Source organism: Syzygium oleosum, unplaced genomic scaffold (assembly GCF_021117445.2).
Source record: "Syzygium oleosum isolate NSW1041296 unplaced genomic scaffold, Sole_v2.1 Sole_v2.42, whole genome shotgun sequence".
Classification (NCBI taxonomy): domain Eukaryota; kingdom Viridiplantae; phylum Streptophyta; class Magnoliopsida; order Myrtales; family Myrtaceae; genus Syzygium; species Syzygium oleosum.
Genome location: NW_026607526.1, coordinates 1,218,577 through 1,356,248, shown reverse-complemented (window position 1 = coordinate 1,356,248; position 137,672 = coordinate 1,218,577). Strand labels below are relative to the sequence as shown.

At 40.5% G+C, this 137,672-nt stretch overlaps 18 protein-coding genes and 3 long non-coding RNA genes across 41 annotated transcripts in view; 4 read left to right on the top strand and 17 right to left on the bottom strand.

The window, feature by feature from the left end:
- The window catches only part of LOC130136139 (mavicyanin-like), a 15,957-nt gene extending 14,595 nt beyond the window's left edge, over positions 1-1,362 (bottom strand). Inside the window, exons 1-3 of one of the 3 annotated variants that reach the window (XR_008815168.1) lie at positions 1,080-1,362; positions 410-792; positions 302-361 (exon numbers count right to left, since the gene is read on the bottom strand). Coding sequence is in view for 2 of the 3 variants with exons in the window: in XM_056306218.1 (XP_056162193.1) it covers positions 479-792; positions 1,080-1,260 (495 nt within the window). In the remaining variant the exon portion in view is untranslated. Of the gene's footprint in view, positions 1-301; positions 793-1,079 lie in introns of those variants that run through there. The other 2 variants (XM_056306218.1, XM_056306219.1) reach the window with 2 other exon arrangements.
- A 5,242-nt stretch (positions 1,363-6,604) lies between these two features.
- LOC115669557 (mavicyanin-like) lies at positions 6,605-20,077 on the bottom strand. Of its 2 annotated transcripts, none has more exons than XM_056306217.1 (2): positions 19,631-20,077; positions 6,605-7,006 (listed from the first exon to the last, which is right to left on the bottom strand). In XM_056306217.1, exons 1-2 carry the CDS (start codon positions 19,812-19,814, stop codon positions 6,696-6,698), a joined length of 495 nt encoding a protein of 164 aa, XP_056162192.1. In that variant the 5' UTR covers positions 19,815-20,077; the 3' UTR covers positions 6,605-6,695. The 2 variants fall into 2 exon arrangements, with proteins under 2 accessions (XP_056162192.1, XP_030473655.2); XM_030617795.2 differs by lacking the exon at positions 6,605-7,006 and adding an exon at positions 18,910-19,398 and having other exon boundaries at positions 19,631-20,073.
- Positions 13,044-14,063, bottom strand: LOC130136140 (basic blue protein-like). The gene is made up of 2 exons (XM_056306220.1): positions 13,776-14,063; positions 13,044-13,485 (listed from the first exon to the last, which is right to left on the bottom strand). Exons 1-2 carry the CDS (start codon positions 13,954-13,956, stop codon positions 13,175-13,177), a joined length of 492 nt encoding a protein of 163 aa, XP_056162195.1. The 5' UTR covers positions 13,957-14,063; the 3' UTR covers positions 13,044-13,174.
- A 1,736-nt stretch (positions 20,078-21,813) lies between the features above and the next one.
- On the bottom strand, positions 21,814-23,750 carry LOC115691209 (uclacyanin 1-like). The gene is made up of 3 exons (XM_030617793.2): positions 23,428-23,750; positions 22,734-23,138; positions 21,814-22,424 (listed from the first exon to the last, which is right to left on the bottom strand). The coding sequence occupies exons 1-3, from the start codon at positions 23,606-23,608 to the stop codon at positions 21,946-21,948; spliced, it is 1,065 nt and encodes a 354-aa protein (XP_030473653.1). The 5' UTR covers positions 23,609-23,750; the 3' UTR covers positions 21,814-21,945.
- A 14,449-nt stretch (positions 23,751-38,199) lies between these two features.
- Positions 38,200-39,013, top strand: LOC130136141 (uncharacterized). Its single transcript, XR_008815169.1, has 3 exons — positions 38,200-38,663; positions 38,774-38,900; positions 38,987-39,013. It is a non-coding gene; the product is annotated as an uncharacterized LOC130136141 (long non-coding RNA).
- A 378-nt stretch (positions 39,014-39,391) lies between these two features.
- Positions 39,392-39,847, top strand: LOC130136142 (uncharacterized). Its single transcript, XR_008815170.1, has 2 exons — positions 39,392-39,436; positions 39,544-39,847. It is a non-coding gene; the product is annotated as an uncharacterized LOC130136142 (long non-coding RNA).
- A 6,751-nt stretch (positions 39,848-46,598) lies between these two features.
- LOC115691210 (uncharacterized) lies at positions 46,599-49,754 on the bottom strand. The gene is made up of 5 exons (XM_056306216.1): positions 49,448-49,754; positions 48,747-49,148; positions 48,064-48,465; positions 47,382-47,783; positions 46,599-47,066 (listed from the first exon to the last, which is right to left on the bottom strand). The coding sequence occupies exons 1-5, from the start codon at positions 49,626-49,628 to the stop codon at positions 46,738-46,740; spliced, it is 1,716 nt and encodes a 571-aa protein (XP_056162191.1). The 5' UTR covers positions 49,629-49,754; the 3' UTR covers positions 46,599-46,737.
- Positions 49,755-53,306: 3,552 nt separating this feature from the next.
- LOC115691219 (eukaryotic translation initiation factor 1A) lies at positions 53,307-56,555 on the bottom strand. Its single transcript, XM_030617804.2, has 2 exons — positions 56,396-56,555; positions 53,307-53,931 (listed from the first exon to the last, which is right to left on the bottom strand). The coding sequence occupies exon 2, from the start codon at positions 53,918-53,920 to the stop codon at positions 53,483-53,485; it is 438 nt and encodes a 145-aa protein (XP_030473664.1). The 5' UTR covers positions 53,921-53,931; positions 56,396-56,555; the 3' UTR covers positions 53,307-53,482.
- Positions 56,556-58,924: 2,369 nt separating this feature from the next.
- LOC115691218 (blue copper protein-like) lies at positions 58,925-61,002 on the bottom strand. The gene is made up of 3 exons (XM_030617803.2): positions 60,725-61,002; positions 59,947-60,315; positions 58,925-59,547 (listed from the first exon to the last, which is right to left on the bottom strand). The coding sequence occupies exons 1-3, from the start codon at positions 60,903-60,905 to the stop codon at positions 59,168-59,170; spliced, it is 930 nt and encodes a 309-aa protein (XP_030473663.2). The 5' UTR covers positions 60,906-61,002; the 3' UTR covers positions 58,925-59,167.
- A 5,758-nt stretch (positions 61,003-66,760) lies between these two features.
- Positions 66,761-67,955, bottom strand: LOC115691244 (umecyanin-like). The gene is made up of 2 exons (XM_056306197.1): positions 67,775-67,955; positions 66,761-67,119 (listed from the first exon to the last, which is right to left on the bottom strand). The coding sequence occupies exons 1-2, from the start codon at positions 67,953-67,955 to the stop codon at positions 66,761-66,763; spliced, it is 540 nt and encodes a 179-aa protein (XP_056162172.1).
- A 3,658-nt stretch (positions 67,956-71,613) lies between these two features.
- On the bottom strand, positions 71,614-76,409 carry LOC115691217 (pentatricopeptide repeat-containing protein At4g33990). Of its 5 annotated transcripts, none has more exons than XR_008815195.1 (3): positions 75,683-76,409; positions 72,774-75,385; positions 71,614-72,132 (listed from the first exon to the last, which is right to left on the bottom strand). XR_008815195.1 is itself a non-coding variant. In XM_056306302.1 (2 exons), the coding sequence occupies exons 1-2, from the start codon at positions 75,706-75,708 to the stop codon at positions 72,937-72,939; spliced, it is 2,475 nt and encodes an 824-aa protein (XP_056162277.1). In that variant the 5' UTR covers positions 75,709-76,409; the 3' UTR covers positions 72,771-72,936. The 5 variants fall into 5 exon arrangements, 1 of the variants encoding a protein (XP_056162277.1); XR_008815194.1 differs by having other exon boundaries at positions 71,614-72,051; XR_008815196.1 differs by having other exon boundaries at positions 71,614-72,044.
- A 582-nt stretch (positions 76,410-76,991) lies between these two features.
- Positions 76,992-80,760, top strand: LOC115691234 (uncharacterized). 4 transcript variants are annotated; one of them, XM_056306232.1, is made up of 5 exons: positions 76,992-77,431; positions 78,441-78,539; positions 79,077-79,302; positions 79,537-79,668; positions 80,593-80,760. In XM_056306232.1, exons 3-5 carry the CDS (start codon positions 79,153-79,155, stop codon positions 80,677-80,679), a joined length of 369 nt encoding a protein of 122 aa, XP_056162207.1. In that variant the 5' UTR covers positions 76,992-77,431; positions 78,441-78,539; positions 79,077-79,152; the 3' UTR covers positions 80,680-80,760. The 4 variants fall into 4 exon arrangements, with proteins under 4 accessions (XP_056162207.1, XP_056162205.1, XP_056162206.1 ...); XM_056306230.1 differs by having other exon boundaries at positions 76,993-77,431; positions 79,045-79,302; XM_056306231.1 differs by having other exon boundaries at positions 76,993-77,431; positions 79,038-79,302.
- Positions 80,761-81,336: 576 nt separating this feature from the next.
- LOC115691231 (glycosyltransferase family protein 64 C3) lies at positions 81,337-85,739 on the bottom strand. 9 transcript variants are annotated; one of them, XM_056306225.1, is made up of 3 exons: positions 85,517-85,739; positions 84,018-85,345; positions 81,337-81,754 (listed from the first exon to the last, which is right to left on the bottom strand). In XM_056306225.1, exon 2 carries the CDS (start codon positions 85,033-85,035, stop codon positions 84,028-84,030), a length of 1,008 nt encoding a protein of 335 aa, XP_056162200.1. In that variant the 5' UTR covers positions 85,036-85,345; positions 85,517-85,739; the 3' UTR covers positions 81,337-81,754; positions 84,018-84,027. The 9 variants fall into 9 exon arrangements, with proteins under 9 accessions (XP_056162200.1, XP_056162199.1, XP_056162201.1 ...); XM_056306224.1 differs by lacking the exon at positions 81,337-81,754 and adding an exon at positions 82,125-82,615; XM_056306226.1 differs by lacking the exon at positions 81,337-81,754 and having other exon boundaries at positions 83,786-85,296; positions 85,440-85,739.
- Positions 85,740-89,062: 3,323 nt separating this feature from the next.
- LOC130134473 (umecyanin-like) lies at positions 89,063-90,393 on the bottom strand. The gene is made up of 2 exons (XM_030617829.2): positions 90,112-90,393; positions 89,063-89,379 (listed from the first exon to the last, which is right to left on the bottom strand). Exons 1-2 carry the CDS (start codon positions 90,311-90,313, stop codon positions 89,063-89,065), a joined length of 519 nt encoding a protein of 172 aa, XP_030473689.2. The 5' UTR covers positions 90,314-90,393.
- A 3,986-nt stretch (positions 90,394-94,379) lies between these two features.
- LOC115691233 (umecyanin-like) lies at positions 94,380-95,876 on the bottom strand. Its single transcript, XM_056306229.1, has 2 exons — positions 95,557-95,876; positions 94,380-94,864 (listed from the first exon to the last, which is right to left on the bottom strand). The coding sequence occupies exons 1-2, from the start codon at positions 95,756-95,758 to the stop codon at positions 94,503-94,505; spliced, it is 564 nt and encodes a 187-aa protein (XP_056162204.1). The 5' UTR covers positions 95,759-95,876; the 3' UTR covers positions 94,380-94,502.
- A 3,490-nt stretch (positions 95,877-99,366) lies between these two features.
- LOC130134427 (umecyanin-like) lies at positions 99,367-100,939 on the bottom strand. The gene is made up of 2 exons (XM_030617831.2): positions 100,531-100,939; positions 99,367-99,794 (listed from the first exon to the last, which is right to left on the bottom strand). Exons 1-2 carry the CDS (start codon positions 100,730-100,732, stop codon positions 99,463-99,465), a joined length of 534 nt encoding a protein of 177 aa, XP_030473691.1. The 5' UTR covers positions 100,733-100,939; the 3' UTR covers positions 99,367-99,462.
- A 2,259-nt stretch (positions 100,940-103,198) lies between these two features.
- On the bottom strand, positions 103,199-106,914 carry LOC115691221 (glucan endo-1,3-beta-glucosidase 14). Its single transcript, XM_030617806.2, has 3 exons — positions 106,701-106,914; positions 104,711-105,750; positions 103,199-103,515 (listed from the first exon to the last, which is right to left on the bottom strand). Exons 1-3 carry the CDS (start codon positions 106,765-106,767, stop codon positions 103,429-103,431), a joined length of 1,194 nt encoding a protein of 397 aa, XP_030473666.2. The 5' UTR covers positions 106,768-106,914; the 3' UTR covers positions 103,199-103,428.
- A 4,674-nt stretch (positions 106,915-111,588) lies between these two features.
- On the top strand, positions 111,589-113,829 carry LOC115691223 (thylakoid lumenal 16.5 kDa protein, chloroplastic). The gene is made up of 4 exons (XM_030617809.2): positions 111,589-112,091; positions 112,863-113,002; positions 113,255-113,327; positions 113,508-113,829. The coding sequence occupies exons 1-4, from the start codon at positions 111,725-111,727 to the stop codon at positions 113,615-113,617; spliced, it is 690 nt and encodes a 229-aa protein (XP_030473669.1). The 5' UTR covers positions 111,589-111,724; the 3' UTR covers positions 113,618-113,829.
- Positions 113,830-114,161: 332 nt separating this feature from the next.
- LOC115691222 (methyl-CpG-binding domain-containing protein 11) lies at positions 114,162-123,167 on the bottom strand. Its single transcript, XM_056306228.1, has 2 exons — positions 122,984-123,167; positions 114,162-115,245 (listed from the first exon to the last, which is right to left on the bottom strand). The coding sequence occupies exons 1-2, from the start codon at positions 123,053-123,055 to the stop codon at positions 114,400-114,402; spliced, it is 918 nt and encodes a 305-aa protein (XP_056162203.1). The 5' UTR covers positions 123,056-123,167; the 3' UTR covers positions 114,162-114,399.
- LOC130136144 (uncharacterized) lies at positions 117,478-122,973 on the bottom strand. Its single transcript, XR_008815171.1, has 2 exons — positions 119,758-122,973; positions 117,478-119,596 (listed from the first exon to the last, which is right to left on the bottom strand). It is a non-coding gene; the product is annotated as an uncharacterized LOC130136144 (long non-coding RNA).
- A 1,172-nt stretch (positions 123,168-124,339) lies between the features above and the next one.
- Positions 124,340-132,624, bottom strand: LOC115691220 (probable U3 small nucleolar RNA-associated protein 7). Of its 3 annotated transcripts, none has more exons than XM_030617805.2 (8): positions 132,314-132,624; positions 131,017-131,082; positions 130,848-130,937; positions 129,762-129,894; positions 129,162-129,280; positions 127,773-127,840; positions 126,767-126,815; positions 124,340-125,548 (listed from the first exon to the last, which is right to left on the bottom strand). In XM_030617805.2, exons 1-8 carry the CDS (start codon positions 132,365-132,367, stop codon positions 124,520-124,522), a joined length of 1,608 nt encoding a protein of 535 aa, XP_030473665.1. In that variant the 5' UTR covers positions 132,368-132,624; the 3' UTR covers positions 124,340-124,519. The 3 variants fall into 3 exon arrangements, with proteins under 3 accessions (XP_030473665.1, XP_056162236.1, XP_056162237.1); XM_056306261.1 differs by having other exon boundaries at positions 124,340-125,461; positions 132,314-132,623; XM_056306262.1 differs by lacking the exons at positions 129,162-129,280; positions 129,762-129,894 and having other exon boundaries at positions 132,314-132,623.
- Between the last annotated feature and the right edge of the window lie 5,048 nt (positions 132,625-137,672).

Below are 137,672 nucleotides of genomic sequence, written 5' to 3'. Positions count from 1 at the left end.
AAATAATGATTTTTAGGAAAATGCTTTCCATATTATTCATTTTTCGCAAAACAAACGGAACCTAAGTGTTTGAAAGTTATATACGTGATCAGGACCAATCAAGAGAGACACCGGGTTTCGTTTTTAGTAAGCTTTAAGATATTGTGAGTTCCATACGACATGGACCAACCGAATTTTAACGACTCCGATGAATTCGAGTCGGCTCCCAACCAAGTTTCAGCAGGGAAAAGGGGAAAATGGGCGATGTTCGTCAAACAAGGGAGGGACGAACTTATTTGAAAATCGAGAAGGCTAGCATCACTGACATCTAAAACTTACAGGACCCTCTTTTTATTCCATACAATACATAAATATGAATGACCTTACAGGACCCTCTTTTTATTCCATACAATACATAAATATGAATGACCAATGAACAACCAAATTAACACGAGCTAAAAAAGGAAAATTCATCATCCTCCTCCCCTATGACCCAAATCTAGTTCATAAACATTGCGATGATGCTTGATGATACGAGAACCAGCACAGACAAGGCGCCGGCGGTGATTGAGGAAGCTGAGCTATTCGGTGACTCGGTTGGGGTCAGGCTAACGATGTTGCTGATGGCTAGCTTCAGCCCATTCTCGCAATCAGCATCAACGGTGGAGATGAAATAGTATGAGCCACTTGCGTCCGCTGGCAATGTGAACGTAAAGGCTTCGCCACCCTCGAAATATGAGACCACTTTAGTGCAGTTGTCGTATTCTTCTCTTGATACGTTCGCGACGTTGTGCATCCCATTCCATACAAACTCTGCATTATGGAGAGGGTTTAACAATTATGAGTATAATATGACATGAGAAAAGAAGAATTAAAATTGATATGAATTGTCACGTTTTGACTCCTCGAATTTTAGAACGATTATCGATTAATGTTGATTACTGTCCAAGTAAATCTAAACACCAATATAAGCTGACAGAAGTATATCGTCAGCATCAAGCAAGCGAACTAACATGTGGACATGAATTTGTTCCTCTGCATATCTAAGTGAGGATACTAAACATGTTCCTAAGAAGGAAAATAAGTAGACGAATGCTTACTCAAACTGTCGCCGCCCCTGAAAGTTTTGTTGGCGGCCCACTCGTCGTAATACCCAACAGTGATGTTCGACGTGGTCCAACCTCGGCTATCGCCGACTACATACTCTGTCGCCGCCGCACCTCCGAGGCAAGCCAGCATTGCGACGACCAAGAAACCCGCCAATACGACGCCTCTCCCCATCTTTTCTTCCAAATTGCGAGTCTCCCCGTCTTAAATCCAAAACGATTCAATACCCTCGAATCTTCTTTCACAATTGCAACTTCTGATGGGTGCGAAAGTGTGTAGGGTGGTTTGAAGCTAAGGCAGCTCTTTGGGGGTATTTATAGCGATGGGAATCAAGATAAGAATGAATATCAAAACCGACGCGAGTGAAAAGGTGGCAAAAGACTGATTCGATGCGTATATCTTTTGGCAAACATACCTTTACTTGGTCTTCTTTTGGAATTATTCAGAGATTTTGACCATTCGGTTATATAAAAGCAATCTAGGACATCTTTTGGCGAAACATACCTTGGCTTGGTCTTCTTTTGGAATCATTCAGAGATTTTGGCCATTTGGTTACATAAAAGCAATCTAGGACATGCTGACAATTTGACGATGCCAGGTGCCATCTTTGAATCGGGTGTGACGAAGCTAAACGTACGCCAACTTTGTACCTTTGAGAGTAAATTGTCATCGTCAATTGGCCATTGTTGTTGTTGTCCAAAGTGGTAGCTGCTGGTCTCTGTCTCTTTCTTATCTGGATGAAGTTCCAAACATCTTTTTGGGGGCGTGGGCTAGTAATTGTCGAAGAACAAATTTGACCACGGTTCATTTGTGAAATGTCGCCGGGCAATTGGCGGACGCGGAGGGTAATGGACCATCATTGGCCACTAGTTTTATCCTTGGAGCCGGATGACTTTCAAATCCAGTGTATAGGGAATTCCGCGCAACGTATCAAGCAGCTTAGGGTGCGAATGGTAACCATTCTGCTCCAGAAATCAAATTCTTGCCAGAAATTGATTTCTGGAAGAGAAATCTGTTTGGTAAAACATGACTAATTCTGCTCCATAAATTGATTTCTGGAACAGAAATCTGTTTTGATTTGTTGATTTTTTTTGCACCTAAAAAAATTTAAATTTTACTCAAAGTGGGTGGTTACATGTATTATAAGCCATTCTGTAAAGTTTTGAAATTTTTGATTTTTTTTAATTTTTTTTTGGGCACCTAAAAAAATTTAAATTTCACTCAAAGTGGGTGGCCACAGGTATTCTAAGCCATTTTGTGAAGTTTTGAATTATTTTTATTATTTTTATTTTTTTGGGCACCTCAAAAAATTTAAATTTTACTCAAAGTTGGTGGCTACAGATATTCTAAGCCATTCTGTGAAGTTTTGAATTTTTTATTTTATTTTATTTTTTGGGCACCTCAAAAAATTTAAATTTCACTCAAAGTGGGTGGCCACAGGTATTTTAAGCCATTTTGTGAAGTTTTGAAAATTTTTATTTTATTTTTATTTTTATTTTTTTGGGCACCTCAAAAAATTTAAATTTCACTCAAAGTAGGTGACCACAGGTATTTTAAGCCATTTTGTGAAATTTTGAAATTTTTGATTTTTTTTGGGCACCTCAAAAAATTTAAATTTCACTCAAAGTGGGTGGCCACACGTGTTTTAATCTATTCTGTGAAGTTTTGAAATTTTTGATTTTTTTTTTATTTTTAAAAAAAAATTCACCAAATTTCATATTTTCCCGAAATCTGACTTTTTTTTTATTTTCTGGAAATTTTTATGAATTTTTCTAGAATTTTTCAATTTTTATGCATTTTCTGAAAAAAAAAATTATGAGAAAATAGGGAGAATGCATTCCGGAATCAAGAAGCTACAAAAAGTAGCTTCTCTTTTTCTTGCCAAAAACTCATTCCGGAATAAAAAAATGCATTCTAGAATCAAGTATTTTTAACAAACACATTTTTATTCCAGAATGAAAAAATCGCTCCAGAATGCATTCCGGAAATTTTTTAACAAATGCCATTCTGTTCCGGAATGCATTCCGGAACAAAATTTTTATTTCGGAATGCATTCCATGCGCACCCTTATATGCCCAAGAGGAAATTACAAAAAAAATCCTAAGCCTCTTGTAATTGTGCCAATTTAGTCATCAATCTTTTTATTTTTGCCAATTGAGTCCTAAATATTTTGCATTTGTGCCAATACAGGTTGGAGGTGAGGTCCACCTCGCTGTCGCTGGGCAAGGTCAACCTAGCTAGTAGCTGGGCTGGCGAGGGTTGAGCCTCACCGGCCATGGGCGAGGCCCGACCTCATTCGGCGAGATCGTGCCTCGCCCAGCCACTGAGGAGGGCAGCTCTCACCAGAGGCCGCGAGGTCGAAGGCCACGAGGGCCGACCTTGCAGCTTCTGGCGAGGTCATGGCGAGGGTCGCCGGCGACCTCGCCAACCATAATGAAAAGACAAAAAAAGGAAAAAAAAGAGAGAAAAAATAAAATATTAATAAAAAATTCATAATAAAAATTGTTCATGTTAGTGCCGGCGGCGCCAGAGATTACAATAGGTTTAGGACTTTCTTGATAATTTTCTCCCAAAGATTGCCTAGCCAGCTCCGCATCGTCACCAATACTTATTAAACATCAACGAAATAACTGAGGCACGAATTCTCATAATATTGAGCAAGTAACACTCCAAGCCTCTCTAAATGAATCTCGGATCCCAAACACATAGATACCCGAAAAGAGGAGGAATTTCATTGAAGTGCTGAAGCAGTTTCTCCTTCATGGCAATAATGACCTTGCCGAAAAAACCGTTACCTTCCGCTAGTTACTGCGAAAACAGGTAGATGACTGACAAAACTCGATTGGTCGATTGTTATAAAATTAACGCGAAAATGATCTTCCAATTCAATCGATGTAAAATCACTTGAGAAATAAACGAGAAATGATAAATGGCACCAAAGATTTACATAGTTACTGTTCGAGTGTCGTACCTATTTCACGGAAAAAGTCATCGGAGAATCAAAATTTTAGTCGCTCGTATGCTCGAGTATATCCCACACCTAAATTAAGTCCAAACTCAAAATATTTATAAATAAGCAAGTCAATTGGACGTAAAACACAAAAACACAAATCGCCGTCTGTTTGTTAAGGACTCTTCGCGCGGCCAAGAAAGTGACCTCGAGGACGTCCTTTTATGCGGATGAGTTCATTGCTTCGCCGTACAACTGCACAATCTTTAAAGAATTCAAAATTCTCGGTTGGTCAAAACGGTCAAACCGAGACGTGTATCTTCTCCAACAAAGGAAACGAATCCTTTGTGCCCGTAGATAAAAACAAATCAGCAACTTCTCTATTTCAAAGCCATTTCTCACCGTTGATTTGGATTAAAGAAAGGTTAATACCACGAAAATTTCAAAACTGATACACATTTAGCAAATTTATTCAAAACTAATTTTTTTAATCACAAAAAACCCTAAATTGATACATCTGTGATAAATTTACTTTCCGTTAGTTGCCGTTAAATTTTATCATCAAATTGCTAAGTTGAATAGTACGTAACAGTTGATAGATGTACCAGTTTGGGGCTTTATCCCTCAATTTGTCATAAGTTTATCAATTTGTGATTTTTCATGATATTAATCCAATTTTACGGAGGGTAAATTTGTCACAAGTGTACCAGTTTGGGGTTTTTGGTGGTCAAAAAATTAGTTTAGGATAAATTTGTCATAGTTATACCAATTTGAGGCTTTTCGTGATCAAAAAAATAGTTTAGTTTAAATTTGTCACAGCTGTATCAGTTTGGGGTTTTTGGTGGTCATAAAATTAATTTAGGGTGAATCTGTCACAGGTGTACCGGTTTGGAGTTTTTTGTATTAACCCATTAAAGAAAGATTTCCTTGAACTCCTAATCATCCCTGCAATACCGATAGGTCTATGTCCTCCGAACCGGGTTTAAACTCGAAGACATAAATTTAACATTCATAAATGGTCACTCGTGATAGAGCTTTAAGAAGTCTCTGAACAGTTCAACAACACTCCAATCATCTTGCAATCGGTGGCTGAATACCGGCGGCCTCGGTGCAACAGAAGGAAAATGACGTCAACACATCTATCTGATCGGAGGCCTTCTATAACATCAAATAGCTGGAACTTCTCCTGGTTTTCACGTCTAAAGGTACCTTTTGGGGCTCCCTTCCTTGTTCCATGCACAGCATCTCCATCTCACGTACTCTTCGGGTGACACAGTCTCTGTAGTGAATCCATCGGCATGTACAAGTTACAGATTCAAAAAATTCTTTTAATGCCATCTTGCACGCAAAGATTGATAAGAGGGCAAACGCAGGGTACATGAAAGAATTGGCCATTGCAAACCGGCCTCATCTGTGTGACCATGTTCCTAGCAACTGATGTGCTGACAATGGCATCATGCAAAATAATAAAAATACATCGTTCGAAATGCCAAAGACATAGATTTTCGGATAAAAATTTGTCTGATTGTATGGATACAGATGCTTTTTAACGACAGAGTTCAATGATGTAACACCCAGTCTGGTCTATCCAGTGGCCCGTGACACAACAGTAGGCATAATTCATTTGGTTGATCCATATATTGGAAGTCAACGAGACTCGAATTACTTGCTGCTAGCAGCCGCAACAAATTCTGCTCTTTTCTCTTGGTACATACCCTTATAATGCCTGGTGTTTACGGTCCTTGGAACTCTTTTGTAATTTGGCCGAAACGCCCCTCGCACGAGGTCGATGAACCTCAGATCTTGAGCGAGCCTAAAGGGTACCTCGACCACTTTTGTACTGTGCAATGAGACATAGAACCCGGGCCTTGTCGTCCTTGAACGGAGTTCCGGTGTGGCTTTTTGCAGCGGCCTCATCCATCCAAGCGAGATGTTTGTCTCGCTGCCTCTTCAAGTGGCCTGTCCAGTCCCACCACCAGATTTCGTGGATAATTTCTCGCAGCACATACCATGCAGACGGCATTTTCTCGCCATTGGAGAGGTCCATGATGTGGAACATCTTCCAAAAATTGGCCCGGCCACCTACGCCAGAGCCTGACCATTGGCCCGAGTGAGAAGGGGCTGTGCCTCCAAATGGGGCCGGCCCCTCTCTGGGCTCGGGCCCAAATGGGCTGGGCCATGCCATGCTTGGGCAAGGACGGCCTAGTGGCCATTGCTAGCTTAGGCATTTGGCCTGCGCAAATAGCCCTAATTTAGAGTAATTTGCACGTAGTTGATAGGAGTCAAACGTGTAACCTCCAGCGCCTAAGCTAAAAATCCTCTCATGTCCCAACCAGTTACCAAGATGAGATGAACCGGAAAGAAAGAGAATGTTTAGAATCGGAAATTAAGATGTTTTAACGACTCAGATGAACCTGAGTCGGCTCCCAACCAAATCTCAGACAAAAAAGGAACGAACTTTGCTTTGCTCACAAATGGACGTGCTTAAACTAAGGAGCTTCATCGATTAAGAAAGCTAACATCACTGTTTGCCTGTGAGCTAATCAATTACGAAGGCTCACTACAACATACAGGACACTCTTGTTATTCCATACAAAGACACGAATATGAACAATCAGAACAGGAAAATTACAATATGGTCCGCCTCTATGACCCAAATCTAGTTCATAAGCATCGAGACAATGCTTGATGATAAGAGAACTAGCACGGATAAGGCACCGACGGCGGTCGGGGAAGCCGAGCTATTCGGTGACTCAGTTGGTGTTGGGCTTACAACAGTAATGGCAAGCTTCTGCCCGTTCTGGCAGTGGGAATCGACGGTGCAAATGAAGTAATACACGCCATTTGCATCCGCTGGAAGTGGGTAACTGAATGCATCGCCACCCTGAAAAACCGAGCTCACTTTTATGCAGCTGTCGTATTCTTCTCTTGATACATTCGCGACGTTGTGCGTCCCATTCCACACAAACTCTGCATCATAAAGAAGGTTTCAAAATCACAAGCATGATGTGACACGATAAGAAAAGATGTAGAATCAATATGCATTCTCATGTTTTCACTCCTTGAATTTTATAAAGACAGTCGATTAATGTACAAGTTAATTTAAACACCAAAATGACGCAGAGAGAAGCGTAAATTTGGAACAACTCCAAAAAACTCGAAATTTTTATTCAATAATACTGTGCTCTTGATTACAAGACGGACTTCTTATATATAGAGATAGGACTTCTAATACTAATGGAAACCGAATAATTAAAGAAACTGCCTGAATGGTAATATAGGAAACTGCCTAAATGATAATATAAGAAACTGCCTTACTGGTAATATAGGAAACTGCCTAACTGATAATATAGGAAACTGCCTAAATGATAATATAGGAAACTGCTTGAATGGTTGTTTTCCCCAAAATCAGAAAAACTGCCGAGATTTCCGATGATTACGGCGATCACATTGTTCAAGATAATCACAGGCTAACTGTTCTACATCATTCCCTCCCTCTTCGGAAAAACTCGCCCTCGAGTTATGATCAGGATAAAGGGGTGTATCAGAAGCATGATACTCAAATAAGTCTGCCACATTAAATGTAGGGGAAATGTTGAGATCACCCGGAAGTTCAACTATATAGGCATTATCGTTGATCTTCTTCAGGATGCGGCAAGGACCAATCTTCTTATGCTTCAGTTTATTATAGGTACCTACAGGAAAAGTGCGCCATCGTTGAAAATCGGTCAACCACCACGAAAACAGAATCTAAACCCCGTTGAGTGCGAGGAAGTCCCAACACGAAGTCCATCGATATGTCTACCCAAGGACCCGAAAGAATAGGCAATGAGGAATAAAGACCAGTGTTCTGAGAGTGGCCCTTAGCGGTCTGGCAAATGTAGCATTTACTGACAAATCGTCCCACGTCTCGCTTCAGTTGAGGCCAATAGTACCGCTCCTCCACCAAGGCTATAGCTTTATCTCGCCCCAAATGTCCGCCGAGAGTACTACCATGAAGCTCTCGAATGAGTTGTTCACGTAAGGAACCACGTGGAATGCATAATCTATTGCCAAAGAACAAGAAATTTTCTTGAATTATCATATCGCCATGACAACTTGTTTCAGAACACTTCTCCCATATCTCACCAAAATCATCATCCTCAGGATAAAGAGAACATAGGTGATCAAAACCAACAACATCAGTGCGCATGGTCACGAGTGTCACAGCACGTCGACTCAGCGCATCTGCCACTTTATTTAAATGGCCTGCTTTGTGACGAAGCACAAAATTAAATTGTTCCAGAAAAGAAACCCATCGTGCATGCATTCGATTTAAGTGCTTCTGACTCTTGATATATTTAAGAGCCTGATGATCGGTATTAAGAACAAACTCCTGCTGATAAAGATAGGACTGCCAATGCTTTATAGCTCGCACGACAGCATAATATTCCTGCTCATACGTCGACCAACGCCGGCGAACTTCATTAAGTTTTTCACTAAAGAAGGCTATAGGCTTACCTTCTTGGGAAAGGACAGCGCCAATCCCGACGCCGGAAGCATCACAATCCAGCTCGAACACTTTCTCAAAATCAGGGAGCATCAATACCGGCGCCGTGGAGAGCTTTTCTTTTATAAGAGCAAAACTGGCCGAAGCATCATCTCCCCAATGGAATTTGCCTTTCTTTAAACAGTCAGTGATTGGGGCCATAATAGTACTGAAATCTCGAATGAAACGCCTATAGAATGTTGCAAGGCCATGGAAACTTCGAGCCTCACCAACATTCTTGGGAACCGGCCAATTGCGAATCACGCCCACCTTATCTGCATCAACGTGAAGTCCATCCGCACCAACAACAAAACCCAAAAACAAGAGGCGTTCTGTCATGAAGCTACACTTTTTCAGATTAATGAACAATTTATTTTACTGCAAGGTTAGTAGGACATCCCTCAAGTGCTCCATGTGTTGACGCCCATCCGGACTATATATGAGTATATCATCAAAGAAAACTACCACAAACTTGCCAATAAAAGGTTTGAGAACCTGAGTCATCAAACGCATGAAAGTACTAGGTGCGTTAGTGAGTCCAAACGGCATGACAAGCCATTCGTACAATCCCGCACTTGTCTTGAAGGCCGTTTTCCATTCGTCGCCGGGGCGGATGCGAACTTGGTGGTATCCACTTCGAAGGTCGATCTTCGTAAAAATCCGTGATCCAGAAAGTCTGTCTAGCATATCATCAAGTCGTGGAATCGGAAATCGATACTTGACAGTAATCCGGTTAATGGCACGACTGTCTACACACATACGCATGGTGCCGTCTTTCTTTGGCGTGAGAAGCGCAGGAACTGCACATGGATTTTTGCTTTCACGCAAGAAGCCCTTTCGAAGGAGCTCTCCCACCTGCTCCTGTAGAATCTGATTATCCTTCGGATTTATTCGATAATGCGGCAAATTAGGAAGACTAGCACCTGGAAGAAAATTAATCTCATGCTGGATATCCCTCAAAGGAGGTAATCCGTCAGGTAAATCCTCAGGCATAACATCACTGAATACCTTTAATAAGGGCTTAAGAATGTCGGGAACACGAACCACAACTTGCTGATTGCCCTTGTCCACAATCATATACATCCCTTCACGCTTTCAGATGTTCATCATAACCCCTGCATTCTGCTTCTTCACAATCTGAGGGGAATTACTCTTCGGTCTCAAAGTAATTTTAGTCATTTTCCATACAAAAGAATACGTATTTTCCCTAGCTCGGTGTGTAGCATCAACATCATATTGCCATGGTCGACTCAGTAAAACATGACACGCATCCATCTCCACAACATCACAGACAATAGTATCTTGATATGATTTTCCGATTGAAATAGGCAAACGGCATAATTGGTTTACCTTAAGTTCTGCTCCCTTGCGTATCCACCCGATCGTGTAGGGCGCGGGATGCGGCTCCGTCTTTAGTTGCAAGTGATCCACCAAGGCCTTTGACACTATGTTCTCGCAACTTCCGCTGTCAATAATGATATCGCATACTTTGTTGTTGACAGTACAGCGAGCGCGAAAAAGCTGATTCCGCTGGGTATCTTCTGTCCGCGGAGTAAGCAATAGACGACGCACTACACAATTAACTTGCTCACCCACTTCATCTTCCACTCCCACTTCTTTTTCCTTTTCCCAATCTTCCTCATACACATCTTCGTCATGTTCAACGATATTGGCCATTCTACGACGAGGACAATTGCTGGAACGATGGCCTAACTCGTTACACTTGTAGCACCTGATCGGTTGGGGCTTGGCATATGGATTCTGGGTATTATAATTGGGAGTGCGATTGTTTGTTGCGACTGCTTCCTTAGGCGTCCCACTAGTACCCCCTGGAACTCGGCTCGAATCAGGTGTTTGTTGACTAGAACTTGCAATATCAGGCTGTCTTCCTTTCCCGAATGACCCACGACCCGAATAATTGCTACCACGAGTACTAAGGCTAGTCCTCTCCAATTGCACCTCAATTTTTCGCGCCATATCCTGGGCGTCTTCGACAGAGAATAGTCGATGCAAAGAAACCCGATCCTGAATATTAAGTCGCAAATCATTAATGTACCTAGCAGTTTGTTGTGCCTCGGACTCATCCAGGTTATTACGAGCGGAGAGTCGAAGGAACTCTTCCGTATAAGCTTGGACCGATCTATTCGATTGTCGGCAATTTTGGAATTGCTGAAATAACAGTTGCTCATAGTCCGTTGGGAGGAACCTCTTCTTCAACTTCTGTTTCATCTGACCCCAAGATCGAATAGGAGCCTTGCCTTGTCGACGTCGCGTCAATTGAGTTTGTTCCCACCAAGCTGAAGCGCCACCCTTCAACTTGTACGCCACAAGTTTCACTTGGCGATCCTCGTCAATATCCATAGCGTCGAAGAATTTCTCGACCTCCCAAAGCCAATCAAGGAAATCTTCAATATCCAAATTCCCATTGAAAGTAGGGAGATCTACCTTTAGTTGATATTGCTCAGGATCTCGTCGATATCCTCCCTGATGTCGATTCCCACGAACATGCTCCTCCTGGAGTCCCCTGTATCGGCGACCACCACGAATCTGCATCTCCTGGAAATCATCATTTTTCGTCTTCCGTATCCTCGACATAGTCTTGACGCCTATGTCGGGGAATTCCTCCACGCCCCATAGCATCTTCGGGATCACGAACGACAGGAATTCGCTCGGCTGGAAGAACGCCAGGCGCATGGTTTGTGGACAAACGCTGGATGGCATCAAGGATCTCTTGGAACCTCCGATCGGTTTGATCCACGAACTGATTGAACTCAGCCCGCGTAATAGGCTCGTTCTCACGGCCCTCAGCTGCGAGGAGATTGACATTCACGTTATTCACCATCGTCACAGGAGAAACCTGCTCTGATACCAAATGACGCAGAGAGAAGCGTAAATTTGGAACAACTCCAAAAAACTCGAAATTTTTATTCAATAATACTGTGCTCTTGATTACAAGACGGACATCTTATATATAGAGATAGGACTCCTAATACTAATGGAAACCGAATAATTAAAGAAACTGCCTGAAGAAACTGCCTGAATGGTAATATAGGAAACTGCCTTACTGGTAATATAGGAAACTGCCTAACTGATAATATAGGAAACTGCCTAAATGATAATATAGGAAACTGCTTGAATGGTTGTTTTCCCCAAAATCAGAAAAACTGCCGAGATTTCCGATGATTACGGCGATCACATTGTTCAAGATAATCACAGGCTAACTGTTCTACATCACAATATGAGCTGACATGAAACTGTTCATATGCATATCTAACGGATGAGAGTAAACATGTTACTGAGAGGGAACATGTTACTGCGATGGCTTTGAACACCGAGGAGGTGTAGCTCGCTGATGCCTCGGTACTTGGGCTCGAGAGGAGAGAGGGAGCATGGACGAGGGCGGTGAACGCGAAGAGGATGCGGGCGAGGACGGGGCTCGGGTCAGCGGCAGCGAGGAGGCCACTGGCGATGGCTTGAGCGTGGACTTGGTGAAGGTGTTTGATGCTGCTGCATTTCTTGAGGACGGCGAGAAGCGCGGACGAACAGGGTATCAACATCAGCTCCCTTCCCTTGGGTAACTCAAAAGGACAACTTCCATGCATTTCTTGAGAAGGGGATTGAGCGAACGTGTAAAGATTGAGACTTCAAATAGGAAAGTCGGATGCCTCTCAATACATACGAAGAGCTATGCAAGATTGAAGAAGACAAGAATACAAAATTGATTCTTGAAAGGAGATTGAGCGATACGTGCAAGGTTTGTATCTTCTCAACACATAACAAAAGAGCCATGCAAGATTGAACAAAACATACATGAATATGAATTGACATTTCAATGGCCGCGCAGAAACAAGGCAAAAGTGCAGACAACCATCAAGAGGGCGCCGAAAGTCGACGGCGGCGACGATGTCGCGAAGCCGGCAGAGGTGGCAGAGGTGACGTTGACGGCCAGCTTCTGGCCGGCCTCGCGGTGGTTGTCCATCGTGCAAATGAAGTAGTACATTCCGGCCTTTCTCGGGAGTCTGTATCCGTAGCCCAGGCCACTGGACCCTTTAGCAATGGGAGAAACCTTGGCACAACTGTCGTAGTCTTCTTTCGATACAGCAGCGAAACTATGCGTCCCGTTGTAGTCGAAATCTGGATAAATATTTAAAATGAGGGTATTGTCCGATCATAATTAAGCACGATAACGTCCGGCGTCCGGCGGTGGCCGGCGACCGGCGACCGGCGGCGGAACCTAAGTGTTTGAAAGTTATATACGAGATCAGGACCAATCAAGAGAGACACCGGGTTTCGTTTTTCGTAAGCTTTAAGATATTGTGAGTTCCATACGACATGGACCAACCGAATTTTAACGACTCCCATGAATTTGAGTCGGCTCCCAACCAAGTTTCAGAAAGGAAAAGGGGAAAATGGGCGATGTTCGTCGAACAAGGGAGGGACGAACTTATTTGAAAATCGAGAAGGCTAGCATCACTGCCATCTAAAACTTACAGGACCCTCTTTTTATTCCATACAATACATAAATATGAATGACCAATGACCAATGAACAACCAAATTAACACGAGCTAAAAAAGGAAAATTCATGATCCTCCTCCCCTATGACCCAAATCTAGTTCATAAACATTGCGATGATGCTTGATGATACGAGAACCAGCACAGACAAGGCGCCGGCGGTGATTGGGGAAGCCGAGCTATTCGGTGACTCGGTCGGGCTCAGGCTAACGACGTTGATGGCTAGCTTCAACCCGTTCTCACAATCAGCATCAAAGGTGGAGATGAAATAGTATGAGCCACTTGCGTTATCTGGCAATGTGTACATAAAGGCTTCGCCGCCATAGAAATACGAGGTCACTTTAGTACAGTTGTCGTATTCTTCTCTTGATACGATCGCGACATTGTGCATCCCATTCCATACAAACTCTGCATTATGGAGAGGGTTTAACAATTATGAGTATAATATGACACGAGAAAAGAAGAATTAAAATTGATATGAATTGTCACGTTTTGACTCCTCCAATTTTAGAAAGATTATCGATTTATGTTGATTACTGTCCAAGTAAATCTAAACACCAATATAATTTTCTGACAGAAGTATATCGTCAGCATCAAGCAAGCGAACTAAGATGTGGACATGAATTTGTTCATCTGCATATCTAAGTGAGGATACTAAGCATGTTCCTAAGAAGGAAAATAAGTAGACGAATGCTTACTCAAAGAGTCGCCGCCCCTGAAAGTTTTGTTGGCGGCCCACTCGCCGTAATACCCAACAGTGATGTTCGACGTGGTCCAACCTCGGCTATCGCCGACTACATACTCTGTCGCCGCCGCACCTCCGAGGCAAGCCAGCATTGCGACGACCAAGAAACCCGCCAATACGACGCCTCTCCCCATCTTTTCTTCCAAATTGCGAGTCTCCCCCTCTTAAATCCAAAACGATTCAATACCCTCGAATCTTCTTTCACAATTGCAACTTCTGATGGGTGCGAAAGTGTGTAGGGTGGTTTGAAGCTAAGGCAGCTCTTTGGGGGTATTTGTAGCGATGGGAATCAAGATAAGAATGAATATCAAAACCTCCCGAGTGAAAAGGTGGCAAAAAACTGATGATTCGATGCGTATATCTTTTGGCAAACATACCTTTACTTGGTCTTCTTTTGGAATTATTCAGAGATTTTGACCATTCGGTTATATAAAAGCAATCTAGGACATCTTTTGGCGAAACATACCTTGGCTTGGTCTTCTTTTGGAATCATTCAGAGATTTTGGCCATTTGGTTACATAAAAGCAATCTAGGACATGCTGACAATTTGACGATGCCAGGTGCCATCTTTGAATCGGGTGTGACGAAGCTAAACGTACGCCAACTTTGTACCTTTGAGAGTAAATTGTCATCGTCAATCGGCCATTTTTGTTGTTGTCCAAAGTGGTAGCTGCTGGTGTCTGTCTCTTTCTTATCTGGATGAAGTTCCAAACATCTTTTTGGGGGCGTGGGCTAGTAATTGTCAAAGAACAAATTTGACCACGGTTCATTCGTGAAATGTCGTGGGGCAATTGGCGGACGCGGAGGGTAATGGACCATCATTGCCCACTAGTTTTATCTTTGGAGCCGGATGACTTTCAAATCCAGTGTATAGGGAATTCGGCGCAATGTATCGAGCAGTTTATATGCCCAAGAGGAAATTACAAAAAAAAATCCTAAGCCTATTGTAATTATGCCAATTTAGTCATTAATCTTTTTATTTTTGCTAATTGAGTCCTAAATATTTTGCATTTGTGCCAGTATAGGTTGGAGGTGAGGTCCACCTCGCCGGCGACCTCGCCAGCCATAATGAAAAGACAAAAAAAGGCAAAAAAAGAGAGAAAAAATAAAATACTAATAAAAAATTCATAATAAAAATTGTTCATGTTAGTGCCGGCGGCGCCAGAGATTACAATAGGTTTATGATTTTTTTGATAATTTTCCCCCAGAAATTGCCTAGCTAGCTCCGCATCATTGCCAATACTTATTAAACATCATTGAAATAACCAAGGCACGAATTCTCGTAATATTGAGCAAGTGACACTCCAAGCCTCTCTATATGAATCTCGGATCCAAACACATAGATACCAGAAAAAAGGAGGAATTTCATTGAAGTACTTGAGCAGTTTCTCCTTGGTGGCAATAATGACTGTGCCGAAAAAATCGTTACCTTCCGCCAGTTATTGCGAAAACAGGTAGATGAATGACAAAACTCGTTTGGTCGATTGTTATAAAGTTAACGCGAAAATGATCTTCCAATTCAATCAATGTAAAATCACCTAAGAAATAAACAAGAAATGATAAACGACACCAAAAGTTTACATAGTTCTGTCCGAGTGTCGGTACCTATTTCACCGAAAGAGCAATCGGAGAATCAAAATTACAGTCGCTCATATGCTCGAGTGTATTCCACACCTAAATTAAGTCTAAACTCAAAACGTTTATAAATAAGCAACTCAATTGGATGTAAAACACAAAAACACAAATAGCAGTCTGTTTGTTAGAAAGTATTCAGTGGTTGCTAATCACCATGTCATAAGCTGACGTGGCATACATATTTTGACGAAACCCAATCACAAATTAACACGTGGCAATGACGTGGACAAGTAAAAAATAAAAAAATCTGTCCTGATTTGTTTCTCTCTCTTCCTGTCCTCCTCGTTCACGGCGAGGAGGAACCACCGAATACGTCACTCCTGCATTTTTTTTATTTGTCCGCGTCATTGACACGTGTCAATTTGTGATTGGGTTTCGCAAAAAAAAAATGCATGCCATGTCAGCCTATGATCTGGTGGTTAGCAACCACCGAATACTTTCTCGTTTGTTAAGGACTCTTCGCGCGGCCAATAAGGTGACCTCGATGACGTCCTTTTATGCGGATTAGTGCAGTGCTCCACCGTACAACTGCACAATCTTTAAAGAATTCAAAATTCTTTTTTTTGCTAGAAAAAGTAATTCAAAATTCTCGATTGGTCAAAACGGTCAAACCGAGACGTATATCTTCTCCAACAAAAGAAACGAATCCTTTGTGCCCATAGATAAAAACAAATCAGCAACTTCTCTATTTCAAAATCATTTCTCACCGTCGATTTGGATTAAAGAAAGGTTAATACCACGAAAATTTCAAAACTGATATACATATGATAAATTTACTAAAAACTAATTTTTTGATCACAAAAAACTCCAAATCGATACATCTGTGACAAATTTACTTTCCGTTTGTTTCCCCATTAAATTATCGAGTTGGATGGCACGTAACAATTGATAGGTGTACCAATTTGGGGCTTTACCCCTCCATTTTTCATAAGTTTACCAATTTGTGATTTTTCATGGTATTAATCCAATTTTACGGAGGGTAAATTTATCATAAGTGTACCAGCTTTGGGGTTTTTGATGATCAAAAAATTAGTTTAGAATAAATTTGCCATAGTTGTACCAGTTTGGGGTTTTTTGTGATAAAAAAATTAGTTTAGGTTAAATTTATCATAACTGTATCAGTTTGGGATTTTTGGTGGTCAAAAAATTAATTTGTGATAAATTTATTACAGGTATACCAGTTTGGGATTTTTCGTGGTATTAACCCATTAAAGAAAGATTTCCTTGAACTCCTAATCATCTCTGCAATACCGATAGGTCTATGTCCTCCAAAGCGGGTTCAAACTCAAGACATAAATTTAACATCGATGGATGGTCACTCGTGATCGAGCTTTAAGAAGTCTCTAAATAGTTCAACAACACTCCAATCATCTTGCAATCGGTCGCTGAATACCGGCGGCCTCGGTGTAACAGAAGGAAAATGACGTCAACACATCTATCTGATCGGAGGCCTTCTATAACATCAAATAGCTGGAACTTCTCCTGGTTTTCACGTCTAAAGGAACCTTTTGGGGCTCCCTTCCTTGTTCCATGCACAGCATCTCCATCTGTCGTACTCTTGGGGTGACGGAGTCTCTGTAGTGAACCCATCGGCATGTACAAGTTACAGATTCAAAAAATTCTTTTAATGCCATCTTGCACGCAAAGATTGATAAGAGGGCAAACGCAGCGTACATGAAAGAATCGGCCATTGCAAACCGGCCTCATCTGTGTGACCATACTCCTAGCAACCGGTGTGCTGACAATGGCATCATGCAAAATAATAAAAATACATCGTTCGAAATGCCAAAGACATAGATTTTCGCATAAATATTATCTGATTGTATGGATACAGATGCTTTTTAACGACAGAGTACAATGATGTAACACCCAGTCTGGTCTATCCAGTGGCCCGTGACACAACAGTAGGCATAATTCATTTGGTTGATCCATGTATTGGAAGTCAACGAGACTCAAATTACTTGCTGATAGCAGCTGCAACAAATTCTGCTCTTTTCTCTTGGTACATACCCTTATAATGCCTGGTGTTTATGGTCCTTGGAACTCTTTTGTAATTTGGTCGAGACGCCCCTCGCACGAGGTCGACGAACCTCAGATCTTGGGCGAGCCTAAAGAGTACCTCGACCACTTTTGTACTTTGCAATGAGACATAGAACCCGGGCCTTGTCGTCGTTGAACGGAGTTCCGGTGTGGCTTTTTGCAGCGGCCTCATCCATCCAAGCAAGATGTTTGTCTCGCTGCCTCTTCAAGTGGCCTGTCCAGTCCCACCACCAGATTTCGTGGATAATTTCTCGCAGCACATACCATATGCAGACGGGCTTTTTCTCTCCATTGGGGAGGTCCATGATGTGGAACATCTTCCAAAAATTGGCCCGGCCACCTACGCCAGAGCCTGACCATTGGCCGGAGTGAGAAGGGGCTGTGCCTCCAAGTGGGCCCGGCCCGGCTTGGCCCCTTGCTGGGCTCGGGCCCAATTGGGCTGGGCCAAGCCATGCTTGGGCAAGGACGGCCTAGTGGCCATTGCCAGCTCAGGCCTTTGGCCTGCGCAAATAGCCCTAATTTAGAGTAATTTGCACGTAGTTGATAGGAGTCAAACGTGTAACCTCGAACGCCTAAGCTAAAAATCCTCTCATGTCCCAACCAGTTACCCCGAGTTGCATTTAAGTCCCTAAAAAATGCATGCCCAGGCGCTAAGGACTTATTTGTGGGGAAAAGTGTCAAAAAAGTCCTAAACCTTTTACAGTGGTGCCAATTTAGTCCTAAACCTTTTTTCGGTGCCAATTCAGTCCTAAACCTTTTGCATTTGTGCATATTGAGTCCTAAACCTTTTTTTGGTGCCAATTCAGTCCTAAATCTTTTATATTGGTGTCAATTCAGTCCTAAACCTTTTATATTGGTGCCAATTGAGTCCTAAACCTTTTTTTGGTGCCAATTAAGTCCTAAATCTTTTGCATTGGTGCCAATTCAGTCCTAAACCTTTTGTATTAGTACCAATTTATTCCTTCCGGTTAATTTAGCTCAAAAAGGTTTAGGACTGAATTGGCATCAATACAAAATGTTTAGGACTGAATTGACACAAATGCAAAAGGTTTAAGACTGAATTGGCACCAATGTAAAAGGTTTAGGACTAAATTGGCACTAAAAAAAGGTTTAGGACTAAATTGGCACAAATGCAAAAGGTTTAGGATTGAATTGGCACCAAAAAAAGGTTTAGGATTAAATTGGCACAAATGCAAAAGGTTTAGGATTTTTTTGACACTTTTGCCCTTATTTGTGCCGATGAAAGGCTGCAGAGTTCATCTCACTCCATGCAGCAACCATGGCGGGGAAAGAAAGAGAATGTTTAGAATCGGAAATTAAGATGTTTTTAACGACTCAGATGAACCCGAGTCGGCTCCCAACCAAATCTCAGACAAAAAAGGAACGAACTTTGCTTTGTTGACAAATGGACGTGCTTAAACTAAGGAGCTTCATTGATTAAGAAAGCTAACATCACTGTTTGCCTGTGAGCTAATCAATTACGAAGGCTCACTAAAACATACAGGACACTCTTTTTATTCCATACAAAGACAAGAATATGAACAATCAGAACAAGAAAATTACAATATGGTCCGCCTCTATGACCCAAATCTAGTTCATAAACGTCGAGACAATGCTTGATGATAAGAGAACTAGCACGGATAAGGCACCGACGGCGGTCGGGGAAGCCGAGCTATTCTGTGACTCAGTTGGTGTTGGGCTTACAACAGTAATGGCAAGCTTCTGCCCGTTCTGGCAGTGGGAATCGACGGTGCAAATGAAGTAATACAGGCCATTCGCATCTGCTGGAAGTGGGTAACTGAATGCATCGCCACCCTGAAAAACCGAGCTCACTTTTGTGCAGCTGTCGTATTCTTCTCTTGATACATTCGCGACGTTGTGTGTCCCATTCCACACAAACTCTGCACCATAAAGAAGGTTTCAAAATCACAAGCATGATGTGACACGATAAGAAAAGATGTAGAATCGATATGCATTCTCACGTTTTCACTCCTTGAATTTTATAAAGACAGTCGATTAATGTCCAGTTAATTTAAACGCCAATATGAGCTGACATGAAGCTGTTCATATGCATATCTAACGGATGAGAGTAAACATGTTACTGAGAGGGAAAATAAGTAGATGAATGCTTACTTAAAATGTCTCCGCCAGTAAAAGGTATGCCGGCGGCCCACTCGTCATAATACCCGACCGTGATGTTTGGCGGCGCAGTCCAACCTTGGCTACCGCCCACGACGTACTGCGTCGCTGCCGCACCTCCTAGGCAAGCTAGCATTGCAACAATTAGGCAACTGGCGAAAACGACACCTCTCCCCATCTTTTCTCCCAAGTGTGTTCACCAGGTCGTCCCTGACCAAATCACTGAGTCTCTTCTCTTGAATCCAAAACGCTTCGACACACTCAAATCTTCTTTCACAACTGCAACTTCTGATAACTGGGAAGTGGGAACTGCATAGGATGATCTGAAACCGATGCAGCTCCTTTGGCTATTTATAGAAATGCGAATCAAGATAAGAATGAGTGTCATAGGCATGAGTGAAAACGTGGCAAAGACTGATTCAATCCACACCCTTTTGCGAAATTTATCATTACACGGTCCTCTTTACGAACCATTCACACATTTTGACCATCTGATCTTATAAAAACAATCTAGGACGTGCTCAGATTTCATAAGGCCACGTGCCATATTTTTAACCGGATGTGATGAAGCTAAACGTACACGAATTTTCTAGCTTTGAGAGCAATGGTCATCGTCAATCGGCCATCGTTGTAATTGTCCAAAGGGGTCGCTGCCTCTCTCTCTCTCTCTGGTCTGGATAAAATTCCAACCATCTTTTTGGGACGTCGGCCACTTATTGCCAAAGAACAAATTACCCAAGTTTGCTTTGCGTGTCCCTAGCAAATTCATTCGAAATTTGTCGTGTGGGCATTGGCACGTGGCGCCCTTCAAGGCTTTTATTTAAAAACCATAGGAAATTTCAAATCATGTGAGATATCTAAGCATATGTATATAGTCATTGGTTTAGCAAGTATATGGTGACTCTCGGACACTACATCAGTTGGACTCTTCTCTACTGTTTAATAGAAACAGTTTCATTGATATTGTTAGAAATATATTTTGGAGATTCCGTATACTTTGCTTGATTGGTCCTAATTGATTGTAACTGATATTCTGCTATTTTAGATGGTCATCCGGTAAAATGTTTTAACTCATGCGTTAATTGTCATAGGCGCGCTCGGTTTGCGGGAAATGCTCACGATCATTTTTATTTTTAAGAGATGCCGGAGGGAGGATGAAGACGATGGAGGAATAAGAAATGATTTGAAGAAGAAGAAGAAGTCCATAAGAGAGAGAGAGAGAGAGAGAGAGAGTGATTTGAAGAAGAAGAAGAAGTCCATAAGAGAGAGAGAGAGAGAGAGAGAGAGAGAGAGAGAGAGAGAGAGAGAGAGAGAGAGAGAGAGAGAGAGAGAGAGAGAGAGAGAACATTAAGAAAGGAAAATAGATAAAAGTCGGCAAATTTCTAATGGCATTAACGCTACATAGGCTCTTATAAATAGTGAGATTCATGAGAAATAACTTTCATGTGATCTATCCTGCAATAGGTTAGACCCAGAAGGAGTCGAACTTGTGTGATTAAATAAAAATATCACCCTTTAATTGCCTTTGCGATTTAATTAACACTTTAAGGCTCCATTTATTTCGCGAAAAATAAAAGATTTGGAAAACATTTTTCTGAAAACGATCACTTGTATCGCTTCTAAAAATGAATGAATGAAATTTATTTTTATTATCTATGAAAATATTTAGATATAAATTATTATTGATAATGATTATATTTTTCATTAATTAATCATTTTAAGCAATACGGGTGATCAATTTTAGAATAATATATTTAAAATTTTATTTTTCGGATATTTTTTTTTCATTGAGGGTGGTACAAGGCAAAGTACATTTGTTTTGCTCTCTTTGGATGCAAGCAGACGACAGGAAGCACAACCAATGACCCAGTTAAATCACAAGGACTTCTTTTAGCAACCTTTCATGACATCGTTAGCAGATAACCATAATTACTCGCGAGAGTTTCGTGAGGGTTTGTTTTGGTTGAATGTGTGATTGGACCGTCCTTTGCTAATCGCAAGCACATCTGTCGATCTGTGATTGGGTAGTTCAACTGCTCAAATTTTGGCGCCGGGTCAAAGCGAGATGTTGAATCTTTGCTAGATCAGCTGGTCGACAACATTGACTTCAGAAGGTTTGACAAAACTGAGCTGAGTTCACATTTAGGTATCTAGCTAGTCTAGTACGTAGTTCACGGAAAAAAAAAGATTTTATTGTATAAAATCAATCACAATCAATAAGTAAGTGTCTCAATTCCAGAAAAGCAACTCACGAAAACGAGTCATAACAACCGTGTAAAGAAAGGTAGGAAATAGATCACTTAGTTAATCTAGTACAACAACACTACGGCAATCGATAGAATCCCTGAAAACAAGCCAGTGACGCTCAAAGAGGCGGCGGAATTCCCCGGCGGAGGAGGGGTGGTGGAGGTTGTTGGAGGTGTGGTGGTGGTAGTAGGTGGAGGAGGACTAGTAGAGGTGGAGGGCGGTGTGGCGGTGGACGACGGAGGGGTAGCGGGGGATGGCGACGATGGGGTGGGGGTGGAGGCTGGGGACGGTGACGATGGGGTGGTAGTGGGAGACGGTGATGGAGTTGTGGCGGAGCTGCCGGTAACGTTGATGGCGAGCTTCTGGCCGAGGGAGCAGCGGTTTGGGTAGGTGGATGTGTAGAAGTGCTCGCCGAGGGTGGTAAGGGTGATTCTGACTGGCGGGACCGTGGAGACAGAGATAGGGGAGGTGGTGTTGCAGGAGTCGAATGCTGATTTGGTAATCTCGGCGACGTTTTGTGTTCCGTTGACAAAGTTAAACACTGCATACACAAAATGAATGGCATTATAGTTAATAGCCAAATCAATGTCTATTTTAATATGTTCAATGGTATTTGTCTATGCTAAGTTATAGACTTTTAGGAAATCAAATCCAACTATATTTTTAGTTTGGAAACTTGAGAAAATAACTTTATTTCATACGATAGGTATAGATCTTTCTTTGGCACCATATATTTGATTGTATATTTCATGGGATCACTATCACCGATTTAAGAATGAGCGGTTAAATAAAAACTCGTGATTCAAAATGTAATGCTCTCTAATATAGATAAGAATAGGAATAGACTCACCTAAAATGTCACCAACCATGAAGGTCTTGTTGGCAGCCCAGAGCTCATAGGCCTGAGTGGTGTTGGCAAGCACATTCCATCCAACATTTTCACCCACAGTGTAAGTCACCGGTGACCTTGTCGGGGTGGTTGCTGGTGCTGGTGCAGAAGCAGCCGGTGGTGGTGGTGGTGTAGTTGTTGGGGCCGGGGCTGGAGCCGAGGCAGTGCTCACGTTAATCCCAAGCTTTTGGCCACGGCTGCAGTGTTGGCCGATTGTGCAGATGAAGAAGTGCTCGCCGGATTGGTTGAGGGCGATGCTCGCCGGCCCGTCAGTCTGGAGCGAGATGGGGCTCGTGGAGTCGCAGCTGTCGAATGCTGCCTTTGTCACCTTGGCCACATCGTGTTCTTGGGTCGTGAAATTGAAAACTGCATAGAACCGGACACATATGAGTGTTCGCTGCAACCGAGCGAAAATGTGCTCGAAATAACGCATTGCGCAGAACGTTTACGCCTTTAGGTGGAAGGATAAATCATTGTTCATAGTATCAGTCTCGACGATTTCATGATTATCGTCACTTTTCAATAGAGCTTGAAGACGATGAAGCAAAACTTAATGGAGCTGTAACTAGCATATACTAAAGTTATACTTCAAAAGTCCCTTGTAGGGCGGGAAGAAAACAAGAACAGAATGCAGATGTTAGTGAAGAACTCGTACCGAGAGTGTCGCCCACGACGAAGGTCTCGTTGGCGGCCCAAGTGGAGTAGGCTATCGCACCGCCGGGCGGGACGACCCACCCGAGCGAATCGCCGACCACATGCGTCGTCTGAGCGCTGCAACACCGGATCGAGGCTCCTAGGAACACCATCAACACAAGCATGTTCATTTTGCTCACCATTTTTTCCCTTCCTTCCTCCCTTGATCTCTTCTTTGTGTGTTCTAAAATTGGTCAGGTCGCCCCCTGCTCTGTCTCCTCTGTGATGTGCTTTCTGAGCTTCTTTGAACTCCACAAAAATGAGAGAGGGAGAGAAGTGAGAGGGTCATTTGGGCTTTGGGTTTCCATTTATAGGATCTTGGTCTTGCATTGCTTTGGCATGGGTGTGGAAAATTCTGCCGCCCCCCCATGTGCCGCTTCTACACGATTAAGAGCGGAGGGAAGAGGAGTTTGTCAAGGTCAGCACCACACAGCGCAACACTTGAATCATGCAACATGCTAACGTAATATGAATCCATTCGATCAAGCGTCGCTCGTTTCGTCATCTCTTTACGAATTATGACAAATGAGGATGCCGAATTATGGAGAAGCAAGCTTGGGTTGGAAACATCTATTGTAGATAATTTCATCCATTTTTTTGTGACGCCAAATCTAATTCAACGAAGCCGGCTAGAACTTGTTATGTCTTTATCAATCCCAATTATTTAACCCTAGGCAGGCATCCAATTTAACTAGTCAATTGACGGTTAGATATCAAATTGATCTTTCTCCGATCAATTTGAACTGAGTCGAACCGAGTTGAAACGTATGGCGACGGTCGTCGTTTGCCATTTGAACGAGTACGAATAGGTTGTTGAACAACGTTCTCGAACGAATGGAGACGATTGTGGACTGGCAGCATTCCAGAAAATCAGGCTGCCGCGTGACGACTTCACGAAACCCAAAGACTCGTGCTTTTTGCCAAGTCAATGCTTTTCCATATGAAAGTCCACGCAAGGCACTGATATTCATCTAAAAAAATAAATAAATTCCAATACGCAATGGGAAAGATTTGAATGCTTGTGAAAGGATTGACTGGAACCCCTTCGCTTGTTCATTCCGTTTGTATATTTCACATTGTCTCTTCACGGGCTCTTCACGCTCTTTACACATTAAGTGATTTCCTTCTAGAGATGTTAAAGATATTTTGTTGCGAAAACAAGCGATCAAACAATATAAGAGACAGAATAATAAATTAAATCGAACACCAAATTTACGTAATTCATTCATTGTGACTTACGTACACGGGGATAGCAATAATGAATTCCACTATAGATTGAGCGATATAACAGGGATTACAACTATACTCCAGTCAATCAAACACTCTTAGGGCCCATTTGGTAACGTGCCAAATAGTGAAAATTTCTGTTCTTTTGTTCCCAGAAATAGTTTGGGAACAGAAATGCGTTTGGTAAACTTTTTGTTCCCGGGCACATTTTTGCAAAAATTTGTGCCGAGAAACAGTTTTGGAAGAGAAACAAGAAGTAAAAAAAAGTTGCTTCTTATTTCTCGGCACAATTTTGAGAATCAGTTTTTTTTCTTCTTTTTCTTTTTTTTTCTTTTCTTATTTTGTGGTGTTGTTCTTCCCTGGCTGAGCCGACCGCCGGCGACCGGCCACAGCCCAGGGCCGGCGAGGGCGTCACGGCCCTCGCCGGCTGCCGGCGGAGGTGAGGGCGAGGGCGGACCCTCGCCGCCGGGCGAGGCGGCCTCGCCCAGATCGAGCGAGGCCGAGCCTCGCCGTCGGTCGCGACGGCGAGGTCGGCCTAGCCCGCAGACGGTGAGGCTCGGCCTCGCCAGATCCGGCGAGGCCGAGCCTCGTCGTCGCGACCCACGGCGAGGTCGGCCGCCGTGGGTCGCGACGGCGAGGCCGCCTCGCCGTCTTTGGGAGAGGCCGCCTCGCCCGGGCGGCGAGGGTCCAGCCCTCGCCTCGCGGCGAGGGCCGTGACGCCCTCGCCGGCCCTCGGGCAGTGGCCGGTCGCCGCGACCGGCCATGGCCAAAGAAGAAAATGGGTAAAAAAAAAAAAAAAAAATTAAACAATTTAAAATATTATTAAAATATTATTTGGGAACAGAAATTTTGTGTAGTTACCAAACGCATTTCTGTTCTTTTCTACTCTAGGAATAGAAATTTTGGACAGTTTATCAAACGCCTTCAAATACTCAGAAATTGTTTCCGGGCACAGAATAAAAAAAAATCATTTCTGTTCAGAAATAGCTCCCGGGCACAGAATGGTATTCATGCGCACCCTTAACGTTTTTCAGTCCTCCATTACACCCAATAATCTCATACAGTATTTAGTCTCACAATTTTTCACGAAATAATCTCTCAATCGCACGAAGAAATTCACAAATCTTACTCACAATATTTAATGAATTTCAACAGATAAGTTCTTGGTATAAATGCACCAACAAAAACCCATGAAGTTAACCCACCGCTAAATACTCTCCGTTCAACAACTTTGATAAAAGGAAATGGAGAATATATATGTTTATATGTGCCCAAAAGTTGATCCAAGTCAAAATCCCACATTGAACTTTCTTATTTCAATGGCCAAAGACTCCAACGCACAACCGTACTTCAACAGAGAAATATCATATAAAAAAACTTTTAGTTTCCCTTTTTGATTAACTTCGTCAACTCCAACCGTAAAATATCCAATTCGAAATATTCAGACCTCCACATATAACAAATTAATCTCGGATTAGGTTTCGCCTAACGGGCTCAAACTCGAAATATATTTTAACAAACTTCACCTTGACTAGACGTTTGGCTAGAACTGAATCTCGCTACTACTCTCCCAAAGCCCCACGTGAGCTCAATAGCCACAGACATCTTTCAAGTCAAAGCCTTCCTTGAATTTCGCCATAACCGTGGATCTCATCAGAATACCAACTCCATCTGCACCATTAAGTACTCCATAAGGATTCACAGACACAATCTTCTCAACCACGGATAAAGCAAAACAATTATTGCATTCATATCTGACAGAAGGTCGAACATGCACATTGTCAAACTCAGTAGTTACAACAACCGTTGGCTCTATAAGCTCTATCTCACTACAAGCACCATATGTGTTGATTTCATCATTTGTACCTGCTACCTCAGGAGTTTCTGGTTGCAACTCTACCTTGAGCAGAACATTGTCTAGATCCGTATGACCACTGACATTAACACTCCTACCCAGAAGTACCAGAGACTCGTTAAACGCACTTCTCTGTTGATAACAGATGAATTTAATTCCAGACATTACAACCGATAGTCCCTTTTACCTTATGCATAATCTAGGAACATGCACTTTCTTGCCCTCTTATCGAGCCTTACCATCACTCACTTGAATATAACACGGGCAATCAAATATTCATAAGAATAGAATAATCAGCATCATTACCTAACTACACTTATTCGGGAGTTCGACATCTAATCACAATTGATGGGGATCTATTCATCAAGTAGCTCATTGTACTAAGCGCATTTGCTAAGGATCTCCTAGCTTGCCAACATTAGAGAACGTTTTATGGGCCGTCTCTAGTAATGTCCTACTTATTAACTCTTCAACATATTTTGGTACATTGGCACTAGTGTGGTGTTTCACTATGTCTTCCATCATGCAGATTTCATTTAACAGCTTCGAGTAAAACTCCATGCTACTGTCAATCCGCAAATGCTCGATTGTTTTACCAATCTCATTTTCGATTAACACTCTCAATTGTCTGATCCTAACAACAATACCAACTTGTGCCTAAGTACAAATACCTGGGTCGTCATCGAGTAGTCATCTACAATTGTTAGCATAAATATGGTACTCTTTCTCGAAGGAAATCGCCACAACCTACGAACATGCAAGTGAATTAACTCTGTAATCTCCATAGTTTCTTTGACAATCGTACCGAACTGCACTTTTCGCCATTGATCTAAGTCACAACACCTGTATATATTCAGTTTATCAGCAATATAACCACACAATAGATTTTTTTCACTTAGAACCTTTTGGCTTCTTTCACTAATGTGCCCTAAACGAAAATGCCACAATTGAGACTCTTGAACATATGCATCTGACATCTCTGTGGCAAAATTTATCATTGTGTCACCTTGAAGATTATACATGCCACCGTGCTTGATTCCTTTCATTATCACTATGGCACCTCGGACGACCTTCAGAATTTCACTTTCGGAAGTATACCAACATCCAGCTAAATCTAGGGCACTTAAGGAAATCAGGTTCTTATCAACTCTAGAACATGCTTCACTCCAGTTAATGTCTTCACGATACTATCATGCATTTTGATTAACATCACGAACACCCATACTATCGCATTCAACATTGCTCCCCAACTACACTTTACTATTATCCATGTATTGATAATTAGTAAACCAGTTCCAATTTGGTATAGCGTGAAACGGACAACTAGAATCCATAATCCTCATTGACAGACAAGACATAATCAGTACTATCGGAATTACTATAAGCTATTGTACTAATATCACCAGTAGGCTCAACTCTAATTCCCTTACCTTTCTCATTATTAAGCTTAAGTTAATCCCTTCTAAGATGCCCCCTCTTACCATAACTCCAACAGATAGCACCACCAGTCCTAGACTAACTACGTCTATCCATGTTTATACTAATTCTACAAATAAGAGTACTAGTTCTTCCTCTACTTTCACCTATTAAAGCAGTAAATACAGGTTAACCAAATTCTCTCCTATGGATCTCCTTACTAAGAATCAAATCACGAACTGCATCAAATGTTAAACTTGTTAGTCCAGAGGAATTATTAACAGCAGTAACTATAATACTCCAACTATCAGGCAATGAGGATAATAGAATCAAAGCACGTACCTCATCTTTAAAGTCAATTTCAACTGAACTCAATTAACTAATGATTACATTGAGTTCATTGATATGATCAACAACTAACGCACCTTCGCTCATTTTAAAGTTAACAGATGTTATATCAAGCAGACCTTGTTGATCGCATATGGCTTCCCATTCCTGTCTGACAAGGCCTCCATCATCCATGGTGGTTTTCTCTTTTATAATGTTAAACGCGACGTTATGAGCCAACGTTAGCCGAATAACACCCAATGCTTGTCTATCCGTCAATTCCTATTTATCTTGCTTCATCGACTTTGGTTTCTTCCTAGATAAAGGTAAGTCAAGATTCCTTTGGTATCGATAATTATTAATCTGCATCTTCTAGAAATCAAAATTATTCCTATCAAATCTGTCGATTCTCACTTTCCCTTTTTCTATCGCCATCGATTCATTTCGACTCAGTCAAGCCTAACATTGATACCAAATATTGAGGAAACAAGCGATCGAACAGTATAATAGATAGATACGTCCACGAGGTGAGCTATAAAGAATTTCACTATAGATCAAGTGATACATCAGAGATCACAACCACGCTTGAGTCAATTAAATACTCTCAGTATTTTCCAACCTCTAATTACACCCAATAATCTCACACAGTATTTAGCCTCATAATTTTTCATAAAATAATCTCTCAATCTCATCAAAAAATTCACAAATAATACTCACAAGAGTTAATGGAACTCAACACATAAATTCTTGGTATAATTCCACCAACAAAAACCCACAAAGTTAACCCACTGCGAAGCACTCTCTATAAACGAGGCTTCAAACAACTCTGATAATAGGCTCCCACGAAATAGAGTACATAGATGTTTATATGTGCCTAAAAGTTGGTCCAAGTCAAAGTCCACATCGGATTTTCCTATTTCAATGGCCAAAGACTCCAGCGCACAGCCGTACAACAAGGAAATAACATATACTACAGAAAAATAAGGATTTAGCCACGGAAAATTAGCGACGAATAACTTTTCGTCGCTAATTTGCGACGGAATTAGCGACGAATAATTTTTCGTCGCTAATTTCCGACGAAAAAAAAATTCATCGCAAGCGACGGAAAAAAATCCATCGCTAATTTGCGACGGAATTTGCCACGAAAAAAAATTCGTGGCTAATTTGCGACGGAATTAGCGACGAATATTTTTTCCGTTGCTAATTTGCAACGATAAAAAATATCGTCGCTAATTTGCGACGGAATTTGCCACGAAAAAAAATTCGTCGCTAATTTGCGACGAATTTTTTTTCCGTTGCTAATTTACGAAGGAAAAAAATGTCGTCGCTAATTTGCGACGGAATTTGCCACAAAAAAAAATGTCGTCGCTAATTTGCGACGGAATTTGCGACGAAAAAAATCCGTCGCTAATTTGCAACGGAATTTGCGACGAAAAAGTATTCGTTGCTAATTTGCGATGGAGTTAGCGACTTATTTTTTTTTCGTCGCTAATTTTGCGACGTAATTTGCAACGAAAAATAAATTCATGGCTAATTTGCAACGGAAAATAAATTCGTCGCTAATTCGCTAATTGTCCCCCTCGCTACTTGTAATATACCCCTACCCCCAATTTCTCTCTCTCCCTGCTAATTCCTCATATTCCTCTTCGCTGTTCTCCCTCCCTCTCCCTCTTTCATTTCTCTCGATAAGCCTCTCTGCGCGCGCGCAAATCAGTCTCGGTAAAGCTTTTCTGCCGGTAAGTGGCGTGGCTAATTTCGTGGCTAATTGGCGACGAAGACGGTTCGTCGCAAAACTATTCATTGCTAGATTCGAATTTTTTTATTTTATTGACTTTTTTTTTTCTCTTTTTTTTCCTAACTTCTAACTTCGTCGCCAACCATGGGCGAGGCCGCTCGGCCTCACCCTGCCGCTCGACCTCGCCGTAGATCTGTGCGGCAAGGTCAAGCGGCGGCCATGGGCGAGGCCGCCGCTCGACCTCGCCGCGAGGTCCAACGGCGCCCAGATCTGGGTGGCGAGGTCGAGCGGTGGCCTCGCCATGGCCGCCGTTGAACCTCGCGGCGAGGTCCAACGGCGCCCAGATCTGGGCAAGGCCGCTGAACCTCGCCCAGATCTCGGCGAGGCCGAGCGGCCATGGCCGCCGCTCGACCTCGCTGCGAGGTCCAACAGCGGCCATGGCGGGGCCGCCGCTCGACCTCGCCCATGGCCATGGCGAGGCCGCTGGGCCTCGCCCATGGCCGGCGAGGTCCAACTTGCCGGCCTCAGCCAGTCATCGGTCGCCGGATCGGCGACCGGCGAAAAATATCTAGAAAAAAAAATTTCGAAAAAAAAATTATTTAAAAAAAAAAATCTGAAGTCATTTTTTTTTTAGGTACGTGTCCATTTGAAAGTCTCGCAGATGAAGTGAACGTTGCAATTCTCATCAAATTGAGCACTTTCTACTACAAAGATTTCAGTCAAATACTTGGGTAAGTCTTCTTGACATGGTAATTTTTTCATTTTTTTCAATTTCAAAGTAATTGTTTCGTCAAAAACAAAATTTTAATTTTTAGAATTTTATGGTTTTAATTAAGAAAATTTTATGGTTTTAATATTTTACGAGATTTTTTTTATTTTTATATAGACACAATGCAAAGAGACAGGGCTTGGATGTATAATAAGAACTTACCTGGACGTCGAGGATTGACCGATGAGTTTCGTACTGGGTTGGAACTATTTTTGGACTTTGCTAGTAGTAAATATGAGTTAATGGATGGAAATAAGTTACGGTGTCCGTGTAACAAGTGCAGTAATGGTAAATTTCATGTGTGTGATAAAGTTAGAGAACATCTTTATAGATTTGGGTTTACTCCGAACTACTATAATTGGACTTGCCATGGTGAACCATTTATATCTGATGAAGGATATTAAATAAGTGACTAATTTTCAGTTATGGAAGAATGTAGCTATTATGACCAATTGAACCCATACCAGAGGATGGTGATTGATGCAGCTGGTCAGAATGTTGTTTCAGATTCGAACTATGCAAGTACTAGTTTTACTCCTACACTTGAACAATCGAAAGAGATAGGAGTAACAAGTTTTGATGAGAATGTGTGTAATGAAACGTTTCCATCTAATCAATTCTGGGAAGTGTTGAAAGCAGCAGATGAACCTTTATGGGCAGGTTGTGACAACCACACTCAGTTATCAGTGACAGCAAGATTGTTAAATATCAAGGCAGAGCATAATGTGTCTGAGAATTGCTTCAACTCTTTTGTTGAAGTAATGCGGAAAACAATGCCTCGTGATAACATCATGTCAAGTGATTTTTACGATATGAAGAAGTTAGTGGATAACTTAGGTCTTCCAGTTGAAAGGATTGATGTATGTAGTAGGGGTTGTATGTTATATTGGAGAGATGATGAAAATGCAGAATCTTGCAAATTCTGTAGCCAACCTAGGTACAAGATTAACAGGAGGCAGGGTCGTAATCAGAAGCGTAGACCATGCAAGCAAATGTTTTATCTGCCCTTAATCCCCAAATTGCAAAGGCTTTATGCGTCTCAAGCCACTGCTGAACACATGACTTGGCATGCAAATCATGAAACAGAAGAGGGTCTAATGTGTCATCCTTCAGATGTAGAGGCATGGAAACATTTTGATAGAACATACCCTGAGTTTGCGATAGAGCCTCGAAATGTCAGGTTAGGTCTCTGTGCTGATGGATTTGCCCCATTTGGGAAATCAGGAAAAAGTTATTCATGTTCGCCAGTTATCTTAACTCCGTACAATCTTCCACCCGGTATGTGCATGAAGACACCTTATATGTTTTTGACATTGATCGTGACTGGCCCGCAAAATCAGAAAAAGTTGATAGATGTTTATATGCAACCATTGATTGAAGAGTTACAATGGCTATGGGATGCAGGTGTCGTTACTTATGATGTTTCTACTGATCAAATATTTGTAATGAAGGCTGCTCTTCTTTGGACGATAAATGACTTTTCAGCTTATGGAATGTTATCTGGATGGAGTACAGCTGGGATCTTAGAATGTCCGATATGTTTGGAGAGATCGAAGTCATTCAGATTAAGACATAGTAAGAAGCCCAGCTATTTTGACTGTCACAAACAATTTTTGCCGACGAATCATACATTCAGAAGGAATAAAAAAGAGTTCATCAAGAATAGGATTGAAAAAACACCTCCACCATTGAGGTTGACCGATGATCAAATTTAGGAGCGAGTGCAGGACTTTCCAACTGTTGTTGAAAACCCTCATGGCACAACTATTGCGTACGGAAGTACACATAAGTGGACTAAACGCAGTAAATTTTGGGATCTACCATATTGGAAGGCCCATCTTATTTATCATAATCTTGACGTCATGCACATTGAAAAGAATGTTTTCGACAATGTCATAAATACTGTGATGGATGTCACTGGAAAAACAAAAGACAACTTGAATGCAAGAAAAGATATGAGAGATATTTGTGATCGGCCAACACTAGATGTGGATGCAAGCAGCAGGGGACCAAAACCAAAAGCAGTTTATACATTGGATAAGGAGCAGAGACGAGTCGTTTGTCAATGGTTGAAATCTGTGCGGTTTCCTGATGGATATGCTTCGAACATCGGGAGATGTGTTGATTTGAACGAATGCAAGTTGACAGGATTAAGAGTCATGATTGTCACATATTTATGGAAATACTAATTCCAATAGCTTTCAAGGAACTTCTACCAAACTTTGTATGGGGCGCCATTACAGAGTTAAGTAATTTCCTTCATGATATTTGCTCAACAGTGTTAAAAGCATCACACATGGAGAAACTAGAGAGAGACATTCCAATTATTCTTTGCAGCTTAGAAAGGATATTTCCTCCAACGTTTTTTGATTCAATGGAGCATCTCTTAGTTCACTTGCCTTATGAGGCCAAAGTTGCAGGTCCCGTCCAATTTCGATGGATGTATCCATTTGAGAGGAAAAGATTTTTTTAAAATAAATTTCAAAATACTTTATTATATATTATGTTCTGATAAACTTCTTTCTATTGCAACTAGGTTCTTATATCATTTGAAGAAAAAAGTGAAGAATAAGGCATGTATTGAAGCTTCAATTTGTAATGCATATATTGTGGAAGAAGTGACAACATTTGCATCATACTATTTTGAGCCGCACGTGCAGTGCAAGAGGCAGAGAGCAGGAAGAAATGATGAGGGTCCCATTGATCCCAATTGCAAATCATTCTCTATTTTCAATTATTTCGGTCGACCAAGCGGCGCATGTAAGTTTCGTTGCTTAACAGGCGAAGAACGGCAAGCAGCCCATACATATATTTTACTGAACTATCCAGAAGTGGAGCCATACTTCGAGTAAGTGTATATTTGCAAATATATGTATTGCGTGTCAAATATTTACTAATATATAAATGCAAATTGTTAATAGGATTTTTCAAACTTCAATGTATGGACTACCACCAAATGAGTTTGACCGTTTGTGCAATGAACAATTTACAGCATGGTTCAAAATATATGTAAGTTGCCTATGGACCAAAACCAAGTTATTAATATTTTATACATCATTTAAATATATATTATTGACTTTGCGTGTGTGACCTTAGGTTCACAGTAATCATGATCAAGTTGAAGAGCAAGGATTGCTATATCATCTGTCATGGGGTCCAAAGTCAAGAGTACGAACTTGGCCAGCATATTTCATAAACGGGTATAATTTTCACACTCAAGAATATGGAATGGGAAAAGCCACAATGAATAGTGGTGTGTGTGTTCGGTCATCCAATGGTGGCAGTTCAAAAGATGATTTTTATGGCTTGTTGGATGAAATCATGGAGATAGAGTACCCCGGACCATTAATGCGGGTTTTGTTATTTAAGTACATGTGGTTCGACCCCGTCAAAGGAATGAATGTGCATACGAAGTTTAATTTGGCTGAAATAAATCACAAGAAAAGGTATATGAAATATGAATCATTTGTGTTGACACAACAAGCAATTCAAGTATATTATGCATCATATCCTAGTTTGAAACGTGACAAAGCTGATTGGTGGGCTGTATGTAAAATCAAAGCACGAAGAAGAATCGAGGAATACTGGAAGGATACAGCATATCAACAAGAGGAAGTTTGTAACACGGTTCAAACTGAGGAATATAACATTCCAACTCTACGAGATCCATGTGGAGCAATGATAGATGTAGAACTAACTGAAATTCGCGAATCAAATTTAGAAGGTATTGCAGAATCTGATTTTGAGACAGACGACGATGATGATGATGACGATGATGCTCATGAAGAAGATGAAGATCGAAATGAAGACGAAGGTGAAGATGAAGATTTAGATTTTTGAGACTTTTTACTAATTATGTCGTAATTATTATTATTATTATTACGACAAGAGTTTATTGTTGTTGTCATATTTATTATTATTGTTGTTGTCGTAATTATTAGTATTGTTGTTGTTGTTGTTTGTATTATTATTATTATTATAATTATTATTGTTGTTGTTGATTATTATTATTATTGCTATTATTGTTACTGAAACGTTATTGTCGGGAAAAAAATGAATTAGGCGTGTGTGGGCTAGTAGAAATGAAATTCGTAGTTAAATCCGTGGCAAATTAGCCACAGATTTGAAAAAAAATGAATTAGGCGTGTGTGGGCATTTTTTTTCAAATTCGTGGCTAAATCCGTGGCAAATTAGCCAAGAATTTGAAAAAAAATGAATTAGGCGTGTGTGGGCATTTTTTTTTCAAATTCGTGGCTAAATCCGTGGCAAATTTGCCACGGATTTAGCCACGAATTTGAAAAAAATGCCCACACACGCCTAATTCATTTATTTTCAAATTCGTGGCAAAATCCGTGGCAATGCCCACACACGTCTAATTCATTTTTTTCCAAATTCGTTGCTAAATCCGTGGCTAATTTGCCACGGATTTAGCCACGAATTTCATTTCTACTAGCCTATAATGAAATTCGTGGCAAATTAGCCACAAATTTAGCCTCGAATTTGAAAAAAAATGCCCATACACGCCTAATTCATTTTTTTTTTCAAATTCGTGGCTAAATCCGTGGCAAATTTGCCATGAATTTCATTTCTACTAGCCTATTTTTCAAATTCGTGGCTAAATCCGTGGCAAATTTACCACGAATTTGAAAAAAAATGCCCACACACGCCTAATTCATTTTTTTTCAAATTCGTGGCTAAATCCGTGGCAAATTTGCACGGATTTAGCCACGAATTTCATTTCTACTAGCCTATAATGAAATTCGTGGCTAAATCCGTGGCTAATTAGCCACGGATTTAGCCACAAATTTGAAAAAAAAAATGCCCACAACGCCTACTTCATTTTTTTCAAATTCGTGGCTAAATCCGTGGCTAATTTGCCACGGATTTAGCCACGGATTTCATTAAAGGCTAGTAGAAATGAAATTCGTGGCTAAATCCGTGGCAAATTAGCCACGAATTTAAAAAAAAAATGCCCACACACGCCGAATTCATTTTTTTTTGAAATTCGTGGCTAAATCCGTAGCAAATTTGCCATAGATTTAGCCACGAATTTCATTTCTACTAGCCTATTTTTCAAATTCGTGGCTAAATCCGTGGCATAGGCGTGTGTGGGCAATTTTTTTCAAATCCGTGGCTAATTTACCACGGATTTAGCCACGAATTTCATTAAAGGCTAGTAGAAATGAAATTCGTGGCTAAATCCGTGGCTAATTTGCCACGGAAAAAATATTAGGGTTTGCCGCGACCATTTTCTATTTCGATTCGAATTTGCCGTGACAAAATTAAAATTCGTGGCTAATATCGTGGCAAATTAGCCATGGATTAAAATTCGTGCCTATGTGCGACGGAATTAGCCACGAATTTGAATCAGTGGCTAATTTGCCACGATATTAGCCACGAATTTTAATCTGTGGCTAATTTCGGCGGAAATTAGCAAAACGGCATCGTCTTCATTTGCGGGTAGAACTAGTATTAGGCTTTCTTCTCTGTCTGAATCGAACAATTTAGGGTTTTCTTCTCTTCCTCTTCTCCCTCTTCTCTGTCTCTGTCTCTGTCTCTCTCTCTCTCTCGATCAAACGATTCTCGGCGACCTTCGGCGTTCTTTGGCATTCTTCGGCGCAATTCTCGGCGTTCTTCGGTGGCGGACGCTGGGAAGCGCGAGGACACCTAGTGCGAGGATCATCGTCTGAGAGTTTTAGAGGTACGTTCTCTAAATTTTTTTGTGGACGTTTGCTTCTGCTTCTGCTTCTGTTGTTTGTGTTGGGTCTGCTGTTTTTGCTTCTGTTGGACGTTGGGCGAAACAGATTGGGTCTGCTGCTTTTGCTTAAGTATTGTTCTATTTGTGGGCGAATTTGATTCTGTTCGTGGGCGAAACAGAATGGTTCTATTTCGCCCACGAATTTGATTCTGTTCGTGGGCAAAACAGAATGGTTGACTGTTAGCCGTAAATGGAATTTCCAGCGAATTTATTCTGTTCGCCGAGTGGAAACGAGCTGAAATTTGGTCAGATTTAGGTTGAAATTTGGTCGGAATGAGCTGAAATTTGGTTGGATTTGGGTTGAAATTTGGTTGAAATTCGTTTGAAATTTGGTAGAAATGAGATGAAATGTGGTCGGAATGAGCTGAAATTTGGTTGGATTTGGGTTGAAATTTGGTTGAAATTCGTTTGAAATTTGGTAGAAATGAGATGAAATGTGGTCGGAATGAGCTGAAATTTGGTCGGTCAAGTGGAAATGGCCCGTTGATCCAAAATCACGGCCTTTGGCCATGTCGTAAGTCGTTTTTTGGCGTTTCGAAGTCGTTTACATGGGTTTTTGAGCAAAAAACCATTCTGGATGAACAATGATTTCAGTTCGGTTTGAGTTTTTTTTGGCGTTTCGGAGTCGTTTCATTATTATTTTATTTATATCTAGGTTTGAATATTGAAACGAATAAAAAATCGGCTAGAATGTGATGACAAATGTCATGTAGGTTTGTTGTAACAGGTGGGGCGGACCGCGATTTGGGCGGATACCAGAAAGGGAAGTTTCTGCAAGTTGGTGTCAGGGAAGGCCTGCCTTTTGATTTTTGGCGAATGGTGTATGGTATGTCCTCTTGCTGGATCTTGAATTCAAGGTGTTTAGTTCTGGGCGGGGCATTGATATCAAAGCTGGTGGTGAATATATAATTTGTCGATATTTTTTTGGTGCATCTTGAATTCTTCACTAAATTATAAGTGAAAATGTTGGTCTTGTATTGGGTACGCGAAAATTTGTTTGACGAAATGTTTTTGATTCATTTTCTCTCATTATTTCCTTCAATTGTAGCATCATAAATGGTAAAGGATGACTCTTTTGCAGTCATTTTGATCAATTTTTCTCCCTTTATATGCACTTCCCCTTCTTTTGGGACATCACACTCTCTGTGTGTTCTTCTTGACCTTAGAAAGACATTTTCCTCTTGTGTAAATTTGCTAGTAAAACTTTGATGTTATTCCTTTTAAGGAACGGCAAACTAATCGCTAGTATATCTCGCAGAATGAAAGAAGAGTTTTCTTTGATTGTCTGACTGTGTTTCATTGACTTTGTAGAGGGCGTTGTTGCTGGAGGTACGGCTGGTGTTGTTGTTGAAGCGGCACTTTACCCAATTGACACCATTAAAACTAGACTTCAGGCAAGATTAAATCCTTATGTGTTCAACCAATCCTTTTGTTTGCCTGTCCTCCAATTGTCACACTGAACAACCTTCGAGTGTAAACTGGTAGTTGGGAAGCTGTTGCAACAAGTAGTGTTGTTTAGCTCTTATTGCTGCAACTCTAGTGGCTTGAAGTTAATTTTCTTTTGATGAATATTGGGCTGTTTGCTGCCACCGACCAAGCAGCATATGTTTTTCTGGAATACTGCCTATTATTGCTGTTGTTCTCCCTATTTTACCGTTGTACGATCAGAAATTAAGCTCGTAGACATTTTCGGACAGCTTGCTTTTTATCAAGGGCCAAGTTTATCTCTTGCTCTCAAAAACAAAATGGTAAGCTTCACGACGTACATCATTATGTGTCCCTAATACATGTTCATATTTTTTAACATATTTGTCTAACCTTCCAACTTGTTAGTATAAACGTGGAAGTCACATGCGTCGTGGTGTAGCTTCACAAAGAAGACCAGGCTCTTCCCCTTCCTCGTCCTCGTCCCTGTCCCTTTCCTCTTCCCCTGCCCTTTCATCTAACCCTCAACCAGTACATGCTGATGGACACATTGGCCCTTCCTCCGACCCTCAAATGCGAACTGAATCTACTTCAGTTCCATCGCCTTCGGTTCCACCTTCTTCTTCAATGCAACACTCAAATGATGAAGAAGATAGCTGATTCATGATATCCCCATTTGGAGATTCGTAAGTACTTCATTTTTTTAAGTATATGTAAATTATTATGGATGTCAACTGAATTGTTCGTATGCTTCACGGATGCTACGTATATTGACATTGTTATAACCTGTTTGCAGATTCACGGATGCTACGTATGTTGTGAGGAAACTTAATAAAATAATCAATAACTGTTGGATGGGGCAGTATAGTAGTTGGACCACCGCTCCAAAAGAAGTAAAGGAATTGTAGTGGAATGAGTTTAAGGTAAGTTTTGTCATTCTATTTTCTCATAAACTAAGTTCTGTTTAGCATACTGAGTGTACAATTGTTTTTCTATTGATTGTTTGCAGCGGAAGTTCAGGTGGGATGAAGCGGAAGAGCAAGAAGTTAGAAGAATTTTTAAGAAGGAAGCCGGTGATCACATGCGAAATGTGATGAATAGAGCAAAGAGAAGTCAAGAAAAGCCGGATTTTATTACAGCTGACAATTGGGCGAAAATTAAGAGAACTTGGGACACCGAAAAGCATAAGCAAATCAGTGAAATAAATAAGAAGAATCGAGTTTCTAGTTCTAGTGAAGGGTCTGCCACATATGCTGGGGGCTCTATCAACATCGGGGAGCATAGAAAAAGAATGGTAAGTCTGTTAAACATATTGTAAATTAATTCAATGATTACTCATTTATGTTTATATTTTGTAGGCAGATGAATTAGGACGGAACCGACATTTATAGCTACATTTAAACGCACATTTCAGAAAAAAGATAAGACATGGACTGACGCTCGAGCAAAAGCTATTAAGGTATGTAAGGTTATACTTTGTAGTTATATATATGAAGTTTTTTTATTTTCATCTATATTGTTAATGTAGGACAAATATGATGAACTTGTAATGAGCACTGCTGCTAGTGGTGATGGTGATGGTGTTGCTGCGTCCGAGCCACCGGTTGACAGTATGGCATTATGGGTTGAGGCATCGGGTGGAATAAGAAGAGGTCAAATATTTGGGATGGGATCCTTGTCAAGGATATACACAACGCCGGCTGCTGCAACTTCATCCTCCAATGCGGCTTTTTTAAGGAGGACACAACACGAGGAGCAAATGACCCAAGAATTGAACCAACTGAAACATTTACTTGTACAGAAGGACGAAGAAATAAGAGGAGTGAAACAACATTTGCAATTGATCATGCGACACCTCAACCTCGATTAAGATGACGTTCCTCCTGTACCTCCCACTAATCCAGTAGGTGATGGGCACAATGATGAGCGACACAACGATAATGACATTGCTGATGATGATGCTGATGATGATGATGATCCTTGCTAGTTAAAATTTCCAAACTCGAGGGTAAGCTTGCTTCAGCATTATCTATTTATTTATAGGACAAGTTATTAGTTGTTGCATTTGTTCAATGCACATGTATCGATTCTGTTAAAAGTTCAACAACTGTTTTTGCATATGTACACGAGAGACAATGGACTAATCAAGCTGATGCTCGGCTATCTCTCTCCCTTGTTCACGCACGCACGTGCATTCTAGGAACAGAGTTGCTGGGATTTGAATTACTTGGCACTGATTCTTTGAAGAATCTTTCGAATGATCATGATGCCATATTGTGTTGTTATCTGTTATTTGTATTACTCGAAATTGTTAAAAGTGAATTTTGCCATGTATGTAATTAGGAATGATTAATGACGGTCTTCCTTTTGGTTTGGCAGTCTATTCCAATTTTCATCTTTGCAAACTAGGTAGGACTTGACATATTAGAGACCACTTTTGGTGGCTTTACAAGATATCACTTTGGATTAGATATTTGATGAGTCAGTTCGCAAAGAATTGTGCCCTGGGTTCACTAAGTTATGCTACATGACAATAAGCGTTCGGTTTGCATACATGCCCTTTGAAATTGGTCTTTTGTGTGAGCATAGCCTAATATATTCTTTTTTGAACACCCCTCTTTCTGCTGTTGAATAGATGTGAAAAAATTAAGAGGGGTTAGGAGTTTGATATTGTGATGTTTGCGCTGCAGATGGACAGGACTTCGATTCTTGGAGACACTATAGACTACGTGACTACGTGAAAGAACTTCTTGGCAAGATCAACAGTTTGCAACAAGAGAGCGAACTGGATTTGAAGTAGTTGAATTTGTTGGATCCTCTCAAGGATTTTTCATACAAATTTAGTGCTTTGTTCCATTTCTTTCTTTTTTGTGTTTGTTCTTGTCTTGACTGTGATTCTATCAATGTTAAATATAAATTCTATAATTGCTGTTAATTAGATTTCAAATCGAAATCGTCCCTAAACAACATTCGTCGCTAAATTATTCATTAAAATTCGTCGCTAAATTCATTTCGGAACAATGTTTGTGGCAAAAGTCAAAATTTTTCGTGACAAATTAGTGACGAATTTTGCCACGAATAAGTTCATCGCAAAATACTGACAAAAAAAAAATTGATGGCAAATTAGCCACGAATTTTGCCACGAATAAGTTTGTCGCAAAAAACTGACAAAAAAAAAATTTGGTGGGAAATTAGACATGAATTTTGCCATGAAATGTGTTCGTGGCAAATTACCCACGAATTTTGCCACGAATAAGTTTGTCGCAAAAAACTGACCAAAAAAAAATTTGGTGGCAAATTAGCCACGAAATGTGTTCGTGGCAAATTACCCACGAATTTTGCCACGAATAAGTTCGTCGCAAAAAACTGACAAAAAAAAATTTGGTGGCAAATTAGCCACGAATTTTGCCACGAAATGTGTTCGTCACAAATTAGAGATAAATTTTGCCACGAATAATTAGCAACGATTTTTGTCACGAAAAGATTTCGTCGCAATTTCGCGACGAACAAAATTTTTTTTTGAAAAAAATAGCGACGAATTTTACCACGAATACAGTTCGTGGCAAATTAGCGACGAATTTTGCCACGAATATTTAGCGACGAATTTTGCCATGAATATTTAGCGATGAATTTTACCACGAATAATTAGCAACGAATTTTGCCATAGCGACGAATTTTGCCACGAATATAGTTCGTGGCAAATTAGCCACGAATTTTGCCACGAATAATTAGCGACGAATTTTTTTTCGTCGCAAATTAGTGACGAAAATTGAAATTTTCCGTCGCAAAATTTTGCGACGGCCTATTAGCGACGAATTTTTTTTCCGTCGCAAATTCGTTTAGCGACGAATTTTGCCAAATTTTTCGTGGCAAAATTCGTCGCTAAAACCAACTTTTTTTGTAGTGTTTAGTTTCCCGTTTGATTAACTTCACCGACTCCAACTTGCGAAAAGGAAGTTATCGTATTATGTTTTGCTCGATTTTGAACATTCGTAAAATATTCAATTCGAAATATTTAGACCTTCACAAATAATAATTAATTTCATATTGGATTTCGCCTACGAGCTCAAACTTAAGATATATTTTAATATATCTCGCATTGCCTGTCTACAGGATTTTTATATTTTTTATATACTTATGTTCTTTGTCCACTTATAAATTTAAGTCAATATTTCGTTGGTATTGAGCTTGTGTATACCACTTAGGCTATTTTTTTTAAAGCAGATCTTCCCTTTAAAAGTTCAAATTCTTACACGCCATTAACACTCGTCTAGAAAGCTCTGTGCAAACAAAGTTTATGTGTAGCTTCAAGTTCCTTGGGAGGAGCCAAAATGGGAAAGTGGAAGCGGGAATGCGTCAAAGAAGGCAATATTTGCCATGGATTTGGACACCAGCATCCTGAGTCGACTCTTATTATAATTTTGCATTTAAGGTAGTCTTTGAGGACCTGGCTTGCGAGTGTAATGAAACCAAAGAACCTGAAAAGGAAGAACGGAGCAAGAAAAGGTGGGGGTTTAGAATTAGTATTACGTTTTCACTACTTGAATTTTAGAAAGACAGTCGATTAATGTCAATTTGTAATGTCCTAGTTAATTTAAACACCAATATGAGTCGATATGAAGTTGTTCATATGCATATCTAATGAAGGAGACTAAACATGTTAGTAATAATTAGGTGAATGCTTACTCAAAGTGTCTCCACTTTAAACAGAATAAACACAACCGAAAATTGACAAAGCTTGATTTTGAAATGACAAATCCCGTCGGTAGAAAGTAGTGGAACAAAATGATTCACCTTGTTTAGACTCAATAGATTGAGACAAAAACTTTAATCAATTCGAGTGTGGGACCTTCGTTTCTATTTGTGGGTTTTTGAAATCGAAGGTTGGAAGAAGGAAGTTTGTGATTACAAACCATCGAAGTACATATTTATATCCTAGGATCTTGAGTATTCTCCAAGGATCCAACCACACAGTAAAATGATAAGATGGAATGGAGTAACTAATGTTAAAGCCATAATGACCTTGAGTTAAATTGTCAAATGCTAAAATAGATGGACTTCAAGTGTCCCCTATAAAATAGCTAGAGTGCAAATGGCCCGATAGAATTTTGACACAAGAAGATATTTTGATAAAAATGAAGATGGGCTCCTCTTCATCGGTCAAGTGTGTGCATGAATCATCAATGCATTAATGAAATATAGGCATGAGTCACACAAAGCATTAATGAACTATAGGCATGAGTCACCAAAAGCAGTAATGAACCATAGGCATGAGTCACACGTGTTAACGGACTATAGTTAAAATTGATGATGTCATGTATGATTTCAAATCTACCAAGTTTAATGTTTCAAAGCAAAGCATTGACTTAAATTTTTGGATAGAGAAAAAGAAGTGGATGTGCCAATTGAAGTGAAATAGAGATTTAGGAAGCCGATATTCGTTTTGAACATTAATTTTGAACCTTGGTGAGTCTGAAAACATTTTTGTTCTAAACATTGGCTGAGTCTAAAAAATTTTGAATCCACTAAAATCATCAATGAAAGATATAAAAAATTAGGAGAATCTCAATTCAATAGGGAGAAGAACAGTAGAAGTGCCAAAACTTGTGTATGGCGCTCACTTTAGTGCCAAAATTTTTGAAAAACGATTACTTAAGTGCCAACTCCGGTTAGTTTGGCCAGAAATCTGACGTGGCATTTGTTTATTAATTTCTGAAGCTGATGTGGCTCGTCGGAGGTTTAGTCAGCATGTACACATCAAAACGATGTAGTTTAGCATGTACACTTGGATTTTTTAAATATTTTTTTATGATTTTTTTTCCTTCTTTTCTTTTTCTTCTTCTCTTTTTTCTTCTTCTACCTCCAGTCACCGCCAGTGACCGGAGGGCGGCCACTGGCCATGGCCAATCGCCTGGCCTTGCCTGGACGAGGCCACCGCCACCCGCCAAAGGCGAGGCCCGGCCGATTCTTGCCTAGGCGAGGGCTGGTGAGCCCCTATGAGGGTTGGCCTCGCCTCGCCAGGGCAAGGACGAGCCTTGGCGAGGGCTCCCCTCGCTAGATCCGGCGAGGCCAGTCGTCGCCCAGGCCACAACGGCCTTGCCGGGGTTTGCCCTCGCTAGATCCGGCGAGGGTCGGCCTCGCTTCGCTAGGGCTCGCCTTCGCCCAGGTGAGGCAAGGTCGACCCTCGCCAGATCCGACAAGGCCGACTTTCTCCCGGGGGAAGGCGACGCCCTGTGAGGCCGCCGTGGCCACGGCGACGGCCGGTCTTGCCGGATTTGGCAAGGGTCGGCCTTGCCTCGCTTGGGCGAGGGTCAGCCGGCCTCGCCTGTGGCGGGCGACGGTGGCCTCGTCTGGGCGAGGCCAGGCAGCTGGCCGTGGCTGGCCTCCGGTCACCGCCGGTGACTGGAGGTAGAAGAAGAAGGAGAAGAAAAAAAGAAAAGAAGGAAAAAAAATCATAAAAAATATTTTAAAAATCTAAATGTACACATGGAAATGCCACGTAGGCTTATTATTTTTTTAAAAAAATCCAACTCAGATTAAAAATTTAATTATAAAAGCCATGTATTAATTTGCCCGGAATTTCTCGCCGTTGGCACTTAAGTGATCGTTTTTCCTCTGATTTGGCATTTAAGTGAGCCGGCGAAAACTTTTGGCACCAAAGTGAGTGTCGTACATAAGTTTTGGCACTTCTAGTGTTCTTCTCCCCAATTCAATAAATTTAAAACTTGAATATCATCAAATATGAAATTCGAAACATACTAGCCCTATTCAATAAATAATTCGGTGACAAAATTAGTATTATTGTCCTACACTACGAATGTCCACATCGAAATCTATCAACTTAACCTTCTTAGTGATCGATCATGGAAATTAGTCCTAAATATTATTATCAAACACGGGAATTTTTCGGATGTCACATAATCTTTCTCTTGTAATTGAGGGATGTAATAGAGAGATGGGAGGTGCTACATATAGTTGAATCCTCTACTGGACATAGTTTTAATTTAAGGGTGAACCAGGATAAAACCTTGTGTCTCGATTTCTCTTCCTTCTTTTACTCTTTATTTCATTGTGTTTGTGTGACTAATTCTAACATCCTTCTTGAGCTCGAGCGTGTGTGGCCGAAAGATTTCAAAGCTCGAGTAGCCTTGGCAGGGAGCTAAGAGCTCTTATAGCCACAGCCGCGAGCTTGACGGGTTAGAGATGCGACAGCCATGGTGACAAATTCCCAGCACAAGCGGCTATGGCTGTGAGTGATCAGACAAGAGAGGGCCGCCATGTTGAGAGCTTGAAGCTTGAGCAGCCATTGCTGTGAGCACAAAGCTCGAGAGTGGCCATGAATTTGAATCTCGAGTGCGCATGGCACAAACTCCTAGAAATAGCGGCCATAGTAAGAGGAGAGAGACCGGCCATGGGCTTGAGCTCGAATGGCCACGGCCGTGAGCTCAAAGCTCCAGTGGCCGCCAAAGCTTGAACTTGAGTGTGCATGATGGCCGCGAGCTTCACTCTAGCAGCAATGGCCGCTTGAATATGTCATAGCTGTGCTCGTTTTGCGACAAATGCTCACAACCATTTTTTTTCTAGAGATGCGAGAGCAAGGATGAAGACCACAAAGGAATAAGAAATGATTTGCAGAAGAAGAAAAAGTCAATATGAGGGAGAGAGTGATTCAATTTTTGAAAAAAGAAAACAAATCTAGGTTAGCAAATTTTTAATGGCGTCAAGGCCGCGTCGGTAATGACCGCTCGAAGATGTCATAGGTGCGTTCGCTTTGCGACAAATGATCATGATCATGACCATTTTTTTTTCTAAGGATGCCAGAGCGAGGATGAAGAGGGTGAAGGAATAAGAAATGATCTGCAGCAAAAGAAGAAAAAGAAGAGAGGCAACATTTGAAAAAAGGAAGAAAAAAAAATCCAGCTCGGCAATGTCAATGTCAAATTTTTAACGACGTCAATGTCACGTAGGACCCTTATAATAACGCCTAGACGGGGGTTGCCCCTCCCCGTCCTTTCACTCAACAAAGAACATATTAACTGCATCCTTCATATACAGTCGGAGACAACCAAGTCTTGTCTTGACTAGGGAGATTCATGAGAAATAGCTATCATGTGATCTAACCTGCAATAGGCAGACCAACCAAGACTTAGAACTTGTGATTTAATTGTAAATCTCACCCTTCTTGGGTACCAAAATTCACAATCACCTTTGGGATTCTATTAACCCCTCGAGAGTTTCTTTACGTGAGGGTAGTATTGGGCAAAGGATATTTGTGTTGCTAATTTTGTGGAAAATCGGACGACAGGCACACGACCAACAGTCAAACTGAATTACATGAACTTTTCTTGAGCCACTTTTCAGGACATTGATAATGGAAAACATAATTACCTCATAGATGGCGAGAGTTTATTAAAATGTGTGATTGGATCGTTCTTTGCTAATCGAAAGCACAACTTTCGACCTGTGATTGGCTAGTTCAATTCCTCAATTCTGGCGCCGTGTCAAAGCCAAATGCCGAGTTTTCCAAGTAAATGATCGGTTGGTCAAGAACTTTGACTTCGAGAAGGTTTGATAAATCGAGCTGAGTACCCATTTAGTTATCTGGCTAGTCCAGTACGTAGTTCACGAAAAATCAACTTTATTGTATACAATCAATCATAATCAACAAGTATGAGTCTCAATACTAAAAAAAAAAACAACTCACAAAAACGAATCACGATCGCCATGTAGTGAACCAAGGAAAAATATCACTTAACTAATCTAGTACAACAACACTACGGCAATGGACAACATCCCCGAGAACAAGCCGGTGACGCCCAAAGAGGCGGCCGAGTTCCCTGGCGACGGAGGGGTAGCGGGAGATGGTGATGGAGTTGTGGTGGAGCTGCTGATAACGTTGATGGCGAGCTTCTGGCCGAGGGAGCAGCGGTTCGAGTAGGTGGATGTGTAGAAGTGCTCACCGATGGTGGCAAGGGTGATTTTGACTGGCGAGACCGTGTAAACAGAGATGGTGGAGGTGGTGTTGCAGGAGTCGAATACTGATTTGGTAACCTCGGCAACGTTTTGTGTGCCATTCACAAAGTTGAACACTGCATACACAAAAATGAATGGCGTTATAGTTAATATCCAAATCAATGTCTTTTTTAGTTCATCCAATGATAATTGTCTATACTAAGTTTTAGGCTTTTGAGGAAATCAAATCCAACTATATCTTTAGTTTGAAAGCTAGAGTAAAAAAATTCATTTCATAAGATAGGGATTGATGTTTTTCTTTAGCACTGTATCTTTGGTTTATATTTCGTGGGATCACTATTGTCGATTTAAGAATTTGAGCTGTTAAACAAAAAATTCGTGCTTCAATACGTAATGCTCTCAAATTGAGATATGAATAGGAATAGACTCACCTAAGGTGTCACCAACCATGAAGGTCTTATTGGCAGCCCATAGCTCATAGGCCTGAGTGGTGTTGACAAGCACATTCCATCCAACACCATCACCTACGGTGTAAGTCATTGGTGACCTTGTCGGGGTTGTCGTCGGTGCCGGTGCAGAAGCAGCAAGTGGTGTTGGTGTAGTTGTTGGGGCCGGCCCAGGAGCGGAGGCAGCGTTCACGTTGATGGCAAGCTTCTGGCCGAGGGAGCAGCGATTCGTGTAGGTAGATGTGTAGAAGTGCTCACCAGGGGTGGCAAGGGTGATTCTGACTGGCGGGTCTGTGTAGACGGAGATGGTGGAGGTGATGTTGCAGGAGTCGAACACTGATTTGGTAACCTCGGCGACGTTTTGTGTCCCGTTGATAAAGTTAAACACTACATACACAAAATGAATGGCGTTATTGTTAATATCCAAATCAATGTATATTTCAATACGTCTTATGCTAAGTTTTAGCATTTTAGGAAATCAAATCCAACTATATCTTTAGTTTGATAGCTAGAGTGAAAAAATTCATTTCATAAGATAGGACTCTATTTTTGGTTTTACGTTTTGTGGGATCACTATTGTTGATTTAAGAATTTGAGCCGTTAAACAAAAATTCATGGTTCAATATGTAATGCTCTCCAATTGAGATATGAAAAGGAATAGACTCACCTAAGATGTCACCAACCATGAAGGTCTTATTGGCAGCCCAGAGCTCATAGGCCTGAGTGGTGTTGACAAGCACATTCCATCCAACACCATCACCTACGGTGTAAGTCATTGGCGACCTTGTCGGGGTTGACGTCGGTGCCGGTGCAGAAGCAGCCGGTGGTGTTGGTGTAGTTGTTGGGGCCGGCCCAGGAGTCGAGGCAGCGTTCACGTTGATGGCAAGCTTTTGGCCGAGGGAGCAACGGTTCGTGTAGGTAGATGTGTAGAAGTGCTCACCAGGGGTGGCAAGGGTGATTCTGACTGGCGGGTCTGTGTAGACGGAGATGGTGGAGGTGATGTTGCAAGAGTCGAACGCTGATTTGGTAACCTCGGCGACATTTTGTGTCCCGTTGATAAAGTTAAACACTACATACACATAAATGAATGGCGTTATTGTTAATATCCAAATCAATGTATATTTCAATACATCTTATGCTAAGTTTTAGCCTTTTAGGAAATCAAATCCAACTATATCTTTAGTTTGATAGCTAGAGTGAAAAAATTCATTTCATAAGATAGGACTCTATTTTTGGTTTTACGTTTTGTGGGATCACTATTGTTGATTTAAGAATTTGAGCCGTTAAACAAAAATTCATGGTTCAATATGTAATGCTCTCCAATTGAGATATGAAAAGGAATAGACTCACCTAAGATGTCACCAACCATGAAGGTCTTATTGGCAGCCCAGAGCTCATAGGCCTGAGTGGTGTTGACAAGCACATTCCATCCAACACCATCACCTACGGTGTAAGTCATTGGCGACCTTGTCGGGGTTGACGTCGGTGCCGGTGCAGAAGCAGCAGGTGGTGTTGGTGTAGTTGTAGGGGCCGGCCCAGGAGCGGAGGCAGCGTTCACGTTGATGGCGAGCTTCTGGCCGAGGGAGCAGCGGTTCGTGTAGGTGGATGTGTAGAAGTGCTCACCAGGGGTGGCAAGGGTGATTCTGACTGGCGGGTCTGTGTAGATGGAGATGGTGGAGGTGATGTTGCAGGAGTCGAACGCTGATTTGGTAACCTCGGCGACGTTTTGTGTCCCGTTGATAAAGTTAAACACTACATACACAGAAATGAATGGCATTATTGTTAATATCCAAATCAATGTATATTTCAATACGTCTTATGCTAAGTTTTAGCCTTTTAGGAAATCAAATCCAACTATATCTTTAGTTTCAAAGCTTGAGAAAAAAGATTCATTTCATAAGATAGGTGTTGATCTTTCTTTAGCACCATATATTTGATTTTATATTTCGTGGGATCACCATCGCCGATTCAAGAATTTAAGCTGTTAGATAAAAACTCGTGATTCAATATGTAATGCTCTCTAATAGAGACATGAATAGGAATAGACTCACCTAAGATGTCACCAACCATGAAGGTTTTGTTGGCAGCCCAGAGCTCATAGGCCTGAGTGGTGTTCACAAGCACATTCCATCCAACACCATCGCCGACCGTGTACGTCGTCTGAGCACTGCAACTCTGGATTGCAGCTCCCAGGAACACCATCAACGCAAGCATGTTCATTCCTCTCACCATCTTTTTTTCTCCCTTTGTTTCTTGTTTGTGTGCTAAATCGGTCAGGTCTCCCTCTATGACGTGCTTGCTGAGCTTCTTTGAGCTCCAGAAAAATGAGAGAAAGAGAGTTAGGACCGAAGTGAGAGGATCATATGGGCTAGGGTTTCTATTTATAGGATCTGGGTCTAGGCATTGCTTTGGCCTGGGTGTGGAAATTGCTGCGTGACTTTTGCATGCCCATGAGGCGGCGCAAAACATATATTACGTGACATGCTGATGTAGTATGTCCATCCAATTAAATGTTATCCATTTAAATGTTTCTTTAAGAAGGCCTAATTTCAAAACAAAGCACTAACTTTATTTTGAGTGACAATTTAGACCCGAATTTTTTTTTATTTCATAAAAAATCACTAACTTTTACTTAAATCCAAAATCTAGCACGAACAATTTGAAAATTTCATATCAAGGGGCCAGATTTAGAACTCAAGTAAAAATTCGTGCTTTTTATTGAGACAAAAATGACAGAATTGTCGCTTAAGGTAAAGTTAGTGCTTTTTTTTTTTTAATTAGCCCTCTTTAAGAATCATGACAAATCAGGACTTCGAACTATAGGGTTGGAAACATGTACCCTACACAATTTCATACACGGAACAGAACTCGATGCAACTGACCAAATGATGATTTTACCAACCTTTTTTTTTCTCTATTAATCCCATGTATTTAACTCTAGATAGGCATCCAGTTTAGCTAATCGATTGACGGTTAGATATCGAACTAATCAGAGATCCAATTCGGTCTCAATTTTTCTATTTGAACTATTACAAATAGGTTGGCCACAAGAAGAGAAATATTCAAAATGGAACAACTTCTCGAACGAGCGCGGCGATTTGGACTGGTTGGCCTTCCAGAATATCAGGCTGCGGCGTGAGGACCACACCAAACCCAAAGGCTTATCTTTCTGGGGGGGATTTTTCTGCTTTCACTGAGTTAATGCTTTTTCATTGAATGCCATCGATGAAAGTCCATGCAAGGCACTGAATTTCTCCTAAAAAATTGCCAGCACGCAAAGGGATAGATTTGAACGTTTGTGAAAGAGCTAGCTTAACGTTATTTGAGCCACAAATTCTTCAAAAGATGGACCCCGCAATAATTTATAATTATTAAAACATGCTATTAATCTCACAGTAAATTAAGGATGGTCACTTAATCATTTCTCTTAATATCGACCGGTACTGCATCGCCAGTTTCTTCCGCTAAAGTATCTCACATTACTAATTTATATGCTCTTTATGTATACATGATTTCCCTTTAGGATTATTAAAGTATCTCACATCACATGGTTACAAGATTTATATACTCTTATATATATTCTCCCTCTCTTTGTAAGCTTGAGTCAATATTTAATCGGTATTGAACTTGAGTAAACTACTTTGTTTTTAATGCTGGTTAGCCCGGATGAGGGTCGTATATTTTTCTAAGGCTATTATTTTTAACAGCATGTTGGTTTCTTCTTTTTAAAAGTTCAAATATATACCCACCACGGGATAATTATCCAAAAAGTCTTCAAAGTATTGTACAACAGTTAATTCAGTTCCAAACTTTTCAATTTGGCTACTTTGGTTCTAAACCTTTTAACGATTTTTCAGTATAGTCCTTCTGGCCAATTTTGATCGTAAATTGCTAATGTAGCGTGGAACATTCCATGTAGCATGGTTGGCGCTGACGTGGACATTTTTGCAATTTTTTTAATATAATTTTTTTCCTTTTTTTTCACTATTTATCTTCCTTGAAGGGTCAGCGAGGGTGGCCGGAAGCATGCCCTCACCGACCATTGGGAACCTTTGCCGGCCACGGGTGAAGGTCGCGGCCTTTGCCTAGATTTGGGAGAGCCCTCACCAACCTTGGGCAAGGGCTGGAAGGCCTCATCGACTGCGAGCGAGGTTTCGTAGCCTTTGCCTAGATATGGGGGAGGACTCGCAAGAGCTTCATGGCCCTCGATTTAGGCCGGTGAGGGCTTGCAAGCTCTCGCTTGTAGCAAACGAGGCCTTCGTGGCCCTCGCGCAGTGGCCGGGGAGGGCGTGCAGCCCCCCACTTGTTGTAGGCGAGGGTTGTCGGCTATCGCTAAGGCCCTAGCGACCCCCGCCAGCCCTTTCGAGAAGATGAATAGTGGAAAGAAAAGAAAAGAATATAAACAATATAAAAAAATTAGAAAATTATCAATGTCAGTGCCGATCATGTCACGTAGGACGGCCGGTGGCCACATCGGCGATTTCTAGTCAAGATTGATAGAAGGCCTACATTGGAAGATCGTTAGAATGTTTATAGTTAAATTAGTTAAATTGAAAAGTTTAAAATTTAATTGACTGCTGTATAATAAATTTGAGACTTTCTGGACAAATTTTCCTTCTAGCCAATAACACTAATCTAGAACACTATGTGAAAACGAAGTTTCTATATTGCTTCAAGTTCGTTAGGAGGAGCCAAAATGGGAAACTAGAAGCGGGGAACGTGTCAAAGAAGGCAACATCTGCCATGGATTTGGACAATAGCATTTCGAGTCAACTCTATTCATTATTGAAAGGTCTTGCATTTCACCTAGTCTTTCAAGACCTGCTTTTGGTAATATAAAGAAATCCAAGAACCCGAAAGGGCAGAAGAGAGCAGAGCCAATGGTGGGTGAGATTTATTGACTTGGCATGCAAAGAGGAGGAGGGAACTAGGAAATTTGCATGTAGAAATTAGAAACATGGCGGGACAAAAGGGTCGAAATCTTCCATCGGAAATTCGTTCAATGAAAAAGATATCTATGCCTCGGAATCTTCCAATTAGCATTAAATTTCATGTTAATTGCGGAGTTGAATAAGGAAAGACTTTACCGATGCATGGAAATTGCAGGTCCCCTTTCTGTAAAATAATTTATGAGTTAGGTGGAACTTGTCCTAATGTTTGACCTGACATGTGACCTTTGTGCTTTTAAAAACTCGAAACATGTGGAACATGCTCTTTTTATAAAACAGGTATGTTCCTCAGCACTCTTTCTCGAAAATCAAAAGCATCGTTGATTTTGTGGAGCGACCATTAGCACTAACAAGTAGCTGCCTGATGATACATGGGAAATGGAAGTAGAGACACGATCGAGCAAAGAGGTAGCTAGAGACTCGTCGATCGTGAAAACCCAAAGAGGTTGGGGATATCTTGTAAAGCGGTCCATCTGAAAAGTTTTAGCTACCAGTGAAAACCGAATTTCACGAAGTACAGAGCCAATCTTTTTTGCCCGACAAGGAACACTGAAAGTCGAAACACGGTTTCCGACGTGATGGCCTAAGCTCATAACTTGAATTGCAATATCAAATTGGCAATGCTTCAGTACACTCAAAACAAATCTTGGACCTAGCAAATTAAGTTTACTAGGGAAAGTTCACACTAACAAAGATAAGTTAATGAGACCGATCACCAAAGTGATCTTGACTTTACTACCGGAGAGAAGTAAAGGACTATCAATTCTTAGTAAACTATCGATGATGTAGCGCGACTTACGACAAGCCAAAAGCCAGAGCAAAACCAGAGCGTACAAAAGCACCAGATAGAACGAAATTGAAGAAAACACTTCGACCCTACAGCCGCATCTGGACATCAGCTGCCTTCCCTAAGGCAACTTAATTATTACCTGTGCAAAGAGTAATATAAAACACTTGCAGAGACAGGGCAAATATAGAATCTTGCGCTGGGTAAAATGGAGATTACACGAGGGTTCACAACCAGATCCAACTTTATAACATGAATACCAAATGCTGTGTAATTGACTATCAGCAAACACAACTCAATGGCGAGAAACATCCAGGGTAACTGAACAGGAGGTGTTTATCAAACCTAGTTTAGATCTTATCAATGTCTTCGTCCTCGAATTCAATGTAATCATCGCCGGGGCCTTCATCCTCCTCATCGAGGCCACCAGCAATACCCTCATTGAGACGTGTGTTCTCGGGAAGCTCTCCATATGCCTTAAGGAGCCTAGCCTCATCAGGCATGTACTTGAGTATCACATCAGCCTTGTCGTCCTGGTAGTCGCGAAGCCCCACAAGTATGATATCACCTGCTGCGATCCAAACCTTCTTGTGCATCTTCCCTCTTATGTGGCAAAGGCGCTTGGTCCCATCGATACACATTGCTTCACATCGGCCATTACCGAGCATGCGAAGTACTTGAGCATACTCCTGCCCATCTTCCTTGAATACAAGTTCACGCTTTTCATCATCGGCTTCATTCTTTCCTCTCTTCCTGTTCTTTCCTCCCTTTCCCTTATTCTTCGGCATGGTCAGAAGTCCTGGAAAATCCAGACAGACATCACAAAACCAAACAATTTCCAAAGTGTCACAAAACTCTCAACAACGAAGCAAGCAAAGTTTTAAGCCAATAAACGGGGAAAAGAAACCTTGGATTTCAGGAAATAGAAGAACCAGAAACATTGCAACCTAACGTGCCAATCAACTTATCATAGGGTACTGGTGGCAATATATCAAATATCAGACAAGAGCACACCACCGTATGTGGAATATCAATTGAGAAACCCTTCTCTGGTGCAGAAAAAACTTAACTACTTTGAAATTGACACGACTGACTACTTTTGACCCGTTTCGCATAAAACAATTTTCCGTTATAATAAAGGCTAATTTAAGCTGCTTTAGCAAATACACAAAATTATCTGAATTACTTAGGACACAATGACACAGTATGGAAGCTCCCAACCGAAATTTAAATTTGAGGGGTGAATGCCATGTATCAATCTGAAGAGTCAGCACCCAAACGTTTCAAAATCTTCAAAAGGATATAGGTCAAGTTGTCATGTCGTGAGCTGGGACCGTCCCACTTGTACTATGGGTTAACAGCAGCAGTCGTAACTCCCACTTGCTGCAGGCCTTGATAGTAAGTCTTCACACATCAAGTTTTCTAAACCCAGTAATGACTGGAACCGCTAGAGTGATAGCATTGGTGCCAAGCACAAATTAATTTTGTTTTGCATCCTTTTTCCAAACAAGCAAATAGCAACTTTCTTGCTCTCCACAGCTTTCTTCTTTTTTTATTTCTTATTCTATATATTTAATTTATTTATCTATCTTTCATGCAGTAACATCGTTTTTGAATTCACTCAATTTGAATTGGTATATTCTCCATCATAGTTAATATCTATATCAAAGAAAGATCCATAATAGTATTGGAAAATGCTCTCAAGCGACCGGTGCAGTGGAATATCCTGAGTTTGTATTATCTTAAACGAAGGAATTTATGCTTGGATGGTGGCTCAAGATCAGCCTCATGAGCACAGTACAATGGAGAGTTGCATGCTACATTCAGGAAGGATGCATCGCTCCCGAAAAGGAATCTATGGATTCTCTCCAATTGGTTGGACTGTAGGTGCCAGGTCTCTAGTAAGTTCCTTACCGCGTCAATTTCCAATTATTGGTCATTGAGATTCATGGGAAATGCTGATGAATATGTACGGGTAGATATTACCTCTCCTTTTTCCCTTTCAAGCAAATTGAAATGATTGCAAATTTTCTATTTGGAATTGTCTTTCAAATATAGAAATCCTTTTTTTCTTTTAACTATGTCGTCCAAGAATCTCTATTTTCACTAAGAAGCCTGTTGTTGGATTGAATTCTAATGAAGAAAAGCAACGACTGGAGTGGGAGAGTCAGAATTGAAAAGAGGAAACCTCATTTCATTCTCTTACAACTAGTAGGAGTGCCCTGGATTTATTGGTGTTTCCTAGTTTCATTCTCACCTGTCTTTGTCCCTGCCCATGAACTTAAATGGTTTTAAGTCTCTTAAGAGAAAAGAGCTAGTAAATACTAGGTATTCTAGTATCCTTATGCAAGAAGATAATAAATCCGGACTTATGGTCAGATTCTATCATGGATTTCTGACGTTTCTAGAAACCAGAAAAGGTCCAAACCAAATGCAAGTTCATCCAAACACAACATCCCTACCACAGAGTAACTGAAGAAACTCAATGCTCTCCATTTTCACCATTGAAAACCCAAAAGGGGAAAACAAATTTTCAAGGAAAACCTTCCAAGACAAACCAATATTTCAGCAACAGATCTCAAACCCGAGTCATCGTATGCCGACAACCAGAAGTACAAAACCTATCTGATTGCAAACACAATCAGATTGGAATCTCAGAACCTATCTGATTGCAAAACCTGAAATTGGAAACACAATCAGATTGCACACACAAATGGATTGCAAACACAATCAGATTGCAAGTTCATCCTGAAAAAGACAATCAGATTACACACAAATCTCAGAACCTATCTCAAAACCTATCTGATTGCAAACACAATCAGATTGCAAGTTCATCCAACCACAAATGGTCACAATAAATTCCACCAGTCCACCGCAATCCCGAAAAAGGAAAAAAAAAAACAAATTCCCCGAAATTGGAATCTCAGAACCTGAAACGCGCGCAACAACCCAATTCCAATCTCTGACCCAAGCTTAAATTCTTTTCTAGCACCAGCGAGCAGCTTGACCAAAAACATTGGCTACACAAACAAACACTGAATTGCGACAACATCGGCATAAAAACATCGACCCAGTACCAGAACCCACCAGCGGAAACAAACCCCAAAGTTCTTCAACCAATCGATCGACCTCAAAGCATACGAACACAGCACGAAGCTCGAGCTTGGTCTTCCAAGATCGATCGCACCCACTTCGTAAAAACTCGAAATTGATAACAAGAACCGAGATTCAGGACAAAGAAGAGGAGGCGGGATTCCACTTACAGAGCAAAGGCTTCGTGGGTATCCGACGGCGACGATGCTCTGCTGCCCCCACTTCGTCCCGAGGGTTTTATGCGAAGAGGAGAGAAGAGGTAGGAGAGCGTTCTGGCCGCGGCTTCAGTCAAGCCTTCGGTTTCGTATTAGTCCGAGGATAATTTAAGGAGCAAAAAGTAAAAACCAAAGAATATGACACAATTTTTGCTTAGCTGCATTCGTTTTAAAAAAACATAAGTGATTTGAAAAATATTTTTTAAAAAATAATTACTTATATCATTTAGAAAAATTAGTTAACAGAAAATATTTTCATCATTGAATAAATCATGCCTCACTATTTTCGTGGGCGATTGAAAAAATTTTCTATTCATTTATTTTTTTAAATGATATAAGTTATCGTTTTTCGAAAAATATTTTCAAATCACTCATTTTTCGCGAAACGAATGCATCCTAAATTTTGGCTTCAATGTGATCATGGTGCTTATTTTCGTCAATCGTGATACTCAAAAGTGTTTAATATAATTTCTAAACTTTAATTAATTCAATTTAGGCCCTAACTTTTCATTACATTTATTCACAGCTTTTTATAATCACACTAGTGCCCGAATTTTTAAAATATCTTTTTTATTTCGATCCATAAATATTTTTTATATCTTTTTATTGATTTTTACATTTTCGGTTTTTGTAAATATTAGAATTGTTCTATTTAGATACATTTTAGTTTAAAATCTCTATAATACTAAAAATGGAACCTTAGTTAGAGTTGCACTGGGTTTATATTCCTCCTATTTTACTTTCCTAATTTACGGATTTGACTAAATTTAATAAGAAAACACAAAAATACAATGGCTTGAGAAATTTTCTATATGAAATAGAACTATCATAATACCGAGAAAGATTTCATTTTTTTTATTAGTTAACAAAATTAATTGAAATGAAAAGATATTATATAATTTATGCGACTCAGGCGACGGTTGCTTGGGTTTGAGTGACCTAGACTGCATCACCGTTGCCTGGGTTTGCGCAACCCAGGCAATGGCCGCTTGAGTTTGAGCGACCAGGCGAGGTTGGCTGGCACTAGACTGGCTTGCTAGCGGTTAGATCTGGCTTCGTCGGCAGTTGAACCCTTGCTGGTGACGTCACGCGAGATAAGAATATTTCCAGAATTATAAAAACTTAGTGAGGATAAAGTTGGAGTGACATTTGGAAATGCAATCGCATTTTTCCAAAGCTCTCCAAAAAATTTGCCAAACAGTATTTGTATTTGCCCAAAGGGCTTTGGAGGCCAAAGCTCCTTGGAAATGCAGTTCCCAAACGGAGTGGCCTTGGAAATGCAGTTCCCAAACGGAGCCTAGGTCTGTCCATGGCCACAGGTGGCTCGCAACCTTGCTCTAAGGTCACGAGCCGCCATGGGCGACCTTGACTGAGGCCGATTTAGAGAGTGGTTCTTGTAGTAACCACACACCGGTCAAACGATGACGTCTTCAAGGTTTCCAATGGACAACAGCAAGCTCCGGCGTCATCGGGGAGGGCCATCGGCGACTACCGATGCTAGTGGCCGAGCTTAGGGCTTGGGTTGGGTAGTTAGGTTTTGGGGTGTTTCGAGGGTCATGGGTGATCTTGGGAATTCACTATCCGGACGGTGGCATTTTCAATAGAGAAATGGTTTTTTTTTTCCTTACATAAATCTATAAACATAACTGATAAGAAGGTGCAAAATGGTCAACAAAAACAAAACTCAAATAGCAAATTGATATTTTTGAAAATAGAGATATGAAAGTGATATCGAAAGAAACGTGAGATATTTTTGTGATATTTTTCCGCAACCTTTTCAATTTTGAAGTTGACGATTCTATTTTGCCTTTACTATCTTAGACTACATCCTTGACATCAATGAGACTAGGTTCAATACGCGTGCCCCCACATTTCCCATGCGATAAAAAACAATAATTAAGAAAAAGCATAGTGATCTCCACTATTCTTGCTTTCACACATTAGTTTCTAACTAAAAATTCGAAATTTTAAAATAACCAGCAAAAGAATCCCTTCAGTCATATGTATCTCCAATGAGACTCGTGCACATGACGAACCAAAATCTCATGCCATACAGTATAATATTCGCATATCAAACTTTGTTAAAGTCAACACCTAATCGAATCCCTTGAAATTTGAGCCCCATGTACTTACGTGTACAAGTTTTCAACGACTTGAAAGTGCATGGAAGTCTCGTGGGGTGTGGCTATATTCTTAGGGTTCCATATTGAACGTCTGCCCCGTGAATAGGAGCCGCATGGACTGACATTCGCGACCACAAAGCAAGTGCGTGTGGACCGACTTATATACATTATCTACTTGCATATGAGCATGTGTACAGGCATGTATACATGTATATGTGCATGTGTATATATGCCATTTTACTTCTGCATTTTTTCTTAATTGAATATCAGATATGTGTAAAGAATTGGGATAGAGTGTTAACATCGGGTGTTTATTGATTCATAGGCAGCAAAATCAAAAGCGATTCACTACACAAGCATATAGTATAATCTCCACTGATTTAAATGAAATTAAATACATCGATCAACCATTATTGTCCTGGATGGACTGACAATAAATCAAGGTACAAAAAAAAGCCTAAAAAATCTGGCGGATACCTTATTTTGTGAAAAGTATAAACAAACACGCGTGAAGAAAAGGTGACCGAGACAAATGATGTGTGCGGTGTATCTATTGAATTTCGTATAAAGCAATATTGTATTTACTAGAATCTAGAAAAAAATTTCAATGAACAAAAGCCAAGGCGATGAGCAACAACGTGGATGAGAAGCCGAGGACAGCCCTAGCCGGAGCGGAGCTCTCGGGTATCGGCGCCGAGGGGCCACCGGCCGTCGGAGATGGAGCGGAGGAGCCGGACGGCGTTGGGGTTGTGGTGCTGGAAGGTGGAGTGGCGGAGCTGGAGGCGGTTACGTTGATGGCTAGCTTTTGACCGAAGATGCAGTGGCGAGAGTAGGTGCTTGTGAAGAAGTATTCGCCGGCGGCAATAAGGTTGTATTTGACCGGGCTTGTCGTATAGACCGCGATGGTGTTGGTGGTGTTGCACGAATCATAGGCCGCTTCCGTCACCACTGCGACATCTTGGGTTTCATTTTTGAAGTTGAAAACTGCATAACAAAGAACCAATTAGACTTTTGAAATTAATTCGATGGTTCGCATGCTACTTAATCTCATGGGAAAGATACTCAAGTGATAGAAATAATCATTTTTAGAACCAATAAAGGATAGATTATTGTTCATTTAAAAACATTTTTCATTGGCCAAATCATTTTTTCTTTGAAAAAAAATCCAAATCATTCATTATTTTTTCCCGAAACAAGCCGACTCTAATTACTCTTTTATTTTAACAAATCTAACATGGGATATCTCATTCAAAGCCGAAAATAAAAATAAAAAGTGATACTTAGCACTTAATTTTTTTATGAAGTGTGTGACTAGTTTTACATGGAGACTCATGTGTTTGAAGACATAAAAGAAGCATGATTTCGTAGCATTATCGGACTTACCTAACACATCTCCAACCAAGAAGGTCTTCTTATATGCCCAAGCTTCGTAGGCGATCGGGCCGCCAGGAGGAACTAGCCAACCCAAGTCGTCGCCGACGATGTATGTCATTGGGCCTCGGGGCGGCGTTGGGGTCGGAGCCTGCGGCGAAGGGGTCGGGCCGGCAGAGGCGGAGACGTTGATGGCCAGCTTTTGTCCGAAGTAGCAGTGCCTGTCCATGGTGCCGATGAAGTAGTACTCGCCGGCAGCATCCAAAGTGTAGTTGAAAGGGCCGGTTGTGTCTAGGAAGATGGGGCTTGTGGAGTTGCATGAGTCAAATGCCTCCTTTGTGACCCTGGCCACATCTTGCTCACCGGTTGTGAAGTTGAACACTGAAAAATTTTGGAGCCACAATGAGAAGACAAGTTAGTTAACGATTATAACAGTGCCATGGGTTGCAGCTCGGGATGAAAACGGGGTCTATTCGGGCTCGGTTCGATGATTACTCGGGATTGATTCACCTAATTTCGAGTTGTTCTTGAGCTTGAATTCGAACTTCTCGAGTATCTGATCGAGTCGAGCTCAAGCTTGACATTGCGTCAGCTCGACACGACTCGACTCGATTACACCCCTAATCGCATGATTTGAACTTGTTACAACTTCTTATCTTGAAAGCAAATTGCAATCCCACACGTATTTGGTAAATCATGCAGAAAAACTCGACGCAAAAAGTTTTACGATGGCAACCAAAGCTAAAAGTACAATGACAGCCTACAACACTTTCGTTCCAAGTGTGCTTACCGAGAACGTCGCCGACGACGAAGGTCTGCATGTCGGCCCAGGTCTCATAGGCTATCTTACCGCCGGGCGGGACCAACCACCCGAGGCCATCCCCGACGACGTGCACGGTCTGCGCCGCCGAGGTTTGAAGAAGGGCTGCCGCGGCCAGTACCGCGGCTATGGCTACGCACATTTTGGCCATGTCTATAGAGACCCTTGGACGGCTTTTCTAGTCTCTGTTTCTTTGCCCCTGAATGTTCTGGTGCAAGAACTAATCTGATGAGGTGAGTGCTTAATGAACCCATTTCTGGCCTCTTATATAACGAAGCGAATCACGTGAAGGTCTTTTCAGTCAATGAAGGGACGCGGGATGAGATGCAAAGCAATCCCACCAAAGTCAAAACGGCGCGATGTTCACTTATCTTATTTTAAATGCAGCTTGACGTTTCTCGTTGTCAATCATTTTGAACAGGAACCTTCTGCGTTGAATTCCGGTAGCCCGAGAAAGAAGATGATCTCCTCCCCTCTTGACACGTTCCACGTCTCCAGCACCTATGAAACTTTCCATTGGCTGAAGAGTAAAACTGAGGAAGAGGTTCCGAGAAATTGTAGAACACTTTCGCCACGACACGGGGGACTTTCGTTCAGTTCCTGAAACGAGATTAAAATAGCTGTCAGTAATAAGTGAGGAACATTAGCTTTGAAGTTCAATGAAAGCATAAAAGAACAACTCTGATTATTGTGTGAATTTTTATCTTTTATCCACAAAAGAGATATTATATTCGATTTCAAACAATGGGAAGTATATGTTACACGTAAACGTTACTGGTGGCTTAAAATTAAGCAAATGATAAAATTCTATATTGGGAATACAATTGTTCTATCGATTAGCAATCGGGTTAAGCAAAAACTTGCCGCTAAACCTGAGAAAATTAAAAATTTCCTCGTTCGAACACCCGTTAGTATGGTCTCATAGGCCTATTCGAAACGAGGATTATACGTTTAAGTTTGTTTTTTTATCCTTCAACTTATTAATACCTTTTCTTTTCCGATTTCGTTCTCTAACATTCTTTGTGAAAGGCATCTTTTTTAGTGCGAGAAAGTCCTATGAAGAGCATGTTATGTGCACACGTGAGCAGTCAACACGTTTTGCTACAGCGACTGGGAAAATGATGCAGGGGTTTCTCTCGCATTTCAGCAAAATTGTTAAATGCGGAATTGAAGTTGAACAGGCCTTGGTGCTCATAAAAGTAATCAATCTTCAGAAGAGACAAATGAAATCGTAGTTAGTGCAGAAATAGAAAGAACCAAAACAGGTAGATCTGCACAAGTTATTCCCGTCCTGAGCCCCGCCCAATCACCTTGATGTGCACAATTCTGTTCAGATTCGACGGATTTTGTGTAGAAATTTTTATTTTTCTTTAATAATGGGCAGGCTCGAACAAGGGATTTTGTGCCCGATGATGGGCCTGGCCCGCCAATTGGTCTAAAATAAGCATATAATAACAAATGCATGAAAAAAAAGGTCATAAATTTCCGGCCAAATTGGCTAGATGGACTTAATTGGCAAAACGTGAAAAAGGTTTAGGACTCATTTGGTACAATTAAAAAGTTTAGCACTAAATTGGCGAAAGCGTAATATGTTTATGACTTTTTTGATAAATTTCCCCACGAAAATTGATTCGATAATATTAGATATACCGAAGTTTGATTTACAAAAAACTACGGCCGAATTTTATTGGGCACTGAATATAAGTCGACTATTAAAATGTCCATCAATAATCCGTCACATCTACTGATATATCATCTTTGAGTATCAATCTCAGTAAACCTACCTACCACAACTAAGTTTGATTTGCACAAATTCAAGTATCGCCTATTGTAAGGCGTAACTGTCACGTTTAGCATTTCAATTCAAAGTAAGAATATACAGAAAAATCTCGCAATGGGGCACCTTTGCTGTCCTTTGCTCTTTTTTCTCATTATGGCTAGCTCAATCATCCCAATGGAGATTTCGCATGTTTTACATGTATATAGTTAGGTACGATGGGAGGTTCATATGTAAAACCCATCACTTCAAATATCATACTAATCTTCTCTCAACCACTAAAAACAATACAATAATATTTTCACACGTATACATATTTATATAAGTCATGAAGTCAAGATCCTTTGGTCCCCTCCCTCTATTTCAAAAAATTTAATTGCAAAATTGTCAATCACAAAGCGCTCCAGGGAGAGGTGTATTTGTCAATATCTCCCGCTAAAATTACGAACGTGATGGAGGGGGTTTTTCTAGAAACTTTTGAGACGTGTTTAGTTTGGTAAAGTATCATTTTCGTGTGCTCCCCAAGCAAATAATAAAATATATCGAATAATACAAAGAAGAAATTGATATGAACCACTTATTTTTCCTCGCGACCTTGACTTGAAGATCTTTTTGGCTTAGATTAATCCGCCCATGAAAGTAGGAAAATTAGGTGCATGTAACTCTCAAATAATAGAAATCAATCAAGCTCTCGTTCTCCACACTCAAGCTTGTTCATTGAGAAAATGAAGTGCTCAAACTTCCCGTGATTATCACAGCAGTTTCATCATATTGTGCTTGGTTTTCGTCTTGAGCTCGGAAACGTAGAATCGAAAGAGAAAGTTGCATTATGCTGATAGAGCAAAGTCAAATGTGGTGTGCGTTCATTGAGTCTCATCACCCAACAGAACTCTCAATAACATAATTGATTAGAAACTTCTGATCAGTTCTTCTCAATAGAGGAAGATGCATCGGTATGATTTACGACATTACTTAGTAATAACACATCAATAAAAATCCGAAGCTAAGCATATTCAAAGAGGCTGAGCTCGTTTACAGAAGCGAGCTTGGTCTTCAGCAAGCTTGGCGCCTCAGACCTCAGGGATTGTGACCCCGAGGTGAGCTTGGAGCTCGTAACTTTGCCGATGGAAAACAGAGGTGAGCTCTGCATGTCGGACTTCAGACCTCTTGAATGCGAGCTAAGTGATGGAGAGATTTTGGTTTGAAGACCATGTTTGTAGACTTCATGGCTAAATAAAATTTGTTTAGTACTGCAAACAGAAGAGAATGTTTAGGTTTAAGAATCTTTGGAGGGTAGACATTGGTGGGACATCAAAACTTTGAACATCGATTGCCATGCGGAGCGAAGGATGCGAAGTTAGCATGTTATGTGAATGTGGGTTGTTGTTTCAGTGCTGCTTCCTTTTGCAGTTTATAAAGGATGTCCTAGTCTGACTGTTCTGGTTTGATGATGGCCTTCTGTGGAAAAAGTTCTGTGTGAAGTCACGTTGTTTCAAAGATAGCTCCAAGTTCCATTGCTAACAGCAGGTGATAAGATTACAGATTTGTGTGCTTGGAGTGCCGCTATCGGTTACAGGGATCGCCACGCGCTGGATGCCGGTATAGGGACTTCCGATGGGATTAATATCATATCCTTAGACTTCATTTTCAACGAGAATGCACGCAATTTCAGTATCTAAGTAAACTGAGTTTTTTCTTTCTCAGATGAGTAATTACACCAATAACCAGGGCAAATCAACCCACCATTTCAAATTTAAGTAAATTGATGAGTCCAGATTATATGCTCATCTCATTTCACATGCATACAGACTACACGTGAAAGTAACCGTAAGCAGCAAACAATGTTGCCCATCATGTATATAGGACATGATCGAGTCAGTTGCAGCGGCTTTTAAGTTAGAAAGTTCAATGCATTCTACCAGAAATCACTGTACATTTTCTTTTAGCGTTTGGTTAGCGTGATAATAAGAAGAGAACAGAATCCATGAGAAACTTCACCGATTTTAACACAAGCAAAGTTTCCCAACGGAAATTTAAGGTCAAGATTCATATAAGGAACACTGGAGCCATTAAAATTTAAAGCGAAGCATGACTACGACAAGTCGTTAGTTCAATGCCGTCTCAAGCAGGTATACGAAGCATTTGACAGTTCGGACTAAAGCAGTGCTTCTGCTAGCACCTTCCAGAGATAACCCAGAAATTCCTCTGCGCGAGTCGGTCCATGTCGTGACTGCATGGAGCTGAGAATCCTACCAACAATCTGATCAAGAGTGTGCAGCTTGCTTACCAAAATCCTTGACCCAAATTCACCGATTATCAACAAGTCCAAAAAAGTACCTCTTTATTGATAACCAGAAAGGAATTCATCCAATAACCTTACGACCATACCCTCCATAAGCAATGACTCCAATAAAAGTATCCAACGCCTTGCGTGATCCGAGTGTCGATTGCCCATCCTGGAAGTTCTCTTCTAATACGTCCGACAATTAGCTTCAAACCGCGGAGAAACCGGAAAAACAAAGGAAGAGAAACAGGAAAACAAGTGATAGAACAGAAACGAGAGAAAAGACAATACCAGGAACAGATTAGCTTGAGAAAGTCCATGTTTCTTCAAGTCCGGCAACCATGTGCGAGCTTTGGTGCCGCCCGCCAATTGAAGAAAAACCAGATTGCAAGAGCGAGTAAAATAATAAGCATTCCTTCGATAAAAAGTACGTGTCTAGTTACTCTTAGCCAAGGGACGAAATTGATTAGAAAAGGAGAAGAGGAGGAGAATAAGAACATAAAGCTCCATGCCACTACGCCTGTCACTAGCAGCAGCCAGACGAACAGTAAAGGCAATGCCGTGGCATTCACCGAAGAGATAATTGAATGTGCTAACCTGGAGTCCTTGAAGTGCAAAAGTTCTCTATCCAGTCATCTTATTCTGGCCAGACATGTAAAAGGTCTCGCATGTTAACAAAGTAAAGTTTCCACTGATTAATCAATACATGAGACATACTGGCAAGACATCTTAAACATAATTCTGACAGCCATTTCCATCGAAACCCTAAAACTCAAACTTCCTTAGCTTAGCATACCCAACAAAGGTCTATACTAACAAAAACCTAAAACTGTTATATCATTGTCACAGTTACTCTAAAATTAAAAATTTTGTATCATAAAAAATCGCAAATCGATACGCTCATGTCACATTTACTCCAAATTGGTACACCCATATCTTTAGACTTTTAATTAGTCCATGGTGATCACTGAATTAATCCTATATATATAATCTAAAATTAAACTTTCAATTTATTTAATTTAGTCTCTTAATTGTATATGATAAGGTCTGATCATTTTGTCGGTAATATTCACGAGTATTCGTTTAGTGTAGCATCGGGTTTATATGCCTGCTATTTTACTTTCCTAATCTACAGACTTTCTTAATTTAATTACAAAAACACGCAATATAAAAGTTTGAAAAGTTTATCTATCTAAAAAATTACGAACAATATTTATATTAATAAAAGTATGAGTATCTATAGGTAAAGTACTATTGTTTTTAGATATCCTTATAAAAACGAGAAAATTGTCAAAAAAGTCATAAACCTATTGTACGGTCATCAATTCCGTACCAAACCTTTTCAATTTGGCCAATTTAATCTTAAAACTTTTAACGATTTTCTAATATAGTCAATCCGGTCAATTTTGAAATGATGGAAGTTAAGTTGAAACAAGGGATATGTTTAAGCTAATTATTTGGCCTTTTAACCAATCTCCTTCCAAAATTTCATCATTACGAACACCGAATAAAAACGTGGCCGATACGGTTATTACGAAACAAATCCGACGGCGCTTTTTTAGATAACAGGGCTCTGCATGTTACGCGACAATAGAACAGGCGGTTTGACGACGTGAACAATGTTGAGGATCTGACTTTGAGAGAGGGCTATGAGTAGTTATTGAAAAGGATGACACGAAATTATATATATTGTAATGAAGAGTACACAAGCAATAAGTTTTATTAGATATTATCCAAGATAACATATCAATCAAGGATACGCACAATCAAATAGAATAGAGATGCATGCGTAATGATCAAAAGAGATATTATAACTATCTCTCGTAGAGAAAAATATCTTAAAAGAAACATATTTTAACATGCATTATTCGGTGGAGAGATCTTCGGCGGCGCTTTGTCTTCATTTTTTCTTCACGGGCCCATCACCTTATTGGCTTTCGTCCTTTCACGGGCACAGCTTTATTCCCCTTAATCTAGGTCCACATCTTTTAGTTTGTGATGTCGTCTCTTTAGGAGTCTTCCTCCAAGAGTGGATGGGTGTTCCTTGTTTCGGCTTTTCAATAAGATCCTCCACCGAAGGGGACGGGCCGCCGGGGGCGTCGGCAACGTTGATGGCCAGCTTTTGTCCCCGGAGGCAGCGCTTGCCCACGGTGCCGATGAAGTAGTACTCCCCGGCGCCTTTCAATTCCCAGCGGACCGGGCCGGTCGTCTTTTGGAAGATGTGGTCTGTGGAGTCGCACGATTCGAATGCCGCCTCGTCTCTGACCCTCGTCACATCTTGCTCTTCCTTGGAGAAGTCGAACACTGCCAACGTTTGGAGCCAAAACGAGAAGAGAGGTTAATTTAATGATCATATATCAGTGCCAGGATGTGCATTTCGGGATGAAACCGGGTCTATTCGGGCTCGGCTCGGTGACTACTCGGGATTGATTTACCTAATTTCGAGTGGCTCCCGAGCTCGAATTCGAGTCTCGGGTATTCTTGTCGAGTCGAGCTCAAGCTTGGCATTGCGTCGGCTCGACTTGGATATGCCCTAATTGCATGGTCTGAACTTGCTAAACTTCTTTTCTTGAAAAGCAAATTGCAACCCTAGAAGTATTTGGTAAATCATATGGAAAAGCCCTTGGCGTAAACGTTAATTTCTCGCTAGTGTTATGTGTTTTGCAATGCAAACCAACTGTGAATTTTTCAATTAGTAGTTGCACGTATGTAATTTAACCACGAGAGAATAAATAAAGATGGCAATTTATGGTGAGCAAAACTAAAAGTACAATCGAGGCTCCATTTGTTTCGTGAGAAACGAATGATCTGAAATTTTTTTTTATAATTCGCTTGAAATAATTAATCAATGAAAAATATTTTTATTATCGATAACAATTAATGTCTAAATAATTTCGCGAACGATAAAAGTATCTTTCATTTATTCAAGCACTAAACCTTTCCTTTCGAGTGTGCTTACCCAGAACATCGCCGACTTTGAAGCTCTTGTCCTCAGCCCATGTCTTGTAGGGCGTCCCATCCTCAGGCGGGACCTTCCACCCCTGCTCACCCCCGACGATGTACTCGGTCCCCGTGGCTGAGGTTTGAAGAAGAGCCGCCACGGCCAGCACGGCCGCTATGGCTACACACATTTTGGCCATGTCTTTGGACCGTCTGATGGCTCCTGCCTCTCTTGTTTCTTATTGCCTCTCTCGATGTTTTGGTGCAAAGGACTAATTTGATATAGTGGAGTGCCAAATGAACCCGTTTCCGACCTCTTAATGGTGACTGACAACGTTTGCTTTGTCAATCATCTGAACAGGAACCCTTCTTCTCTTGACGAGTTCTACTGTCGCCAGAACCTATGAAACTTTCCATTGGCTGAAAAGTAAAATGAGGATATCGCGCGAGTTTCATCTATTATCCACAAAAGCAACGTCATTTTAATTCATAATCAATGAGAAATACATGCAATTTATGAACATTATTGGTAGTTTAAAGTTAAAAAAAAATGATGAAATTCCGTCCCAATTGGTTTATTAATTATCTAATATGTTAAGTTGAAACTAGGCGGATAAACCAAAGAAAATGAAAAATTTCCTTGCTCGAATCCCCTACGTACGGTCTCGGAACCTTATTCTTTTTTTTTTTTTTCGAAAGGATAATTTTACGTCAAGTTCATTCCCTTCTTGGATCACGCCCGATCAACTTGATTTGCACTGGTTTTGTCCAGATCCGAATAATTTCACGTTTAAATTTTATTTTTCTTTAATTATGAGCAGGTTAGGACAAAAAAAAATTTATGCTCAATGATAGGCCGGGCCCACTGCCAATTAATCGGGAAAATTACCAAAAAAATCATAAACCTATTGTACTTTTCCGAATTCAGTGTAAACATTTTATTTATGCCAATTGAAAATTAAACATTTTCACGTTTTGCCAATTGACTTCATTAGGCTAATTTTGGTCGGAAATCGCTGACGTGGATAACAGCCGTCTTACGTGGCACGACCTACGTTGAAGTAGATAACTTTTAATAATATTTTAATATATTTAATTTTTATTTTCCTTTTCCGTTTTTTCTTTTCTTTCTTTTTCTTTTTTTACAACTTTGGCCGGCGAGGGCTAGGATGCTCTCGCCCATATCTGCGCGAGGCCATCGTGGCGATGAGCGAGCCAGCCTCGCCCAAATCTAAGCAAGGCGACCTCAGCCCTCGCCGATCGCGGGCGAGGGCCGCGACCCTTCCCGCTGTCGGCGAGGGCTTTGAGTCCCTTGCCAAATCTAGGTGAGGGCTTCGCGGCCCTCACCCAGTGGTTGGCAAGGGCCTGGCGACCCTCGCTGACCACAGGTAAAAAAGAAGGACGAGAAGAAAAGGGGAAAAAGGAAAAAAATTAATAAAAAATTCAAAACATATTAAAATGATATTAAAAATTATTCACGTCAGTTTTGACCGTACCACGTAGGACAGCTAGCATCCACATCAGTGATTTCTAGCCAAAATTGAACGAATGGTTGAAAATGTTTAGGATTCAATTAGCACAATTAAAAGGTTTAGAACTAAATTGGTAAAAATGCAATAGGTTTAAGACTTTTTGAACAATTTTCCCCTAGTTAATATAGTCTAAAGTCAGTCGATGATGAAAAATGCATGAATTTCGATTAAATAATAATGGATGTATATTAGTTTAATTTACAAAGTTGATATACTGAATAATATGACAGATTTTTATTGGGCATCGAATCTAACTCAATATATGACAGATTTTTAAACATAAAATCGATATAGGAATTCACATTATGCTGTTGGAGCAAAGTCCATATATGGTGTCCGTTCCTTTAATCTCATCACCCAACATAACTCTCGAACAACATGATTAATTAGAAACTTCTAATCAGTTCTTTTAGATAGAGGAAGATGCATTGACATGATTTACAATGATTCTTAATAACACATCAATAAAAATCTGTCAGCAAAAGAATTTTTTGTGCATGGAATTAATTGACATGATTACTAGTTATGTGGTTCATTTGTTTTGGCCAAACAATGACATGATTTATTCAATAACAGCACCTCAGTACTGAAGAAAGAAGGTAAAAACACGTCGTCGACATTAACTATATATGTATCCTTGTAATCATAAGCTTCACAATACAGAAGACCCTCCAGCCAAAACAATCTTCCTCCTTTTAGCAACTGCTGTTGTGTAGCAGCGCCAAGGATGCATGTAGTAATGGTAATCAAATCACAGTAACGGAGAGACTGCAGCGAAATGATCTTCAGATTGTGCAGCCATACCTCTCCAATGAGCATTAGTAGCAGAATGTGCATAGTATATCTCATAGAGCTCGGTGAAGTTATAGTCATCCGCCTGAAACTCTCAGATGAGTGAACAAAATGTTCAGAGTACGATATACTCAACAGGATCATTTCTGTTGGGCATTCTGATGTGTAATGGAAGTCTTCTGAGACAAGTGAACGGGCCTTAGCTAGAAGCAGACATTGTTGAGCTTCAAAATGAAAAGGTTTCTGTCCAGTAACCTCTCAGAAATTTCATGCAACCTGGTTCATATCGACCAAAGAAGAGCATACAGCGTGTATCATGGCATTATTTACAAGTAAGCAATTGCACAAACTGTTGCTTCTTACCTGAATTGGGAGTAACAAGCAGATTTCAGTCACCTTGAAGCTCATGGATAATGCCAATGCACGAATCCATTGCATTTAATTAGCCAATGCTCATGGGGCTACTTGTCAGTAAAAGGATTTCTCACTGATTTTCGCAAAATGCTGTCACACTCCTCGAGATTTTCCTCTTTTCTCTCTTTGCACCACATATGATCTGATAAAGACCTATTTGCTGGGAGTGGCTTCTGAAGATCAATACGAAAATAGATTGGTAAGTCCAATACAACCACCCCGTATTTTCCTATTAAGTAAACCATTTCTCCCGGCTAAGTTTCAAATTTGATAACTTTTGTGGTACATTGTATGCTTCATTATATTCTTTTATGCCTTTGTCCCCTGTACAATATCAAATCTTCCATAACATTCCAGAACTCGAGATGCTTTTTTCCAAGGGTCACCAAATCTTTTTGGGTCCTTCCTACCCTTTTTAGCCTATATCCCATCATAAAATAATACTTTCTCATTTAAGCATTTGAAGGCCGTCATCTCACATGTTCAAAGCACAGTAATATTTACTCGAATTCGCCATATCTACTTCTTTCTTTCATAAGTATTAACCCATCCATCCAAACATTCTCCCATCCACTACCCCCATTTTATGTGGCAGACTGTAGAGGGGTCTTCAGGCATATTGGTCATATCAAACTTTCAACAAGAGTCTGTTCCTTTACTCAGCATAACAATTATGTGAACCAGTCCTAGTATATCTCGCACTATTCTTTCCCTTAAGCTTAACCAGCATTTTGCAATCGACTAACATACCATACATGCTTATCTACTCCATCCAACTGAAAATTGAATTTTAGATACCAGAATCTCTTGCTTTCTAGGTAACCAAATCCCTAGCTCTCCGCTACCTCCTACACTCCAATTTCACCATAGCGTTAGAATATCCTCCATTCGTAAGGGCTTTAAGGCTACACAAGCACATAATGAGTGCATTGAACAATTCAGCTCTAATATATAGCTATAAATTAGAGAAGTGACGACTTGGCAATCCTAGTATATCAGCAGCCAGAGCTACTGGACATCAGGGGAAGTAGGATTGTTAAGCTTCATTAAGGCATCATCCATAAGAAAAAGGGGCACTAAAATAAAGCGAACCAAGTGTGCAGTAGAGGCAAGAAGGATATGCAATAGAGACAAAGAAGGACGCTTACCACTTCCGTCTTTTTATATAATGATATTAGAGATGGAGAGTTATGTACTCAGGGCCTCCTCCATATCCTACTTGAAGACACATGCAAGTTCATGATAGGTGTTGCTATAGATAATACGACTGAACTGGACAGACAGTAGTCTAATGGCATCTATTCTGGCAGATGTCCCTTTCCAAATGCACATTTTCGTTTTTCAGCCTAGTCTCCCCAGTGCAACAATCTTTGCTCGTTCTCACCCTCAAGCCTGCAACTATGGTCAACTGAGTTATCTCAAAAGAGAGATGAGGCCAAAAAACATATGTGAAAGCACCTCGAATAAAGCCAGTGTTTTTGAGGAATTAGTGTCAGAGAGAACAAGTGCTTCTGCCCGTGAACTCTTCCTGAAGAGAGGCTATAGAAGCTGCTACTTCCTTCGAAGAAACATGAACAAGCATAAGAACACACTGTCAAACATTCCCTTTAATAGTCACTTGAGTACGGTAGCGACAGACCTGCTTATATTCAGCTGACATAAGAAAGAAATCAAGTGCTTGCAAATAATGTCCCCTATCAAATGGTCTGCTTAATTGCTAGACCTCACAATTATATGGACTTACATCATAGTATGACACTAATTATAGTATGTTTCCCATTATGAAACCATCACCGGACACTTAAACCATTTCCATGAGCTGAACAAGTAAAGCTTGTTATGTTGAATTCTTTTACTCAATCAAGACAGCTCCTCCTTAAAGCACATGCCACCTGATCCATTCTTTCAATCCTAAAGATCAGCCAAAAGGACATTAAAGTATCCAGCACACAAACGAGATGTACTAGTAGCTTTAGACAGTTCTGTTACTTCTTAGTGAAAAGTAAAATTTCCATCAATTAAATTGGCACTGTTTCAACCAAAAAATAATTTGGCAATGGTTCCATACATAAAGACAAACCGGCAAGACATCCATTTCAAACATAATTCTCACAGCCACTAGAATCAAAACCCTGAAACTTAAAATTTTTAAGCATGCATACCCAACAAAAATGTCATTGTAGGGGGAAAAGGCTCATCTAAGGAAAAAGTGAAAAAAACAGAAGCACATTAACTGAAACCAAAAAAAGTTAAAACTGTTTGTAAAAGAGGAGTAAGTACCTTCACAGGAATAATCAGAAATTCTGCTTTATATCATTCCACACGATGTACACCACTGCACTGGCAAAGGAGGCATTTTGCAAGTATAGTGTGGAACCAATAAGCATTCTCATGAATTCACGAGAGAGTTGACCAAACCAAATAGCAACAACAATAATTCAATTCACCAGTAATCTCCGCATGAACAAATGCCATCCTTGAAGTGATGGAAACGGTTTGAATCTCTCACAATAATATCCCTCTCTGTAATCACAGATATGAGCTTTGTGGCAATGTGGCAATCGCCACAAACACGCAGGTTCTTGAAGATTCGAAGTGGAGATTTAGGAAAGGTGCTGATGATTCCAAATGCAATGGCCAATCGCTCACTGTGACTTGTAAGAATATCCTCCTTTTCATCATCCTCGACATCTTGCAACACAAATCTATAATCAGGAATGTAACCCAGGCCTTTCATTTTTGCAGTCAGAATCCTCAATTCATTATAGATCTCCTCATATTTTGGATGGGTTTGGTTGCCAGTGTAGAAGACCTCAAAAGTATTATTCACTTCGATTGAACTCCAACCAGGAGTTTTCCTCAAGCCCCTGTCTCTAGCAAATGATCTGACTTTGCCCATTACATCCCATTTCCCAGCATTGGCATATATATTAGACAATAGAACGTAATAACCAACATTCTCTGGATCAACCTCAAACAAGCGGTCCGAAGCTAAGGTCCCCAATTCAGCATTTTCATGTATTCTACATGCACCAAGAAGAGCGCCCCATATGGAAGCATCAGGACGTATAGGCATGTTTTGGATGAAATCATATGCCTTTTCTATCAAACCTGCTCTAGCAAGCAAATCAACCATGCAGCCATAATGCTTTAAACCTGGTTTAATCCTATACTGTTCCTGCATCACCTGAAAGCTAAATTGACCCTCATTAACCAAACCAGCATGGCTGCAAGCAGACAATAAGGATACAAAGGTTATATGATCTGGCTCAACTCCCTCTTTTTGCATTTCTTCAAATAATTTTAAAGCTTTGTCACCATGCCCATGAAGACCATGGCAAGATATGATGGCATTCCATGGGACTGAAGTATTTCTAGGAATATTGTAGAATAATGACATCGCGTCATCAAGTCTCCCGCATTTCCCGTACATGTCGATAAGGCAGGTCCCCACAAAGACATCTGCTACAAGGCCATTTCTAATAATGAGTGCATGAATTCTCATGCCTTCTTTTAAAGCTCCAGCGCTAGCACAAGCTGTGAGAATACTCACCCAAGTTCCTTCATTTGGAGTTATCCCTCCACACTCTTCCATCAGGTGGTATGCTTCAATTGCTTCACTTGCAAGACCATTCTGAGCGTAACCTGTAATTAAAGTGTTCCATGAAATAACATCTTTGGCAGGGAGTTCTTCAAACACTTGAAGTGCATAATCTACATAGCCCAATTTTGCATACATGTCCACAACTGCATTTCCAAGTACTACATCCTCCAAAAGCCAACCCCTCCTGAGAGTGCAACAGTGAAGAGACTTGCTATTTCGCGAATCATTTACCTGAGCAAAGGTTGAAGCTAAACTAACTACTGTCAACAAATCAGGCTTTAAACCAGTTGACTGCATCTCCTTAAAAAACAAACATGCAGTAACTGGATCATTATTCTGTTCATATGCGGCAATAATTGAGTTCCATGAGACTACATCTTTTACCACCATGCTCTCAAATATTTGTTGGGCATCTCCCAATTTACTGAACTTGGCATACATGTTTATTAGAGCATTATTCACGAATAAATCAAATTCCAACCCATGCTTAATGACGTATAGATGAATCAATATCCCACTCAATGCATCATCAAACTGAGCACAAATGGCAAGGAGACTGCATACAGTTATAGAATCCATCTTTATTCCTTGCGACCTCATAGCAGACAAAATATCCAGTGCTTCAGCAGCATTTCCATTCTGACAATACCCAGAAATCATTGCATTCCATGAGCCTGTATCTCGGAATGGCATATCATCAAATACCTGACGAGCAACACCTAAGTAGCCATGTCGAGCATACATGTGTACCAAGGAAGCAGCAACGAATACGTCAGATTGAAAACCCAGCTTCATAATTGAGCAATGGAACCTTTTTCCTTCCAATACATTTCCACAAGCTTTCAGCAACGGAGGAAAAGTATAGAAATCAGGTCGAAGATCAGAGGATATAATAAACTTGCGGTAACAATTTATAGCAGCACTGAAAAAACCACAACGGACATAAGCAGACATCATACAGTTCCATACGAAGACATCCTTCTTTGGAATCCAATTGAAGGTGCATCGAGATAAGAAGACATCACCAAGATGTAAATAAAGATTCACTAGTCTGGTGGAGAAGAACTTATTTTGAGCTTTCCCTGATACTAAAAGCTGAGCATGATGACACTTCGCATGATCCATTTTTGTGTGAGACCGGATCAAAAGATCAAAATGCCTCTCTTCCTTCTCAACTCCAATGAAATCTGATTCGAGTTGCAGAGCATTTGTGGAGAATAAAGGGCAGAGAGATTCAGCATATGGAAGAGAGTTGCAATGATACTTATCTCTATGTCTTCGCATCACTCTGAGGAATAAACGAAACCAAGATATCATAAGTACCAAAAGAATAAAAAATGCAAAGTCGTTTTCTTTTTCTAGCATTACATGAGTATTTAACAGGTTTTTGTGAAATAAATTTAACATAATCAAGCCCAATCATTTTTATCCGAGCAACTCCTCATCAAAATGATCTCAATCTTTCTTGTTCCTGGGTACACATGCATAAAATTAGCGACACAAACTATCAAAGAATATCTGCATTCAAACCAAAGAGTGAAGATAATAATATGATGTACACGTGATTTAAAAAAACATTATTTACCTCAAGACAAAGGGAAATGTCCACATCTCCAAAAATATAGGACACTTCTGCTCACTTTCATTGATCGAGCTTACATAGTTGGATCTACAAAACTCCAACGGATATCCCCGTGATACTTTCTATAGAGACACATGTCACACAGGTTTTTTTTTCCTGAAAATGGGATATATAAGCTTCAAAGCAGAAGAAAGAATCGAAAACTACTGCATCTTCTGTCAGAATTATGATATGCCCAACACTCATCAATACCATTTTCACACTTAAATGAGCATTCCCCCCCGCGCCAAAATTGTCAACGGACAGAGAATAGTAAAGATGGTATTTGAGAGGCAGCTATCATTCAAGCATATCATCCACAACTAGAACAAGACCAATGAAATTAAACCCCACAACCCAACGTGGGTAATGTAGTTGCGAGCAGATTCCATCGTCAGATAATAGAGGGATGAAACCATCTTGCCTCTAAGTCATTAAGTTGCCAGCTTTCGTGTGAATCACTAAGTTTTAGCCATAGGGTAATTTTCACAAGCACGTAGGAGGCATGGGGAGAAGTAGATAAAAGACTTTACCGTCACCAGCTAAAGAGCGTGCGCGCTGCTCACCCACAACGTTAGGAATCGCCGAATTAGAGTGAGCTGAGGAAACAGAGGAGGCAAGGCAATGGTAAGATGTCAAGAGAATGTGTGATGTGTTGGCTTGACCGCTGGCACTTGGCTGCTGCTTGAATATGTTTGGTGGGAGGGAAAAGACGGAAAACGGGAGAAGTTAACGACACATGTAAATGCGCCCATTTATTAATTTATGGGATAAGTAAAATTTTAAAACTTATCACGAAAGTTTAACTTAATATTAAAACTTTTAAAAATTAAAATAAAATCCTAAAACTTATAACAAAAATATAATCAAATCCTAAAACTTTCAAAAAGTGCAGTTAATGGAAAGACTTGATTGGACCGATTTGATAAGTTTTAGGACTCAATTACACTTTTGTGACAAATTTTAGGACTTAATTATATTTTTTTAAAGTTTTAAAACTAAATTATATTTTTGTGACAAATTTTAAGATTTCACAAGTTGCCACTTAAAGATGAAATATGTCAAAAGTCCTTATAATAGTTTCAATCAAGTTTTTTGAGAGAAAGAACACTGTGAAGTGACGTATAAGTGGAGACTCGTCTCTAGCGTTTATAATTCGAATGATCGTTATGAGTTTTCGGTCCATGTGAATCGGATCACGCCATTACACATATTCTAAGGACTATAAAAGTTGTACACATGACAATTCACATAGTTCAAAGATTTCCTGCCATTCATGCAAATGAACAGAAGACTCTCTCCCCAATTCTACGGTGACTGAATGACTGGATCAGAAGATAACAGAGTGAAAGCAGACCCTATCCTCTCACAGTCCCCACACAAAAACTGCCATTGCAAATCCCTTCCTCTCCTGCTGCTCTTCTCTCCCTCTCTCTTTCATTGTCACCAACTAACACTCGCACTGAAAAAAAAGCCACTTGAAAATGGCAAAAGCAAAGCTACTGTTTTCAGGGCTTTATTAGTGTTTCAACCATTGCAGCTTCTCTTAACAGTTGAGCAAGAGAAGAAGCCTTGCCCTTTCTTTGGAAGGGGAGATAAAAGATGGGTTTGCCAAAGCATCAGCTGTTCCTGGAGAAGGTGAAGGAGGACCAGGAAGAAGAGGCTTGACAGACAAGGAGTCATCCCCTCGGTTTCATCCTGCAAAGAAAAAGGGTTTGATCTTTCACGCTGAGCTCTGTTGTCTTCAAGAAAAGTAATGGAGTGCGAAGATTGATGTTGACCCGTGTGAAGCTCTCACGGATTGGTGCATTTATGCCATTCTTGAAATTGGCCTGTGATTGTTAAACTTTAAAATCGGGGTTAAAGGTATCATGTGCTTGTCATGTGAAACTACAAGCTCGGATTTGGACTCCAAGTATAGATGAAGCTTAAGTGGTTGATATCCTAATGTAAATCTGTTTTAGCTTATTAGGTAATGCGTCTTGATTTTTCCATATAAACTTTGTTCAGTTGCCCGAGTGACTGAATCCGATAAAGCAATGAGATTGTGACTGTTTGTTTCTTTGATTTCTCTCGTCATTTGGGATGAAATAAGAAGACAACATTATGGTCGTTGGTTATAGGAATGGTTGTGCTTGGAAGTTACCCTCACTGGTGTTCGGTCTACAAGTAACTAGTGATTGAAAGATGCATTCTATCATTGACATCTTGAGGACATCGTGAAACATTATCACTCTTTCCATCTGCAATTGTAATATGGGATCCAAAACTTCGCACATGCTAATGTAGTTTGCTTGTCTGTGTGCCCTGATCTCAAGTGCTTCTACTATCCCCTGCTTCATGCTGGTGTATCTGTATCGATACAATCCGAGATAACTATTTTGTTGATGACAAGGAAATAATTTGGATAAATTTATGCCCATGTGAGCTGCAGGCCTCACAAGCTATGCTTAAATTATATCCTGATTAGGTAGAGTAGGGCAAACAGAGCATCGCAGACTAATGTTGCATCAAGTTTCCCACATGATTGACTAATCCTTTTTTGGGAAAAAGGAGCGCATTGCTGGTGTTAGCTTGACATCTGCATTACTTGATCAATGCACTAAGGATAAATTCCGCATATCATGTTTCTGATTCTTTTTCTGATACTTGCTTTCGGTGCGGTATTTTTCTTCTGGCAACAATGTGCTTTATACAATCCATGGCCGAATATGTCAATCAGGATATTGCAAGATATCATGTGCAAACTGAATCAAGTAGGAAAGGCCGAAGAGTACCTACGTGCTGCAAGTTCAGTTTTTGGATGAAGCACGGAAGACAGGTGAGCTCAAGAAGGCCAACCTTGCATTTACTAAGGTTACTGTTTGTTGCACCTACTATAGCCATAGGCTAACTTAATGGCAACAAATGCTATTTTCCATATTTAACTGTCATGAAATGGAGGACTGATCTCAATCAGAACTGGTTTTCTTCCGTCCTGACCAGTCACCAGCTACTTCAGTAATATCAATTACTGTCTTACTAATGGAAGCTGTCATTGACGTAGGAATTAGTTCATCTTGCTTTCAATTTCATTAGCTCTTAATAATTTTCTATAGCTGATTTGAGTAATGAAGAAAAAGACCAGGGAGGAAATATTCACGTCATTGTTGGCTTCGTTTATTTCATCAGCTACTTATTCCTTGTCCTGGAATTTAACTCCAACTTTTAGATGGATTTGTATTTTTCTTTTTGACCTGTGGAACATCTCATGTGGATAGTAATATTTGAGCATGGAGCACCGTCACACTTCGTTTGCTGATTTGCTTTTTTCAGTAAGAGATCAGGGTTCAAGTCTCCTGTCCTCGTGTTTTAATAGAGATTGGATAAAGTCTGCTGTCCTCCTGTCCTTGGGATTCAAGACTCCTGTCCTCGTGTTTTAAGAGGAAGGTGCTATGGCGACCGTACTAAGTGGCACACAGCTCCTCACTGTCCGTATGAAGCATAATATTTGGCCGAAGCCATCACCTTTACCTTGGCAGCCAGCTTCTCTCTTCTTCTTGAAGCCACCCCTCTGCACCCCAGTCCAGCACATCCAACAAGAGGTACTTCCTCCACCTCCAACAAATTTTTACATGAAGAAATAGAGTTTTCGCCTCGAAGATCAACCTCGAATCAGCTTGAATTTGTTCGACTCTTTCTCATCCCATTTTAACTGTTATTGAGAATTATGCAATAGAAATGTGATTTGTATCTAAATTACTTTCTATTTCCATTTCTAATGCACCAGCGGTCCCATATTCTTCCTTCTCCTCTAACTATATACTAGCTACTTGAAGGCTGATGCAGGAATTATTTGTGAACCTTGCAATGGCAAAGGATGGTTAGTTTGCGATTTCTGTAAGGGACAGAAGACCAACGTTAAAGCGGAAAACAGGCGGATTTATCGGCGATGTCCATCTTGCAGAGCTGTACTTCACTTTCCCGATACTCTTTTCCATGCTTATCCTCACTATATCAACTAGTACCTAGTCATGAATGAGATTTTTTCAGTTGTTACTGTTCTGCAAACTAAATGTTTTTAGACACGATGGTTGTGCAAGATTCGAACCAAGTACTTAAAAGCATTAGATCAGGGGCATTCTTGTGTCAGATAATGTCTAAAACCACAAGCTTGCCCAAGATAAATACCTTTCTCACATCTACATCGTGAAGCCATCATATCTTATCCCAATACTTTCCATGGAACATTTTGCAAGAAACTGAAGATATAGCTTGAATTGCATGGTATGAAATGTTTCGGAATTCAGAATTTCTGACAAGACAACGAGTGTCGATTAGCTGATTTCTTGCACCTGTTTCTCTCTTGGCTTGTATTTAGATTTTACACCTGTCCTTCACCAGTTTGCTTGCTGTACTTAGTTTTCTGCCAACTGGAATATTAAACATCATAGGACAGGTTTCAAAGTTCAGCAATTGCAGCTGTTTCACTACTTTGTGGTGCCCGAGAAACAGTGTAGAGGAGTTCTGTTATTGTAATGGCAATGCCAACATGAATGTCCGAGTTGATTTGATAGGAATAACAACTAAAACAACACGTGACTTTGGAAATTCTGATCAAAATCTTTCGTTCTTCTGATTACGAGCCTTCCCTAAGTTTACACTATCCGTTTACATTCTTTTCTGACAGTCATGAGAGGACCACTCACAATATAAGTATAAAAATCTACTTAAAGTTCTCATCTTCAAAAAAAGAGACTTCCCCTTCTAATATTACTACCCGTTTCAGACCTTTTGCGGATTATTTATGTTTGTTTTGTTTCCGCAAATGTCTGAATGATATGTGAAATATCTCTGAGAATTCTAACTGTTTCCGCACCATCATTTTCCTGCAGATTGGATTCGTCTTGTGTTCGAAGTGCAAGGTATACAAATGTGTCACATTCCCAGATTCTGATGATGGCGAGGAGTCGTCTTTGTGAGCTGCCGCCATATAATTGTACCGAGTGAATAATCTTGAACTGCCGCCATATGATTCTATTGATTATATTCATTCTCTTCTTCTTAAATCTCTCTCTCTCTCTCTCTCTCTCTCTCTAACATCAAGTTCTCGGTTGACTTGAGGAACTGATGTATACCAAATTGCGGAACAGTCAAACTTTGAGCATGTCGTGCCTCATGGGTTTCATTTGTTCGCAAACCTTCGAGGAGATGAGTTCTTCACATCCTAAACTAGACTAGAGGATGTTTAAGCAGAGGATTTCAAACCAAGGAGACAGTTAAATCTCAAGTAATTTACCGCAGCATCGGTCATGTGTTTCAAGGGGATCAGAGGTATGATAAATATCCTGTTAACAATCTTTTTCCCCCTCCTTCAGGTTAACAGGATGTGCGCTAGAGAGAGAACGGAGACGGAGGTTTTGATTTCTCATATTTCAAGCAGAGACAGATATAAAGAGGTTTCTTATATTAGTAACGAGAGAGAGAGAGAGAGAGAGATTTCTCATGTTTCAAGCAGAGACAGACAGACAGAAAGAGGTTTCTTATATTAGTAAGCAGAGAGAGAGAGAGAGAGAGAGATTTTTGATGTTTCCAAGCCCTTCAAGGGAATCCAAACTCATTACAGCAACATAACACAAGCCACACAACAAATGCTGAGCTACCTATTGAACATGGCAAAATGAATTTCTCATGGAACCATCAGAAATCCTCTAAATCTTCAAATCCAATGATAAATCTCTCCTTTTAGTAAAGCCGTTCTTCCTCAATCAGATTAACAGAGTTAATTGGCTCAATATCATAACCAGTGAAAAGAATTAAACTGATAAAGCTGGAGCTGTTCAGTCTCTGGTGACCGAACTTTTCACTTCAGGGATCAGCTAATGCACTAGCCAAGATCTGAATGATGAGCAGTAATGGCACCGATGAAAACGAGAACTTCGGGAGACCACAAAAAATAACAATCAAGCGTGTAAAACTTTTTTAAGATCTTTTACTCTGCATCCAAAGTATGGCTATATACTTGCCAGTTGCCGCACTTCCTCTAGTCAGAGCCTTCTGCAAGACAACAAACACTTTGACATCCATTAGAACTTGGATGTTAAATCTAAGTAAGTTGATAGATAAAACAGCAATCCGGGGTCCAATTACAATTATATGAGAAAAGCTATAAAGCTTCCTATCTTCTCCTTCTTTGTAGACAGACAATAAAGCAAGGCAATCCAAGTAGGACTAAATAATGTACCTTACTACCTTTACAAGTCAATGGCACAACGATATAAAACTGCAAGTTCCTGAACTTTTCCACCATAATTACTAACACAAGTAGACAGAATAATATTCACGACACAATTCACCCAAATTGCTGCTAACAGACTTCAGAATGGCCAGTAAACCATTCAAAATAAGATAATCAGCAAGTTGAGCAGAAGCAAAGTTGCAGGAAATCATAGAAAGTGAGATAAATGTAGTACCACTGACGAAATGGTATTCTGATAATTTACCTGCTTAAAATATTATAATGAACAAAGTCTGAACCATCCTTGATGTAAAACTAATTGATCTAATTATGGGTAGTCAAGAACAGTATTGTATGTTTTGCTGCTTGTATGCTGATTGTCGTCGCTTCATTGGTATTGCTTTCTGTCTCAACCATTTTGTTCTGTTGAATGGTTCGTACAACAAACAGTCACAGGATCAGCATCAGTCAACGACTTATTTCCCCATCGATGAAGAGACTGCTACTGGCAAGTTCTGTATGCTCATTGCGTCTCTTCGTTTTGTTATCAACTTTGCTTCCTGGGGATATGGGTGATGATGTTGGTCATACATCCCAAGTTGGGAATGCTAAGCTTGACAGCTACAGATAGTATCTTTATTTTAATTTTTCCCTGTCCTTTGGGCATCTTGGCAATTTCCCTGAAAATTTTCTCTGTTATTCTTCGGCTAAATACATGGTAATACACGTTGACATGTTATCAGTATCAGTCCTCTACACTATTAAGGTCACATAAATTCTTTTGGCCTGCGTGCTTTTAAGATTATGATGGTCCACCTTTCAAGGAAAAAAGAGGATGATGATCTAGATACAACAGTCCGAGTCAGATTAAAGTGTCAACACTGTTGTTAAATTGCAGCAATCATCACCATTTTCTTTTGTTCCATCACGAAATGTCTCCCTCACAGGTATATACGGGGATTTCTGTTCCTCCATTATATATTTTAGATTGAAGATGTCTTGAATATGAAAGGCGAACTGTTGAGATTACCTTGTAAGAAAGTTCAGTCATATTTCAGTTATTGCTGCACTGCTAAGTGTTTCTGCCATTCATTTTGAACAGCACAATCTAAACTAGTATTAATATGATTCTGGCGCCCCTCGTGATGATTCAGTCAGGCAAAAGAAGTTTAATGAAGCGTTTCATCTGGATTAGCTTGCATGAAGTGGACTCGCTCTTCAGATGTCTACATAGAGGATGAGATTGAGGCCTTTGCATGGTAGTCATGAAAAGTTGAAAGCTTAATCCCACGTTTGGAGCAAAAAATATCATCCAGACTCGTACAGAGACTAGGATTTTGAGAAAAATGATCCCATCATTCCATAATGTCAATATGAAGTTCATTTTTTGATGCAGATCAATTGCGGCTACAAAGTACTGCACCCTAAAGTTGCGCCACCTTTTTCTTTGGTAATGCAAAAAGTAACTGCTCACTTGCATCTGGAGTGCCTGAGATGCTTACTTACTTGCCTATTATTATTCAGCCTGGTTCGGCATTTTCTTCCTATACTATTGAAGGATTGTAAAGAAAAGCAAACGAATAAATTTATAATAATGACCATTGGTTTCGTGGCGGAACTAGAGCTGTCTGAATCCATAGCTACATTGAGAACCTATGCATCTTTCTTTTACCAGGATGCTAACAATTCGTATCTGATAAGCTCACAAGTGTCATTAAATTTCATGCAAAGTGCTTGAAGTTTCAAAATAACTCCCTGGCTTTATTCAAGCTCAAGCCAATGCAGGACCCTCTTTTTTACTCTCTACCAGTTGGCCTTATTAGTTAGCATGCACTTGTTGATAGTCTTCATGAGTAAGTTCTTCAGCATGCTCCTTTGTTGCATCTCCAATTGTTGTGGCCTTTTAAGTACATTGATTATATGAATGTTCAGCTCTTCAACTGTTTCATATGGAGAAGCTGGGTTTGAACAATATAATCCTAATGAACCCTGCTCTATTACCCAATTTTTTTCTCCTTAATCATACAACTACAAAGAGAAAACATCATTCCAAAGAACAATGAGGGATAGGTAGGAGGTTACATGGTCATCTTCAACTGAGGAATTGATCACAGAAGACAAGCTTGCCACCTTTGATGCACAGCCCTTGCTCTCCGACCGAGTTTACCATCTTGCCATGGGAGTACCTCAATGGCATCCTCCCCATCGCCTTGTGGAACTCTCTTATGCAGTGCCCTCGCCTCTTCCTGTGCTCTCCCCTCCTTCTGCTTAGCCCTGCATCTCTCACCTCATCCCTTTTCTCGCTGCTGCCTCCTTCGTTCCTTGCATCCCCGTAATCCCTGACCCTCTCTGCCCCAACCAGGACAGGACCTGCATTGATCTCATCGGCCACCACAAAGTTCATGAGTATGTCCTCACAGTTAGCCATCTCGTCCACCACTTTCCTCATCCTCGCCCCCACCGGCCCACTGCCACAGCTGTAGCTGAACAGGTACTGGGTCTTCAGCAGCATGAACTTGGTGAGGACTATTGAATATCTGTCTGGGTGCACCGTGTAGATCCACTGCTTCCTGACCAGGTCCATGTCGTGGGACCTCCCAAACATCCCCACTATACGGTCCGGGTTCGACCCCCACACCCTGAACGCGAACTCCACAGACTTGGCATCCACCTCCACGTCGTCGTCACATATCAGCACGGCCCGTGTCTCGATCGCGAGCGGCCGAGGAAGGAACCTGGCATTGAGGCTGCTCGAGGATTGTGGGACCAGAGAGATCTGAGCGGTGCCAAGAGAAGCGGCCGACAGGTTGCGGGAGAGCTCGGAGAGGAGCCAAGGTGGAGTACGCAGGTTCCCCCACAAGACAAGCACCGCTGCCACGACAGGTGATGCAGAGTAGGAGGCGGCAATGGAGAGGAGGAGGGGAATGCGGGACTCGGAGTAGCCGTTGATCAGGACCGTCATCTGGTCCGATCTCAACGATTCCGGCCTCCTCTGGAAGCTGAGGTCGCAGGGATCATGAGGGAGCCGGTGGCGAGACGACGCATCAACTTTCACCAACAACCAGAAGCAGCAGAACACAAAGGCGGAGCCCCAGTTCATTCTATTTCACACCAAGAGCATAACCCCCCAGTCCTAAATTTCCCCCCTTTAACACAAATTCTTGCTTATCATCGACAATGGAGCTCAGAAACAGCTAGCCCAAGTGCTTTTGCGTATTTTATCAACTGTTTCTCATTGGGGGCCTGCTCCTTTGGCTTTCGAATTCAATTCCTACAAAAGGGTCTGAATCGTTCAATGTCTCCTTTCGTATTCTTCCTCCCCCAACTTCAAATAACGCTAGCGCAACCAGAATGCACTACACTGAAGAGACTCAAAATTACTTTCAAGCATCCGCAACACCAAACATAGCCTTAGAAAAGCAGCAACAGAGAAAAAACAACAACAATGAGGATCGAAAATGAAAAACCCGGAATAAGGAGCAGATGAAAAGAAGAGAGATTTACAGTGAATAACCAAGAACGGGGGGATGCGACAGTGAGGGACTTGAACACGATCACAGCTTTATAGAGGCAAAACTAACCATCAATACGCAAACCCCAAGAAGTACGAAAGTAACAGAGCAGCTGGATCGAGAAGGCTGGTCGGTGTGGAGGGGCAGCGTCGGCTCCTCGTCGGCGGTCCGGCGGTCGGAGTGGTCGCCGGAGCTAAAGAGCGGTGGAGGAGGAGAGAGACGAGACGACAGACGATTAGTTTTTTCCTTTTTATGTTTAGATGGGCCTGGTCGTACGATGCTAGCGTTAGGCACTGGCGTGGTATATCCAAAGGTAGGGGTGAGCATCGAGTCCGGTTTAGCCTGATAATCGGACCAAATCAGCCTGGACCGACCGACCGACACCAAGCCGGTTGTTTGGAGAACCGGTTCAGTTCTCGATTTCTTGAACCCATAACCGGCTCGGGACTTTTTGGTCTCCGGTTAAGAGGCTAGAACCGTTAGTTTTACCAGGAATCAGTTCTAAAATGGTTTTGAAATCCCTTTTAGTAGGGGTGTGCAACCGGACCGGCCCACCCGAAAAATAGGTCCGGGAACCGGTTCCATTTTTTGGAAACTGGTTAGAACCGGTCCGGTTTTCGGTTTCAAGTAAAAACCAACCCGAACCGGTTTTAAAACCGGTTTTGAAATAATAAAAAAAAGTAAAAACCCTAGATCACGTTACCCTACTTCACTGGTTTTAGAACCGGTTTCCGGTTTAATATTGGGATCTGTTTCACAACTATGAGCGAAACAGCACGGTCCTTAAAGTCATCTAAATATTGTGTGATTCGGATGAGATATATAGACATTTCTCTAGTGAGAGCACTTTACTACTAAGTCTCTTGATTTTCCTTTCAAGATATTTCATTCGGAAACAGAAGTGAGGAGTTCTCTCATCATGGCGCACAATAAAAAGCTAAACATGTTGAACAGATTCCATAGAAATGTGACTCTTAAAGATTTATGCGATTGGACTATGTCTTGCCGCATAGTGCTTTTGGATTGTTGATTTTGATGGATTGTAATTTCAATTGCTCATTTTGGGGATTGTTACTTTTGGCGGATAGTGATTTTTGTTATTCATCTTTTACTTTAAATCGTTTCATTACTACCTATATTATTTTGCTGGAAAAAAATGAAACCGGAAAAGGAACTAAAAAAAAATAGGTTCTCGGATAGACCCTGAAACCAGACTGGAAAAACAGGGTTGGTTCCAAACAGGGTCCAGGGAAAATAGGGTTGGTTTCAGGTTTCAAAAATTGGGAACCGATTATAATAGGGTTGGTTTCAGGTTCCAGGTCTGGACCCAACTCACCCTAGAACCGATCACCCCTACCTTTTAGGAAAGAAATTTTTTTTGCACCATCAAGAATTGAACCATGGTATTCAACATGAAAAAACAACGACGTAAAATAGACCGGTTCTCGGTTATAACCTTGAATCGAATCGGAACCGGCATTTCCAAAATCGACTGGTTCGATTCCTAGTTCTAATCTTTTTGTAACTAAAGGTCAAAGGGTTGGTTCTTAGTTCTAGGTCACGAGTTGAATTACCCCTAAACCGATCACCCCTATACAAAAGTATGCTCGAATTTTCATAATCGCAAAGCCATTCTTATTTACAATTTTATTCAAGCACGTCCAGATGTGCTAGTCTCACGAGTTCTTTAAGCTTTATATCATTATTGAGTAAAAAGAATCACATATTCATCCACCATCCTATAATACGTATCCCTCATTCATTTGAATCGTGTCCGGTGAGCATCGTATGTAAATTTGATAGACTCTACTATATCAGATGGTCTAGATATTATTTAAGTACTTGTAATTATTTGGGGGTATCAATTTTTGGGTGCATCCATGTCAAGTTTGTTCTTTGCCCTTTTACCTCCACTTTCCTTTTCTCTTAGCTATGCCGTGACGCTGACAATGACAATATTTCTCGCTTGCCAAGGGAAAGAAAGGGCAAATGAAGCAAGAAGGGATCTTTTAGGCCTTAATGTCCCAAAAATACTATACCACAAACTTTTGGTCCCAAGACAACGTTGGCTCGAAATATATTGAAATTGGAGAGATTTATGATAACTTTCAGAGTTATATTTTCCTCCATTCCTGATTGGAGGAATATCCAACCATGCTTCTAATTGATGGATTATAAGTTATAGACATCACTCGCATGTAATGACATGATAATAAAAAGTTTCCTTTAAAAAAATATTATATATGTGTGTGTGTTTCGAAGTTGGGCCAAAATTGCTATAGTGGCAGCCTATTTTTTTATTGAACTTTTTGGGCGATGGGTGTGGGGAGAGAGTTAGCCTACTTTTTGTAAATGATCAATTCATTGGAACATGTTTTATTAATGCTGGAAGTACTAAGTTGGCATAGAAATTAGTTGATAAAGCGAATATTTCATAAATCCATTTTTGTATATGCATCTTAGCTCTCTATCACCGCCTTTGTGATAGATATTTAGATATTTCCAATAATTCCTTTGATTTTTCATCTCTCTTTTAATTATGTATATCCAATTTAATTTTCATAGGCAGTCATTTAATAAAGCATATATATAAATTTATGTACTCATTTCTATACATATCGAAATATAAATTTCTCCGATTCCCCTCTTCCGCATTTTTCTCAACTGCCCTATTTTACTTGCACTAGAACATGTTTGAATCCCAGGGTTTTGACTTTGCTCCTCTTTAAGGATGCTGAAACAGTGAATAGCAGACCAAGTCCAATTAGTAATGAGGTAATCATGCGATCCTTTTTTGACATTTTCATTAGAACTTGAATATTAAATTGCAATAATCTCCAATAGGGGGTGGCTAAGTTGGTAAACGCAATACCATTGCATCTGATTGAGCATGACATCAGGAAAAGTGTCAAAAAAATCTTAAACCTTTTGCATTGATGCCAATTGAGTCCTAAATCTTTTTTTGTATCAATTCAGTCCTAAACCTTTTGCATTTGTGCCAATTGAGTCCTAAACATTTTGCATTTGTACCAATTTAGTCCTAAACCTTTTTTTGGTGCTAATTCAGTCATAAACCTTTTGCATTGGTGCTAATTCAGTCCTAAACCTTTTATATTTGTGCCAATTCAGTCCTTCGACATATGAATAGCTATTAGCCGGAAGGACTGAATTGGCACTAATGCAAAAAGTTTAGGACTACATTGGCACTAATGCAAAAAGTTTAGGACTGAATTGGCACAAAAAAAAAAGGTTCAAGACTGAATTGGCAATGCAAAAGGTTTAGGACTGAATTGGCACAAATGCAAAAGATTTAGGACTGAATTGACACCAAAAAAAGGTTTAGGACTAAATTGGCACCGATGCAAAAGGTTTAGGACTTTTTGACACTTTTCTCTCACCCATGAGCTCATAATTTTATACTTAGAAAAAAGGAAGAAGACAGAGAATTAATCTCGTGACATCATATGATAACATCGAAATGACGCAAGTTTTATTCTCACCGACAAGAGAGAGAATGACAAAACATCGGTATACCACGACAATAGTCTTATTTGCACGAGTAGTGGACCTAGTCAATCAACACTAGCACATCTAACCCTACGTCGAACCCTACACCTACCACATCGTAATAAAATAAATGGCCATAGAAGTGAACATGAAACGGCATGAGGCATACACAAAATCCGTGCCGGAATTGGACGGAGTACTGGTGCCGGGAGGGCCGGAAGCCGTGCCGACCATGACAGACAGCTTTTGGCCCTGTGAACAATGAGAGTCGTGGGTGCATGTGAAGTAGAGGGCCCCGGTGGTGGTGAGGGTGAAGTTCACCGGCGGAGTAGTGTGGAAAGTGATTGCAGAACTAGTGTTGCAGCTTGTGAAGTCCGACTTCGAGACGACGGAGACGTCGTGCTTGCCAGAGATGAAGTTGAAGACTGCAAAGGCAATTCAATTTATCCATTCACATTTAAATCACGTACGTAATATATATATATGTGCACACTATTATTTATATATCACTATGTATAGTGTAGACATTTCCATCTCAGGCCACTTTTTCTGCAGCAATTTAGAGGAGCTGATTAACATTTCTCGCGTTGACTTACAAAGCTAACCTATAAAAAAGGGTCAAAAAATTGGTCTTATTTTTCACCATCATCCAAAAATAATGCCTAATGTGATTGCCTTTTGTCATTATTTTTTCTGATGTTACGAAGCGTCTGAGCCTCTTAGAGCATTCAATTAATCTCATCGAATCACTACAGTGTTCTCGTCTTATAGCAATCAAATTAAATATTAAGATAATAATAGGCCCCTGAAGATAATTGGTAAGAAAGTTGTATTGGCTGATAATCAAGTGTGCAGAGAATTCATGGAGCAAAAGAACACACATTAAGAACACTTAAGTGGGTTGACTATAGTCCATATATCTTGCTAGTTCGTCATTTTTCGTCTTTGTCAGATGCAAATAAGATGTAATGACCAGAAATGATATTGTTAAGGTCAATCATAGTCCTTATTAATCAAAGGATGTGATCATGTCAAATGTTCTATGAACGGTTCTGGCATTTAGTGGGAACACTAACCCTAAATACACAAACTTTCTATTGCTGGCGGGCGCAATCGACGAAAGTCGACGACATGACGATCGGGGACAGGGATTATACCTAAAACGTCATCGACCTGGAAGGTCTTGCTGCTCGCCCAGGTAGAGTAGAAGGAGGCCCCGTTCACCGCATTGCTCCAGCCCGTGGCATCTCCCACTATGTACGTCGCCGCCTCCACACTCCTCAGCATCATGCATAGTACCACCGCCATCACCGCGAGAACCCGGCCCGCCGAGCTGGTCGGCGCTCTCGCCTTGGCCATGAAGCTGTGCGTATATCTCAGGTCGCCCCGCCTAAAACCTGTCGTTGCTCTTGCAAACCAAGGATGCGGTCGGAAGCGTGTTTCTGTCTGTATGTGCATATTGTGCTGCAGCTGTGCTCGCTTATGTAGTTGGTGGGCTTGAAGTTAGCTGAAAAAGTCTCTTCAGTCGTCGGATGTTGGAAACACTCGCTCTGATTTGGTCTATCTCCGAATATTTTCATTAGGATTAGGTGAGCGAAATGATGGTTGGACAACATAAAGTCAAATTTATATTTTCATTGCATGCAATAACCGTAAGATAAAAAAAAAAAAAAGATATTCAAGAGAATGGTCTCTCTCTCTTTGTCTTGAAACCGCGGTAAATTTATATAAATACCCTCGTTATAAGTAAAAACCTTCTGAAGTAGGCGGATCGGCCCCTCTTGTTGAAGAGCGGAGGAGGAGAGTGACAAGAGGGTAGACGAGCAGTTGTTGTGTTTTTTCCAGTGCAAATTTCTTTCACCAGAAAATAAAATGGGAAATTGAGGTCAAAATAGTCATTGTAGATAGATGGGCCTTATGTTAGCGTTAGGCATCTTTTGTTCATTTGAATCATAAATGATAAGTGTACTTAAAGTCTCAAAACTTGTAAGAAAAATATGATTGAGTCCTAAAACTTTACAAATTGATACAATCGAGTCCTTCAATCAATTCCGTCTAACATGGCTAATGAAGAATACTGACATGACTTTTCTTCATTATTTTCTCTCTCATACGTGGTATTGACCTTACAAAAGCATGAAACATAAGAGCAAACTCCTATCGAGTATCGAGGAAAACATTATATTTTCTTTTGTGATCGAACGTCACAGGATAGGTTTCGCAAATGTCCGAATGATATGTGAAATACCTCTGAGAATTCTGAGTGTTTCTGCACTATCATTTTCCTGCAGATTGGATTCGTCTTGCGTTCAAAGTGCAAGGCATACAAATGTTTCACGTTCCCAGATTCTGATGATGGCGAGGAGTCGTCTTTGTGAGCTGCCACCACATAATTGTACCAAGTGAATAATCTTGAACTACCGTCATATGATTCTATTGATTATATTCATTCGCTTCTTCTTAAGGGCCGTTTGGTTCAGTTTTGGGAAGGGGTTTTCGGCCAGCGCCTTAAATGTTGAACCCTAACATTTTTTGGCCAAATCTAGCCCGAAACACGTGTTCGGGCCGGCTTGGCTGCACCCTCACTTATTTTGACTTATTCCGAGTTTGCCCCTCTTGTTACTGTTCATCTTCTTCGTGAGGCGACCAACAAGGGAGGTCGGCGAGGGTGGCCGACACCGGATTGGGCCGGCGAGAGGCTAGCGAGGTTGCACGACCCAGGCGACGGCCGCCTGAGGTCACACGGCCGCCCAGGCGCCGCCGGCCTGGGTCGTACGAGGTCGTTTGCCGCCTAGGCCATTTGACCTCGGCGGCCGGGCTTGACCTCGCGAGCCGCAAGGGTCGCGCAACTCGGTCGCCTTGCACGGTCAAGTGACCACGACCTCTGGGTCGCGCGACCTCACCAAGTCGGCCTCGGGCAACGGCCGGCGGTGGTAGATCTAGCTCACTGGGGTCACCCGACCTCGGGCAATGGTTGCCGGCACCAAATCTAGCTCGCCGGCGGCTGTAGGCCTTCGCCGACTTCGGCGAAGGGTAGGGTAGGTTTGTTTTTTTAAATAAAAAAGATAATTCCTAAAACCCTTTTGCAAAAAAAAAATTTGCCAAACACTACTTGGCCCAAAGTAGCTTTACAAATGAATTTTTGTCAAACGTCACTTGCATTTTCTCAATGAGTTTTTATCTAAAGTTATTTGCATTTTCCCAAATAGCATTTGAAAAGTTAAACCAAACGGGCCCTAAATCCGGAATAAGGAGCAGACGAAAAGAAGAGAGATTTACAATGAATAAACCAAGAACGTGGGGGATGTGACGGTGAGGGGCATGGACACGATCGCGGCTTTATGGAGGCAAAACTAACCACCGATACGCAAAGCTCAAGAAGTACGGAAGTAACAGAGAAGCTGGATCGAGAAGGCTGGTCGGTGTGGAGGGGCGGCGTTGGCTCCTCGTCGGCGGTCCGGCGGTCGGAGGGGTCGCCAGAGCTAAAGAGCGGTGGAGGAGGAGAGAGACGAGAGGACAGACGACTAGTTTTTTCTCTTTTATGTTTTTTTTCGCTGTCCAAATTTCTTTTGCCAGCGACGGTGACAAAATTTGAAGAAATTAATTTTAATCCAGGTTTCGGGCAAAATGTGGGCAAAAATTGTTTATCTGGAAGAAAAATAAAAAATAAAACAAGAAATTTAGGTCGGAAGAGTATTTTTTAGTTTTATTTTTTATAAATGGGGCCTGGTTGTATGATGTTAGCGTCAGGCACCGGCCCTAATATACTGCTAAAGTTTTTCGCCTTCTCTTTGATTTAGCACATGGAATATATCCAAAAGTAAGTATGAGCCCGGGGTCCGGTTTGACCTGAGAATCGGATCAAATCGGCCTGGACCGACCGGTGAAGGCTTGTCGTTTGGAGAACCGGTCCAGTTCTTGATTTCGCGAACCTAAAACAGGCTCGGGACCCTTTCTGGTTCCCGATTCAGACGTCGGAACAGCCGGTTTTGAAGGAAAAACTTTTACACCCATCAAGAATTAAACAATTGGTATCCAACATGAAAAATAACAACGTAGCCGCTGGACCAACAAATGTCTTTTAATTGAATGATGACAGTCTTTGTATTTTACTACGAGAATTTGGCCCAAAACATAAAATGGGCCGGCTCTCGAGTATAATCAAGATTAGATTGGAACTGGCATTTTCAAAATCGACCAGTTCGGTTCCTGATTCCAATCTTTTGGAACCAAATGTCACAAAGTTGGTTCTCGATTTTAGGCCACAAATTGAACCACCTCGAACCAATCAACCCCTGTCCAAAAGTGTACTCGGACTTTCAGAATTGTAGAGCTGTTATTATTTACAAATTTTATTCGAGCAGAACGAGGCGTGCTAGACTCATACGTTCTTTATATCCGGTTAATTATCGAGTAAAAAGAATTATATATACATCCACCGTCATCCTATTATACGTATCTCTCAGTCATTTGAATGGTGAGTGTCATATGTAGATTTGATAGACTCTTATCATATAAGTTTATTCTTTGTCCTTTTACCTCCACTTTCCTTTTATCTTATCTGTGCCATGACATTGACAATGATAATATTTCCCACTCGCCAAGGGAAAGAAAAGGCAAACGAAGCAAGAAGGGATCTTTTAGGCCTTAATGTCCCAAAAAACTATACCACAAACCTTTGGTCCTAAGATAACGTCGGCCTGAAATATATTGAAATTGGAGAGATTTATGATTTCTTTTAACGCTATATTTTTCTCCATACCTGATTGGAGGAAACTTTCCCCAGTCATACTTTTAATTGATGGATTACAAGTTATAGACATCACTCATATGCAACGGCATAATGATAAGAGCAAATTTCCTTTGAAAAATATCATTATTTATTTTTATATGTTTCGAAGTTCGGCCAAAATTGCGGTAGTGGCAGCACATTTGTTTTTTTTTTTTTTACTTTTTTGGCGATGGATGTGGCGAGAGTTAGCCTGCTTTTCTGTATATGATCGATTCATTGAAACACGTTTTATTAATGCTGGAAGTAATAAGTTGTCATAGAAAATTAGTTCATTAAGCGAATATTTCATAAATCCATTTTGTATATGCATCTCACCTCTCTATCATTGCCTTATTTTCCCTGCTCTAGAACATGTTGACTCCTATGGTTTTGACTTGACTTCTCTTTAAGCCTGCTGAATACAGTGAATAGCAGACCAAGTCCCAATCGGTAATGAGGTAATCCTGTGATCCTTTTTTGACATTTTCCTTACAACTTGTATATTAAATTGTAATAATCTCCAATAGGGGTGGCTAAGTTGGTAAACGCAATACCATTGGATCTGATTGGGAATGATGTCACCCGTGAGCTCATAATTTTATACTTTGGGAAAAAGAAGAGGAGAAAGAGAATTAATCTCGTGACATCATATGGTAACATCGAAATTAGGCAAGTTTTATTCTCATAGACAAGAAAGAGAATGACAAAACACAGGTATACTGCAACAATAGTTTTATTCGCACGAGTAGTGGACCTAGTCAATCAACACTAGCGCGCCTACCACATCATAAGAAGACAAATGGCCATGGAAATGAACATGACACGGCATGAGGCAAACATAAAACGAGTGCCGGAATTGGACGGAGGTGGGGGCGGCGGAGGTGGAGACGGGGTGGTGGTGCCGGCCGGGCTGGGGCTGGTGGTGGGGCCAGAAGCCGTGCCAACCGCGACAGACAGCTTTTGGCCCTGTGAACAATGAGAGTCGTGGGTGCATATGAAGTAGACAGCCCCGGTGGCGTTGAGGGTGTAGTTCACCGGCGGAGTAGTGTGGAGGCTGATTGGAGAACTGGTGGTGCAGCTTGTGAAGCTCGACTCCGAGACAACGGCGACGTCGTGCTGACCGGAGATGAAGTTAAAGACTGAAAAGGCAATTGAATTTATCCGATTAAAATCACATACATAATATATACACACATGAATACTATCATATATATATATATATATATATATATATATATGTCGAATAACTGTACATGTCAATCTAATGCCACTTTTTCTGGAGCAATTTAGAGAAGCTGATGAACATTTCTCGCGTTGACTTATAAAACTAAGCTATATAAACGGTCAAAAAATTGGTATTATTTTTTGTCCATCGTGATACGAGGCGTCTAAACCTTTTAGAGCACTCGATTAATCTCGTCAAATAATTACAGTCTTCTCCTCTTATAGCAATCGAATTAAATATTAAAATAAGAGATCCCTGAAGATGATCCTAAGAAAGTTGTGTTGGCTGATGATCGAGTGCACAGAGAATTCAAAGGGCCAAAAACACACATTAAGAACACTTAAGTGAATTGACTACAGTCCATCTATCTTGCTAGTTGATCATTTTTCGTCGTTGTCAGATGCACATAAGATGTAATGGTCAGAAATGATGTTAGTAAAGTCAATCATAGCCCTTACTAATCAAAAGGATATGATCATGTCAAATGTTCCATGAACGGTTCTGGCATGTAGTGGGAACACTACCCCTAGATACACAAACTTTCTATCGCCGGCGGGCGCAATCGATGAAAGCCGACGAAGTGGCAATCGGGGACGGGGATTATACCTAAAATGTCATCGACCTGGAAGGTCTGGCCACTCGCCCAGTTAGAGTAGAAGGTGGCCGCATTCGCCACATTGCTCCAGCCGGTGGCGTCTCCCACTATGTACGTCGCCGCCTCCGCACTCCTCAGCATCAACCATAGTACCACCGCCATCACCGGGAGAACCCGGCCCGCCGGGCTGGTCGGCGCTCTCGCCTTGGCCATGAAGCTGTGTGTATATCTCAGGTGGCCCCACCTAAAACCTGTCGTTGCTCTTGCAAACCAACGATGCGGTCGGAAGCGTGTTTATGTTATTATGGGCATGTTGTGCTGCAGCTAACGCTCGCTTATATAGTCGGAGGGCTTGAAGTTAGTAGAATGAAAAGTCTCTTCCATGGTCGGATGTTGACAACTCGCGCTTTGATTTGGTCAATCTTGGAATATTTTCACTAGGGTTAGGTGAGCGAAATGGTGGTTGGACAACATAAAGTCACATTGCTATTTTCTTCGCAGCCGGTAAGGGCCCCGGCAACAAAGAAAAAAAAAGGTAAAGAAAATTATAAAAATTATCTATATAGGCGTTGGCCGTGCCGCGTAAGACGACCGGCGTCCACGTTGGCGATTTCCAGCCAATATGAAAAGTTTCGGACTAAATTGGTCAAATTAAAAAAAAATTAGGACTGAATTGGCACAAATTCAATTGATTTAAGACTTTTTTTTGATAATTTTCTCATCTCCTTTCACGTCCGCTTTCCTTTTCACTGGTCTATGCTATGAGATTGACATGATATTAACAAGCAAGAAAAGATAGCTTTTAGGCTTTGATGTAAAAAAGAAATCACCAACTTTTGGTTTTGAGATAACATTGGTACGAAACATATTGAAATGTGCCAATCATGACCCCGACTTTTTATTTCTTATCGAAATGAAGGCACGGTGAGCCAAGTTTGGGTCAAATAGTAAAGATTTATGATTTCTTTTATAGTTATATTTTCCTCCATTGGAGGAAACTTTCTTCAATGATGCATTTAAATACAAGAGGAAAATTACCACAAAAGTCATAAACCTATTGTACTTATACCAATTCAGTCATAAACCTTTTAATTTTGTTAGTTTAGTCATAAACACTTTTACAATTTGCCAATTCAGTCATAAACCTTTCGATTGTACCAATTTAGTTCTAAACATTTTAACGATTTGCAAATTTAGTTATTCTAGCCAAAATTGGCTAGAAATAGTTAATGCCAGCGGTCCTACGTGGCACGGCAGTGCTAAAGTGGACAATTTTTTTATGATTTTTTTTCCTTTTTCCTTTTTCTTTTCGTTTTTTTGTTTTTTCTTTCCTTTTCGTTTTCAAACCTTGGGCTGGCAAGGTCTCCGGCCACAGGCAAGAGTCGGCCACGGGCGGAATGAAAGATTTAGGACTAAATTGGCCAAATTAAAATATTTAAGGCTGAATTAGCACGAGCGCAATAAAGTTATGATTTTTTTTTTATAGTTTTCCAGGGACATGAGAGGCGGATGGTGCCATCATTTTTCATAGTGACTGTCCTTCTTGCACCTCTCATTTTTCGAGGGAAATCGGTTGACTCACTTAAGCGGTTTCATTTCCTATTTATTTGTTTTTTCTTTGACACTGTTGCTTCTGATCACAATATTCTCGATTATCTCTATGCTTATAATCGTAATTGGAAATTTCTTGTTCAAATGTATGTATTGTATTTCTACCAAAAAAATGTATGTATTGTATACGTGTGTAGAGATAATTATAGAGGTTATTTATTGTTTAAATAGAAAGTATATTATATTTTTTTAGAGTAATGATTTTACAAGTACGTAACTTTTTTTAGAGTGCAATTTGGTAACTAAGCTTCTTCATATTCATTTACGTATGCATATCAATTTTGAAAATTTAAAATATTTAATTTAATAGAAAACATTGAGGTATCAAATTGCAATAAAAAGTAAATTTTATTTTCTCAATCCGCATTTCTTTTGGAACCATGAGTTTTGAAGATGTTTTGTTTCTCCCAATCCGTAAGCAATCCTAAAGGCGCGATTCATAGACTGGACAATGGATGAGACCACTGTCATGGTGGTCGTCCTTGATAGGCGGCCATCGCAATGGTGGTTGTCTTGTTGCCAAATGGCCACCACAAATGGTGATTACCGATGACAAGTAGCTCAGGTCGAAATCAAGATTGAGATATAGATCTTTATAATTTCTCATGTCTATGGCATGGTTGTTCATGTAATTCCATTTCGATTAAATGCACGGTTATATTGTGTCGTACTTACATGCAGTATCCTTCTGCCACGTTTAAGCTTTTGGGTTAAACATTCTTACATAGTATCAGAACATGGGTCAATAGTTTAGATCCTGGCACTCCAACTAGCTCACCCAAAATAGGAATTGCGTCCATTTCACTATAGTCAAGCTGGGTCAAGCACGTGTGAGGAAGAGATTACACGCGAGGGGAGTGTTAGTATAATCCAATATCGCTTAAATGTATTATTATAACGTACTGTATATACATGAATTAAAGCAATTCGAGATTATACTAACAACTGTGGTCTAAGGCAATCGTCCCGAAAAATGCAACTACCACCACGGTGGTTGCCGCGGATAGGCGATTACTGCCATTGAGCTAACCACCGCAACGGTGGTGGTCAGCCACCCACGATTCCCTCTTCCGGTTTTTTACTCTTTTTATGCTATTAAATTATTTTTTATTTTATTTGACTATATCCGACATGACATTTGTTGTTTTTCCAAATAAAAAATAGATTATGACAACTCCTTACATTTTTTTATGCTAACTTATTTTATCATGTCCTAATCAAAGTTTTGGGATCAAATATAGTCAAAAGTTTGTTTCACTTTTTTCCGAGTAATTGATGGGCCATCCTTTGCTCCTTTCTTGAATAGAATATAAAGATAATGACATAAATGATCCCTAAATTTTATCTCAATATGCAATGTGGTTACATTGAACATTTTCATATAGTTTGGGGATTAAATTAAACATGTACCAAAAGTTCAGAGATCACATTGAATAAATTAAAAGTTCAAGGATGGCATTGCATATTGGGTTAAAGTTCAAAGATCACATTAAACAAATTAAAAGTTCATGGATCACATTGCATATTAGGACAAAGTTGAAGGACCATTTATGTCATTTTCCCTAAAATATATGCTAAATCTACTTCTCAATGGTCAACTCTGCACCTTTATGAACTTGCCGGTTGCAAGTTACTTACCAAGGAGAACTTGTGGTCCATACCGTTATCTCTAAGAATGACCGAACCGTTATCTTAGACGGGCTCTTTATCCTAAATATAAGTTATAGACATCACTTGCAAACGACGGCACAATAAGAGCAAACTCCTATCGAGTATCAAGGAAAATATGATTTTTCTTTTGCAAAGTTTGGCCAAAATTGCGGCAAAAGGCAGCAGTTCTTTTTTTTTTAAAATCAATTTTGTATATGCATCTCACCTCTCTATCATTGCCTCATTTTCCCTGCCCTAGGAAATGTTGATTCCTAGCGTTTTTACTTTCGCTTCTTGTTAAGATTGTTGAATACCGTCAATAGCAGACCGAGTCCAATAAGCAATGGAGTAGTCATGCGATCATTATTTGATATAATTTTAGAGAGTTAAACATTTGATAATCTCCAATGGTGAGTTCCTTGAGGGCCTGATTGAGTATGACATCACCCGTGAGCTCATATTTAACTTACTTAGGAAAAAGGAAAAGAAAATTAATCTCATGACATCATCTGTTAACATCGAAATTAAGGAAGTTTTATTCACATCAACAAGAGAGAAAATGACAAAACGTAGTAGGTACATGTCACGACACTCGATAGGACAATAATCTTATTCGCACAAATAGAAGTCCTAGTTAATTCACCCTGACGCTCCAGCTACATTACGAGAAAATACATGGCCATAGAAGCGAGCACCACATGGCCCGAGACGTACAGATAACCCGTGCCAGACTTGCCCGGAGGCGGCGGGGGCGGCGGAGGCGAGTTGGTGGTGGGGCCGGAAGCCGTGCCGACTGTGATGGCCAGCTTCTGGCCCTGCGAGCAATGAGAGTCGTGGGTGCATATGAAGTAGACGGTCCCGGTGGTGTTGAGGGTGTAGTCCTCCGGCGAGGTAGTGTAGAGAGCAATCGGAGAAGCAGTGTTGCAACTGTTGAAGTCCGACTCCGAGACGAAGGCGACGCTGTGTTGGCCGGTGATGAAGTTGAAGACTGCAAAGTCAATTGAATTTGTCCTTTCAAGTTTGGGTATGGGACCAATTTAGGGGAGCTGATGGACATTTCTCGTGTTGACTTATAAAGACTAAGCAATATAAACGGTTCAAAAATTGGTCTCATTTTTTGTCCATCATAAAAAAATCATGCATGACGTATTTGCATTTCGTAGTTTTTTTTTTTAGGATGCGAGGTGTCCAAGTCCCTTAGAGCACTCGATCAATCTCATTGAATCACGACAGTCTTTTCGTATTCCAACAATCGAGTAAATTATCAGAATAAGAAGTCTTAGAGATCATTTTAGGAAAGTTTTTTTTGCCGATAACCTAACTCACGCTTTCTGAAGCGTAGTTTGGTGTATTTGATTCTAAATCAATTGGGCCTTAAATAGATTAAGGGTGCCCAATGTGGACAAAATTAATATTAAAAAATTCTTCAACAAGTTTGAGTGTCAAGCACCTTTAAACTTCTTGGCAAATCAAGGTGTGCAAGGAATTCTAGGGGCAAAAGCCACATTAAGAACACTCAAGTGGGTTGACTATAGTCCACACATATCATACTAGTTCGTCAGTTTCTGTCCCTGTGAGATGCAGGTAAGTTAATGACTAGAGCTGACAGTACTCAAGTTAATCATAGTCCGTGTAATTCGAAGGATATCATCATGTCAAATGTTCTATGAACAGTTTTTGCCGGCGGACATGATCGATGAAAGTCGAAGAATCGGTGATTATACCTAAAACGTCGTTGACATGGAAGGCGTAGCTGCTCGCCCAGCTAGAGTAGAAGGAGGCCCCGTTCCCCGGAGTGCTCCAGCCAGCGGAGCCTCCCACCGTGTACGACACCGCCTCCGTGCTCCTCAACATCACGCATATTTCCACCACCATGATCACAAGAACACGACCCGCCCAGCTGGTCATCGCTCTAGCCTCAGCCATCCTGCTAAGCTCGGTGCCGTGTCGAAGCTATGTGTGTGTCTCAGGTCGCCCCAGATGCCTGAACCTGTGTGTTGTGCTTGCAAACTGACGATGTGGTCGAAGTTTGTTTATGTGTATTGAGCAATATGTGTTGCAGTTGTGCTTGCTTATGTAGTCGGAGGATTTGAAGTTAGGTGGGATGTCTCTTCAGTGCTCGGACTAAGAAAACACTTGCCTTCGATTTGGTGGGTCTTTTAATGTTTTCTATTTGGTTTGGTGAGTGAAATCATCTTTTGACGACATTAGTAACATTTATATTATCATGGCATGCAATACCCCTAAATAAAGAACGATATCCTATGGAATGGTCTCTCTCTTTGTCTTGAGCCGGCACATATTGATATATATATACTCTCGTGATAAGTAATACCTTTCGAAATAGGTGGGTCGTCCCATTCCTGAAGACGGAGAACATGTATAACATGTTCGAGTGATGCTGTCTTCAGAGGAGAAAAATACTAAGATTTCGAGATTAGCCTACTTCAAATCAGCTAGAAAAAGGGATACTATTGACAACTTCAAGAAGAGTGGCTTGATCATTGGTCCATAATCCAACTAAAGCCTATGACTTCCCTATGTCATCTCTCCATTTGATGTGACAATTGATTGCTATTGTATTTCAAAGATCAGAACAAAGCACAAAGGTACCATCGTCACCATTTGAATCATCTGGTGCAGGTATGTATCTTCTCCCTGGACAAGAAAAGTCAACGAAGTTCCCGCATGCATCAATCTGCGTTGCAGGTGGAGATAGAAGTTTCAAAGAACTTAAGCATTACACAACACGGTCGGTGAACATCTTTAGCATATTTATATTATGATCTACTAAAATATCATGAGAAAATCTATGCGTCTTGTCCACCTGAACAGGGTATCGCAGCATTTATTTTTAATATGCGCCAAATTTGGCCATGAGTTTGCTGAAAGTACTTAATCGAACCCAATGGAAATCGTTCAAAATTTGATTACACTACTTCAAATATTTAGGATCCGATTGCAGATCGGATGAAACGTTCAAGACCATCGGTGCAATCATCCCAAGAAATAAACGACCCCTGAAGCACATACACATCAAATCTGGTCCTTTCCAATTTTATAAACTATCTGAATCGTGGGTCGTTGTTGGATGCAAATGCACCGCCACGAGTTGAAACCTGCTCTAGACCTGCGATGGTGACATTGTAAATACAAAAACACATCGTTGTATGGAGACAAAATTGGAACTTTATTTTTTAATTTCTCCGTGTAATTTGAGTCAAATTGGGAGTTTTATAAGGAAAAATATTTCTAGAAACATTGACTCCTTTATCTTTAGTCATGGTTTTGCCCTATAGTTAGGTTGATTACGCGATCGCTTTACTTTTTTTCGGGTCCTTTTTTTGACTATATATGCCTAGCATATTTTTTCTTCGCTATGACATTGAAACATGACTTTGGACCTCTAGATTTTCTTTGTCTTTGTTCGACATTTTGCGCATATATATCTAGGATGAAAGCCGCATCGTTGATTATCGACATTTTCGAAGATCAGTTGTGGATATCGTTCGACAGGGTGTTGATGGCGAGGAGTCTCGTGTTCGATTTTTCGCTTCGGCTTGTTATTTTACAGTAGGTTGATACATGTTATTTTACAGTAGGTTGATACATGTTATTTTACAGTAGGTTGATAGATGCACGGCATCGTTCTGTGACGATTTGAACTTTTGAAACAACTGGTTTTATATCGTTTAGGTTAGAATGTTCTTCGCTTCGGTCGACAACATAGTCAATAATACATCTGCCGACCTTTAGGTGTTTTCTATGCAAGACATGAGCCATCCCAAGTAGAGTTTGTCCCAGACGAAACATCTGCACCAATTTCTCATCTGCAGATGTTATCCAAGAGTTGTCTTATAATACTTTTGTTCATGAGCAATTCTTGTTTTGAAAAGTGGAATAAAATGATAGTGTTCCTCCTCATGATCATCAGGCGAAGCATCTTCAGCTTCGCCTTCAAATCGTAAGGTAGAAATCAGAAAATGCCTTTGACAATGGCTGCTGATTATGTCATTATTAGGATGAAAATGACTTTCTTTCGTGAGCGCCGTCATTAGCGATGTTACCCTTGGTACTCACACGTGAATTGGCAGCCCTTCACGCTGTCGAAGTATATCAGATATATAATGCCTACACAGAGCGGCGGCGGGCCAAGCTCACGGTGGCCTAGCGGTAACATGTTAACAACCCAACTATATCTCCTCTGTTTGAATATATGTACATATATTAACAACTGGTCGAGCCATGAACAAAAGAAGCAAGCCGCTAATTGGTGATATTATATCAACATGTCAAGCAGTATAAACGCAGTATGATGTACTTTTTCCCCCGAGAGACTGGTCACATGAAAAAGCAATGCAATGCAAGTAACAGTAAAGAACCACCCAGAAATCCTTGAAAGAGATGAGAGAGAGACCTGTATACTGATATAGGAAGAGAGGCTTTTGAATCTGCCTAAAGTCATATACATCTCTTACTGGAGTGAAAATACTCAGCAGATTTTTGGGTAACGTTCCTTGGAAAATGAATATATCATCTTTTATATTCGTCGTAATCTGTAGAACCCTACAACCCTCAGATGGCGAGCACCAAATGACGAAAAAAAAAAACCCTACTCGACTTTAGAATCTGGAAAACAGTATCAGTATCACTGTAGAGGCCACATGTACAATGGCATTTGACCCAAAACAAGCTCGAGCTCGAATGACCTGCATAGACACCAAGAGCAAGAGAAAAAACTGTGTGAGAAAATGGAGGACTTTGAAACTTTCAGCCCGTTTGGCCCAAAAAATTATCTTCTATGCACGCGAATCAATATGAAACAGTTGTTCATTGGTGAAAAATGTACATTAGCTTCGGATAGAGAGGATTATGACTTGAAAGTACAAGAAAAATGAACAAGTTAGATGTGACCCATTCGTTCTGCATATTCCACGGACTTATAAAGCAAATCTCCGTGCAGCCTCAAACTACAGTCTCATCACAATTGGCCCATTTAGTGGAATGGACTATCTTCCATTTACTCAAATGATCCAACTTCAACACTGTCATAGTATATTTTTCCCAATTTGATAAGGTCAAATGCATGTAGGCAATATTGTAGCCACCGGAGAAGATCACAGTTGGAACCAAGTTGAGTAAAAAAAATCTCTGCATCAACTGATATGAGCCCATAGGATGCAAACTACATTTAACTAATTGGTTGACGGCTCAAAAATACAAACTTTCTGGTAAATGGTTTCTATCAGGCTCAAAGTATCGTGATTCAAAGTTACCACATTCAAGGCCCCAGGCATATCGGTTACGCTTTTGAGTCAGAACAGGAAGCTTGAATGTTGCAAGAATCAAATCACTTATCATATCAGAACACTCTATTTTACAGTACCAATCTTGTCAGCAGGCAATTTGATGAAATGATGACGCTACCCAACTTAATAATGAATGAAATGTTTTCACTTTCAATTCCTTCAGTTAGTAGAATGAAAGCTTTAGGTGCAGAGCATAAGCTTGCTTTCTTCAAATTTGCAATCACAGAATACTTTTCTCAACCATCATGTGGAGTATCACTTCAGAGCAATGAGGACATCCTATTTTAAGGAGGAGAGTTTGACTTTGATGTTTCTCTTGTCTAGACTCATTTTAAGTGAAAAAGAAAATTGGCTAAATTAAAACCATGCTACAGCGATTCATTGGGGAAAAAAGATGGTGAGACCCGCAGTTGGCATCAAAAGAGAAACCCGACAGAAAGGAAAAATGGCCCAATGAGCACGCCTCTGAATTTTAGTATTACGTTAAAAAAGAAATTGGATGCCCCTAAAATAGCATTAGCAAGACCGATTTCCCACAAACACCAGGTATCATCTATCAAGAATAAAAAAATGTAGATGATCATAAACTTCATACCTTCAAAGAGCCAACCAAAGATGTTGCAGATGAAGATTTAAGCGCCGGAAATCCTATATCGTACGAAATGCTTCCATCAGGCTTGAACAGTCCAAAATTCCTCTCAGAAGTTGGTCCCGGTTTCTGATCCTCGTTAAACAAGGCAAAGATATAAGCCTTCAGTGGATATTTTGGTCTCAAAGGAGTCCCTTTCCTTAAGGCAAGTCTTTTGCGAAGGTTATAGTTGTATGTTCTTGCATTATCCACCGTCGCTGCAGCTTGATTACTATCTCCTTTCGAAGCCCACCCTGTCTCAGTGACAATGACTTCCATCTTTTTAAATCCAGCACCCTCAAGAGCAACATAGGCAGCATCAATAATAGCATCTAACATATTATCATAGTGTATATTGTTTTTCTCATCATAGATCCCCTGGGTCTTCTGGAAGAGGGCATAATTGATGTCGATGTTCCCGGGATCATCCAGATAAGCCAAAAACGGGTAAGCATTCACACAAAATGGAGAACCGATTTCCTGGAAAAATGCCAATAGAGGCTTCATGTACTGGTCCACATTGTCTTTGAACGTACATGAAGAGGGAGGGTAAGAATTGTCAAAGACGGCCAATGAATGTGCAGTCGTTATTTGCACCACATCGTCCAACTGAAGTTTCTTTACGGCATTGTACACATTCTTCACTGCGCCCAAAAGAACACCCCAGAGTTCATAATCGGTTCCTCCGAACACTTCATTGCCCACTGCAATCCCGCGAATCCGCGTGTCAGGGAGGAAAGACTGCACATTTTGTTTAACCCAATCTAATGCATGATCTTCACTAGCATTGACATCTTTTAGGTTACCATTCGGAAGCCCAACAACTAAATCGAGTCCAGTTCCACTAAAAGCTGTGAGGACGCTGTGATCAGCATCATAAATACGTACATTCCTTATTTTCGCTGCTCTGAGAAGAGTAACAACTTTATCAGGGGAAGGGAGATTATCAGCAATCCTCCCGTAATTTATTCCGTAGGTACCGACGAATGCTTCAGCGGCCCATGCAACTGAGAAAATACAGAGTCACTTTTATCAATATGACCGAGTATACGCTGCTGAATTTTGAGAAAATATGTACAGCTAACTACAGAAGACTGAAATTCTCGTCCAACTGATCCTCTAAGAAGGATGCGTGGCATTAACATTATGATTGTCAAGTAGGCTTGACCCAAAAGTCATACACTAACATAAACTCTAGTAACGAACGGAGCAACATACAAGCAACAGAAACACAGCAGAATTTTTGTTTAACATGGAGCAAGACATTTTTTGTGCACAGAGAAATCCGATAAGATAGATTTCCTTTCTCTTGTCCTAGAGAGTTAGAGAACTGCGAAAACCTAACATCATGCACATCAGAACACTACATAAGCAACAGTTTCGGTCGATATGAATGCTTTAAAATCAACCTCCGAGAAACCCCATCCAGGAGGTGATCTTTCTTGAATTCCCCCAATCACAAGTACTGATGACAAGTAACAGATCACAATTGACACCCCTCCCCAAACACACACACCCTCGAGTTGCCTCGGTGCACACACACAGTAATGGTTGAGACATATAGCTCTGAGACACCAATTGCTATTGAAATAAGCAAACTCTCATCCAAACTGTCATGAGTTTTCCGAAGTAGCAACAGTTCAGTCAAGTGAGGTGACGGCTGACCATCACCAACCACAGAACTGAGTCGATTCAAATTCAACTTCTTTTCATACTCGCAATATCATATCCACAATTAAAAGAGTACAAGAGAGAAAAAAAAAATATACTAAAAAAGCGCACGACCCTCAACGGACCCAATTCAAGAACAATTCACTATCAAGACGATCACCACGGGTACCCAAATTCGGCGAAAAGAAAAGAAAAGATAAGCAAGAATCACACAGACACCGACAGCAAGAAAAGGGAAAAAGACCAAAAATTCAAACTCCAAACCAATAAAGAAATGGAAAATTACCAATTGGGTCATTACACCAGAGCAATAATAGATAGAGGAACCGTACAAGGAGCTTGCTCCTCCTCATCTCCTCCTCCTGGTGGAAACAAGATCTCCACGAGGGGCGATCGCGAGGCGCGGGACGAGGGCAGAACCGAGAACCCGATCTCCTTCACCGCAAAGCTGCTGCTGCTGCTGCGTCTTCTCTTGCTGCTTCTTCTTCCCCACCAGGCATGCCATAAGAGTCCGGGCACAGATTCCCTTCCACTCTGTAATACCCACCACACCCACACACCCCCCCGCGCGTCCCCCTCCCTCTCTCTCACTCTGCAAGCCTTAACGCCTTTAACGCTTTCCCACCCATCTCTTTCCACGAACACCACCCCACTTCACTTTATCTGGCTACTACTCAAATCCCCTCTGCTTTCTTTCTCTCTCTCTCTCTCTCTCTCTCTCTCTCTTCTGAACGTGTACAAAACCAGGGGATGAAGGAGAGGGCGGAGGCTTTGGAATGGCGGTCGTTTTCCGTGGGGGACTTTTCAAAGACGGGGGTGAGTTTTTGCGGGGCTTTGTTGGAAAATGCTTCTTTTTTTTCTCAAAAAAAAAAAGTTTGGATTTTTTTTGATTTATTTATTCTTGTTTGGTGAATAATATAATTGCTGGTTGAACAAACCCCACGGTGGTCGGCGTTGGCTTGTACTGCGTCACGTTGTTTTCGAAAAGAAACGAAAAACTCAATTTATATATATATATAAGAGAAAAAAAATTTGACAAAAAAGGACAAACATAAAAAGATAAACAAAAAAAGTTCGACCAAAAAAAGAAACATTAAAAAAAGGAAAAGAATTGATGACGTAGATTCGGCAGAGTTCGGATCGCGCTGTCTTCGTAACGTGGGATGGGGTGCACTAATTTTGTCGCGATTGCTTGTGTCGGTTAGTAAAACTTTTGTTAAACGGGCAATGTTTGCTCTCGAACTCGAACTTTAATTTAATGTTCGATGTGGTCCCATAATTTTTAAACATTTTCATACGGTCTAGCGACTGCTGAACATTTACTAATAATTCGGGGATCACGTTGAATAAATTAAAAATTAGGGAACAAGGTTGCAAGTTTAGCCAAATTTCATGAATCACGTTGCACAAATTAAAAGTTTGGAGTAAAAGTTCAAAGACTATTTGTGCTATTATGCCATAAAACTATCCATTAAACTTCTCAAACAGGGTTCTCATCGAAGTATTGCTTCGTCGATCTCGATTGATTTGTTGTTTTAGACTATTTTAGACATCTTATGTCGAGTTGAGATGTTTCGGAAAAGTGGAGAGTCAATCGGATAAAGGATGTACGACCCTCTTAATTAGGAAATAAAAACGAATTAATGGGTATCAAAGCAGAGCATTGAATGATGAGCATAGTAGGAAGTAACAGCAATGTATAACGTAAGATAAGACGTGAGAGCTGAAAAACGTAACTGCAAAAAGAAAATTTTTTTTTAATTGGTCATTAAAATGCAATAATAATAATAATAATGGGCGATCCTTCCTCTGTCTCATGAGCTTCAAATGGTATGAATATTCTTGCCACTTACAATCCCCCACATTAACTTTTTATATACATGGCTTTCTTTAGAAGCATCGAATGATTCGAATCCCTAGCATTACTTTTATGCTCGATTATTGCTGAAGCATTTCTTTAGTGTTCAACAAGAAAAGAAAATTGTGATGAACGATAATGACTTAGAAGTCAACCCAAAACAAAAAAGAAAAATCATTAGAGTCCAGCTTTTCCGTGGCTTTTCAACTTGCTTTTGTCTCTTCCTAATTAGGGTTTCTTTCTTTTTCTTGTTCTGAGTTCTTTTTTTCTTTTTTCTTTTTTTTTTTTATTAATTTGGCATCATATTCATAAATGATATTTAAAGACGTTATTAGCTACTTAACCATTAATAAATTGACAATAATAACCATCCGACTATATGCATGAGGAAAAGATTGATTGCAAAGATGAAAGAAAAAGTGGTGACAAAGAAGTTATGAAATTGATAGTCAAGGTTATATTATACAACAACCATTCAAACGAAGTAGAAGAAAGCTTAATGCTTAAGACTCTATCGTATCATTGAGAGAATTAAAAATACATTAGTCTAGTCGGTGCTCATTGGGTTCAAGATCTGACTCGCCAAGGGTCACGCAACACGGCAAGCTTTGCCGAGGGTCGATGCTCGCTTTTGGCCACCAGATCTAGCTCGCCTGAGATTGCGCCAACCTTGGCAGATTGTCGCCTGAGCTGTCTCTATCGCCTAAGCCGTCCTCCGTTCGCCTAAAGCTATTGGTTCGATGTTTGGAGCGGGCGAAGTTTTCTTTTCCGTTTGGGAGGGTTGTGAGCGAGAGGCCCATAAAATTGAAAGCGAAGCGATAGGTTTACCAAACACTATTTATTTTTCATGAAAGCCCTTTAAAATAAAACTCTCTAGCATAAATGCAAAGCCATTATACAAAAGTTGAATCAAATGCACCCTTAAAATATCGTCCTCCTCAATTTGCAAAACTCGTGAGGACTAGCAAACTTAAGATGTATAGTGGTGGCCCTAGCCTATAGGTCTAAAAGGCTTTTAGATACTACTAACTGAAAATTCATTATAGGAAGTTGTGGGTGCTGTCAATTTCCTTTCGTTGCACGATCGAGAGAGACCACGAAAAGTGATTGGAGTGCGTGAATTCTATAATGGAACAAAGGCGAACGCGTCTGTCCTGCTGTCGTCGCTCGAGCACTAAGTTGCTAACCCAAAAGACTTTCAAACAGGCTAAGGAATCGACTTTCTTCCGATGTCGGATGATCTGTTTCAAGCTCAAAAGTCGCATCTTTTGAGGTGGCTCGAGGGAACTGGTGTTTGTGCTTAAAACAGACGGCGTTAATATCACGAAAAATTTCAAATTGATATATATGTGATAAATTTATCATAAATTATTCTTTTAATCATAAAAAATTTTAAATCAGTACAACTGTGATAAGTTTACCTCGAATTATTTTTTTGATCACAAAAAACTCCACACTGGTACACCTGTGACAATTTTACCCCGAATTAATTTTTTGACTATAAAAAACCCCAAACTAGTACACCTGTGATAAATTTACCATCCGTTAGTTTCCATTAAATTTTACTGTCAAATTGCTAAGTTTAATTATACATGGTAATTGACAGGTGCACCGATTTGGAGTTTTAGCCCTCTGGTTGTCACAAGTTTATCAATTTGTGATTTTTCGTGATGTTAATCCAATTTAATGGACACTAACGGAGGGTAAATTTGTTACAAACGTACCGGTTTGGGGTATTTAGTGGTCCAAAAAATTAGTTCGAGATAAAATTGTCATAGGTGCACCAGTTTGAGGTTTTTGGTGGTCAAAAAAATAATTCGGGGTGAAATTATCACAAGTGTAGCAGTTTGGGTTTTTTGGTGATCAAAAAAATAGTTCGGGGTAAAATTGTCACATGTGTACCAGTTTGGGATTTTTTGTAGTAAAAAAATAGTTCGGGATAAAATTGTCGCAAGTGTACCAGTTTGAGATTTTTCGTGGTATTAACCTAAAAAGATATGTTAAATAACAGAAAAGCAAAAGAGAGCACGTCTTGTTTTGCTCCAATAGATATCATCCATGCAAACGAAATCTCTTCTTTCACATCTCTAGCCAAAACCTTGGTTTGAGTCATCATATTTGCGCATTCTCTTCAGGTTATCCCGAAAAATATAGGCATATGCATCTCCAATAATTACTGGGTAGAATGGAAGGACTACCACATCCACCCAATGGGATTAGTCGAATACTCAAAAAATCCCAAGCATTATGTTGATATTAAAAAATGACGAAGATCAATTTCAGAGAAGAATCCTTTTATTCAATAAAGCTGAGTTTTGCACATTGCGTACATTTGATACATTGAACAATAATCAGATTATGATTTTGTTTTTCCACGTAAAAAAAATCTAATATTAGATTATTTCTAAAAGTATGTAATTCTCTTATATGTGTTGTCACCTCGAGTTTTGCCCTTATTTTCATTAAATCATTAAGTTTGATTTAGGATTGATCAAAAGTTGATCAACGATATGCTAGGCCCAAAACACATTTTAAACATTAAAGTACAAGTTCTATACGTCAAAACAAATCTTTTGACATGCAACCACATAAATCCGAAAGTTAATGTTTTACCATTCGAGACCGATCCCTCGATTTTCTGCAGTGTTAGGAAATTTGTGATTTCTAGATTTCAATTTCACATCCCAAAACTAGGGATCGCCGGCATCCCAATGCAACGAAAATCGGGTTGAACGGATGTCGGACAAAAGAGTGATCGCCAGCTAAACCCAGCGATACCCGAAAGAAAGGTCTCAGAGCCCAAACCATACCTAGAGGTCTCGAACCCACCTAGACCTAGATATATGCATGGGATTATAATTCAGTGATTTGCATGTGTATTTTGAAATAATGGTGAGCGAGTTAGGGTTAAGCATGAACTAGTCTGGCGTGAACTCGTCCATTGATAAGGGTTGCCCAACACTTTCAGACAGACTTCTTCTTTTCTTGGCTGAAGGTGCTGCTCAGAGCCGTGGTGTTGGTCCACCGGTCTCCCTCTGCACACGATATTTCCAACCCTAATCAGACCAGATGATTATAAAAGTCAACACAAATCTGTGGCTCTTATTGGGTGGCCTCAGGAAGTTGAATCTATCTCGAGCTCGAGAACTCTCGTCATTCTTGAGGCATAAAAAAGCCCATGCGGGTCTTAAGAAAATGCGCTGAGTGTGGTGATAGTCAGCGAGTCTTAGTTCTCTGTCTGAAACAAGAAGGGAGTCAGATTTTGTGGTTTAGAACTGCTGGTTTCTCGTGCTAGAAATGACCCAAATGCCCAAGTTGAGTTGCGGAATGACTGGATCAGATAACAGAATCCAGCAAACCTTATCCTCTGAAGGCTCCAAACTGGCCAATGCCTCAAGTTTCTCACTAAAAGCTACCGGAAAATTTAAGCAAAAGAAGATGGTGGGAGCAGAATGGCAGCCTCATTTCTTCCCACTGCAAATCCCCTGTTCCTCTCCTGCTCTTCCTCTTCCTCTTCTTCATCTTCTTCACTGTCACCAACTGCATTTAGTCCACACAAGAACCAGTTGAGGAGCAGGATCACTGTCTGCAAGGCATTTAGTGATACCCCCATTGCAACGGTGAGCAGGAGAGGCCTTGCCATTTCTTTCATCACCACCACATTCCTGTTCTCTTTGGAAGGGAGAGAGAAACTGGGCGGTGCCAATGCAGCTATCCTTGAGGCTGATGATGATGTGGAGCTCCTGGAGAAGGTGAAGAAGGACAGGAAGAAGAGGCTGGAGAGGCAAGGGATCATCAATTCATCCAAAACAGAGAAGGGTTTGGTCTTCTCACTTTCAAACTCTGCTGTGTTCTCAAGAAAATGTGATGGGAGTGCATTGATTGAGATAGACCCAGTGATGCTCTCGGTGTTTTAGTGCATATTGGATTGGATATTCTGCGACCCATTTAAATTAATGGTCGCATGATAGTTTAAATTTTCAAAATGGAATTGGAGGAATCATACGCTGGTCAGCTACAAGGATCATGTTTTGACTTGAAGCGTAACAGAAGTTTCAACTGGATAAAATCCTGTGGTCCTAGTCGTAAGCTGAATCTGTTTCCTCTTAAAATGTCAAGCGTCTTGGTTTGTCATGAAATTTTGTGCTCTGTTGCACAACTGACTTCCTTTTATTGAAGTCGGGGAATACATATACTTGAATCCAATGGCTCGTGATTTAGCTGAGATATGGGAAGTCTTACGTTCGAAGTCGCACTTATTCTTTGTTTTATATAAGTAGCTAATGATTCAATTTGGTGGTCAATGCATCTCTGCTATGGAATTTAAGGACCGTGAATAACTTCGATCTTTTTTTCTGCTAACAACTGTATAATGTCATCCAAAACTTGCGCAATTCGATATATTTTGCAGGTTCTTGCATTGTGTTATAATCATATCAGGTCAAACATTAGTTTTTGGGGCAACATGTCAGGATAATATAATGTAATTAACGTGTTTTTTCTGGTTCTTTTAACAACACTTTCCTTGCATTTGGTGTTTCCCTTGTTATACTGCACGCACAAATAATCTGAGGATGAAATGTCTTGCAGGATATTTGCAAGATCTTGTGTACAAACTGAGTGAAGTAGGACAAGCCATAGATAACAACAACCTACCAGCGGCAAGTTCAGTTCTCGGAGGAAGCACGGAGACAGAATGGCTCCAGAAGGCCAACCTTGCACTCACGAAGGTTAGTTATTTTGCAGCAGTTGCAGGCTAACTGATCGGCAACTGCTGTTTCTCTCCACTTTAACTGCCATGTGATGAATGACTGATCCCAATCAAAACTAGTTTTCTTTCATTCTACGTTCATTGACCAAACACTGCCACAATGTCAGTGTACTTGCTGATAAAAGCTGTGACAGAAATAGGAATTATAAAAAGTCCTTTCTTTCCTTTTCATCTTGCTTCAATCTCAATCTTTCTTAATGATTTTCCGCAGCTGACTTCAAGTCCTGAAGAAAAGACTGAGGTGGACACATTTAATTCATCGCTAGCTTCATTAATTTCATCAGGTATAATGTTCCTTGTCCTGGAATCAACTCCACCTGTTTGATGAATTTGTGTTTTATTTTCTACTTGTGTTATAGTTTGTGTTTATGTGGATATAGTTTTTGAGCATGCAACACCAAAATAGTCCAAAATTATCATTGAAGTTCTGATGTTTACATTGGTCATATCACATCAATTTGCAGTCACAAGGAATGACATTGAATCTTCCAAAGTCGCTTTCATCACATCAGCTAGCGCTTTTGAGAGATGGACAACCTTAACAGGGCTCGTCGAAGTGCTCAAAGGACTATAGAAACGACGACGATTTTTCAATTTTCATTTTACTTCCCCTTCAAGAAATTTTCTTTCTCCTGCATTAGATATCTCGGCTATCATCCTTGCCGACAAGTTGTTGCCCATTCAATTTGAGCATTGTTTCGCACATTGAAAAGTACCTCAAATTCTTGCTTCATTGTACTTTAAATACAATAAGTTTCTCCTAGTTTTAGCCTTGATGTTACTCTCTGCTTCTGCTTCATATAATTCATGGCGAAACTTCTAAGACCTTTTATTAGACGGGTGCATGCAACCTTGATCAATCATGAATGCCACAAATGCTACTCGTGCTCGTATGTCCTTAATCTGAAAGCTTGCGCCATGATTTCCTTGTTAGTAGAAGCATAGAGGATCATCTCACGTCAAACCTGTATCTGTATTAGTTCTTCAAAACAATCTGTAATCGGCTTTTTGGCATCTTTTGTCCAACATCTATGGAACCCATAAGATACCAAAGCTAATATAAGTTGATTGCACCAATCAGCACGACAAATTTAGTACCCTCGAGAATAACAAGTTCGTACATAAGACTTATTGGATACATAGCTACATAACATTGTCGACATCCGACACCATAATGTTACAGTAGTCATTACACGATACGACATTAGAGTAACTACAGAGACCTAATCTGTGATTGTGTACAGAACCAATCAGATAGCTACACCATCAAACTACAGTCATTTCAAAAGTACCCACAAACCTAAAGGAAAGAGAAGCGGCCTAAACAGACTAATAATCACAGAAGGCTCTCAAGTCTCAAGCCACAACCTCTCCAGGTCCGCTTCCACGGTTTCCATTCTCGATCGCTTCGCCATCCACCTTTTTGCCCATCTCGTGAACATCTAACTTGTTTGGGTCGTCAGCACTTCCATTTGGTGCTGTTTTCTCCTTGATATCAGATTCAGGTTCAGGAGCGCTCTGGTTGATTTGATCCCTCTCTTCTCCATCAACCATTTTGTCCACACCAGTAGTTTCTTCTGCTTTTTTAACTTCACCAGGACCATCCACTTTCTCTGTCTCAACTTGTGGTTGCTTGACCTTCTCCTTCAGCTCCACATCTTCTGCTTTCTCATTTTCTTTATCACATCCAACAGCATCTGCCTTGTTTTCCTTAGCTTCCTCAGCTTTGCCCGAATTGGCTCCCTCTGTTGGCTCTTCAGTTTGAACAGTCTTAACATCACCATCTTCAACTCTTTCTTTATTCTCATCCTGATTTTCCTCAGGAGCTTCCTTTTCCTTTTCAGTCTCAGCTATATCCTTTTCAGTATTTTCGGCATTTGCCATGTCAACTTCTTTCTTCTCCTCAGTCCCTTCAGGAGCAGCTGCAGTTTCTTTCTTGTCCTTCTTGGAAGCTGATGTCCTCCTCGCTTTTTTCTTTGGGCTTTCAATTTCAGGCGAAGGAGTTGCTTTTGCCTTCTCACTGATTCTGGCTGATCTCCTAGGAGTCTCACCAGTGCCCCAGTCGAACTCTGTTATAGCTGGACCACCTGGGTGTTGTTTGAGGTACTGATCCAATTGCTTCCGGTTGGTGATCTCATCTCCAGTTGGTGCAGTGAAGACAATCTCATTTTTCTTAGGAGTCCCACCTTTCTTGATCAAATACTGCAGATATTAGACCAACCATTGCATCAGACAAAACAAAAGGAAATAGAGTCAAGAAGTGATGAGGTCCAAATGCAAGATCATGCTCATATAAAATGAATGCTTAACATGAACATCTTACATGAGAGTAAAGGGAGAGTCAGATCTGAGTCAAAAAGTGATGAGGTCCACATATAGATCATGCTCATAGAAAATGAATGCTAAGCATAAACCTCATACCAGAGAGAGAGAGAGAGAGAGAGAGAGAGAGCGAGAGAGAGAGCACATTTGCATTGTGTAGACTGTGTGCTTAGCACTTCAATAACACAATCTAATTTAATAAATTCTGACATTCAAAAGGCAGCATAAAGGTAAAATATGCTTTGTAGACGATGAAATTAGATGCTGACGATCACATTATTATAAGATTAAAAAAACTATACCTCTCTACCCCTCAAGAAGGAAAGCATCTTATCTTAAAGCTACTTGAAAGAAGTAAGTTACAGGACCAAATTCTAAAACATCCTAGAGAAATTATTTGACCAGCAGAAATGCCATGCATGTTCTAGAGACGATCTCTTGAATCCATGGTAAAAGAAAAAAAAAGGAACAGCCTTTCCAGAATTAAATTAGCACAAACCTAAATCTAAACAGGTCAAATATTCTTTAAGGCGTTGAATGCATTCATCTGCGGATAAAAACAGGACCCAATAATTGATAGATCCAGCCTCACCAAAAAACATTAACCCTTCTACTCCAAATCGGAGAGTCTACAGCTATACCAGTTCGTTAAAGCCATTGCACCCAACTTAGTACCCTCTATCTCTTAGTTCCATAAATCCTATTTCCTTCTTTTGGATATCTAACATCGCTCCACGGGTCTCCTATTCACCACTCCCATGAACTGTATTTCTTTTCCCAGAGCAATTTAATCGCCACAGGTCTGAACCAAGGTCTCCTCTTCTTATTCTTGATCAAGGTCGCAGCAAAATTGTCTCATTCTGTCCCAATCTTAAAAATGCATTACCATAGCAGCCTCATCTCTGCTAAATTTATTTGTGGACACATTAACATTCAACAGCCCAGGCTTGCAGATACAACTCTCAATCTGCTTTGCAAACGTTCATCGTGTTTCATCCAGCTTGAGTGGCACTCTGGGATCACACAGCTCCGGAGTCCAGATCTACCATATGTTTTGACCCAAAATACATTTTAAGTTCTGGGAAAGCATTGATCTAAAACTCACTCAACAATGGTCAAGTCATTAAAATATGAATTAGCATATATTGCCTCTCCACTGAAGCGTGTATATATAAATGGGTAACATAGATGTGGAGGCATGGTATGTTTAAGTTCCTAATGACACTTCCTCTGCTGCCTATTACAAGACATGCAAAGGCTAATTGAAAGGTTTTCCAGCCAACTAAGGGAATATTAACCTTTTGAGAGCTTTTCAACTAAAAAAAGAAAAAAACACACTTTTCGAGAGCTTGACAACAATTGAGTAACTTCCAGCTTCAAATCCTTTGGGACCTCACAATGATGGGGCTTCAGGGTACTCAATAGTTACATAATTGAGCTCATGCTGCCATCATCTGTTTAGCAAGATTCAGCATTGTTCCCAGAAAATATGAGAGAGACATTCAGTTGTCTACACCGACTTCAATTCCCTTTTAAACTCATTAAAAGGTTTCCATTTCAGATGTGTGTGCAACAGACTCTGAATTTGACTCTACTAAAGCTGGTGTCCTCCTGTGTCAATTTTCCGATTCCGTTTTAAATTCTCGTAACCGATTCAAACACGATGACGTTCTGTTAATTAGCTCAAAGGGAAATACACTAAAGCAAGTGGGAGGAAAAAGCTACTCTTACAGCAGAAACAACTCAAGATTCATACTCACATGCAATACAAGTTATAATATGGAAATTTGGGAGTGGTAGAAAACTGACCGAAAAACAAAAATACACCAAACCAGGAATAATGATTAAATCAAGTCATTGCATCTTCTATAACCTTAATGCCAGGTCGACAACAAATTTTAAAAATGTGATTCCAGACAAAATTAAGATGATTTGACAGGTCTCGACGAAAAAAAAAAAAGGAAAGATCCCAGTAAAAAATGAGGCAGATTCATCTGCCAAAGTAGATAGTTTGGGAGTGGTTTGCATGATCCTCCAGTGAAAAGAAAATGTCACTTTTCCATAGAAGGGCTGATGACAGGTTGAAAAGAACTAAAAAAGAGAGTTTTTGAAGAAGAAGAAGAGACAATGGCTGGTTAGTAGATCTAATGTATTCGAGGTTTTTATCCAAACATTTAAATTTTGAGTTTTCTCAATCAAATGATTCCATTACTAAGCCATTATCAATCAAGAAATTGATGCAAGGTGAGTTTGGGTGAAGTTGTTGAACGAATTACACTGTCCAGAAGTGTTTGATGTGCTTGCGAAAAAGAACTTTGGGATAAAAGAGTTCCACCAGCATAAGAAAAAGGAACTTTAAGGTTCACCACCAATGAATTGGATAAAGAACTGAAGGAATCACTCACTTGAGAGAATTTCTCATATATTATCAACTCAAGAAACTGCATGCATACAACTGAGAGTGCACCTCTTATCTATAGAGGGGACACTAAACTAGGAAACATTCGGTTTGGAAATGTAAAATTAGGAAACATTAAACTAGGAAATACTAAACTAGGAAACATCAAATTAAAAAAACCAACTTCAACTGGAGACCTACTCATATTAGTAAACATACTTAATTTTGGGAACAACCCTTCAGCAATTAATTCAGTTGATGAGCCTTTATTCTTCACATATAGAAACTCTGTCTTGAACGCTTTCTCCTCATTGGAACCCATTGGATCATGATATGGCTGAAATCTCCCTTTGCTTGCATAAACATCAAATGGTCTTTTAATAGAACTTGATGCTCCCGTATCAGAAATATTGGGTGGTGGTTAACAGGAATGTCAATATGACAAAATCTGATCATATCTGTTAACATCAAGTTCAACCCAGTACACTAACAGAACTTTTGAAGGAGTCCAACTTGCACAAAATCCTCTCTATGAGGGAAGAGATCTTCCCTCATAGATGCGCCTCTTCCGATGCAAATAGAGTATGGGAGGCAACACGATCTAATTCCAAGAAACAGTGAAACTATATTAAGTGGAGAAAAGTGAAGCAAAAGAGTAGACTTCTGTCTTTCAAATGTCTGTCTTGCCGAAGATGCAAAAACACATACATTTCTTCCAACTTGTCCATAAACTTCCTCGTGCTTTGCATCATTTCTTCTTAATGTTCATTACTAAGCAGCCAAAGTTAGAATCAGAAAGGTGCTATGTCCACGGCAAACACTTAAATCTGTACTCCACCCTTCTAGAACTTGATCAAGGTCAGCTCTTTATCACATTTTCTCTCAAACCCAACTCATGAAAAGAAAATAAGAGGGTAGTTCTCATTTCCTTGGTCTAACACACATACTATTAAACTTCACATAAGTTGACAAGATGATTACCATCATCCTTATGTTCTTGATCATTTACTTAAAACTAATTCAATAACTTCAAAGGCATGTCAAACAAATCCAGCTCTCCTCTATAAGGTATTACATCACTGCACTGGTGAACTTGAACCCATAAAAGCCAAACTGCATCCAGATTAACCATAAACACTTTTGAATAGACCACAGTAGATAATACTCCAGCAACTAAAAAATTGAAACCTTAGTCTAGATAATTCCACAATGGACTAGGATGTCATAACTCGAACAATTCGATTGTTCTTATTCCACATGCAGAAAGGGATGTCATCTGTAAGGCAACTGCCAGCATCTACTGTGATTTTGCAGTGCACAAAACACAGTCTAATCAATGTATGTTCTCAAGTGCTTGCATGTTATCACGCTTTGGAGCACTTCAGCAGATCATGTTACTCCTTCACTCAATACTTTCCACCAGCTGCCAACTTTGCACTTTAAACCAACTGAAGTGAACTAAAAGTCCCTATTGCCTATGTCTCATCCTTAAACTTTCACAGGCACAGACAGTTCCGAGTTCCTAAAAACTAAACAGTGCTCAAATCTCTGTTACACTGTTCAGATTTTTCTCCTAGACCACAAACAGCTAATAGTAGAAAACCTGTTACATAGTATATACAAATTTACTAGTCAAGACTAGAAATCAATTCCAAAGGTTTTCTATTTGCCCCCATTCGAAATCAAACTCCAAGGTTCACCCTCACTAATATGCCAGTCCACGTGTAACTAGTTTCAAAGAGCTTGACGATTATGAAGCCTCCACCTTGTTATCTGAAATATGCCGAGTACAAGAGACCATTTTCACTAATGCACCGACCAACTTCCTTCATCCTAATATTTACTAAATACAGATTCACATTAGTAGGATGATCTTTTTATTCATGAGAATTGATTCCCTGGTTAGAGGCGCATGCAACAGTGAATGAAAAGGCAAGACAGATCTTTTTCGAAATGTAAATGCAATAAAAGTCTATCTCAAACAATAAATGTACCTTAAAAATGAGTCAAAGCTAGTCTCTTCACTTGTTCAGGTTCCTATTTCCCATATTGAACCGAGATGGAGTCTAAAGCTGGTCATATAGTGACATGCTATTGAGACTTCCCCTTTTGTGAATAAAGGACTAGCTGCAAAAAAGGCACCACCAGCAGCTATATTTCTCGCAAATCATATTTAAAAATATATTACATCTCAAACCTTTCTAGATATTGTCTTTCTCCATTACATCTATCAAACCAACAGACTCCAACCGTTAATCACCCAAAACCAACTTTGTCGATTAAAGGATCGGGGGACAAACTCATATGAATATCCGCCTAAAATTTATTGCTGAACTTTTAGCCTCGATATGGTTAAGGAAGAACAGCTTCCTTGATCAATAGAAGACCCACGCAGCATTGCATTCAAGCTATTCATTTTGAGATTCAAAATTGTCGGACAGCTTTCTTGTTTCCAATGTTCATAAAATGATTGCCTAGAGTTCACTAAACCAAAATGGTACCTCCATTCAAGTATCTATTCCTTCATTACTCTCTGATCTATTTATACCACAAAAGCTTCAGAGAAAAGATATTCGATCTTTATGCTCTGTCCTATATTGGCCAATAGCTCCAAGGAATAACCAAGAGATATCCCTTCTTCACCTCAGTTTATATTCTGCTTTCTCGAATATCTCAACGTCCAGAATTTCAGAGAATCACCTCTCCAAACAAATCAAGAAATAGGCAATGTTTGACAGAGCAAACAGCCACAAATCAGGTACCACACCTTTCCCAACTCCAAATAGAGCAGCTAAAGCTTTGAAGACCAAGGGTACCATGAATTTCTTTTCTGGTGAGGCCATATGACATCATGATAACGTAACAGTTTCAAGCACCCATAAGAAGCCACAGCAAGCGGACCATTGGCAAGCCATTTATACGTATCTTCAAGATTGTATTAATGTAAAAATACACACAGAGGTAATTTTTCTTTTTGATGAACTTTGCAATGATATACTTCCAAGTAGATGTCAAGCTATTAGTGCATCTATTTTGTATATATTTGTGCAAATTGTCTCAACCAAATAAGAAAGGAAAAAAAAAATTCTCCCAGAAATGCTTTTATCTTTTTCATAAATCTTTTGATTTGAGAAGAACTAAGCACAAACATGTATCAATAATTTTCATCCTTGTTGAGAAAATTATCTTTTTCACAAACTCAACATGCGTTCAAGAAAAGTGAAATGAAAAAGAAATTTTTTTTTCAGTCCATTATCTGTGGAAACGAATTCTGAAAACATTGCTTGAAAACCAAACTGCCCCTGAGTTTTCCAATAAGGCCAGTCATACACTCCAAAAATCTGTCCATTTCCTTGATACTTCTATGAACTAAGAAAAGCTCATCCTAGTAGGTAGAAATCAATTCTATTCCTGTTACACTTCCAACTTCAAACATTGAAAATCAAAGATGATCAAGGCTCTTCAAATAATACACCAGGACAAACCGCTCACCTTAGTACTATAGGACACGAAATCAAAAGGAATAGATAAAGATGTTATTATAGAGAACTGACAAAATCTCCATCAGAGGGAAGTACAGAACCCACACACATGTGGACTCCAAATGCCTCAGTCAAAATAATTTCACGTAAACCAAGTAGTTTTTGCGCATGATGGGAAAGCTAATACAACTATATTAAAAGGCCCAATATTTGAGTTAGTTTTGCACCTAAAAGAGGTGAAGACATGTTTTCTAAGAAGTCACTCAAAGAAAATGTAATATCCTCAACATTACCGCCTCCCCCACAACACCCACTAAACAAAAAAAATCCCCCTTTCGCTTTCACTCTTCTCCCCCAACTCAAAATCAAAAGAAAGGAAAGAGATATCAACCCAATTCATCTAGCTCAAGAATTTTATAAGAATAGAGTCGGCATGATAATCCCACTTGATGTAATAGAAGATAATTACAAGTAACACCCTTGTAAAAATGATGAGAAAATCATGAGTCACTTCCATCCAAAGCTTCCAAATCAATACACCTTTAGGCTTGTAATTATGAAAACCAACAGTTCAGATTTCACAACATGGTAGGACTTCATGAAAATAACCATTACACAATCAGGCTTCATTGCACAACTCAATTTACAGCATTTTTTTTATTATAAATAAACGGACATTAGATCTGAATGCAAATCACAGGTCATGGAACAAAGGCTAAAATTTAGGATTGGTTAGAAAATCCATTCTTTCTGTAGTCATTTGAAAAACCTTTGACTCCACACGATGTCTCAATGCAAACCCTAGGGTTTCAAACAATGGCAAAAATGTAGACACAATTCCTTTGTTGTGTACGTTTTGGGCATTACTAATACAAAAATGACACCACTGCCACTTTCCGCCAACACAGTAGCTTTCCAGTGACCAAAGAAAGAATATCAGGTAGCTTCCCATGTGCATCAGATTGACAAAATAAACAGCTGATGTTCAAGACTTGAACAGAACATTTAGTTCCCAACCAAAGACAACACAAGTTGAATCCTCTACCAGAAAACCAAAGAAGGGGGAACAGGAAAGGAAGAAACAGAGGACCATCATTAGATGCAAATTTTCCTGTTTTCGCAATGCAAAAAACCCACCGTCTCGATAAAATCATGGACCAAAACGTTTGAGGAAACACTTACCCTAAAGAAACGTTGACGGGAAACAATAACAAGACTAAGGCCTCAAAAGCTAAAGGAAGGAAATAAAAATAAGTGCCAACAGAGCACAGTTCCATCCCAGAAACCCTAGCGTCTCGTAACAAATTTAGAAAGTCACAGCTCACTAGAATTAATTCCAACCTCTTCCACAACACAGCAGCAACAAAATCCAGAGACACGCGCACGACTCAAACAACTCCCGCGCCAATTTGCAGAGGCGTGCATTTCCTCGGGCAAAACGCCTTCTTCGGAACAACACGGCGGGGGCTCCAGAAACCCTAGCCCCCATCACCTAATACCCGAATCACGAATTCCGCACCAACCACTCGCGAGACCAACGAATTTCCACCTACCCCAAACCAAGTCTCCGCATACAAAATTGCAAATATTCAAAGCAAAGATCGAAACTTTGAACATGGTCAAGGGTCAAAAATGTCGTCATGGTTTCGACACGGAGCACCGAAGCCGAAAGCAAGAAAGCCCGAGACGGACAGAGAGAAAGAGAGAGAGAGAGGGGAAGGGAGGGAGACGGAGACACCTTCTTGGTCCAGCCGGGGGGAGCGGGGAGCTCCAGCGACACCACCTCGTCCTTCTCCACCGAGCCCGCCATCCCCAAAAGCCTCCCTGCCAGCCGCACGAACCCCCAGAAACACCGAACCCCAACACAGAGGAAGAGCGCGCCCCTTTCAGCTGCAAGGCTCACGCGCGCGCGCACCCGACACACCTGGCTCGACCCAAAGAAAGCCCAAGCAAGGTAACGAAAAGGGTTGCAGAGAGAGAGAGAGAGGGGGTCTGGAAGCTGCTTACCCTTTTGTCAAGCTGCGGGGGTCTGCGTCGCTCTGTCCGCGTCTCTCTCTCTCTCTGTGGGGGGTTTGTGTGTGTGTGTGTTATCTCGTGCGAAGGGAACGAATTTGAAGTGTTGTGTGTCTGTGTGATGATGATGATGAAAGTGATGACACAGAAAAACAACTCTCTCTCTCTCTCTCTCTTCTCTCTTCTGTCTTCTCTGTGTTTCACAGGAGTTATTAATATTTCCTTAATTTTTTTTATTTTCTGTATTTTTTCCGGTGAGCTCGTGTGTGAATGTTGCGGTCACGGAGCGCCGTGGGGGGCGACACGTGGCGCGTCCCGACAAGGAAGCAACGGTTTGGATCGGGTCGGTAACGCATGGCCCCCCCTCTCCCCGGGGGGGCCCCGGATCCGGGGCTCCGAGGCTCCGGTTCGGTTCTTGGGCCGGGCTGATTTTTTTCTCCTTTCTCTCTTTTTCCACTGCTTGTTATTCTTCCTTTTTTTCTCCTGATTATTATTAAAAAGATATAAAAAAAAGTACATTTTGCCTTTTGAGGCTTTCCATTTTTCTTTTCCTAATGTCATTTTTCGTTTGTCGCTCGTCATGGGCTTCGGCTCGAGAAGATTGTGTCATTTTTCATTTGTCGGTCGTCATGGGCTTCGGGTCGAGAAGATTATGTCATAATCCTTTTAATTGCGCAGAGATACGGTGAGATTAGGGTTTTGGAGTAGGAGAAGAGGGATGAGTGAAAACCGAAAGTGAGAGAGAATTTATTGAGATGGTGTTAAACTTTGATAAGGATAGGAGGTGAAAATATACGGGGAGGGGATCACTTTTTAAAAGTTTTAGAACTTAATTATAATTTTGCGACAAGGTTTACGACTTGATTGCATTTTTTTGAAAATTTAAGAACTTAATTGCACTTTCGTGATAAATTTTAGGACTTCTAATGTACTTATTAAAAAAAATACAAGACAAGTTTTACACAGTTAACCAATCTGTGTTTGATCTTTGCCCATGATGCATATACCAACATTTTCACCCATTTGCTGAAACATTCCCTGTCGCCGCCGGACACTGCAAATTATCATGCTCTCCAACAGATTTTGATCGAGTCAATAAGCCTCATGGCACCAACTAGAGCGAGGCCTTAAAAGGGCAGACTATGAAAAACAAGGAGAGAACCGGACTATTGCTCCGGACACCATTGTAATGGTAAAGAAAACAAAATTTTGAGCTACATCATCACTGGACATATACCTTAAAAAATCGGAGGCAAGTTGATCATGTCGCTTTTCTCCAAGCAAATCTCTGCAAGGACTTTGGCAGTTCGGCTTCCTCGCTCGTTTTTTGCTTCTTTCTAGATAATGCCTCCTCTTCTTTCATCTGTGGTTCCAAGAAAGGCCTCTTGGTTCTCGCAATAATTTCTTGCTTCTTCTTTGCATTCTTACTCGGTTTGCTCCTCCCCTTTGTTTTCTTCTTCATCGGCATGTCCTTGACGGCTGCAACGGCGGCTTCCATCTCCGATTCTCTCTCCTGCTTGGTAGGCTTCTGTTTTCTACTTGGTGGCTTCACCGTGCCAATCTTTGATGGATCAAGCATGATGGTCTCCGGAGGAAGTTTGTCAAGAAGAGAGCGCACTTCCTTTTCTCTCCTCTGCTTAGATGTTTCAAATGGATTTGCAACCCAAGAATCAAAGTTAGGTTCTCCTGATCCCGGAATTAGAATAGAAGACCAGCCCATAGAGTGAGCTATGCCCAAGACATCTTCATATGGACGGAACAATAGTTTCTTTATCTGGTACCCTTTCGCCATGGAATGAGTCATGTATCTGCTGTAGCTCTGAGATTCCGAGAAATTTCCCGACATCTGCACAAATGAACCAGTTGCAGCAGCAAGCAAACCCTTCTGACTGAAATCCAGGGTGTTCGCATGGCCAGGCAAAGTTTGAAGAACCTCGAACTTTCTCAAATCCCATATTTTGATTTTCCTTTCCTTGCCAGAAGTTGCCATGATATGGCCGTTAGGATGGAATGCCAATGCTGATACAGGGCCGCGATGACACAGCATCTTGACGAGAGGAGCTGAAGTGGTGGGCTTCCACATGGTTACCGTCCCACCTGAATGACCCAAAGCAACCACCCCATTGAAGGGATTCACCTGCATTACATCTGTTCGACCTAAACCAGTCCGGAAGTTGCCAACCATCCCCCCCATCGTAACATCCTGATAATGAAGCTGGCCGAATTTATTTATGGATGCCAAGAGGAAATGGTTTTTCAGAAATTGAAGCTTAAGCACTGCTCCATGTTCCTGAAAGATGGAAAAGTTAGAATGAAACTGATCCACAGTAGTCTTTAGATAATTTTCTATAAATTTGCAACAAAAACAAAGATATGAAGCCAGCCTAGAAGCCCCATGGTTTATTTGCTCTTTCAAAGATTTCTATGAATATATACGTTCCCACTTTGCATCTACGCATATAAAGGTAGCTTATCATTTGTATAACCTAAGACCTACAAAAATGCAAAACCAGAGTTTTATTCCAAGATCCAAAATTGTCAGCACTACTAAAGATCGTTCTGAGAAAGTCAATAGTCCAAAGTTACAAAAGAAAATTTTTCATGTGAAAGTAGAGATTTCAACTTTGTTGGCACACAGCAAGAGGAGATGTGTAATGGAATATTGAGTTGCACAGACACTTGCCAGTAAAAACCATAGGAAACTTGCCAGTAGTCAAGTTACTAAGTAATACAGAGGAGTCACCCACTGGAGAATAACTTCAAAACTTAAGCTACTTTTTCAGATGAAATTTTATAGAAATGATCCTGTTTATGAGCGTCCTCAGGACATTATAATTGATGAACCAAAAAGTGCAATTGGGAATGCATATACTGTTTCCATGTATCACAAGACAACCGAACAGGCCAAAAAACAATCTCCTATCATTTTCAAAGTAACATTGACGTACTTACCAATGCCCTAAGAGCATCCTCTAAACCAGTGACTTAGAGCATTTCTTAACATTTTCCTTATGGTTGTACTATCAGGGATTCCGCCGTAATTATCAGTCGGCCCTTAAAAAGGAATTTAAATGTAAGTGAATTTCATCAATAAGATTTCTATTATTGGCCAGTTTCATATGACAATAATGTAATATTTACAGGAACAAGAACCGGACAAAAAGGCAATATCATGTACAAGAGGAACCTGGAGAAATACTCGAAGATCTCATGTACTAAAAGGAAAGCTATTGTGATGGAGATACTTGGCAGCCAGAAAATGTAAGTGCCACCAGGATGCTCACAGAACATCTTTCATCCAGTGTCATGAAAGAACCAACTCTAGGAATTCCTAGGCCCTTTAAATGTGTTAACTAGCAAAAAACGAATCCCAAATAACAATAGATAAGGACAGAGGAAAGTCATCCGAAACATGACAAGAGAGTAACTGATTTATTAATCAAAACAATAAATGCCACAAAAAGTTGATAGATGTATATTAGGTATTACTTGAAAACAAAATAGAAACCTTTAGACAGTGCAATTCGATACCGTCCCTGCTGTAGATATAAGGGTACCTACCAAGTTCAAGGAAGATACATATGATAAGATGTGTTGCTCTTCCAAAAGCTGCAAAATTTGCAAAATCTTCCTGACTGAAACCAATTAAACAACAGCTTACTGCTTTATTTTAATGGACAAGAGACAACACATTACTCCGATTATTCTAGAACTTCACCACTGTAATTCTGGTGAGTTGACAACTTTAATTTTCCATGAATCATCATTATAATTTCGTCTGCGTCTTTTACCATGTCATTATGAGTCTTGAAAGTAGATCATCTTAATCCAAGAGAAGAATTAACCCCACATTCACCACAATTGTCTACTTACCAGTTTGGATATCCATACATTTAGTATAAATTGCTGTATCAATTTAAGATGTATAAACAACAAAATGCTTGGTGGTTCACTTGAATAACAAAGACAAGGTTGAAACATGTCCCTATTTATTGTAAGTGGGTAATTTGTAATTCGACCACCTGACTGTTTTTTGGGTGGGAGCAATCATAACCCACTTCATCAATCAGCAGTTAGACAAACTTCATTAATATATAAAGAGTCACTTCACAAAAGTTTCCAAATGAGGGCTCAACTTTCAACTTTCTCCTAAGCATAGGGAACATATTATGCTTTGCACACAAAGTACAGGGTGCAGCAGATTGATGAGAACCTAACAGTTGATGAATGGATTGGATAACATCCAGTTTTAAATAGTATGGGAAATTATTTCATAAAAGCAAGAAGTTCACGAGGTCAGACTTCAAATGAGCCAGAGTATAATGAGTGTCTAAACATTTTTGTAAAGTAGTTTCAGAACACGCATCATATTACATGGACAACCATGCAGAAACCATCATAACCACGCACACAAAATTTAGTATGCAAAGTGTTTAGATGATGATTGAAGCTAAGTCAAAAGAGAGATGCTTCTCTATTTTAGAGAGAGAGAGAGAGAGAGAGAGAGAGAGTACTTCTTCTGCGCTGCAGCAAAGAAGAGCTCGTTATGCAAGAAGATGACATCACGTACTGTTTCTCTAACCTGAAAAAGAAAATATGGTTATCCAAGTCAGTCCCACAACAATCCAAAGCACATGTCGTGACAATTCAAATCAAAAGTGTCCCTATCAATTTTTGAGTAACAAGAACAACGAAAATCAGTTTATTTGTCCATGTGGGGGAATTAAACACCAATGCCAAGAAACAAGATCATCTATATCCCATGATATTGTTCACACTTCATAGATATTTCAATGAAGCCTGAATTCAGCTACTTATTTAGCAATTCTCTAAGCAGTGGTTTACCCTCAAAATCCTGGATATTTAAGTTTTATAACAATTCTCCCAATTTCAAAAGCTCAATATAGATTAATGGTGAATAAATAGAGTCCACTACATCTCAGTTTGGTTGCAAGACTTCGGCCTCAAAGATTGATGGTGTGTTCAAAACTTAAGTGGTGCCCTCCATACTTCTCAGTATCGTTTAAGTGCTCTTGATACTCGAGACATTCAGGATATCCAACAAGCACAAAATACCAAATCAAACAGGTCCAAGAGTTCATTATACAAGGTGGGAAAGCTAACTACCTTCTTGGCATCATCAAGCATTTCTAGTTCAAAAGGGTTTCTAAAGTTTCCTCCACTATAGATCCTTTTGGAAATTTCAGTCCAACTTTTCTTTTGATTAGCTTTCATTTTTATTGTTACTGTTAGAATAATTAAATATTAAACCACGCATTCATCTAACAGCTCAAGCTTTTAGAACAGTTGACAGTGGTCCAACCAAATCTCACATGGTATCAGAACAAGAGGTCTTGAGTTCAAATCTTTCCAGACCCCATTTGCCTCCCCAGTTAAATATGTCCACGCTTAATACTAGGCAAAATGACCAGACTAAGCGTAAGGGGGAGTATTAGAATAATTAAATATTAAACCACGCCTTCATCTAATAGCTTAAGCTTTTAGAACAGTTGGCAGTGGTCCCACCAAATCTCACAGTTACTACTCCAATTATCCACTCAATCCATCTAGTGGATAGGGAATATTTCGTATAGCAAAAGATAATATAGATTATGTCCTCTCAACAATAAACGGTTGCTTCTACATTTGCCGCTACAAGCTCAACTCTCCCTTATCACTCCCAAATGTAACCATAATTTAAATATTGTCAAACTGAAACTGAGTGGAGATGATACTCCCGTTATATGAATATTCTAATGAAACCCAAAAACACCCAAGATGCCTTTCCAGCTTACTTTCCAGCCAACTAATCTCATTATTATCCTAACTGACATGTTATGGCGGGATGATGTCTCTCATAAGCTCGAATGAAATCCTTCTTTGCCACCCAAATCACCTTATACCTGAATTTCTTTAATCAGACTCAAGTTCTTCATGTCAACAACAGCTAAGTGGCCCTTGCGTCCAGCTGCTGCCATATACCGACCACTACAGGTGAAATCCAGAGTGTAGGGACCAAGATCTGCGAATTAATTAATTTATTACTTGAAGTGAAAAATAAAGAGTAATTTCTTAACATGAATTCAAAACTTAAAAGGAAAAAGGAAATGACTGTTAAAACTCCTTGCAGTGGAATATTCCCAACCAAGGATTTAGGCATAGAATTGCCACAATATAATTGAAAAATGAACGCATAACTATACCTCACAGATCAGATGATCAAAACAGTGAATACAAGAGACTGTTGTTCGCATAAAAGGCCAAATTTGTGTGTATCAGAGAGAGAGAGAAAGAGAGAGAGAGAGATCTTCATCTTTGGAAATAATCGAGCCAGCTTGAATTCAATACAATACACGATTCCATGCGGATGAATATGTTTGCAGGCAATCAAGGAATGCTGCGTACATTCTTCTAAGGGTTACAGAAGGTTCCCTTTAGAATGTGCTTTCTAGGCAACAATATCTACCAGTATTGTTGTCTAGCATCAGCCAACTAATACCAACCTGGTAAGACGATGTCATACTGATTTCTTGAGCTAGATATATCAACTTCACGAGCAATTGATTCTTGCCTGATTCCCCAAGTTTTTTCTATACCTTCAGCCTCCAGATAGCCTCCCTCACTCGGCATAAGCCACTAAAAAGAGAAACATTTATTGAAATGCTCAAAGGACGCATGGAAAATCAAATACTCCATTGAAACCCCAAAGTACAGTGAAAGAGTCATTTCAGCAAAAACTTTTGCATATCAGATAAAGCCAGTAAGTCAATCACATCTATCCACACCAAGATGGTGTTTGATAATGCTTCGATATAGTAGCTACAACCAGGTGTTTCAGCTTTTACAACATCTTTGGCAAATATCTCAAAGCTCCAACGACATGCAAAGGCAGCACCTTAAAGCTATTTCTAGGAAGTTGCTCCAGCCAACCAGTTCATCACAACACAACTACATCACAAAGAATTTCAGCATGGCTATTTTATTACACCAAACAGACTATGTAGCTTCTCTCAAGAAACAAACATCAAACTTTGATTTTCTCTCATCAAGGGGGAAAAGTCCACGACTTTCAGTTTTACTACAAAGGTCAATAACTTGGAACAACAGATAGACCATGTTAACAACTACATAGGACATACTTCCATCCGATACCCAGACGCTGTTTGGTATCTTTGAGGTCATACAGCTATGAAAGTGTTGCACTGTGAAGTATCCAGCTTCCAAAAGCTGCAACATCCCTTTCTAAAGATGTAGGTGATGTTGGGCCGTTGTACCAAACATCCAACTAAGATAGCTATTGACAAGCTTACAGGAATCCCGCACAGTAGGAAAGCAGGGCTGAAAAAATCCATGCACACAAGCAACAAGTGCAAGGGAGTGCCGATCACTTAAAAATTGGAAAGCATGTGTACTACATAGAAGGAATAGCACAAAGATGAAACTAAGGCTGGCTTCAAGCCATTCTTGAAACTTGGGCTGAACCTTTTGACTAAATGTTGAAGACAAACTAACAGGATTTTTCCTTTTCTTTTTCTTCTTGTGGTTTGGTGAGCAAACTGGTAATTGTCGTCATATACAAGAACATTTACCTTCTCTGCCTTGGCAGCTGCTTCTGCAGATTTTCCATATAACTTTTCTCTAACAGTAAGTTGGCCCCTCAATTTTTTGTCTTGCAAAGCCTGTGATAAAGAAAATTCTTCAAGACACAGAAAACAGACAGCTTAGTATGAAACTTAGTCTAATCACAACCTAGCATACCTCTAAATTAGCACCATCACCTCTCAGATATTTCTTAATTCGCGTTTCCAATCCGTCTGAGTCCTCCTGCACCAGAAAGTAACGGAGATATGAGCTCCAGAGTAGGTTAATGTTAGTTACATCAAAGATATAACCATTGAAGAAAAGGTGGTGGGTAAGTTAAATCTCACTGGTCATGATACAAACATCACACGTATTTAAGAAAAGGGGACAAAACATTTAAACATCATTGCATTGCCAATGATCACAATTAGGGGTGTCAATGGGCCGGGTCTCCATGCTACCCGACCCAACCGACCCGAACAGCATACAACCCGACCCAAAAACGGCTCGGGTCGGGTTTTAGGGTTTCTTTCCTCTCTTTTTTTTCTTATATCCAGAATTTAAGAGTTATCTAATGCAATAAAATTATCCTCAGAATTTATTTTCCTTGATGGTATGGTTTCCAAAATTGATTGTGGCCCATATACGGTTAGGATTATTGTGAAAAACAGATATTATCCACATGTTAAGAAAAAACAAGAAGGTTCATTTCTCTGGTCTTTCACGCTCTTGTTCCTGCCTCTCTCTCCACAGCATGCCTAAGCACCAAAGCGTCAGAAATGGTGCAAAGTCGAGAGAGAGAGAGAGATCAATCTTCTGAATTGAGAAAAACTCTCGTTCCATGCTCATCAGATATCAACTTCAAGGACAAACATTTACAATTTTGTGGAAGAACCAAAGCAAAACGAAGGGCCATGAGGTTTAATGTTCAGATATGAATGCAAATTCAAAAATACGACCTAAATGGAAGATCACTCGGCTCAAGAATGAAAAGATAAATTGTTTAGACCATGAATAGTATTGCCGATCTTTCAAAACATATTGCCCGACATAACAGTTGCTTGGGCTCTTTCCCTCTTCCTGATATAGGATTTCATTCGTCTCCTCAAGAAGAGACCAACAGACACTCCAAAATCAAGAGTCCATCTACAAGTCTAACCCAAGGAAAATCACCACTCCTCAAGCTCCAGAAGTGTTTCCCAATGGATTACTCTAATTGATCCAGCTTAAACGCATGCATCGGCCGGCCAAAAACAGACAAGAAACAGAGAGCTAAGAAGCGCAGCATTGAAACCAAAACGAGCACCGTCGCAAATTCACCACAAAGAAGACGAAAGAACAGAAGGCAAGCCCAATCCCCCACATACATGACTCGAAAGGCGAGACATTTATACCAGAATAGCACAAATCTGCCAGATTCCATCAACAGAACCACGAGACTTCCGATTGTCGACACAATGAGAGAGACACGCACCATGTGATCGGACGGCGGAGGGACATTATCGGCGAACTCGAAATCCTCGGCCATGGCTGTCCGCGACCGGCGAGTCGGAGGCGAGACCGAGCTACGGTGGGGGAAGAACCCGACGAACCCAGGACATCGAAAGAGCTCCGATCTCCGACGACCGCTCGCCGGAGGCAGCAGGCCGGTGGAGATGTCCGGAAGCTGGAACGTTGGAAGAAGATGCGCAGAGAGAGGGGAGAGAAGGAGGAAATTAGGGTTTAGGGTTTAAGATCATAACGTGAGTGGGTGAGACTGAGAGGGTGCCCGGATGGCCCGAACCGACCCGAACCCATTAAGATACCCGCATTCGGTATTACTATAAGAATCATAGCTAGTATGATCGAAAGAAATATATATGAATCTTCCTACTTCCTACCATACTGTCAGGTCTCATGGAATACTATACCGCTAATTCGGGTTCGCTCATTTCATTTAAGGCGCAAGATGAGAATCCTTTTGATTTCTTTTGCGGTGACATCCTGATCACTACTCAGCAAACTCGAGTGTCCTTGAGTATTTAGCCATTCAATTGACTAATAACGATGATATATCGTGCATGGATAAACTTGACAACCGAGGTTGGTAAATGCTTTAGTCGATGGGGTTTGAATTTCCGTGCTAAGTTACGAGTATATTGAACGGGTTCGATGTTCAATCACATGCGAAAATAGTTAGCAGAAAGTGCCAACGTTTTGTGACCCGAAACCATTTCTCTCCCGTGGCCATTCCCTCTCTTTCTTCCCTTTGTGCGTGCGCGGCACGACCTAGACGTCACCACCGCGCCACCTAACCGCACCCGCGCCACCTAGCCGCGCCATCTACCACCATTTGGCACACCAATTTGCTGCCAAATTCCAATCCATGCGGCTGAGGGAGAGAGGAATAAGGAGACTTAAACCAGCAATGTTCATTCTTCTTCCCTCCCCCTTTTCCGCGGCCCTCCCTCCGTTCTCGCTGTCTTTCTTTTTCGCGCGACACCGCGGCTTCACGCCCGTCCAACTTCGCCGGCGATGCCTCTCTTGTTCAGCCAACCCCTTGCGCCGTCCTGTTGTCTCGCGTCGTCTCATCCACGCCGCCACTCAACCTTCTCGGCTCGTCTTGGATCGCAGGAAGACCAGCCAATAACCGGGACTCTCACAACTCCGCCAAGCGACGCGAAGCGCTTCTAAGGACTTCAAGCAAGTGGATGTCTTCTAATCTATGCTGTGTAGATCCGTTATTGCCCGGCGAGGCTTGTTTCCTCCAGATTTCTGCGGCTTGCTGTTATTTCTATGCAAGTTCGTGCTATTTGGTGACCAACGGAAGACATGCACGGCTGAAATCCTTGAGTTCATGGTTCATGTGTTGTTGAGGTGCTGGATGATGAAAGTCGAGCATGCTTTGGGTTGAATGGTGCAAATTTTGGATGAAACTTATGGGTGTTGTAGAAGCTGATTCGAGTCATGGCTAAACCCACGGTTTTGCCAATTTTATACAGATTTGTGTGGTGTGAATTTCTCGGGGCTTCCTTCACGAAATTCATACCTTATACTTTGTTCTATAACATACTTTAATTTTCGATTTTTCGAACCTTATATGATCTATATTCTGCTTTGAAAATCACATGGGTTCCATGTCAGTATTTCAAAATAATTCCTGACCTTTATACGGTTATGAATTTTTATAGAATTTTTTACAAGGAATCTGGACCAGTGTTCTCATGAAAGTGGTAGGTTACATCTAAGACTATAACATATAAAATTTCCATGATTTTTAGAGCCCATTGAATATGTGATACGTCCATTTTTGTGTGTCTGAGCTTTGGAATTTGAACTCTGTTTTTGGCATGATTTGTTCGAATTGTTGAGAGTTGTACAAGCCGAACTGGATTTCGAGTTCTTCATTAGAAATGTTTCTCTTGGTCTCGTCTACATTGTGTTAAAGTTTCGTAATTTTTAGAGCTGATTTACTTAGGGAATGTTAATGATTTCCAAAGGCGTGCAAACTGTCATTATGTGACAATTTTTGGATAAAATTTCCTTTTTGTCAGTTGTCTTTTAAGACTCATGTTCATGAAGTCTAGCATGTTTAATTTGCCGACTAACAATTTTCATGCAATTTATATGATTTATGAATGGACAAATGTTGGTTGGTTTGGAACTTGAGATATTTCCTTTGCATTAGCAATGCAAATGACATTTCCAAATTGCTGCACTGTACATGCTGAGGCGTGTGGAATTGTAAGTGTGACTATTCCGTCGATCCCCATGACGATGATGCCCCGGAGTTATCCCCATGACGATGATGCCCCGGAGTTGGGATGCTTGGAGGGGTAGCTAGGTTCCACTGAATGCCTAGGGGGTAATAGGGTCCCCAAATGTCCTCGCAATGCCGTGGTGGGTGCGAGATGCCCGAAGGGTAACTAGGTTCCTCGGAGGATGGTGCAACCTAAGTTATTAAATCAAACGTGATCGTTCGTATTCTTATGTTTCATTTGCATTTCTGGTTTACCTATCCCAAGGTGCTTCCTTTTCATACCAACATACTATTTTGGTTTTGAGGAAGGTTCTCAAACAAGTTGATTTCAAATTGATTTCATGTATTTTATACTTTGAGTTTTCCTCGCATGTGAAGTGATGGATTTATATAGTATAGACTGGTAAACATTCTACTTGTAGGGTTTATACTCATTTGTTGTTGATTATCATATTTCATATCACTAGATATGCCGATCCTGCCTGCCTCCACCACCATTAGCTATGGTGCACCTGTTGATTTCACGGGGCGCATCACTGAGTTCGTGGATCCAGATTTTCCTGAGATCATCTTTGTTAAATGTTTTTCGATCCTGACAATAGATATAGGTTCCCCCGCGGGTCTCGTACTCCTTGGGTTCGTAGCCGTGTATGCCCGAGTTGGCAGGCGATTGGTGGGACCTATCCCACATCTTGGTGATGACGGAGCGAGTAACAGTAGTAGCGGGGTGGAGTGAGCCATGGACTGGATGATGGCGTAGCATTTTTTTAAGCACGGCAGCAATTTTTTTTTTTTATGTACCGTGGGCGATGAATGGGTGATAGTGTTTATACATGTGAATCCAGGCTGGGATAATACAACTGATGATTCTTTTTGGCATCATCAGGGGGTAGTACCTTTTTGTTTCCCCCAGTGTATCCCGACCTTTGTCACCTAAGTATATAAATAAAAATGAAAATGCGATCGCCATGTTTATTTTTTCCACGTGTGTTCCTTTAAATTTTACATGTCTTGGAGTGATAAAGTGCAATAGTGGCCGAAGGAAATAGGATGAACGCATGCGATATAAGATACTAAATGCATGTGTTTGATTTACTATGGAAAAAGGGTGACTGATGGTCACTCGTGAGGTGCTTGTAACAATTTTAAGTTACATGTCTGTACCTGTAACATTTATATGTTACTTATGTGATCTCAGTAACGTTTGTATGTTACTTATTAGTTGATTAGTGACGCTGGATCACTAATCTCTGGTGTGGGCAATGTGCAGTAATTTGCACATTCCCTGATGTGGTCCACTTCTAATTTAAATTCCGAGTTGGCAATCGTTTCTAGTAAGTTCCATTCCCTTGTTCTTACACTCGCTAGACCGATCGCCGATTTACGACTGAGGGCATCCGCAACCTTGTTTGCCTTCTTCAGATGATATAGCATCTCACAGTCGTAATCTTTTAATAGTTCCATCCACCACCTTTGTCTCATGTTTAACTCATTTTCGGAGAATAAGTACTTATGATTTGTATAGATTTCAAACTTCTTTTCATACAAATAATGTCTCCATATCTTTAGTGCAAAAACGATTGCTGCAAGTTCTAGGTCGTGTGTTGGGTAATTTAATTCATAGGGCTTCTTCAATTGCCTTGATGCATAAGTTATGACCCTCCCATGCTGCATCAGAACACATCCAAACCCTTTGTGGGAAGCATCGCTATAAACCGTGAATCCACTGGATCCAGAGGGTATGGCTAGTTTCGGAGCTGTAGTTAATTTCGTCTTAAGCTCTTGGAAGCTTCGCTCGCATTCGTCGTTTCATTCAAACTTTACGTTCTTCCTAGTTAATTGGGTCAATGGACCCGCGAGCCGTGAAAATCCTTCTATAAATCTTCGATAATATCCTGCAAGTCCTAAGAAGCTCCGAATTTCCATTGGTGTCGTTAGTCTTGGCCAATTCACCACTAGCTCGACTTTCGTCGAGTCCACCGAGATTCCTTCCCCGGATACCACGTGACCAAGGAATAGCACTTGATCAAATCAGAACTTACACTTACTAAACTTAGACGTAGAGCTTATGTTCTCTAAGTGTCTACAACACTATTCTCAGGTGCTGCTCATATTCCTATGGTCCCTTTGAATATATTAGGATATCATCAATAAAGATTATTACAAACTGATCCAAGTATAGTTTCAACACCCTATTCATTAGATCCATGAATATAGCCGGTGCATTAGTTAAATCAAATGGCATAACTAGAAACTTGTAATGTCCATAACGAGTCCTGAAACCTCCTTCTTAATTCTTAGCTAAATGATATCCTGATCTTAAGTCAATCTTAGAAAAGACTGACCTTCCTTGCAAATGGTCAAATAAATCATCAATCCTAGGCAATGGGAACTTGTTCTTGATTGTAACCTAATTCAGTTGCTTGTAGTCAATGCAAAGATGCATTGATCCATTATTTTTCTTTACAAATAGAATGGGTGCATCCCATGGGGACGCACTAGGCTGAATGAATCCCCTATAAGCAATTCTAGCAATTGCACTTTCAATTCCTTTAGTTCCGCTAAAGCCATCATATACGGGGCCTTTGATATTGGTTCAGTCCCGGGAACCAACTCAATTACAAACTCAATCTTCCGTTCTAGTGGCAATCCCGGTAATTCTTCAGGAAATACATTGGGGAATTCTTGAACCACACAGATCTCTTCAAGTTTTGTTTCTTCCTTTGTTTGGTCTTTTACCACGGCTAAGTATCCTTGACATCCATCATCAAGAAGTCTATGTGATGAGTGCCATCGAAGGGTTTGTCTCATCTCCATAGAATTCAAAATTAGGTTCTTTTGGTGGATTGAACTGGATTATTTTCCTATAACAATCCACCTAGACCCGCTGTTTACGAAGCCAATCCATCCTTATGATGGCGTCAAAGTCATACATGGTCAACACTACTAAGTTTATCACCTGATCCCGTCCACCTATAGAAATCTTACAATTTTCATATACTAACGTGGACAGCATCACATCCTTCAGTGGCGTGGAAATACTAGGAGGCATTTCAAGTGGTTTAGTTTTCATTTCGCTTAGTTGCCCATACCT

What these genes read in the sequence shown, in the direction of transcription:
- LOC130136140 (XM_056306220.1), bottom strand. Translation starts at nt 13,956, where the DNA reads ATGGGGAGAGGCGTCGTATTGGCGGGTTTCTTGGTCGTCGCAATGCTG. An exon ending in CAGGGGCGGCGACTCTTTGA is followed by an intron (nt 13,486 to 13,775) that starts GTAAGCATTCGT and finishes TCCATAATGCAG; the next exon opens with AGTTTGTATGGAATGGGATG.
- LOC115669557 (XM_056306217.1), bottom strand. Translation starts at nt 19,814, where the DNA reads ATGGGGAGAGGTGTCGTTTTCGCCAGTTGCCTAATTGTTGCAATGCTA. An exon ending in TACTGGCGGAGACATTTTAA is followed by an intron (nt 7,007 to 19,630) that starts GTAAGCATTCAT and finishes TTTATGATGCAG; the next exon opens with AGTTTGTGTGGAATGGGACG.
- LOC115691209 (XM_030617793.2), bottom strand. Translation starts at nt 23,608, where the DNA reads ATGGTGAGCAAAATGAACATGCTTGTGTTGATGGTGTTCCTAGGAGCC. An exon ending in CGTCGTGGGCGACACTCTCG is followed by an intron (nt 23,139 to 23,427) that starts GTACGAGTTCTT and finishes GGTTCTATGCAG; the next exon opens with TTTTCAATTTCACGACCCAA. An exon ending in CATGGTTGGTGACATTTTAG is followed by an intron (nt 22,425 to 22,733) that starts GTGAGTCTATTC and finishes TTGTGTATGCAG; the next exon opens with TGTTTAACTTTGTCAACGGA.
- LOC115691210 (XM_056306216.1), bottom strand. Translation starts at nt 49,628, where the DNA reads ATGGTGAGAGGAATGAACATGCTTGCGTTGATGGTGTTCCTGGGAGCT. An exon ending in CATGGTTGGTGACATCTTAG is followed by an intron (nt 48,466 to 48,746) that starts GTGAGTCTATTC and finishes ATGTGTATGTAG; the next exon opens with TGTTTAACTTTATCAACGGG. An exon ending in CATGGTTGGTGACACCTTAG is followed by an intron (nt 47,067 to 47,381) that starts GTGAGTCTATTC and finishes TTGTGTATGCAG; the next exon opens with TGTTCAACTTTGTGAATGGC.
- LOC115691219 (XM_030617804.2), bottom strand. Translation starts at nt 53,920, where the DNA reads ATGCCGAAGAATAAGGGAAAGGGAGGAAAGAACAGGAAGAGAGGAAAG.
- LOC115691218 (XM_030617803.2), bottom strand. Translation starts at nt 60,905, where the DNA reads ATGGCCAAAATGTGCGTAGCCATAGCCGCGGTACTGGCCGCGGCAGCC. An exon ending in CGTCGTCGGCGACGTTCTCG is followed by an intron (nt 60,316 to 60,724) that starts GTAAGCACACTT and finishes AAAATTTTTCAG; the next exon opens with TGTTCAACTTCACAACCGGT. An exon ending in CTTGGTTGGAGATGTGTTAG is followed by an intron (nt 59,548 to 59,946) that starts GTAAGTCCGATA and finishes TTTGTTATGCAG; the next exon opens with TTTTCAACTTCAAAAATGAA.
- LOC115691244 (XM_056306197.1), bottom strand. Translation starts at nt 67,955, where the DNA reads ATGGCCAAAATGTGTGTAGCCATAGCGGCCGTGCTGGCCGTGGCGGCT. An exon ending in CAAAGTCGGCGATGTTCTGG is followed by an intron (nt 67,120 to 67,774) that starts GTAAGCACACTC and finishes AAACGTTGGCAG; the next exon opens with TGTTCGACTTCTCCAAGGAA.
- LOC115691217 (XM_056306302.1), bottom strand. Translation starts at nt 75,708, where the DNA reads ATGTGGACATTTCCCTTTGTCTTGAG. An exon ending in ACATTTCCCTTTGTCTTGAG is followed by an intron (nt 75,386 to 75,682) that starts GTAAATAATGTT and finishes TTTATTCCTCAG; the next exon opens with AGTGATGCGAAGACATAGAG.
- LOC115691234 (XM_056306232.1), top strand. Translation starts at nt 79,153, where the DNA reads ATGGCGACCGTACTAAGTGGCACACAGCTCCTCACTGTCCGTATGAAG. An exon ending in TCCAGCACATCCAACAAGAG is followed by an intron (nt 79,303 to 79,536) that starts GTACTTCCTCCA and finishes AGCTACTTGAAG; the next exon opens with GCTGATGCAGGAATTATTTG. An exon ending in GATGTCCATCTTGCAGAGCT is followed by an intron (nt 79,669 to 80,592) that starts GTACTTCACTTT and finishes ATTTTCCTGCAG; the next exon opens with ATTGGATTCGTCTTGTGTTC.
- LOC115691231 (XM_056306225.1), bottom strand. Translation starts at nt 85,035, where the DNA reads ATGAACTGGGGCTCCGCCTTTGTGTTCTGCTGCTTCTGGTTGTTGGTG.
- LOC130134473 (XM_030617829.2), bottom strand. Translation starts at nt 90,313, where the DNA reads ATGGCCAAGGCGAGAGCGCCGACCAGCTCGGCGGGCCGGGTTCTCGCG. An exon ending in CCAGGTCGATGACGTTTTAG is followed by an intron (nt 89,380 to 90,111) that starts GTATAATCCCTG and finishes TTGCCTTTGCAG; the next exon opens with TCTTCAACTTCATCTCTGGC.
- LOC115691233 (XM_056306229.1), bottom strand. Translation starts at nt 95,758, where the DNA reads ATGGCCAAGGCGAGAGCGCCGACCAGCCCGGCGGGCCGGGTTCTCCCG. An exon ending in CCAGGTCGATGACATTTTAG is followed by an intron (nt 94,865 to 95,556) that starts GTATAATCCCCG and finishes TTGCCTTTTCAG; the next exon opens with TCTTTAACTTCATCTCCGGT.
- LOC130134427 (XM_030617831.2), bottom strand. Translation starts at nt 100,732, where the DNA reads ATGGCTGAGGCTAGAGCGATGACCAGCTGGGCGGGTCGTGTTCTTGTG. An exon ending in CCATGTCAACGACGTTTTAG is followed by an intron (nt 99,795 to 100,530) that starts GTATAATCACCG and finishes TTGACTTTGCAG; the next exon opens with TCTTCAACTTCATCACCGGC.
- LOC115691221 (XM_030617806.2), bottom strand. Translation starts at nt 106,767, where the DNA reads ATGAGGAGGAGCAAGCTCCTTGTACGGTTCCTCTATCTATTATTGCTC. An exon ending in CTGGTGTAATGACCCAATTG is followed by an intron (nt 105,751 to 106,700) that starts GTAATTTTCCAT and finishes GTATTTTCTCAG; the next exon opens with TTGCATGGGCCGCTGAAGCA. An exon ending in CTTTGGTTGGCTCTTTGAAG is followed by an intron (nt 103,516 to 104,710) that starts GTATGAAGTTTA and finishes GTGTCTATGCAG; the next exon opens with GTCATTCGAGCTCGAGCTTG.
- LOC115691223 (XM_030617809.2), top strand. Translation starts at nt 111,725, where the DNA reads ATGGCAGCCTCATTTCTTCCCACTGCAAATCCCCTGTTCCTCTCCTGC. An exon ending in TTCATCCAAAACAGAGAAGG is followed by an intron (nt 112,092 to 112,862) that starts GTTTGGTCTTCT and finishes AATGTCTTGCAG; the next exon opens with GATATTTGCAAGATCTTGTG. An exon ending in CCAACCTTGCACTCACGAAG is followed by an intron (nt 113,003 to 113,254) that starts GTTAGTTATTTT and finishes GATTTTCCGCAG; the next exon opens with CTGACTTCAAGTCCTGAAGA.
- LOC115691222 (XM_056306228.1), bottom strand. Translation starts at nt 123,055, where the DNA reads ATGGCGGGCTCGGTGGAGAAGGACGAGGTGGTGTCGCTGGAGCTCCCC. An exon ending in CCCCCGGCTGGACCAAGAAG is followed by an intron (nt 115,246 to 122,983) that starts GTGTCTCCGTCT and finishes TAATATCTGCAG; the next exon opens with TATTTGATCAAGAAAGGTGG.
- LOC115691220 (XM_030617805.2), bottom strand. Translation starts at nt 132,367, where the DNA reads ATGGCCGAGGATTTCGAGTTCGCCGATAATGTCCCTCCGCCGTCCGAT. An exon ending in GTATGACATCGTCTTACCAG is followed by an intron (nt 129,281 to 129,761) that starts GTTGGTATTAGT and finishes ATTAATTCGCAG; the next exon opens with ATCTTGGTCCCTACACTCTG. An exon ending in TTTGCTGCAGCGCAGAAGAA is followed by an intron (nt 126,816 to 127,772) that starts GTACTCTCTCTC and finishes TGAACTTGGTAG; the next exon opens with GTACCCTTATATCTACAGCA.